Below are 144,179 nucleotides of genomic sequence, written 5' to 3' on the forward strand. Positions count from 1 at the left end.
TAATCACCAGGGAAATGCAATTCAAAATCACAATGTGTATCACTTTACACCTAAAGAAAGGTTAAATTAAAAAAAATGTAAGAAATAAGAAGTGATGATAATGTGGATGAAAAGGAACACCTGTGCACTGTTGGGGGGAATGCAAACTGGTGTATCCACTGTGGAAAAAAGTATGAACCTTGCTCAGAAAATTAAAATTAGAGGCACCTAGGTGGCTCAGTTGGTTAGGTGTCTGACTCTTGATTTTGGCTCAAGTCATGATCTCATGGTTTGTGAGGATGAGCCCCACATCCTCGGGCTTCACATGGAAAATGCAGAGGCCTTCTCTCTCTCTCCCTCTCTCTGTGCCACTCCTGCACACGTTTGCGTGTGGGTTCTCTCTCAAAATAAATAAATAAACTTAATAAAATTAAAAATGGAGGAGACAGGAAGATTGTAGCAGAGTAGGAGGACCCTAGGCCCACCTAGTCCCAAGAATAAAACTAGATAGCTATTAAATAATCCTGAATACCCCCACTAATCAACCTGAGGACTGAAAGAACAAACTCCACAGCTAAAGGGAGAGAAGATGCCACATCCAAGAATGTAGTAGGTGTGGAATCATTGTTTCTGGTAGAAACAGATCCTGACTGCTGTGGAGGGGAGGGAGTGGTGGTCGCTGGGAAAGCGGGGAAAGAGAGGGGAGCACACAGGGAAATGCACAAGGAGAGCTCTTCCTCAGCGCTACTGGTTTGGAAAATGAGAGGAGCTGAATTTCGTGAGTTCTTGCAACAGGCAGGGCTTAATGCCTGGAGTTTTAAAAGACAACAGATTTATACAATTTAAAGAGAAACCCGAGTATTTAATTCCTGGAGTTTTAAAGGGCAGCATACTTGGCTGGGATAAAGCCTTGAGGGCACTGTGCTGCTCTTGGAGAGAAGGCAGGCAAACAACTCATGGGCATACAATGTGGAAACAGTGATCTGAAGAGTAGCTGGGGAAGACAGTGGGGATGATTATTTGCTCTTCTTAGAGCATGTCCCAGAATGGGAGCATTGATGGAGATATCTCTCCAGGAACAAAGGATCTGGCCAACACCATTTCCCTCTTGTGCCCCTCAGCATAAACAGAGATGCCTGTGGAAAGCAGCTCAGTGGGACACTGGCTGCCTAACTTGCTACACTAAACCCCACAATTCTGTACTCAGATGGAAGTGACCTTTCAAGTCACACTTACCTCAGTCCCAGTGTCGTGGGCCCTTCCCTCAGAAAACCAGCACAAACCCCTGCCCATACCAAGTCTCCCAAACAGAAAGTTTTGCAAGCCTCCATTTCAGTGAAGGTGGTTACAGGTCTCATTTCACAAGCAGAAAAGGACACCTAGTTAAAACTCACCATACAGAGCCCAGAGACCAAAGAGTGCTCACTGCAGGCAAGGAGTTCCTCTGCAGACAACTGGCCTGAAGGACGGAGCAGCCATAACACAACATTAGAGCACATGAAACACACACTGGAGGCACTTCCTGAAACACCAGACCTTGGGGACTGTATAACTTTTCATAAGGACATTAATTTCAGGGTAGGAGACATAATTGGCTTCTCTAAATAGAGAAGAAGGCAGAGACTTAAACAAAATGAAAAGACAGAGGAATTTATCCAAAATGAAAGAACAAGATAATATGAAATGGTTCAAAATTAGTTTTGAACTTAGTTTTATTTAAGAGTATTCTTATGAAGTAACAAAAATAAAATAATTTGGAAGACAAAGCCATAGGAACTCATGGCACAGGAATTCACTTTATTGTCAGTTTTGCTTGCAAGAAATCCCTCCAAGAAAAAAGGAATTTCTAAGAGTAGCAGAGATTTGTGAGCATCACAAAGAAGAAACTTGTGTTTTAGTCCTCACTCCTGCACTCATCAGCTTTAAGGTTCAGTTTGCTCAATTTATCTAAAAGGAAGATATTACTAGGAGTTGCTACATTGAAAAGCTCTGAAGATTAAAAGCTGTGTATAATGGCTTGGTAATTGCTGGCTGTTCTAACTGCCCTTGCTTTGTCCCAGTGTCAAGAGTTAATCAAAGCATTTAATTTTCACAGAAACCCCAAGAAATTTTTTTAAAAGTTTTTATGTAAATTCCAGTTAACATACAACTTAATATTAGTTTCAGGTGTAAAATATAGTGATTCAACCCCATAAAACACCCTCTGCTCACCACAATTGAACGCTCTAATCCCCATCACTTATTTAACTCATCCCCTAACACACCTGCCCTCTGATAACCATCAATTTTTCACTGTAGTTGAGTCTGTTTCTTGGTTTGTTCTCCTCTAGGATTTTCAGGTCTCACATTTCGGTCTTTCATCCATTTTGAATTTATTTTTGTGTATGGTGTAAGAAAGTCGTCCAGTTTCATTCTCTTCCATGTTGCCGTCCAGTGTTCTCAACACCACTTGTTGAAAAGACTGTCTTTTTCCCATTGGATACTATTTCCTGCTTTGTTGAAACTTAATTGACCCTGTAGTTGGGGTTAATTTTGGGGGTAATATGTTCTGTTCTACTGATCTATATGCGTCTATTTTTGTGCCAGTACCATATAGTGTGACCACTACACCTTTGTAATATAACTTAAAATCTGGAATTCTGGTGTTTCCAGCTTGCTTTACTTTTTCAAGCTTGCTTTTCTATTCGGGGCTTTTTGTGATTCCATATAAATTTTAGTATTGTTTGCTCCAGCTCTGTAAAACATGCTGGTTTTATTTTGATAGGGATTGCATTAAATGTGTAGATTTTTTTGGATAGTATACACATTTTAACAATATTTATTCTTCTGATCCTTGAGCACAAAATGTCTTTCCATTTCTTTCTGTCACCTTCAATTTCTTTCATCAGTGTTTTATAGTTTTCAGAGTACAGGTTTTTCACCTCTTTGGTTAGGTTTATTCCTAGGTATCTTATTGGCTTATGTGCAATTGTAATTTTTTTTATATTTTTATTTTATTACTTATTTTTGAGAGAGAGACAGAGTGTGAGTCGGGGAGGATCAGAGATAGAGGGAGGCACAGAATCCAAAGCAGGCTCCAGACTCTGAGCTGTCAGCACAGAGCCTGACACAGGGCTTGAATTCATGAACCATGAGATCACGACCTAGGCTGAAGTCGGACACTCAAACGACTAAGCCACCCAGGAGCCACTATTTAGGTGCAATTGTAAATAGGATTAATTTCATAATTTATGTTTTCTGCTGTTTCATTATTTGTGTATAGAAATGCAAAAGATTTCTGTACATTGATTTTGTATATTGCAACTTTGTTGAATTCATGTATCAGTTCTAGCAACTTTTGGGTGGAGTCTTTCAGGTTTTCTATATAGAGTATCATGTCATCTGCAAATAGTAAAAATGTTTCTACTTCCTTGCTGATTTGGATGCCTTTATTTCTTTATGTTGTCTGGTTGCTGTGGGTAGGATTTGCAGTACTGTGTTAAATAATAGTGTTGAGAGTGGACATCCCTGTCTTGTTCCTGCCTGTAGAAGAAAAGTTCTCAGTTTTTCCCCCATTGAGAATGATATTAGCTGTGGGTTTTTCATATATGGCCTTTATTTTGTTGAGGTATATTCCCTCTAAATCTACTTGTGGGGTTTTATCATGAATGCTTGTTATATTTTTGTCAAATGGTATTCCTGCATCCATTCTGAGGATCATGTGGTTCTTATCCTTTCTTTTATTAATGTGGTGTAACACGTTGACTGACTTGCAAATGTTGAACCACCCCTCCAGCCCAGGAATAAATCCCACATGATCGTGGTGAATAACACTTTTAATGTACTGTTGGATTCTATTTGCCAGTATTTTATCGGGAATTTTTGCATCCATGTTCCTCAAGGATTTTGACCTGTATTTTTCGTTTTTAGTGGAGTCTCCCTGGATTTGGTATTAGGATAATTCTGGCTTCATAGAATGAATTTGGAAGTTTTCCTCCCTTTTCTGTTTTTTGGAATAGTTTGAGAAGAATAGGTATTAACTCTTCTTTAAATGTTTGGTAGAATTCGCCTATGGAGCCATCTGGCCTTGTACTTTGGTTTGTTGGGAATTTTTTGATTACTGATTCAATGTCTTTGCTGATTATCAGCCTGTTAAAATTTATATTTCTTCCTGTTTCAGTTTTAGTAGTTTATATGCTTCTAGGAATTTATCCATTTCATCCAGGTTGTCCAATCTGGTGGCATATAGTTTTTCCAGAATATTCTCTTATAATTGTTTGTATTTCTGTAGTATTCGTTATTTTCCCTCTTTATTTTGTTTGCTTGGTTCCTTTTGATTTTCTTTTTAATAAGTCTGGTTAAAGGTTTGTCAATTTTAATAATATTTTCAAAGAGCCAGATGTTGGTTTCATTGATTTATTCTACTTTTAAAAAAATTTGTCATTTATTTCTGCTCTAATGTGTATTATTCTTTTCCTTTTGCTGGCTTTAGGCTTCGTTTATTGTTCTTTTTATATCTCTTTTAGGTGTAAGGTGGGGTTGATTGTTTGATATTTTTCTTGCTTTCTAAGGTAGGCTTGTATTGTTATATACTTCCCTCTTAGAACTGCTTTTGCCACATCCCAAAGTTTTGGACCATTGTGTTTTCATTTCTATTTGTTTCTATGTATTTTTCAAATTTCTTCTTTGATTTCATGTTTCACATTCATCACTTTTTAGTTTAGCCTCCATGTATTTGTGGTCTTTCCAAATTTTTTCTTGTGGTTGACTTCTAGTTTCATGTTGTTGTGGTCAGAAAACATACATGGTATGATTTCAATCTTTTTGTGTTTGTTGAGGCCTGATGTGACCTAATATGTGATCTACTCTGGATGATATCCCACGTGCACTTGAAAAGAAAAGAATGTGTACTCTGTTGGTTTATGATGGAATGTTCTAAATATATGTAAGTCCAGTTGTTCCAATGTGTCATTCAAAGTCATGTTTTCCTTGTTTATTTTCTGTTTAGGTGATCTGTCCTTGATGTAAATTTTTTTTTTTTACTTAAAAATTTTTTTAATGTCTATTTATTTTTCAGAGAGAGAGAGAGAGAGAGAGAGAGAGAGCACGAGTGGGGGAGTGGCAGAGAGAGAGAGAGAGGGAAACACAGAATATGAAGCAGGCTCCAGGCTCTGAGCTGTCAGCACAGAGCCTGATTTGGGGTTTGAACTCACAGACTGTGAGATCATGACCTGAGCCCAATTTGGACGCTTAGCCGACTGAGCCACACAGGTGCCCCGATATAAATGGGGTTTTAAAATCCCCTACTTTTACTTTATTATTATCAATTAGTTCCTTGATGTTTGTTGTTGTTTTATATATTTGGTTGCTTCCATCTTGTGCGCCTAAATATTTACAATTGTTAGATCTTCTTGTTGGATTTTTGCCCTTTATTATGATACAGTGCCCTACTTTCTCTTTTGTTTAAATTTTTGTTTTAAAGTCTATTTTGTCATATATATGTGTTGCTACTCCAGCTTTAATATGACATCCATTTGCATGATAAATATTTCCCCATCCCCCCACTTTCAATCTGCAGGTGTCTTTAGGTCTAAAATGAGTCTTTTGTAGGTAGCATATAGATGGCCCTTGATTTTTTTTTTAATCCATTCTGACACCCTACCTTTTGACTGGAGCATTTAAGCCTTTTAAATTAAAATTAATTACTGATAGATATGTATTTATTGCCATTTTGTTACATGCTTTGTTATTGTTTCTGGATATTTCTCTCATTCTTTCTTGTTTTTGTAACTTTTGGTCTCTCCTTTGCACCCAAAGAGTCCCTTTTAATATTTCTCACAGGTTTAGTTGTCACGAACTCCTTTGATTTTTGGTTGTCTGGGAAATTTTTTATCTCTCCTTCTACTCTGAATGATAGCACTGCTGAATATTCTTGGCTGCAAATTTTTCCCATTCAGTTCTTTGAATATATCATGCCACTCCCTTCTGGCTTGCCACGTGTTTCTTGAGAAGTCTCCAGCTAGTCTTACAAGTCTTCTCTTGTAAATTAAGGACTTCTTTTGCCTTGCTTCTTTAAGATTTTATCTTTATCACTATATTTTGAAATTTTAATGACAGCATGACTTGGTGTTGGCTTTCTTTTGTTGATTGTGATGGGAGTTCTCTGTGCTTTCTGGATTTGGATGCTTGTTTCCCTCCCCAGATTAAGGAAATTTTCAGCTATTATTTTCTGAAATAAATTTTCTGCCCCATTTTCTCTCTTCTTCTTCTTCTGGGACCCATATAAAAAGAATGTTATTACTTCTGGTGAAGTCACTGAGTTCCTTAATTCTATTCTCATGTTCCATAATTCTTTTTTCTGTCTTTTGTTCAGCTTCATTGTTTTCCATTATTTTTTCTTCTATATCACTAATCCATTTCTCTTCTTCCATCCTGCTGTTCATTGCATCAAGCTTTATTCCAATCTCATTTATTACTTTCTTTATTTCTGATTAATTCTTAACATTTTTATCTCTGTGGTAAGGGTCCCCCTGATGTTTTCTATTCTTTTCTCAAGCCCAGTGAGTATCCTTATAATTGTTGCTTTAAATTCTCCTTCAGGCATGTTACTTATACCTATTTCATGTAGATCTCTGTAGCCTTATCTTGTTCTGTCATTTGGGATAAATTCCTCTCTCTTGGCCTGGTCTAAGTTTCGCCTTCTTTTGTGTGTTAGAAAAGCCAGTTATGTGTCCTGCTCTTGAAAATAATGTCTTTATGAAGAAAAGGTCATGTAGTACCCAGGGTGTGGCACTTTAGGGAGTGTCTCTGGTTTGCATTTTGTGAGTTCTTCTGTTATGTTTTAGCTGCTCTATCCTTCAGGTCAGTCACCTGTAGAAGCTCTCTTTGCTTGCTGCAGGCAGTGTTTGTTGAACCCTTATGTAAAATTCAGAAATATTAACTAGGAATTGATTAATGGCTTAGAACTAAGGCAAAAAAACTGTAAAACACCTAGAATAAAAAATCAGGAAAGTCTCCGTGATTTTTGCAAGATTTTTTAAAATATGTGTGAAGAGACAAAGCCATTTTGATTTCCAGCCAAAGCATTTTATTGTATAGCAACACTGTTGACCCTGAATCTAGACACTAAGATAAGGAGCTGATCTCAAGATTCCTGCCACAAGTTCCCACTTTGCTTTTGCTGTGTTGCATTTTAGAATAACCACTTGGAGCTGTGTCTATGGATAGTGACCACTCCCCCCACCATGTTATAAGTAATACTGTATTGATGTCCTGCTATCTCCTGCTAATTTGTGACCTAAGATGGAAAACTGTCCTTCCCCCAGATCATTTCACTCCTTGTTTCTGGGATTTGTCAGTAATAAATCATATAAATTTACTTCCTTTGTGTGAGTGTAAACAGTGTTTTCAGTCAAAATGACTCCAGTGTTTTACTCATTCAGCAGGCCATAGTTTGCACATTATTAAATTAATACATAAACTACAAGTCCCCTGACACATCAAGTGCACAAGCAACCAAAGCAAAAATCAACGAGTAAGCACATCAAATTAAGATGTTTCCGCACAGCAAAAGAAAAAAAAATAAAATGAATAGCCAACTTACAGAATAAGAGAAATGCTTATAAACTTCTTATTTGATAAGAGGTTAATATCCAAAGTATATATGGAGCTCATACAGCTCAATATCAAAAAACGAATAATAATTTAAAAATGGGAAGAGGACTTGATAAAACATTTTTCTTCAGAAGGTATACAAATGGGGGCACCTGGATGGCTGAGTCAGTTAAGCATCTGACTTTGGGTCAGGTCTTGATCTCGTAGTTCATGGGTTCAAGCCCCACGTCAGGCTCTGTGCCAACAGTTCAGAACCTGGAGCTTGCTTCAGATTCTGTGTCTCCCTCTGTCTCTGCCCCTCCCCTGCTCATGCTCTGTCTCAGTCTATTAAAAATAAATAAATGTTAAAAAAACTATACTGAGATATCATCTGACACTTTTTGGAATGGCTATTATCATAAAAAAGAAAGAAATAAACAGATTATGAAAAGGATGTGGAGAAAAGGGAACACTTGTGGACTTTTCTTGGGTATGTAAATGGGTACAGCCACTTTAAAACACAGTATAAAGTTTCCCTCAAAATCTTAAAATAGAACTACAATATGTTTCAGCAATGTCACTTCTGGGTGTATATACAAAGGAAATGGAATCACTGTTTCTAAGAGATATTTGCACTCCCGTGTTCATTGCAGTGTTATTCACAATAGCCAAGATATGGAGACAACCTGTATCCACCAATGGATGAATAGATAAAGAAAACATTTTGTGTGTGTGTGTGCACATATGTACATATACATAAGAATCTTTTTCAACTTAAAAAAAAAATAAATATATCTTGTCATGTGTGACTACATAGATTGGCCTTGAGGGCATTATGCTAAGTGAAATAAATCAAAGAAAAACACAAATACTTTATGTTTTCACTTACATGTGGAATCTAAAATCACTGAACTCTTCCTGATGGGTACAAGGAGATGGGAAGTGGGAATGGTGAGATGTTGTTCAAAGGGTACAAGCTTTCAATGATAAAATGAATAAATACCAAGGTACTAATGTATAGCATATTGATTATAGTTAAGAATACTGAATTGTGAACTTGTAATTTGCTTTGAGAGTAAGTCTTAAACATATTCAGCATAGTAACAAATGATGGTAATTATATGAGGTGATGGATATGTCCATTAACTGCAGTAAACATTTCAAAATATATACATGTATCAAATCACCACATTTCATATTAAATTTACACAATATTATATGTCAATTAAATCAAAATAAACCTTAAGGGGGAGGGAAATAGATGATGGTGATATGAGCTAACTGGCACACTGGGAAGCTCCATGCCTTGGTCTCCCATGAAACAATGATAAAACAATCAAGAATTGACTAAAATAGGAATGGGACAACATGATGGAGAAGTAGGAGGATCCATGCTTCCCACGTCTCCCAAACAAAGTAGGGCTGAAGCCAAAGGACTTTGAACTCCATGAGTCTGGGAGGAAAAGAGACTGAATCTACCAGGAAGAAAACGGGACAACTTGAGAGACCATAAGTGGGTGAGTGCAAACTGGGGGAGATAAAACGGGCTGCATAGGCATGGAGGGGAAGGATCCCCTTCTGCCGAGAGACAAAGGGAAGAGAAAGAACACCCTGGGAAGTGTAGGACTGTATCTGGACAAGAGAAAAAACATAGGGCTCACAGAAAGGGATCCCATCTCTAACTGCAGGTTAGAGATCTCTAACTGCAGATGCCATCTTCAGACTGGGGCCCACTGCCCTGTTCACACACCTGGGGAGGAGGGGAGCCACCTTAGGGTTCAGTGGTAGATCAGGAGTGCAGTCTGCAGCAGGAGAAACTGGTCCCTCCCCTGAAGGGCTGCAGCACAGAACAAAACCAGCCAGGACCTCATATTGGGAGACTCTTCCCCAGTATCCCAGTACCACGGTGGATGGAACAGGAGTTTAATTCCCAGCCAAGCCCCTGGTGCATAGAAGATGGCTGAGTGAGACAGACAGCCTCATCTGCACCTGCGGCACAGTGAAGATGACTCCAAAGGAGTGATTTGGGACACAGGGTCGTGGAGAAGTGACTGGGGGTTCGCTATGTTTCTCCCCAGCACCACCAAGGTAGAGCCTCAGGGATTGGTCCACAGGGCCCACAGTACAGATGGGGCCAACCTATGCCAAACCATGCCCCTCCACTCCGGGTAGCTGGGTATCTAATGGAGCAGGATAGATGCTGTGGAACTAGATAGCTCCTCTTGACCAATGCTGCAGCATTGCCTGGGATTAATTCTAGGACAATTCTTGATATATAGATATATTCTCCCCCCGCATTTCACTGTCTTATCTTTTCCCTTCTCTAGGCTGGTTACACTGGTTATTGGTTTGTTTAAACAGACATATTTATCTATTCTTTTCATACATGTTCTACACCTCTTTCTTTACATTCCTTTCTCTCTCTCAGGAATATTCAAGCCGTATAGTTTCTCTGTCTTGGTAACTTTATCTTCGTTTCTTTTCCCCATGCTCTTTCCTTAATTTCTTTTCTCTCTCTAGATTAAGCTTTTGAGTCACTCTGCCTGGTAAATGTTTATTTTTTCTTTCCCCCGCTCCTTTCATTTCTCTCTTTGTATGTGCTCTTCTATCAGCACTGCCTCCACCCTGTTTTTTACTTGTAGCTGGTGTTTCTGTTTTTTTATTTTGGATCGTTTTTAGTTTTTAGTTTTTAGTTGATGTTTGTTTATTTTATTTGTCTGTGTGTTTCCATGTTTTTCTCTCCAGTTTGTCTGTCGGTTTGTTTTCTTTTACAGGGCTACTTCAAGGAACAAATCAAAGCACACCTCATGGAGGGTCCAAACAATCACTATGAGTAGGGAGATAAAGCAACCAGAGTCACAACAACAGAGAGCAAGTAACACTCCCCCAAAAATATCTCCTGAAGGGCTAGGCCCTGGACAGTGTATGACCCCCCCGCCTTTAATATAGCAGTGCTCACTGGTACAGAGTACATAACAAGCTTTTTAAACTCATAAGGGACAGAAAACTAGCCAAAATGATTAAAAGGAAGAATTCTCCTCAAAAGAAATTCCAGGAAGTGGAGACAGCTAAAGAAATGAACAAAACAGATTTAAGCAATATAACTGAATAATAATTTAGAATAATAGTTGTAAAATTAATTTCTGGGCTTGAAAAAAACATAGAAGAGAGCAGAGAATCTATTGTTACAGAGATAAAGGGACTAAAAATAGTCATGATGAATTAAAAAATGCTATAAATGAGGTGCAAAATTAAATGGAGGTGGCCACAGCACGGATTGAAGAGACAGAGAGGAGAATAGGTGAATTAAAGATAAAATTATGGAAAAAGAGGAAGCTGAGAGAAAGAGAGATAAGAAATCCAGGATAAAGTGGGGAGAATTAGAGAATTAAGTGATGCAGTCAAAGGGAACAATATCCGTATCATAGGAATTCCAGAAGAAGAAGAAGAGAAAGGGGCTGAAGGTGTACTTGAACAAATCACAGCTGAGAACTTCCCTGATCTGGAAAGGAAACAGGCATTGAAATCCAAGAAACACAGAGAACTCCCTTCAGACATAACTTGAATTGATCTTCTCCATGACATACCATAGTGAAACTGGCAAAATACAAAGAGAAAGAGAGAATTCTGAAAGCAGGTAGAGAGAAACGGGCCTTAACATACAAAGGTAGACACATAAGGATAGTAGCAGACCTGACTACTGAAACTTGGCAGGCCAGAAAGGAATGGCAGGAAATCTTCAATGTGATGAACAGGAAAAATATGCAGCCAAGAATCCTTTATCCAGCAAGACTGTCATTCAGAATGGAAGGAGAGATAAAGGTTTCCCAAACAAAAACTGAAGGAATTCTTCAGCACTGAACCAGCCCTACAAGAGACCGTAAGGGGGACTCTGTGAGTGAAATACTGCAAGGACCACAAAGTACCAGAGACATAACTACGAGCATGAAACCTATGGGCATCAAAATGACTATAAACCCATATCTTTCAATAATAACACTGAATGTAAATGGACTAAATGCTCCAATCAAAAGACATAGGGTATCGAAATGGATAAAACAAACAAGACCCATCTATTTGCTGTCTACACGAGACTTGTTTTAGACCATAGGACACCTTCACCTTGAAAGTGAGGGGATGGGGAACTACCCATCATGCTACTGGAAGTCAAAAGAAAGATGGAGTAGCCATACTTATGTCAGACAAACTAGACTTTAAATTAAAGGCTGTAACAAGAGATGAAGAAGGGCATTGTATAATAATTACAGGGTTTATCCATCAGGAAGAACTAACAATTGTAAATGTCTATGTGCCAAATACAGGAGCCCCCAAATATATAAAACAATTACTCATAAACATAAGCAACTTTATTGATAGAATGTGGTAATTGCAGGGGACTTTAATACCCCCTTACAAAAATGGACAGATAATCTATACACAGAATCAGTAAGAGAACAATGGCCCTGAATGATACATTGGATCAGATGGACTTGACAGATATATTTAGAACTCTGCATCTCAAAGCAACAGAATATACTTTCTTCTCGAGTGCACATGGGACATTCTCCAAGATAGATCACATACTGGGTCACAAAACAGCCCTCAATAAATGTAAAATAATTGAAATAGTACCATAGACACTTTCAGATCACAATGCAATGAAACTTGAAATCAACCACAGGAAAATGTCTGGAAAACCTCCAAAAGCATGGAGGTTAAAGAACATCCTACTAAAGAAGGAATGGGTCAACCAGGCAATTAGAAAAGAATTTAAAAGATATATGGAAGCGAATAAAAATGAAAAAGCAACAATCCAAACCCTTTGGATTGCATCAAAGGCAGTTCTAAGAGTAAAATGCATCACAATCCAGGCCTATCTCGAGAGACAAGAAAAATCCCAAATACAAAATCTAATAGCACACCTAAAGGAAATATAAGAAGAACAGCAAAGACACCCCAAACCCAGCAGAAGATGATAAATAATAAAAATCAGAGCAGAAATAAACAATATAGAATCCAAAAAACAGTAGAACAGACCACTGGAAACAAGAGTTGGATTTTGAAAAAAAACAATAAACAAAATTGATAAACCTATAGCCAGGCTTCTCAAAAAGAAAAGAGAGAGGACCCAAATAGATAAAATCACGAATGAAAATGGAATTGTTACAAACAATCCCTCAGAAATAGAAGCCATTATCAGGGAATCCTGTGCAGAAGTATATGCCAACCAACTGGACACCCTGGAAGAAAGGAAAAATTCCTAAACACCCACACACTACCAAAACTCAAATGGGAAGAAATAGAAAATTTGAACAGACCCATGACCAGAGATGAAATTGAATCAGTTATCAAAAATCTCCCAACAAACAAGAGTCCTGGACCAGATAGCTTCCTGGAGAATTCTACCAGACATTTAAAACAGAGATAATACCTATCCTTCTCAAGCTGTTCTAAAAAATACAAATGGAAGGAAAACTTCCAGACTCATTCTATGAATCCAGCATTTACTCTGATTCCCAAACCAGACACAGACCCAGCAAAAAAAGAGAACTACAAGCCAATATCCCTGATGAATATGGATGCAAGCATTCTCAACAAGATACTAGAAAATCGAATTCAACAGCATATCAAAAGCATTATTCACCATGATCAAGTGGGATTCATTCCTGGGCTGCAGGGCTGGTTGAATATTTGCAAATCAATCAATGTGATACATCACATTAATAAAAGAAAAGGTAAGAACCATATGATCCTGTCAATAGATGCAGAAAAAGCATTTGACAAAATACAGCTTCCTTTCTTGATGAAAACACTCAAGAAAGTTGGGGTAGAGGGAACATACTTAAACCTCATAAAAGCCATTTATGAAAAGCCCACAGCTAATATCATCCTCAATGGGAAAAATTGACTCTTGATTTCAGCTCAGGTCATGATCTCACAGTTCATGAGTTCAAGCCTTGCATCAGGCTGTGTTGACAGCTCAGAGCCTGCTTGGGATTCTCTCTCCATCTCTCTGTCCCTCACCACTTCCCCCTCTCAAAATAAAAAAAAAAAAACGAATACAAAACCATGAATTTGAAAGGATATATGCACCCTTATTTTGTTTCAGTCGTATCTACAATAGCCAAATTATGTTAGCAGTCCAAGTGTCTATCAATAGATGAATGGGTAAAGAAGAGGTGGAATATGTACAATAGAATAATATTCAGCCAAAAAAAAACAACAAAATCTTGTTCAATGATATGGATAGAGCTAGAGAGTATAATGCTAAGTGCAATAAGTCAGTCACAGAAAATAATAAATACCATATAATTTCACTCATATGTGCAATTAAGGAAACAACACAAATGAAAAAGAAAAAAGAGAAAGACAAACCAAGGAACATACTCTTAAGCATAGAGAAAAAACTGATTGGCAGAGGAGACTCATTTGGAGGGAATGGTTGAAATAGGTGATGGTGTTTAAAGAGTATATTTAACTTGAGCAGTGATTAATGCATAGAATTGTTGAATCATTATATTGTACATATGAAACTAATATAAAACTATATATTACCTCTACTGAAATTAAAATAAAAACTTTTAAAAATTTGAGAAAATTTAAGAAATAATTTTCAAAAATGCTGTAATGACAATCTGGTGTTTTCACTTACATTTACCTCATTAGCATGTCAAAGAGTGGTTGTTTACAGAGATATTGGAGGGGTTCATTCACCTTCAGTCTGACCTAGACTACATTATGTTCAAACTCAAAAGGAAACTAGAAACAATATTAGCAAATTTTGATATCCTTCAAAAAACAGTACAATCTGGTTAGAGCATAATAAGTAATGTAATTGGGCTTTAGGCTACAGGTCAGAACTTATGTTTGGTTCTCTTTTTATCTGTGGTTCTCCTTGCCCTAGATCATTGTTCTTGATTTTTCTCCAAGTCTGGTGTGGTGTTTACTTCCCTCAAAAACACAATCCATACCTTTATTTTCAAAATTTTGTTTTTTTATTATTTTTAAAAAATTTTTTTATGGAATGCATTAAATATATAGATTGTTTCGTGTAGTAAATACATTTTAATAATATTTGTTCTCCCAATCCATGAACACAGAATACATTTCCATTTGTTTGCCTTATGTTCATTTTCTTTCATCAATGTTACATAATTTTCAGAATTGAGGTCTTTAACCTCCTTGGTTAAGCTTATTCCTTGGCAGCTATTCTTTTTGGTGCAATTGTAAATGAGATTTCTTTCTTAATTTTCTTTCTTCTGTTTCATTAATGTATAGAAATGCAATCAATTTCTGTATATTAATTATGCATTCTATGACTTTAATGAATTTATTTATCAGTCCTAGTGGTTTTTTGGTGGAGTCTTTGGAATTTCTATACATGTCATTTGCAAATACTGACAGTTATATATCTTTCTTACTAATTTATGCCTTTTATTTATTTTCTTGTATGACTGCTGTGGTCAAGACTTCTAATACAATGTTGAATAAAAGTGAAAGTGGACATATTTGTCTTATTTCTAATCATAGTGGAAAAGTTCTCTGTTTTTCCACATTACAGAGGATGTTAGCTGTGCGTTTTTTGTTATGGCCTTTATTATGTTGAGGTGCGTTTCATCTAAATTTACTTTGTTGAGAGTCTTCTATCTTGAATGGATGTTGTACTTTGCCAAATGCTTTTTCTACATCTATTGAAATGACGATATGGTTTTCATCCTTTCTTTTCTTAATGTGATGCATGATAATGATTTATTTGTGAATACTGAACATGAATATTCCTTACATCATTGGAATAAATCCCATTTGGTCATGGTGATTTCTTTAATGCATTGTTGGATTCAGTTTGCAAGTATTTTTTGAGGAATTTTACATCTATATTTCTCAGACATATTGGCCTGTAAATTTATTTTTTGTACTCTTTATCTGATTTTGAAATCACCATAATGGTGGCTTTGTAGAATGAACTTGGAAACTCTCTTTCTTCTTCCATTTTTTGGCATACTTTGAGAAAAATAGGTTTTTAACTCTTTAAATATTTGGTAAAATTCACCTGTAAAGCCATTGTGTCCTGGACTTTTCTTAGCTGCGAGCTTTTGATTTATGATTCAGTTTCATTGCTTGTAATTGCTTTGTTCAAATTTTATATTTCTTCTTCTTTCAGTTTTGGAAGGTTACATGTTTCTAGGAATTTATTTCTTTTAGATTTTTCAATTTGTTAGCATATAATAATTTTTCAAATTCTCTTTTTATCCTAATATTTCTTTGGTATTGGTGTGATTTCTTCTCCTTTAGTTCTAATTTTATTCAATTGAGTCATCTCTCGTTTTTGCTTTGTGACTCTGGCTAAAGGTGTATCAATTTTGTTAATCTTTTGAAAGGACTAACTCCTAGTTTCATTAATCTGTTCAATTGCTTTTTTATCCTCTATTTTTTTTTTTTTACTTCTGCTCTCATCTATATTATTTACGTCTTCTACTGGCCTTGGGCTTTGTTCCTTTCTTTTTTCTAGCTTATTTAGGTAAAAGATTAGATACTTTACTTCAGATTTTTCTTTCTTCTTGTTTTAGGACTATATTGCTAATAATGTCTTTTGATCAATCCCAAATATTGTGGACCATTATGTTTTTTAAAAAAAATTTAACGTTTATTCATTTTTGAGAGACAGAGAGAGAGCATGGATGGGGAAGGGGCAGAGAATGGAAACACAGAATCTGAAAAAGGCTCCAGGCTCCAAGCTGTCAGCACAAAGCCTGACGCAGGGCTCAAACTCACAGACTGAAAGATCATGACCTGAGGTGAAGTCGGATGCTCAACCGACTGATCCATCCAGGCGCCCCCATTGTATTTACATTTTCATTTGTCTCTATGTGTTTTTTAAAATTATATCTTTGGTTTCATTGTTGGCTCATACATGTTTTTAGTAGCATGTTATTTAATCTCTATGTATTTGTGGTCTTTCCAGATTTTTTCTTGTGATTGATTTCTAGTTTCATACCGCTGTGATTGGAAAGATGCATAATATAATTCTTATCTTTTTGAATGTGTTAACGTTTGTTTTCTGGCCTAACATGTGATCCATTCTGGAGAATATTCCATGTGAATGTGAAAAGAATGTTCAATGTGCTGTATTTGGATAGAATTATTTGTTAGGTCCATCTGGTCTAGAATGTTTCATTCTAAGGCATTGTTTTCTTATTGACTTTCTGTTTGGATGATCTACCCTTTGATGTAAGTGGGGTGTTAAATTCCCCAGTTATTATTGTATTATGGTAAATTTACCCCTTAATGTCTGTTAATAGATTTTTTAAATGTATGTTGCTCTAGTGTTTGGTGCATTTATATTTACAATTGTTATATCTTCTTGTTGGATTGTTTGAATTGATAAATGTTGAATTAAAAAAAAATTATATAGGAGAAACTTCCAGAAAGTGTCAAAGGTATGAGGATAGTATAAGTGACAGATGATTAAAAGGAGAAAATAATATTAAATATTATTATTTTATAAATAAAAAATGAAAAGTTCTGATTGCTTTGTAATATAAAAAAAATTAAATCCTGGAAAATTTTCTTCACTATTAGGGAATGTAAAGAAGATAAGACATATTCTTAAAGCAAAGAGTAATGGCCCCCTTTGCAAAAACTGTATCAAAATTCTAGTGAGGATATGAAATTTCATATTCATCAACAAGACACCTGAGATTTTGAAAGGATTAAAACACTATTTACATAATACAAAGTTCTTATTTTTTGACAAAGTTCATAATAATAGTCAAGCAATAAGATGACATAAAGACTTCATAGGAAGTTTTTTTTTTTTCCAGATGGGTCTCCTGAGGAAATGAAAATAAAAGCACAAATAAACTATTGGGATTTCATCAAAATAAAAAGCTTCTGCACTGCAAAGGAAGTAATCAACCAACTAAAAGGCAACCCTATGGAACGGGAGAAGATATTTGCAAGTGACATATCTGATAAAGGGCTCATATCCAAAATATATAAAGAACTCATAAAACTCAACACCTAGAAAATGAATAATCCAATTAATAAATGGGCAGAAGGCATGATTAGATATTTCTCCAAAGAAGACATTAAGATGGGCAACAGAATATATAAAGATACTCAACATTATGCATTAGAGAAATACAAATAAAAACTACAATGAGATATTACCTAACATCTGTCAGAATGGCTAAAATAAAAAGCTCAAAAACTCAGAGGGGAAGATGGTGGCTTAGGAGGATGCCGGGCTCACATCCTCCTACTGGTAGCTTAGATTCCACCCATATCTGCCTAAATAACCCAGAAAACCACCAGAAGACTAGTAGAATGGACTCTCCAGAGCCAAGCAGAGACAAGAGGCCCAGGGAAAAGGATAGGAAGGGCAGAGAGGCAGTGCATGCTACACGGACAGGTGGGAGGAAGTCAGGGCAGTGGAGGGGCAGCCTGTCCAGAAAGGCAAAGTCCCCAAAGTCTGGTTTGCAAAAGCGGAGGGGCAGGACTCCATGAGTTCTGACAGCCAGTGGGACTTAACATCTGGAATATTAAAAGTCAACAGCTCGGGTCTCAGAGACCAGGGAGGGTGAGAGGATGCCAGGAGGGAGGGTTGTTGAACACAGGAAGACAGAGCTCAGCTCAGCAGGGGAGCAAAGGCACTGGCAAGTGCCATTTCTCTCTCCCCTCCCCCAACCAAAATTCCAAAGGGAACCAGTTCCCCTCACTGAACTTGCTTCTACCTCGCAAACCCCCACCACTGGGCTTCTGTGGATCCATCCGTCTGACAGGTCTGCCTCCCTCTCTGTGCTGCAGGGCCCCTCCCACAGGGGACCACCAAAGAAAAAGTTAGCTAAGCCTGCCCCTCCCACCTATGTGCATCTTGCAGATCCACCCCAGCTAATACGCCCTTGGCTAGATCCCATTGAAGCAGCACCACAAGCCTGGCAGCGGGCAAGTAGCCCAGACAGGGGCCACACCACTCCACAGTGAGTCTTGCCTTGGGAGAGGGGAAAATAAGGTACACACCACTCTGAATGTGGCCCCAGAGGAGGGCTGGGGGCAGACATCGGATTTGACTGTGGCCCCGCCCAACAACAAAAGTTACTCCAGACAGCACAGGGGAAGTGCCCTGTAGTTGGGAGTTACTGCTGGGACTAGCCAAAATGAAGAAACGGAAGAATTCTCCTCAAAAGAAACTCCAGGAAGTAGCAACAGCTAACAAATTGATCAAAAAATGATTTAAACAATATAACAGAACAAGAATTTAAAATAAAAGTCAAAATTAATCGCTGAGCTTGAAAAAATCATAGAGGACAGCAGAGAATCTATTGCTACAGAGATCAAGGGACTAAGAAAGAGTCATGAGGAGCTAAAAATGTCATAAATGAGGTGCAAAATAAAATGGAGGCAGCCATAGCATGGATTGAAGAGGTAGAGGAGAGAATAGGTGAATTAGAAGATAAAATTATGATAAAAGAGAAAGCAGAGAAAAGGAGAGATAAAAAAATCCAGGAGTAGGAGGAGAGAATTAGAGAGCTAAGTGATGCAATCAAACGGAACAATATCTGTATCATAGGAATTCCAGAAGAAGAAGAAGAGAGAGAGAAGGGGCTGAAGGTGTACTTGAACAAATCATAGCTGAGAACTTCCCTGATCTGGGGAAGGAAACAGACATTGAAATCCAAGACACACAGAGAAATCCCTTCAGACACAACTTGAATCGATTTTCTGCAAGACATATCATAGCGAAACTGGCAAAATACAAGGATAAAGAAAAAATTCTGAAAGCAACTAGATATAAACAGTCTCTAGCTTACAAAGGTAGACACATAAGGGTAGTAGCAGACCTATCTACTGAAACTTGGCAGGCGAAAAAGGAAAGGCAGGAAATCTACAATGTGATGAACAGAAAAAAAATGCAACCGAGAATCCTTTCTCCACCAAGTCTGTCATTCAGAATAGAAGGAGAGATAAAGGTCTTCGCAATCAAAAACTTAAGGAATCCATCACCACTAAACCAGAACTACAAGAGATCCTTAGGGGGATTCTGTGACTGAAATGTTGCAAGGACGACAAAATACCAGAGACATCACTACAAGCATGAAACCTACGGGCATCACAATGACTCTAAACCCATATCTTTCAATAATAACACTGAATGTAAATGGAGTAAATACTCCCACCAAAATACATAAGGTATCAGAATGGATAAAAAAAAAAACAAACAAAAAAAAAACAAGACGTATCTATTTGCTGTCTACAAGAGACTCATTTTAGACCTGAGGACACCTTCAGATTGAAAGTGAGGGGATGGAGAACTATCTATCATGCTACTGGAACTCAAAAGAAAGCTGGAGTAGCCATACTTATATCAGACAATCTAGGCTTTAATTAAAGGCAGTAACAAGAGATGAAGAAGGGAATTATCTAATAATTACAGGGTCTATCCATCAGGAATAGCTAACAATTAGAAATGTCTATGTGCCAAATACAGGAGTCCCCAAATATATAAAACAATTAATCACAAACACAAGCAACCTTATGATAAGAATGTGGTAATTTCAGGGGACTTTAATAGCCCACTCACATCAATGGATAGATCTTCTAGACACAGAATAAATAAGGAAACAAGGACCCTGAATGATACATTGGATCAGATGGTCTTGACAGATATATTTAGAACTCTGCATCCCAAAGCAACAGAATATACTTTCTTCTTGAGTGCACATGGGACATTCTCCAAGATAGATCACATACTGGGTCACAAAACAGCCCTCAATAAATATAAAATAATTGAGATCATACCATGCACACTTGCAGACCACAATGCTATGAAGCTTGAAATCCATCATAAGAAAAAGTCTGGAAGACCTCCAAAATGATGGAGGTTAAAGAACACCCTACTAAAGAATGAATGGGTAAACCAGGCAATTAGAGAAGAAATTTAAAAAATATATGGAAACAAATGAAAATGAAAAGACAACAATACAAATGCTTTGGGATGCAGCGAAAGCAGTCCTGAGAGGAAAATACATTGCAATCCAGGCCTATCTCAAGAAACAAGAAAAATCCCAAATTCAAAATCTAACAGCACACCAAAAGGAAATAGAAGCAGAACAGCAAAGACAACCCAAACCCAGAAAAGAAGTGAAATAATAAAGATTAGAGCAGAAATAAACAATATACAATTAAAAAAAAAGTAGAGCAGATCAATGAAACCAAGAGTTGGTTTTTTGAAAAAATAAACTAAATTCATAAACCTCTAACCAGGCTTCTCAAAAAGAAAAGGGAGAGGACGCACATCAAAAAAGTCATGAATGACAATGGAATTATGACAACCAATCCATCAGAAATACAAGCAATTATCAGGGAATACTATGAAAAATTATACGCCAACAAATTGGACAACCTGGAAGAAATGGGCAAATTCCTAAGCACCCACCCACTTCCAAAACTCAAACAGGAAGAAGTAGAAAACTTGAACAGACCCATAACCAGCGAAGAAATTGAATCAGTTATCAAAAATCTTCCAACAAATGAGCCCAGGACCAGATGGCTTCCCCGGGGAATTCCACCAGACATTTAAAGCAGAGATAATACCTATCCTCAAACTGTTCCACGAAATAGAAAGGGAAGGAAAACTTCCAGACTCATTCTATGAAGCCAGCATTACTTTGATTCCCAAACCAGACACAGACCCAGTAAAAAAAGAGAACTACAGGCCAATATCCCTGATGAATACGGATGCAAAAATTCTCAATAAGATACTAGCAAAACGAATTCAACGGCATATAAAAAGAATTATTCACCATGATCAAAAAAGATTCATTCCTGGGCTGCAGGGCTGGTTCAACATTCGCAAATCAATCAATGTCATACATCACATTAATAAAAGTAAAGAACCATATCGTCCTGTCAATCGATGCAGAAAAAGCATTTGACAAAATTCAGCATCCTTTCTTAATAGAAACTCTCGTGAAAGTTGGGATAGAAGTAACATACTCAAACATCATCAAAGCCATTTATGAAAAGCCCAAGGCTAATATCATCCTCAATGGGGAAAAACTGAGAGCTTTCTCCCTGAGATCAGGAACACGACAGGGATGTCCACTCTCACCGCTGTTGTTTAACATAGTGTTGGAAGTTCTAGCATCAGCAATCAGACAACAAAAGGAAATCAAAGGCATCAAAATTGGCAGAGATGAAGTCAAGCTTTTACTTTTTGCAGATCACATGATATTATACATGGAAAATCCAATAGACTCCACCAAAAGTCTGCTAGAACTGATACATGAATTCAGCAAAGTCGCAGGACACAAAATCAATGTACAAAAATCAGTTGCAATCTTATACACTAACAATGAAGTGAAGAAAGACAAATAAAGAAACTGATCCCATTCACAACTGCACCAAGAAGCATAAAATAGCTATACGCTGAAAACTATAGAAAGCTTATGAAGGAAATTAAGGGGCACCTGGTTGGCTCAGTCGGTTAAGCAGCCGACTTCAGCTCAGGTCATGATCTCGCAGTCCGTGAGTTCGAGCCCCACGTTGGGCTCTGTGCTGACAGCTCAGAGCCTGGAGCCTGTTTCAGATTCTGTGTCTCCCTCTCTCTGACCCTCCCCCGTTCATGCTCTGTCTCTCTCTGTCTCAAAAATAAATGAACCTTAAAAAAACAGAAAGCTTATGAAGGAAATTGAAGAAGATACCAAAAAATGGAAAAACATTCTGTGCTCTTGGATTGGAAGAATTAATATTGTTAAGATGTCAATACTACCCAAAGCAATCTACACATTCAGTGCAATCCCAATCGAAACTGCACCAGAATTCTTTTTGAAGCTAGAACAAGCAATCCTAAAATTTGTATGGAAACAAAAAATACCCCAAATAGCCAAAGTAACATTGAACAAGACCAAAGCTGGAGGCATCACAATCCCAGACTTTAGCCTCTACTACAAAGCTGTAATCATCAAGGCAGCATGGTATTGGCACAAAAACAGACACATAGACCAATGGAATAGAATAGAGACTCCAGAATTGGACCCACATATGTATGGCCAACTAATCTTTGACAAAGCAGGGAAGAATATCCAATGGAAAAAGAGTCTTTTTAACAAATGGTGCTGGGAGAACTGGACAATAACAGACAGAAGAATGAATCTAGACCACTTTCTGACACCATTCAGAAAAATAAACTCAAAATGGATAAAGGACCTGAATGTGAGTTAGGAAACCATCAAAACCCTAGAAGAGACAGCAGGAAAAATCCTCTCTTACCTCAGCCACAGCAATTTCTTACTTGACACATCTCCAAAGGCAAGGGAATTAAAAGAAAAAATGAAGTATTGGGACCTCATGAAGATAAAGAGCTTCTGCACTGCAGAGGAAACAATCAACAAAAGTAAAAGGCAACCAACAGAATGGGAAAAGGTATTTGTAAATGACATATCGGACAAAGGGCTAGTATCCAAACTCTATAAAAAAACTCACCAAACTCCATACCCGAAAAACAAATAATCCAGTGAATAATGGGCAGAAGTTGTGAATAGACACTTCTCTAAAGAAGACATCCAGATGGCCAACAGGCACATGAAAAGATGCTCAATGTCACTCCTCATCAGGAAAATACAAATCAAAACCACACTGAGATACCACCTCAGACCTGTCAGAATGGCTAACATTAACAACTCAGGCAACAACAGATATTCGCGAGGATGTGGAGAAAGAGGATCTCTTTTGAATTTCTGGAGGGAATATAAGCTGGTGCAGCCACTCTGGAAAACAGTATGGAGGTTCCTCAAAAAACTAAAAATAGATCTACCCTATGACCCAGCAATAGCACTTGTAGGAATTTAGTAAAGGGATAAAGGAGTGTTGATGAATAGGGACACTTGTACCCCAATGTGTATAGCAGCACCTTCAATAATAGCCAAATTATGGAAAGAGCCTAAATGTCCATCAACTGTTGAATGGATAAAGAAATTGTGGTTTATATACACAATGTAATACTACTTGGTAATGAGAAAGAATGAAATGTGACCATTTTTAGCAATGTGGATGGTACTAGAGAGTGTTATGCTAAGTGAAATAAGTCATACAGAGAGAGAGACAGATACCATATGTTTTCACACTTATGTGAGAGGAAGGAAAAAAAAGTTACAGAGGGAGGAAGGCAACCATAAGAGACTCTTAAAAACTGAGAATAAACTGTTAATGAGGGATGTGAGGGAGAGAAAGTCGGTGATGAATATTGAGGAGACCACCTGTTTGGATGAGCACTGTGTGTTGTATGGAAACCAATTTGACAATAAATTTCATATAAAAAATAAAAATAATAAAAAATAAATAAATAATTGAAAATAATGAAGGTTTTTTTCGTTCATTCATCAGCAAATATATATTGGCTGCCTCTTCAAGTAAGAGGCACTTGAATTTGGTCCAAGCTCACTCTTGCATTAAGTGACTCATGACGCATGTATCAGCTCTATTATTCAAAATTACCTCTGTAATTTTTTTAAAAATAGCTATACATCTTAGACTTTTCAAGTTACTTATTACAGTCTTGTTCAATCTATAAATGAATTAAATGTATTTTTGAGTGAAAAAACATTCACTCAATTCTTGAAGACTTTCCTTTGGATTCGTCTATAAAGTGGTAAATTACACTAGGGAAAGGTACTTGTCACGCGAATGGCTTAAGGTACTTGTGGTGGGGGTGGTTGGATGGCTCAGTAGGTTAAGTGTCTGGCTTCGGCTCAGGTCATGATCTCACAGTTCATGGGTTCCAGCCCCAGGTCGGGCTCTGTGCTGACAGCTCAGAGCCTAGAGTCTGCTTCGGATTCCCTGTCTCCCTGTCTCTCTGCCCCTCCCCCCCCAAAAAAATAAAATAAACATTAAAAAATATTTTTCAAAAGGCATGCTTGGTGGGTTATTTTCTCTTATAAAAATAATTTAGATGGCTTGAAAATGTTTTATATACAGTTTTTAAAATGCATGAATTTTAGTGATTAAAAACTCAAATATAGGTGTTACATATCAAAATTAACACATTGGAGTATAAGAGCACTTTAACTTGTTATCATTTTTACTACCTTTGTAATATGAATTAATTAAAAATTGACATTTTAAGATTAGATTAATAATCTAATCACTGTCCCTTTGAATTATTTATTGGAAAGCATCAGCATACAATTTTATTTGGTAATAGGATCCTTCTGAGAATCATTGACACAAGCTATTATTTACACTATTCCCACATATTTCTGTTACCTAATTTTTCCCCACATATTCTTCATCAGAACTGCTATTTCTTTATCCCTCTCATCAGATCCCTTATTCTTGTCTCAAATATACATTTTGCTACTCACCCATTTATCCCCTTATATCCTGTGTGAGAGCTCCATGACCCACTTCTTCCATCATTGGTCTCAGTTACTATTTCTTCCAGACACTAGCGTTTTTTTGCTTTCTTCTCTCAACAGGGTTGATCTCTCAGGTTATTTCCATGTACCACCTGTTATGACAGCTGCAAACTAATTTTAACTAAGGAGAGTGTGGTCTCGCTGGAAGGAGTTGAAGGTATGCACAATTCTGGCTAAAGCTTGGACAACAGGGCTGTATATAACCAGATACCACCAATTCAACACCCTGTTGTCTAAAGTGTACTCAGAGGTAAGTAACAGCCTTAGAGCCTGGCAATGTAATGTGGAGAAAGGAATATTAGAAAGATCTTAATTTCTTAGGTCATTTTTCCTCCCAGCCTCAATCACTGATTCCACATGTAACTAGGAAAGTTACTTTCCTCAGTTTCCTCATCATGGTGTACAGAATCTTTTAAAAAGACATTGAATTAGCCTAGCATCAAATTGACTGTTCCACAAAGTATGTGATCTTGAGCTCTAACATTCTGATTAGGTTTTTGCAATAAATAAATAAATAAATAAATAACATAACATAACATAACACAAGGGTACTAGGACTGAAGAAAATACTAGGTCAGTTCCAAGGAAAGGGAAAGAAAGCTTTGACAAATACAACTAGATGCCATGTAGTGAGATGTTAATAGATGTGGAATAGTACAGTCATTGGAATGATTATGGACCAGATCCCCCTAGAACAAAAATAAACCTTTTTTTGTTTTGCAGTGTTGTTCTGCCCTACAATTATTATTGTTCAGACTCCTACAATATCTCAGAAGATGTCTTATTATTTTCTTCCTTGCCCAACACCACCCAGCTCTGTAATTTCTTCTGTAAATTTCTTGAAGATTGAATTTCCTAAAGTGCATTCTCATTCACGTCAGTACCCCATTGCCCACAGAATAAAATAGAAGCTCTAAGTTTGCATTCAAGTTCCTTCTTGATCTGTCATCAACTAGTTTCCAATTTTTACTTCACCCTTAAATATCTTCAATGTACAAGTCACACTGTATTTGTTTTACTCCAACATAAAACTCCTGTACTTACCTGAGTGTACAATCTTACACACTCTTCATGGTCCATGTCAAATAAACCTCTGTTTCTCCACTCGTTAGTACTTCATTGGAATACTCTGCTTGTACCCTTCGTAAGTATATACAACAATTTGTCTCTTGTATGTGATTGCTGTTTTAGTCTTGGAAATTCCTTTCTTAGAAGCAAATTCCCAGAGAGTATGAACTCCACATCATTTATAATTGTAATCTCTACAATCCTTAATATGTTGCTGTGAACATTTTGATTCAGTAAATATTTTGAAACAAATTTAATACATTAACAATCTGCTTTCTCCAAACCCAGTTGTTCCTTGTTAGGATGGCATTGGAGTCGGGGGACCCTAAGCTTCCCCCATCCCTCTAACATAGCTGGATAAATATCAAGTTATTCTCAATACCAAAGAAATTGATCTCATGACTTAGAGAACAAAACTACATATCTACACATAGAAAATGGCCACCTTGTGGAATGTTGGAGCTGCAGAGAGTTGACTTGGGGGACAAAACAGTTGTGGGTATTGTGGAGGGAGGAAGCCATGATCAAGAAAAGAAGAGTGAAAGAAAGAGACAGTTAGAAAGAGAGAGAAAAAAGACTGAAGCAGCATGCCAGGGATTCGACCTGAAAAACTCTTCCTCAAAACCATTGGCAAGGTAAAGGAGAGGGGCTGACTACTGCAAGTTTTTATAAAGAGAAGAGCTCAGGGAGTCAGGGTGGTTCAGTCGGTTAAGGATCTGACTTCAGTTCAGGTCATGATTTCACAGTTCATGAGTTTGAGCCCCACATCGGGCTCTGTGCTGACAGCTCAGAGCCTGGAGCATGCTTTAGATTCTGTGTCTCCCTCTCTCTCTATCCCTCCCCCACTCGCACTCTGTGTCTCTCAAAAAGGAATAAACATCAAAATTGTTTTTTAAAAAGCGCCGAGCTCAAAGTCTGAAGTTTTAGAAGTCTGCACCATTGATGGAGTCCTGCTTGGCAGGTTTAGTGGTGCTCCTGTGGGAAAGGAGGGTGGAGACCTGGGAGTGGGCAGTGTGGTCTGAGGGTTCCCTGTATAGCAAAAGGAGAAACAGTTCACCTTCTTGGAGTGTATGTGGGAGTTGTGGCATGGCCTCTCCAAAGACAAAAGAACTGGAGACTCCAGCTTATTGTCCCATTCACTAGCATAAGAACAAAGACACCGGGTGAAGGCAGCAAACCTGGATGATGGCTTTTTGCTGCAATTTACCATAAGCTTTGAACCACTGGGCATTCATGCAACTGCTTTTCTGGGAGAAACTTGTACTGGCCACAGTGCAACCAGACCCTTCCCCGGAGAATCAATGCAAGTCCATGCTGCATGGGTTGCTAAAGTTTGGGGTTTTCAAACCCAGCCATATGCCTGGGATGAAACACAAGAGAACTGTGCTGCATAGTAGTAAGACAGCTTGGAGACAGACAGAGTGAAGGCAGTGAACTGACAGAAGCTGGGGACACAGAGGGGTGATTGTTTGCTCTTCTGTGAGAGCTTCTTGAAGAGTGTCTACTGTGAACTCCCTGCTTCAAGAACAAAAGAGCAGGTGACACCATTTCCCACTCCACTGCCCCCTTCACCCATCAGCACTGAACAAATTTTGTGAGCAACACAGTGTGACCCAGGGTGGTGGGGGGCGAGGCTGGAGCCACTTACACCAAGCCCCTCCTGCCTTCACCCTGCAGGTGCGTCACCACTAGGGCAAGTCCACCTGCTAGTCAGCAGAGGAAGTCCATCTCCCAGAAGACCAGCACAAACCCCTCACACACCCCATGCACATGCACCACTGATTGTGGATGCTACAAAATTTCAGCTCTATGGAAAACAGGATTTTTCTTTTCTCTTTTTTTTTCTTTTCTTTTGCTTTTGGATCTAATTGTTTTTTTTAACAAGAAGACTAAAACACACTTCATTGAAATTTACCACACAGTGGGCAAGGTTCAAACACCCCACACTGCAGGCAAAGGGAAACTCAGCTGAGTGCTGGCCTGAGGGAAGGGGCAGCCAAACCACAACAGTAGAGTGCACACTCTGAAACACCTCCTGAAGCACTAAGACCAGTTCATTATAATACCAATTCTGAATATAACCATTACTCTCAGAAGTAGGAATATAAAAGGCTTTCCTAACAATCACACACACACACACACACACACACACACGCAGTAATATAGACAAAATGAAAAAAGAGTAATTTATCCCAAAAGAAAGAACAGGAAGAAATAAATACATGGAATCTGATAAAAGTGAAAACATGACAGTTCAAAACCTTTGGGATGCAGCAAAGGTAGTACTAAGAGGTAAGTAAATACATAAAGAAGCAAGAAGGGACAGGGGGCCAAGATGGAGGAGCAGCATGGAAATTTTTGCATCTCTCATCCCTGAAATGCAGCTAGATCAACACCAAACAATCTTGTACACCTACAAAATTTATCTGAGGATTAACACAACAATATGCATAACTTGAACTATAGAACTCAGCAGGTATGTAGCATGGAGAGGTGAACTGGGGGAAAGAGAAGCTGCTAAAGAGTATGGAGGTATTCCTGCTTGTGGAGAGAGAACAGAGACAGGGGGAGAGTACAGGAAAAGTACTCCCTCCAAAAGCAGCTGGAGAGAAAGAGAAAGAGTGGAAACACCCATAAAGGACTTAACAAGAAAGGGAGAAAGAAGAAGGGAGAAAGGAGAGGGTTTGGATACTCTTAAGACTCTATGAACAGAGGAGCCCAGAGTCTGAAACTTCACAGCTCCAAACCTGGTGAAGCTCTGGTGGGAAGAGTCAATCCCCAGGAACAGACAGTGGGGTCTGAGGGCTCCTCAGGCCCCACACTGAGAGGTGGTTCCTCTGTTGAGAGGTCATTTGGTAGAGGCTGTGTGGCCTCCCCACAGGCAAAGGTCTCAGTAGACCCCAGAGAAAATTCACATTTGCTGGTGTTGGAATAAGGATGCTAAGAGGCAGTGAAGCCTGGTACCAGATGTGTGCTGTGATTTACCAAAATCCCTGAAATGCTGATGCTACACAATCGGGCAAGTTTTTCTGAATAAGGCTGGCACCTGGCTGCAGTCTCTGAGCACCTGCAGCAATGCAGTCACACAAATGTTCCTGGGGGCAGGCCGGCACCTGGCCACTGCTTGGCAAGACCCTCCCCCAGTAGGTCAGAGTGGGTCAAAGCTTCAGGCCCTCAGAAGTGAGGGGTTTGGAAACACAGGCCCATCTGAGATAACACTTGGGAGGGAAGTGCCACCTGGCATGCTGACAACTTGGTTGCATACTGAGTAAAAGTGGGAGTGGATGGAGGCCGAGGACAAAGGAGGGGTGCTTGACTGCCAGTCAGGGAGAGCAGAGTTCTGATACCAGAGACTGGGCAACTGGGTGGCACCATTTTCAACTCTCCTGCACATGTACATACACGAGTACAAGTGCCACAACTTATCCACTCCAGTAAGCTAAGCAGTGCCATCTAGTGGAGATGAAATTGTTACCCCAAGCCCAGTCCAACTGTGCCAACTGCGCTCTAGGGGAACACCAGAAGTTTCTCTGCCTGCTTAGTTTATGATTATCAAGTGCTTCATAGTTTGACTTCTAGGGGAAACTGGATGTAATTTCAATTGTATTCCATTCTGTTCACTGGTCCATCCATTAATTTTTTTCATTTTTCTTATTTGTGAATGCAGAAAGAGAAAATATTTATTTTTATTTCACGTTTTTGTAAAAAGATTTTTCTTTAACTTTTTTACACTATAGATTTTTTTACTTTTTGTAAAATTTTTTATTCTATTTTACTTAGATCATTTCATTTTATTCTATTTTAGTGTATTTCTTTTTTTTATTTTCTAAAATTTTCCTTTTTTTTCTTTCCACTATTTTCTCCCCCCCTTTTTAAAAATTCTACTAAGCTTCTTTCAACAATCAGTCCAAAACACACCTAGGATCTAGCATCCTTTATTTGTTTGTTTGTTTGTGTTGTTTGTAATTTTTTAATTTTTAATTTTATTAATTATTTTTCTTCTGCAAAAATGATGAAACGAAGGAATTCACCCCAAAAGAAAGAACAGGAAGAAATGACAGCAAGGGACTTACCACAGATACAAGCAAGATATCTGAACCAGAATTTAGAATCACAATAATAAGAATACTAGCTGGGGTTGAAAAAAAAACAAAATGTCTTTCTGCGGAGATAAAAGACATAAAATCGAGGGGCACCTGGGTGACTCAGGTGGTTAAGCGTGCAACTTTGGCTCAGGTCATTATCTTGCAGCTTGTGGGTATGAGCTCTGCATTGGACTCTGTGCTGACAGCTCAGATCCTGGAGCTGCCTTGGATTCTGTCTCTCCCTCTCTCTATGCCCCTCCCCTGCTCGCACTTTGTCTCTCTCTTTCTCTCAAAACTAAAAAAATAAACAAAAGTAAAAAGAAAAAAAATAAGTAAAATCTAGTCAGGATGAAATTAAAAACGTTATAACTGAGATGCAATCTCAAATAGATGCCACAGCGGCAAGGATGGATGAAGGAGAGCAGTGAATCAGTGATATAGAGGACAAACTTATGGAAAATAATGAAGCAGAAAAAAATAGGGACACTAAGGCAAAAGAGGATGATATGAGAATTTGAGAACTCAATAATGCATTAAATAAGGAAAAACATCCAAATCATAGGGGTCTCAGAGGATAACGAGAGAGGAAAAGGGGTTGATTTGTCTGAGCAAATCATAACAGAAAACGTTCCTAACCTGAGGAAAGGCATAATCATCAAAATCTAGGAGACACAGAGAACTCCCTTTAGATTCAACAAAACCCAACCATCAACAAGGCATATCATAGTCAAATTCACAGAATACACTTACAAGGAAAGAATCATGAAAACAGCAACAGAAAAAAAGTCCTTAACCTACAAGGGAAGACAGATCAGGTTTTCAGCAGACCCATCCACAAAAATTTGGCAGGCCAGAAAGGAGTGGCAGGATATGTTCAATGTGCTGAATTGGAAAAAATATGCAGCTAAGAATTCTATATCCAGCAAGGCTGTCATTCAGAATAGAATGAGAGATAAAAAGTTTCCCAGACAAACAACACCTGATGGAGTTTGTGACCACTAAATGAGCCCTGCAAGAAATTTTAAGGAAAACTTTCTGAGGGGAGAAAAGATGAAACAAAACAAAAAAGACCAAAATCAACAAAGACTAGAAAGGACCAGAAACTCTAACTCTACAGGCAATAATGGAAATAAATTCATATTTTTCAATACTCACTCTAAATGAAAATGGACTAAACACTCCAATCAAAATACATAGTGTAACAGAATGGATAAGAAAACAAGATCCATCTGTATGCTATTTCCAAGAGACCCATCTGAGACCTAAAGGCACTTTCAGATTGAAAGTAAGGGGATGGAGAACCATCCACAATGCTAATGGTTTACAAAAGAAAGCCAGAGCAGCTATACTTACATCAGACAATCTAGATTTAATTTTTCTAAATTTTACTGTTTATTTATTTTTGAGAGAGAGAGAGAGAGAGGGAGAGACAGAGTGCAAGTGGAGGAGGTACAAAGAAAGAGGGAGACATAGAATCCAAAGCAGGCTCCAGGTTACAAGCTCTCAGCCCAGAGCCTGATGTGGGGCTCAGACCCACAAACCATGAGATGATGACCTGAGTCAAAATCACATGTCTAACCAACTGAGCCACCCAGGCGTCCCAGACAATCTAGATGTTAAAATAAAGAATGTAACAGGTGATGAAAAAGGGTATTATATAATAATTAAGGGGTATATCCACCAAGAAGATCTAATAATTGTAAACATTTATGCTCCAAATGTGGAATGAACCCAAATATATAAATCAATTAATCACAAACATACAGAAACTCATTGATAATAATACCATAACAGTAGGGGACTTCAACACCCCACTTACAGCCATGGACAGATGATCTAAACAGAACATAAACAAGGAAACAATGGCTTTGAATGACACACTGGACCAGATGGAATTAACAGATATATTCAAAATATTTCATCCTAAATCAGCAGAGTAAACATTCTTCTTGAGTGCAGATGGAACATTCTCCAGAATAGATCACATACTGAGACACAAATCAGTCCTCAATGAGTGCAAAAAGATCGAGATCATAATGTACATATTTTCAGACCACAATGCTATGAAACTCGAAATCAACCACAAAATAAATGGAAATACAACAAATACTTGGAGACTAAAGAACTTCCTACTAAAGAATGAATGGGCTAACCAAGAAGTTAAAGAGGAAAGTAAAAAGTATATGGAAGCCAATGAAAATGTTAACACCACAGCCCAAAACCTCTGGGACCCAGCAAAAGCAGTCATAAGAAAAAAGTATATTGCAATCCAGGTTTTCCTAAAGAAGGAAAAAAGTTCTGAGATACACAACCTAATCGTACAACTCAAAGGGCTGGAAAAAGAACAGCAAATAAAACTCCAAACCAGAAGAAGACAGGAAATAATCAAGATTAGAGCAAAAATCAATGCTATTGAAATATAAAAAAGGCAGTAAAACAGATCAATGACACTATGAGGTGGTTCCTTGAAAGAATTTTCAAAATTGATAAACTCCTAGCCAGTTTGATCAAAAAGAAAAAGGAAAGGACCCAAATAAATAAAATCAAGAATGAAAGAGGAGAGATCACAACAAACACAGTAGAAATGCAAACAATGATAAGAGAATATTATGAGAAAATATGTCAATAAACTGGGCAATCTGGAAGAAATGGAAAAATTCCTAGAAACATATAAATTACCAAAGCTGAAATAAGAAGAAATAGAAATTTAAAAAAAAAATTTTTTTTTCAACGTTTATTTATTTTTGGGACAGAGAGAGACAGAGCATGAACGGGGGAGGGGCAGAGAGAGAGGGAGACACAGAATCGGAAGCAGGCTCCAGGCTCTGAGCCATCAGCCCAGAGCCCGACGCAGGGCTCGAACTCACGGACCGCGAGATCGTGACCTGGCTGAAGTCGGACGCTTAACCGACTGCGCCACCCAGGCGCCCCCTTTTTTTTTTTTTTAATTTTTTTTTCAACGTTTATTTATTTTTGGGACAGAGAGAGACAGAGCATGAACGGGGGAGGGGCAGAGAGAGAGGGAAGAAGAAATAGAAATTTTTAACAGACCCATAACCAGTAAAGAAATTGAATTAGTAATTAAAAAAACCCCAAAAAACCAAAGTCCAGGGCCAGATGACCTTCCAGGTAAATTCTACCAAACTTTTAAAAAGTTAACACCTATTCTTTTGAAGCTGTTCCAAAAAATAGAAATGGAAGGAAAACTTCCAAATTCATTCTATGAAGCCAGCACTACCTTGATTCCAAAACCACAGACCCTACTAAAAAGGAGAACTACAGACCAATTTCCCTGATGAACATGGATGCAAAAATTCTCAACAAGATACTAGCCAGCTGCATTCAGCAACACATTAAAAGAATTATTCACCATTGCCAAGTGGGATTTATACCTGGGATTCAGTGCTGGCTCAATATCCAGAAAACAAGCAATGTGATACATCACATCAATAAAAGAAAGGACAAGAGCCACATGATCCTCTCAATAGAGGCAGAGAAAACATTTGACAAAACTGAGCATCGTTTCTTGATAAAAACCCTCAAGATAGTAGGGATAGAAGGATAATACCTCAAGATCATAAAAGCCATACATGAATGATCCACCACTAATTTCATCCTCGATGGGGAAAAACTGGGAGTTTTTGCCTTAAGGTCAGGAACATGACAGGCATGTCCACTCTCACCACTGTTATTCAACATAGTATTGGAAATCCTAGCCTCAGAAATCAGACAACACAGAAGTATAAAAGGCACTCAAATTGGCAAGGGGAAGTCAAACTTTCACTCTTCACATATGACAAGATACCATATATGAAAAACCCAATAGATTCCACTGAAAAAAACTGCTAGGACTGATCCATGAATTCAGCAAAGTCACAGGATATGAAATCAATGAACAGAAATAGGTTGCATTTCTGTACACCAATAATGAAGCAACAGAAAGAGAAATCAAGGAATCAATCACATTTACAATTGCACCAAAACCCACAAAATAACTAAGAATAAACCTAACAGAAGAGGTGAAAAATATGTACAGTGAAAACTATAAAAATCTTATGAAAGATATTGAAGAAGACACAAAAAAATGGAAAAATATTCCATGCTCCTGGATTGGAAGAACGAATATTGTTAAAATGTCAATACTACTGAAAGCAATCTACATATTCAATGCAATACCTATCAAAATAACACCAGCATTCTTCACAGAGCTAGAACAAACTATCCTAAAATTTGTATGGAACCAGAAAGGCCCTGAATAGCCAGAGCAATCTGGAAAAAGAACACCTAAGCTGGAGGCATCACAATCCCGGACTTCAAGATGTATTACAAAGCTATAGTCATCAAGACAGTGGCACAAAAACAGACATATAGATCAGTGGAACAGAATAGAGCACTAAGAAATGGACCCACAAAAGTATGGCCAACAAATCTTTGACAAAGCGGGAAATAATATCCAATGGAAGAAAGACATTCTTAGCAAATGATGTTGGGAAAACTGGAAAGCGATATGCAGAAGAATGAACCTGGACCACTTTTTACACCATACACAAAAATAAATGAAATACCTAAACTTAAGACAGGAAGCCATCATAATCATAGAGGAGAAAGCAGGCAGAATCCCCTTTGGCCTCGGCTGCAGCAACTTCTTACTCAACATGTCTCCAGAGGCAAGGGAAACAAAAGCAAAAATGACCTATTGGGACCTCATCGAGATAAAAAGCTTCTTCACAGCAAAGGAAACCATCAGCAAAACTAAAAGGCATCCAACGGAATTGGAGAAGATATTTGCAAATGACATATCAGATAAAAGGTTATTATCCAAAATCTATAAACAACTTATCAAACTCAATACCAGCCCCCAAAAGAAACAAATAATCCAGTGAAGAAATGGGCAAAAGACATGAATAGACACTTTTCCAAAGAACACAACCAGATGGTTAACAGACACATGAAAAAATGCCCAACATCATTGGTCATCAGGGAAATACAAATTAAAACCACAATGAGAATGTGGAGAAAGAGGATTTCTTTTGCACTGCTGTTGGGAATGCAAACTGGTGCAGCCACTCTGTAATGTATACATATATACATATATAAGTTTTATACTTTATATATGTATAAGTTTTATATATATACATATATATATAAGAGTATTCTCTTATGTATTCTTATATATATATATATATATAAGAATACTCATATATATGTATATATATGTATGTATATATATGTATACTCATATATATGTATGTATATATATATATACTTATATATATATAAGAGTATTCTTCAGTGATCAAAAAGAATGAAATCTTGCCATTTATAACAACATGGATAGAACTAGAGGGTATTATGGTAAGCAGAATAAGTCAGAGAAAGACAAATATCATATGACTTCACTCATATGTGGAATTTAATTAGAAAACAGATGAACATAAGGGAAGGGAAGCAAAAATAATATGAAAATAAGGAGGCGGACAAAACATAAGAGACTCTTAAATACAGAGAACAAACTGAGGGTTGCTGAAATGGATGTGGGTGGGAGGATGGGCTAAATATGTAAGGGGAATTAAGGAAGACACTTGTAGGGAAGAGCACTGGGTGTTATACATAGAGGATGAATCACTAGAATCTACTACTGAAATCATTATTGAACTATATGCTAACTAACTTGGATGTAAATTAAAAACAATTAAATAATAAATAAATAAATAAATAAATAGCATGAAAGTTTTGAAACTCAGAACTTAGCCTTACACCTAAAAGAGCTAGAAAAAGAACAGCAAATAAAGTATAAAGCAAGAAGAAGGGAAATTATAAATATTAGAGCAGAGATAAATGATATAGAAACAATCAAACAAAGGAAACCAGTAGAAGAGTTCGATAAAATTAAGAGCTGAAAGAAATTTAGTTTGAAAGAATTAATAATATTAATAAACGCTTAGTCAGACTTATCAAAAAGAAAATAGAAAAGACACAAAAGAATCATGAAGGAAAGAGGAGAGATTACAACCAACATCACAGAAATATAAGTTATCATAATAAAACATCATGAAAACTGAGTAATCTGGATGAAACGGACAAATTTCTAGAAATATAAAAACTGACAAAATTGAAATAGGAAGAAATGGAAAACTTGAACACTCCCATAACCAGCAAAGAAATTGAGACAGTAATCAAAACTCTCCCAAAAAACAAAACTCCAGGGCCACATGGCTTCCCAGGAGAATTATACCAGGCATTTAAAGAAGAGTTAGTACCTATTTTCAAATTGTTCCAAAAAATAGAAATGGAAATAGAACTTCAAAAATTCTACAAGGCCTGCATTACCTTGATTCCAAAATCAGACAATGACCCCACTAAAAAGGAGAATTACAGACCAATATCCCTGATGAACATTGATGAAAAAACTCTCAACAAGATACTAGCACATTCAATTCAACAGTATTAAGTGGGATTAATCCCAGGCTACAGGGGTGGTACAAAATCTGTAAATTAATCAACATGATACACCACAGTAATAAAATAAAAGATAAGTATCAGATGGTCTTCACAATAGATACAGACAAAACATTTGACAAAACAGCATACATTCTTTAGAAAAAAAAACTTTCATTAAAGTATGTAGAGGTGGAACATAACTCAACATCATAAAGGCCATATATGCAAGAACCACAGGTAATATTATCCTCATGGGGAAAAAATTACGAGCTTTTCCTCTACAGTCAGGAAGAATACAGAGATATCCCCTATCAGGATTACTATTTAACATAGTAGTGGAATTCTTAGCCTCTGAAATCAGACAACAAAAAGAAATAAAAGGCATCCAAATTGGCAAGGAAGAAGTGAAATTTTCACTATTTGCAGACAACATGATATTCTGTGTAGAAAGCCTGAAAGACTTCATCAAATAATTGCTACAACTAATACATGAATTCAGGAAAGTTGAAAGATATAAAATAACTGTACAGAAATCTGTTGCATTTCTATACAACAATAATGAAATAGCAGAAAAAAGAATCCAGGAATTGATCCCATTTACAATTACACCAAAAACCATAGGTTCCTAGGAATAAACCTAACCAAAGAGGGAAATAAACTGTACTCTGAAAACTCTAGAGCACTTATGGAAGAAATTGAAGAGGACACAAAGAAGTTGAAAAACATTCCATGCTCATGGATTGTAAAAACAAATATTGTTAAAGTGTCTATGCTACACAAAGCAATCTACACATTTAATGCAATTCCTATTAAAATACCACCAGCATTTTTCACAGAATAAACAATCCTAAAATTTTTCTGGAACTATAAAAGACCCTAAATAGCCAAAGCAATCCTGAAAAAGAAAAACAAAACTGGAGGCATCAGGATTCTGGACTTCAAGGCTATATTACAAAGCTGTAGTCATCAATACAGTATGGTACTGGCACAAAAACAGATGCATAGATCAATGGAACAGAATAGAAAACCCGGAAATGGACACACACCTATATGGCCAACTAAACTTCAACAAAGCAGGAAAGAATATCCAATGGAAAAAGGATGGTATCTTCAATAAATAGTGTTGTGAAAACTGGGCAGCAACATGCAAAAGGATGAAACTGGACCACTTTCTTCCACCATATGGAAAAATAAATTGAAAATGGATGAAAAACCTAAAAGAGAGACAGAAAACCATCAAAATCCTAAGAAGAGAAAACAAGCAGCAACCTCTTTGACTTCAGTCATGGCTTGGCTATCTCTTACTAGACACATCTCTGGAGGCAAAGGAAATAAAAGCAATCATGAACTATTGGTATTTCATCAAGATACAACTCTTCTAGCACAGTGAAGGAAACAATGAACAACTCTAAAATCCAGCCTATGGAATGGGAAAAGATATTTTCAAATAACATATCTGATAAAGGGTTAGTATCCAAAATCTATAAAGAATTTATCAAACTCAACACCCAAAATGCAAATAATCCAGTTAAGAAATGGTCAGAAGACACGAATAGACATTTTTCCTAAGAAGACATCCAGATGGCTAAAAGACACATGAAAAGATGCTCAACACCATTCATCATAATGGAAATACAAATCAAAACCATGATGAGATACCACCTCACACCTGTCAGAATGGCTAAAATTAACAATACAAGAAACAACAGGTTTGGGCAAGGGTGAAGATAATGGGGAACACTCTTGCACTATTGGTGGGAATGCAAATTAGTGAAGCCACTCTAGAAAAATAGTATGGAGTTTCATCAGAAAGGCAAAAATGGAACCACTCTACAATCCAGCAATTGCAGTACTAGATATTTACCCAAAGATATAAAAAGACAATGAAAATACACATTCAAATCAGGTACATAAATCCCAGTGTTTATATCAGTATTATCAACAATAGCCAAATTATTGAAAGATCCCAAATGTCCATTGATGAATGGATAAAGAATATCTTGTGTATATGTGTGTGTGTGTTACTTACCCATCAAAAAGAATGATTCTTGACATTTGTTATGATGTGAATGGAGAGAGTGTGCATTATGCTAAGCAAAATGAGTCATAGAAAGACAATTACCATATGATTTCACTCATATGTGGAATTTAAGAAACAAAAGAGATGCACTTATGGGAGTGGGGAAATGAGAGAGAGAAACCATAAGGACTTCTCTTAATGACAGAAGAAAAATTCACGGTTTATGAAGGGAAGTTGGTGGGGGATGGAGTAGATGGGAGATGGGTATTAAGCAAGAAACTTGTTATGATGAGTACTGTGTGCTCTATGTAAGTGATGAATCACTGAATTGTATTCCTTAAACCAATACTGCACTGTATGTTAACTAACTAGATTTTTTAAAAGTTTATTTATTTTGAGACAGAGAGAGAGTGGGGCAGGCAGAGAGAGAAGGAGAGACAGAATCCCAAGCAGGGCCCACAGTCAGCACAGAGCCTGACACTGGGTTCAAAATCACAAACCTTGAGACCCTTACCTGAGCTGATATCAAAAGTCAGACACTTAACTGACCAAGCTACCCAGATGCCCCTTAACTAACTAGAATTTAAATAAAAATTTGAAAGGAAAAAAAATTAGGAAGAAAAAAGAAAGTTACATATAAGGGAGACCCCATAAGTCTCTCAGAGGATTTTTCAGTAGAACCTTTGCAAGCCAAAAGGGTGTGGCATTATATATCCAACATATTGAAAGGGAAAAATATGTAGCCAAGAATATTCAATCCAACATAGGTATCATTCAGAATAGAAGGAGAGATAGTTTCCCAGACATACAAAAAACTACAGGATTTCATGACTGCTAAACCAATGGTACAGGTAATGTTAAAGGGGACTCTGAGTGTAAAGGTAAAACCATGAGAGAGAGCATGGAAAGGCAAAATCAGTCATAAGAACTGTATCTGTAAAAATCAGTCAATGGACAGGGTGTCTGGGTGGCTTAGTTGGTTAGGCATCCATTTCTTGGTTTTGGCTCATGTCATGATCTCACAGTTTGTGAGTTCAAATCCTGTGTTGGATTCTGCATTGACAGCATTGAGCCTGTTTGGGATTCTCTCTCCCCCTCCCTGCCCCTTCCCTGTGCACTCTCTCTCTAAGAATAAATAAATAAATTTAAAAAATCAGTTAGTGTATTTACAAAATAAAAAGATATAAATATGACACCATACACCTAAAAGTGGGGGGAAGGAATGACTAATGAATGGGTTCAGTCTTAAGCTACCATAAACTTCATATAGTATACTATATGCAGAAGAGCTTATATACAAACCTAATTGTAACCACAAATCAAAATCGAGTAATATTTATGCAAAGAATAAAGATAAAAGAATCCAAGTATGTCACTAATGAAAGCCAACAAGCATGAAATACTGCAAGAAAAGATTGGAGAAAAAAACTACAAAAAAAGTAACAAAATAAGTAACAAAATTTTAATAAATACTCAGTTATCAATAAGTGCTTTTAATGTAAATAAACTAAACACTCCAATCAAGATATATATATATATATATATATAGTGACAGAGTGGATAAAAAAACAAAACAAAACCACAGATCTATCTATATGTTGTTTAGAGGAGACATATTTCATACTGAACAACACCAGTGGATTGAAAATGAGGGGATGAAGAACCATTTATCACACAAATATATCTCAAAATAAAGCAGAGTAGCAATAAATATATATGACAAAATAGACTTTAAAACAAAGACTATAACAAGGAACAAAGAAGGACAGTATATAATAATAAAAAGGACAGTTCAGCAAGAAGATTTATAATTGTAAATATTTATGCCCCTAACATAGAAGAATCCAAACACATAAAACTGCTATTAACAACAATAAAAGAAGTAATTTATAGTGATACAATAATTGTAGGGGACTTTAACACTACACTTACATCAGTGGACAGATCATCCAAACAGAAAAACAAGAAGGAAACAATGGCTATAAATGTCAGTGGACCACATAGAGTTAACAGATATATTCAGATCACTCTATCCTAAAAGAGCACAATACACATTCTTTTCAAGTACATGCAGAACATTCTCCAGAATAAATCGCATATTAGGCCACCAAACAAGTCTCAAAAAATTCAAGAAGATCAAAGTCATACCATCAATCTCTTGACTATAAAGCTATGAAACTAGAAATCAACAAGAAAAAAGCTGGAAGGGACACAGATACATGGATATTAAATAACATGCTATTGGACAATGAATGTTTTAACCACAAAATCAAAGAAGAAAACAAAAAGTGCATGGAAATAAATGGAAATGAAAACACAAAAGTCCAAAATCTTTGGGAGGCAGCAACAACATTTCAAAGAGGTAACTTTATAACAATATAGGCCTACATCAAAAGCATGAAAAATCTCAAAATAGAAAATGATCATTAGAGCAGAAATAAATGATATAGAAACTAAAAACACACAACAGAACAAAAAATTGAATGCAGGAGCTGGTCATGTAAAAAGATCAACAAAATTAATAAACCTCTAGCCGGACTCATGAAAAAGAGAGAGAGGGAGAAAGAGAGAGAGAGGGAGAGAGAGAGAGAGGTCTTGAACAAAAACTGTAAATGATAGAGGAGAAATAACAACCAATACTACAGAAATACAAACAATTGTGAGAGAATATCATGAAAAAATTATATGCCAACAAATTGGACTATCTGGAAGAAATGGATAAATTCCTAGAAACATATAACATACTAAAACTGAAGCAAGAATAAATAGAAAATTTGAGGAGACCAATAATCAGTAATGAAATTGATTTAGTAATTAAAAAAAATCTCCCCCCAAAAATGTCTGGGATACCAGATGGCTTTTCAGGTGAATTCTACCAAACATTTAAAGAATAGTTAATACCTATTTTTGTCACACTATTCCAAAATATAGAGGAGGAAGAAAAAACCTCCAAATCCATTCTATGTTACCACCTTTACCCTGATACCAAAACCAAAAAAAAAAAAAAAAAAAAAAAAAAAAGACACTACCAAAAAAGAGAACTACAGGGCAATATCCCTGCTGAACAGAGATGCAAAAATTTTCAAAAAAAAATAGTAAACAAAATCTGACAATACATGAAAAAAAGTATTCACCAAGATCAAGTGAGATATTCTTGGGATGCAAAAGTAGTACAATATTTGCAAATCAATCAATGTGATACATCATGTAAATAAAATAATGGGTAAAAAACATCATTCGAATAGATGGAAAAATAGCATCTGTAAAGTACAAAATCCATTTATGATAATAACAACCCTGAACAAAAAACATCCAGAGGTCAGATACCTCAATATAATAAAGGTCTTATAGGAAAAACACAGAACAAACATCCTACTAAATGGGGAAGAGCTGAGAACTTTCCCTTTAAGCTCAGGAACAAGGCAAGGATGTTCACTGTCACAAATTTTATTCATAAAGGGACTGGAAGTCTTAGCTACAGCAATTAGCGAATAAATAAATAAATAAATAACATCCAAATTGGCAAGGAAGAATTAAAACTTTCACCGTTTCCAGATGACATGATATTCTATGTAGAAAATTCCAAATATTTCTCTAAAACAAAACCCTATTAGAACTGAAAAATAAATTCAGTGAATTCACAGGATACGAAATCAATGGACAGCAATCCATTGCACTTCAATACAATAATAATGAAGCAGCAGAATGAGAAATTAAGAAAATAATCCCATTTACAATTGCATCAAAAATTATAAAATATCTGGAATAAATTTAATCAAAGAAGGGAAGACCTGTACCATGAAAACTGTAAAGCACTGATGAAAGGAATTGAAGATGACACAAAGAAATGGAAAGACATTCCATGCTCAGGAATTGGAAGAACAAATATTGTTAAAATGTCTACATTGCAAAAGCAATCTACAGAGTCAATGCTAATCCTATCAACTACGAAAATCATTTTCACAGAACTTGAACAAACAATCCTAAACTTCGTATGGGACCACAGAAGACGCTGAATAGCCAAATCAATCTTGAAAAAGAAAAACAAAACTGAAAGCATCAGAATTCCAGACTTCAAGTTATATTACAAAGCTATAGTAATTAAAATAGTATGGTACTGGCATAACAATAGACATATATACCAATAGAAGGAATAGAAAATCCAAAAATGAACCCACAACTATATAAACAATTAATCTCTGACAATGGAGTAATGAATACCCAATTTGGAAAAGAAAACAATCTCTCTTACAAATGGCGTTTGGTGGGGCGCCTGGGTGGCTCAGTCGGTTGAGCATCCGACTTCGGCTCAGGTCATGATCTCGCGGTCTGTGAGTTCAAGCCCCGCGTCGGGCTCTGTGCTGAAAGCTCAGAGCCTGGAGCCTGTTTCAGATTCTGTGTCTCCCTCTCTCTCTGACCCTCCCCTGTTCATGCTCTGTCTCTCTCTGTCTCAAAAATAAATAAACGTTAAAAAAAATTAAAAAAAAAAAACAAAACAAATGGCGTTTGGAAAACTAGACAGCTACATGCAAAAGAATGGAAGTGGACTGCTATTTTCCACCATACAAAAAAAATAAACTCAAAATGGATTAAACACCTAAACCTTGTTGCAGAATTTGAGTCTGGAGTTGTCTCTTGTCCAGCAAGAGAGCAGATGCAGAACTGAGTATGAGATAGGCTAATGTCTGGGAGGAGACAAGAGCCCTGACTAATGGTTCTTTCTCCATATTTATTAGGATCAGGAGGCTTACATACATGATGGATGTGCAGAAAGGTACAATAAAACAATGATCATTAACTCATGTGTGTGAGATAGGGGATTTTAAAGGTATGTGGTGTTAGGGGTTGGGGTGAAGACAAATACAAATCCTGGCGCCAAGAAGACAGCCATTTACTTCAGGCACCAGGTACCTTGTCTGTTTATCTTAACTTTTCTAGGGGCTAAGACAGATAGAGCATGCTACCTCAGTGTTAAGGCAATTTTCTTGCTAATTATCCCTGGGCGCTTTCACCCTGTAGCGGCTTTCTACTCGATGTTTTGTTTTACTTAATGATTAATCCTGGGTGCTTTCACCCTGAAGTGGTGGCTTTGTACCTCTAACTGTTCTTGGAGGCTTTCAGCCTGTGGAAGTGGCTTTCTGCTCTATGCTTTATTCTACTCTGGGTATTTTCACTCTGTGATGGCTTTCCACCCTAGGCCTTATTAACCCATTGGTGCAAACTCAGAGAATTCTTAAATGTATTCCCCACAAATCTGAGACCAGGAACAATCAAAATCCCAGAAGAAAGCACAGGCAGTAATGTCTCTGACATTGGTCTTAGGAACATTTTTCAAGGTATGTCTCCTGAGGCAAGGAAAATAAAAGAAAAAGTAAACTATTGGGACTACATCCAAATAAAAGCTTCTGTACAGCAAAGGAAAAGTCAACAAAACTAAAAGGCAACCTATGGAATGGGAGAAGATATTTGCAAATGACACATTTGATAAAGGGTTAGTATCCAAAATACATAAAAAACTTATGAAACTCAACACTCAAGAAACAATGCAATTAAAAAATGGACAACAAACATGAACAGATATTTTCCCAAAGAAGACAAACACATGGCAAAGATACACATAAAAAGATGTTCAACATCACTTATAATCAGGGAAATGAAAATCAAAACTGCAAAAATATCAGCTCACACCTGTCAGAATTTCTAAAATCCAAAGCATAAGATACAGTAAGTGTTGGTGAGGATGTGGATAAAAGGAACCGTCATACACTGCTTTTGGGAATGTTAACTGGTTCAGCCAATTTGGAAAAGAGTAGGGAGGTTCCTCAAAAAGTTACAAGTAGAACTTTCCTTGGATCCAGTAATTGCACTACTGGGTAATTACCCAAAATTACAAGAACATTTTCTGAGAGTGAGACATGCGCCCCTATGTTTATTACAGCATTGTTTACAATAGATAAATTATGGAAGCAGTCCAAGTGTCCATTGATAGGTGAATGGATAAAGAAGATGTGATATATACATGTATTCTTTTAAAAAATAATGAAATCTTGTCATTTGCAACAGCATAGAACTAGAGATTATGCTAAGAGAAATAAGTCAGTCAGTGAGAAACAAATACCATGTGACATCACTCATATGTGGAATTTATGAAACAAAATAAATGACCAAAGGGGGGAAAATGAGAGAGAGACAAACCAAGAAACAGGGTCCAAACTACAGAGAGGAAATGTATGGTTACCAGAGGGGAGTTGGGTGCAGAGATATGTGAAATAGGTGATAAGGATTAAAGAGTACACTTATCATGAAAAGCACTAATGTACAGAACTGTTGAATCATGGGGCACCTGGGTGGCTCAGTTGTTTGAGCCTCTGATTCTTGGTTTCAGGTCAGGTCATGATCTCATGGTTGGTGGGTTCAAGCCCTGCACTGGGCTCTGCTTTGACAGCACAGAGCATGCATGGTGTCCTTTCTCTCTCCCTCTCTCTTTGCCCCTCCTCTGCTCACACTCTGTCTCTATATCTCAAAATGAATAAAAAATAAGCTTTAAAAAAGAGCTGTTGAATCACTATATTGTACAGCTGAATCTAATATATCACTGCATGTTAACTAAATTAAATTTTAAAAAGAATAATTATAAAGAGATGGAGGAGTGATCATTTCCATATTTGCCTTGGTATTGGACTATGAAGAAGACAAGGGAATAAAGTACCAAATCAAGGTTAAAGATGTCCCAAATGCTATCAGTCTAGCACGCTTAGTCTATCACACTTGCTCAGTGAAAGAATCCTTAATTCACTATAGTTCTGTCCTGACTGAAAAGAAGTTGTTGAATAAGTGTTGTAGTTTCTGATAGAAAATAAAAAAGAAAAGAAAAAAAAGAAAAGTATATTGAAAGTAAAAGGATGGAAAAATACCATTAAAAGAGTAATCAAATGTGAACTGGGTGGCTATATGTATATCAAACAAAATAGACTTTATGACAAAACTTATTACTAGAGAAAAAGGAGGTACATTGTATATTGATAAAAGGATCAATCTATCAACAACATATAACAATTATAAATAATATGTACCTAACAACAAACCCTCAAACTCATGAAGATAAAACTGAGAAAATTGAAGGAAGAAATAGGCAAGCAATAATAGTTGGGGACTCCAATGTCTTACTTTCAATAATGGACGGAATGAGCAGGCATAAAATCAACAAGGAAATAAATGATCTGAAAACAGCATAAGTCAACTAGTCCCAAGAGATATATATGGAACACTCAGTATAACAACAGCAGAATATAAATTCTCCTCAAGTGCACATGGAATAATCTCCAGAACAGACTATATGTTTGGCCATGAAACAAGTCTCAATATATTTTTAAAAATATTTAAGTTACACAAAGTTGGAGCACAGGAGTGGATTTCAGCTCAGGTTATGATCTCACTGTTTGTGGGATCAAGCTCTGTGTTGGGCTCCATGCTGACAGCGCAGAGCCTGCTTGGGATTCTCTCTCCTTCTCTCTTTTCCCCTCCCCCACTCACATTCTCTCCTCTCTTTCTCTCTGTCTCTCTCTCTCAAAAATAAATTAAAAAAATTTTTTTAAAGTACTGACGAAACTTCCTACAAAGAAAAGCCTAGGGCCAATTGGCTGCATGGTGAATTCTTCTGAATTTTAAATAACATAATAATTAACAGCAATCTTTAATAAACCATTCCAAAAAATAGAAGAGGGAGAACTTCCAAAGTCAGCCAATGAAGCCAGTGTTATCCTGTTATCCAAACCTTACAATGACATCACAAGAAAGTGACAGACCAATATCACTTGTGAATATAGGTGTAAAAAATCCTAAGTTCAATACTAGCCAACTGAATTTAGCAACATATAAAAAAGATTGCACACCATGACCAAGTGGAATTTATTCCAGGAATGCAAGCTTTGCTCAGTTTCTGAATATCAATTTATGTAATACACCATATTCATAGAATAAAGGAAAAATATCTTGATTATTTCAATAGATGCCAAAAAAAAATCATTCAACAAAACCCAACACCCTCTCATGATGAAAGTGTTTAAGAACTTAAGAAGAAAATGTAACTTCTTCAACATGATAAAGAACATCTATGAAAATCCCACAGCTAGCATTGTATTTAATGGTGAAGGACCAAATGCTTTCTCTTTGAGATCAGGAATAAGAAAAGGATGTCTTCTCTCACCACTTCTGGTAATTCTGGCCAAGGCAATCAAGCAAGAAAAAAAATGTCATCCAGAATGGAAAGAAAAAATAAAACTTCTTCTATTTGCATATGACATGACGTTGCATATAGAAAATTCTAAGGAATTGAACAAAAAGCTATTAGAGCTAATAAGTGAGTTGATCAATACTGCAGAGTACAAGAACAATATACCAAAATCAATTTTATTTCTAGAGCAACAAACATTCCAAAAATGTAACTAAGGAAACAATTCCATTTATGATAGTATTGATAAGACTAACATAGATAGGAATAAATTTAATGAAGTAAGTGTAATATGTACAATGAAAACTACAAAATAATTGAAATAAATTAAAGAAAACATGGATAAATCCAAAGTCATCTAGTGTTCATGTATTTACAAGACTTAATGGGGCACCTGGTTGTCTCAGTCTGTTAAGTGTCCAACTTCAGCTCAGGTCATGATTTTGTGGTTTGTGAGTTCAAGCCCTGCTTCATCCTCTGTGCTGACAGCCCAGAGCCTGGAGCTTGCTTTGGATTCTGTGTCTCCCCCTTTCTCTGCCCCTCCCATGCTCAGGCTCTGTCTCTCTCTGTCTCTCAATAATAAATAAACTTTAAAAAATTTTTTAGAAGACTTAATAGTATTCAGATGATAATACTCCCAAAATTGACTTTCATATTCACTGCAATCCCTATCAAATTCCTAGCTGGCATCTTTGCAAAAATTCACAAGCTGATACTTAAATTTATATAAAAATTTCATCTTTCAGGACAAAGAATAATAAAAATATTCCTTAAAAAGGAGAACAAAGTTAAAAGATTCACACTTTCCTATATCAAAACTTATTGCAAAACTCCTATAATCAAGACTCTGTGGTACTGGCATAAATGTAGACATATAGATTAATGAAAAAAATTTGAGAGTACAGAAATAAATTCATACATTTATGGTGAAGTTAATTTTCAACAAGCAAGCCATGATAATTCAATGAGGTAAAGACTAGTTTTTTTCAATAAATGTTACAAGGGACAAATGGTTATCCAAATACAAAGACTCTTACTTCACATATATACAAAATTTAACTCCAATGCATCAAAGACTTACATATAAGAGCTATACTTATAAAACCTTTAGAGGATAACCTGGGGGTACATCTTTTTGACTTTGTATTTAGCAATGCATTATTTTTTATGACATCAAAAGTAGAAACAACAGACAAAATAGATAACTTGGACTTAATTAAAATTAAAAAAAAAAAACCTTCTGTGATTCAAAGGGACACTGTCAGGAAAGTGAAAAGATATCCTGACAAACAGGAGAAAATAATTGTAAATAATATATCTGATAAAGAACACTTACATCTCAACAATTAAAAAAACCCAAAAATTCGTTTTAAAAATAGGCAAAACATTTGAATATGTGTTGAAGATATACAAATGGCCTGTAAAGATGTAATTAGATGCTCAATGTCATTAATAAGGAAAAAATGCAAGTCAAAATCACTATGCCATTTGTGACAATGTGGATGAACCTGGAGGATATTATTGTTAATAATAAACAGGCTCTAGGGGTGCCTGGGTGGCTCAGTTCGTTAAGCATCTGACTTTTGATTTCAGCCCAGGTTGGCCCTGTGCTGACAGGGCAGAGCCTGCTTGGGATACTCTCTCTCTGTCTCTCTCTGCCCCTCCCCTCCCCTGCTCGCTCTCTCTCTCTCTCTCTCTCTCTCATCAAAATAAATAAACTAAAAAAATTAATAAAAAAATAAAAAATAAATAAACAGGCTCCAAATGGAGTCACTTATGTTAAGCCCCACAAGATTTAACACCTAACTTAATTGCAGTTTTAGCTTCTGCCAGGAGTGGAATTTTAAACAAGTCGATCAAGAATTTCTAGTGAGTTCACTACACTAATGAGTTAGTCTGCATGTTGAGACTCCCTGCTTTCCCCTAAGGGAAGATAATCTTCCTGATAAAAACCTTTTCTTGCTAATAATCTCTTTTCTTGCCTTATTTCTGCCTATACAATTCTTCCATTTTATACGGCTCTTCAGAGCTTTTTTCCTGCTTGCTAGATGGGATGCTGCCTGATTCATGAATTGCTTAATAAAGCCTATTAGACATTCACACTTACTTGAATTTTGTTTTTTAATATTATGTCAAATGAAATAAACCAGTCATGCAAGGACAAGTACTGCATGATTCTACTTATATGAAGCATGTAATTTAATCAAATTCATAGAATCAGACAATAGAAGACAGAAACATACTCTTTATGCATTCCCCTGTGTGCTCCTCTCTGTTTTTCTTGCTCTTATCCATGACCATGACTCTCTCCCCTCTGTAGCACCCATAATCTGTTTTTCTTCTAAACCATGTCTCTGCACTTCCTACCTTCAATATGACCTCTTTTCTCCCTGTAGTTGTGGAATTTGTTCTGTCAGTCTTTAGGCCAATTTCTGGGGTATTTAGGATCATTTAATTGTTATTTAGTTGTGTTCATGGGATGAGACATGCCTAGCATCTTCCTACTCGGCCACCATCTTCTAAAATCTACCTCACAGTATCCAGTGGCTGGAAAGAAGGAACAATGGGGAGCTATTGTTTAGTGGACATAAAATTTCAGTTATGCAAAATGAATAAGTTGTAGAAATTTACTATGCAACAGAGTGTGTATAGTTAATACTGTATTGTGTACTTTAATATTTGGTATGAGGTAGGCCTATCAACCAGCTGAGTTCAGGACTAGCTCCATTCACTAATAGCACCCATGGCAGGGCTTGCAGCCAGTGAGGCAGGGCCCAGCTCTGCCCACCAGTGCAATTGTCATGGCCCTGTCACAACAGGAAAGCAAATGTAACCCATAGAGTGGACATCTCAAGAGCACCTGCCTCTGGTGGCAGGGGGATTACATTTCTGTGCCCCACAGGACATCTCTAAAATAAGACCACTACTTCAAGACAAGGAGACATACCTTAACTACCCAATACATAAAAACAACAGAGTTAGGCAAAATAAGGAGACAAAGAAGTATGTTCTAAATGAAAGTGTAAGACAAAACTTAGGAAAAGAACTTAATAAAACAAAGATAAGCAATCTACCCAAAAAAAGTCTCCAAAGTAATGGTCATAAAGATGCTTACTAAACATGGGAGAAGAATGCATGGACACAGTGAGAACTTCAACTAAGAGATAGGAAATACTATATGGTAAAGGCAACCATACAGTAAAGGTAGTGAATCAATCAGTTATAAAGCTAGTATTAATATTAAAAGGCAAGAGTAGTTCAATCAACTATATCCACAATAATTAGTTAAGGGATACACAAAATAAAAAGATGTAAAATATAGTGTCAAAAACATTTGTGGGTGGAAGTAAAACTTTAGTGCTTTTAGAATGTGTTCAAATGTAAGCAAACATCAATTAAAAATATATAACTATATATATATAGGTTTTTAAAATATATTAACCTATGATAACCACAAACCAAACCTATAATAAGGTCACAAAAATATAAAGAGAGAAAAATCTACAAATAAAACTGAAGGAAGTCACTAAACCACAAAGGAAGAGAGCAAAAGAACAAAGGAACAGAGAACAACTACAAAAACAACCAGAAGACAATTAACAGCATGGCAATAAAATCATACCTATCAGTAATTAATTTAAATGCAAATACACTAAATGCTCCAATGTAAAGACATGGGATGGTTGAATGGATAAAAAATAAGACCCACCTACATACTGCTTAAAATAGACTCACTTCAAAGCCAAACATACTCACAGAATGAAAGTGAAGGGATGGAAAAAAGATTACATGGAAATGGAGAAATGAGGAAAAAGCTGGGTAGCAATACAAAATAGACTTTAAACAAAGACTGTAACAAAAGGCAAAGAATGTCACTATGTAATGTAAAGGGATTAATCCAATGGGAAGATATAATAATTGTAAATATTTATGCATCCAACATAAGAAGTAATTATATAAAGTAAATATTAACAGACACAGGGAGAAATTGATAGTAATAAGAGTAGGAAACCTGAACACCCCATTTACATCAATAGATAAATTATCCAAAGAGAAAATCAAAAAGGAAACATTGGCCTTAAATAACACATTAAGCCAGATGGACTTAATAGATATATACAGAACATTCCATCCAAACACATTCTTCTCAAGTATAAATGGAGCTCTTTCCATGATAGAGCACATTTAGGCTACAAAGCAAATCTCAATAAATTTAAGAAAATTGAAATCATTTCAAGCATCTTTCTGACCACAATGGTATACATCTAGAAATCAATTACAAGGAGAAAACTGGACAAAGCACAAACAGTTGGAGGCTAAACAACATGGTACTGAACAACCAATGAATCAACCAAGAAATCAGAGAGGTAATAATAAGTTACCTTGAGACAAATGAAAATGGAAACATAGCAGTTCAAAATTTATGGAATGCATCAAAAGCAGTTCTAAGAAGGAAGTTTATAGTGATACAAGCCCACTCAAAGAAAGGATAAAAATACCAAATAAATAATCCAAACTTACACCCAAAGGAACTAGAAAAAGAAGAACAAACAAACAAACAAAAAGCCTAAAGGTAGTGGAGGGAAAGAAATAACAAATAATAGAAGAAATAAATGAAATACAGATGAAATATCAATACAAAAGATCAATGAAACTAAGAGTTAGTTCATTGACAAGATAAATAAAATTCATAAACTTTTATCCAGACCCACCAAGGAAAACAAAGAGGGCACAAATAAATAAAATCAGAAATTAAAGAGGAGAAATTACAATGGATACCACAGAAACACAAATGACCATAAGAGACTACTACAAACAATTATATGCAAACAAGTTGGACAGCCTAGAAGAAATGATAAATTCCTGGAAACATACAATCTTCAAAGACTGAATCAGGAATAGAAAATCTGAATAGACCAATTACTGGTAATGATATTTAATCAGTTATCAAAAAAAATTCTCCCATAAAAGTAAATTTCAGGACCAGATGGCTCCATAAAATCTCTTAACAGAGTTGGTATAAGGGGAATGTACCTCAACATAATAAAGTTCATGTATGACAAATCCACATAATCAATGGTGAAAAACTGAGAGATTTTTCTCTAAGTTCAGGAACAAGACAAGGATGCTCATTCTTGCCACTTTTATTCAACATATTATTGGAAGTTCTAGTCACAGCAATTAGGCAAGAAAAAGAAATAAAGGTCATCCAAGTTGGAAAAAAAAAGAAGTAAAACTGTCATTATTTGCAGATCTCATGGAATATATAGAAAACCCTAAAGCTTCCATTAAAAAAAAAACTACTAGAACTAATAAATCAATTCAGTAAATTTGTGGGATAAAAAATCAATATAGAAATATGTTGCATTTCTATACACTAATAATGAACTACCAGAAAGAGAAATTAAGAAAGCAATATTACTTGGGGTGCCTGGGTTTCTCAGTCGGTTAAGTGTCCAACTCTTGGTTTTGGCTCAGGTCATGATCTCACAGTTTCGTGAGTTTGAGTCCCACTTCGGGCTCCAGGCTGACAGTGCAGAATCTGCTTGGGCTTCTCTGTCTCCCTCTCTCTGCCCCTCCCCAACTTGCACTATCTCTGTCTCTGTCAAAATAAATAAATAAACATAAAAATGTAAAAAAAAATAAAAAAAAAGAAAGAGATATTACTTGAATTAAAGAAATTAAACACCAAAGAATAAATCTAACCAAGAAGGTGAAAAAACTACTATGAGAACTATAAAACATTGATGAAAAAATTGAAGATGATACAAATTAGTGGAATGATATACTGTGCTCATGGATTGGAAAAATTAATATTGTTAAAACGTTCATGCTGCCCAAAGTAATATACAGTTTGGTGCAATCCCTATGAAAATGCCACATAGTAATTTTCTAGTTCCACATAACTAGAAAAAAAGAAACTAAAATTTGTGTGGAACCACAAAAGACCTTGAAGAGCCAAAGCAATTGTAGGAGTGCTAACAATGTTGATTCCATCTTTGGACCTCCACCTTGTTCATGTTTGTTCAATGACCTCTTTTGGGGTTACATATTCCAAGCCCCTTGGAGATTAATATAAATACCTTAGAAATGCCCTCCAAAGCTGGAATGGGGAGAGAGAGGATTGTTTTGGTATCCCATAAGTATGTTAGAGATAACATAGTCTTTTCCTGACACAGGTGATGCCACAAGATCTAATTAAAGTTTAGCAGTCAATTAGGTGTATGCAAACCCTTTGATCTTACTACAATACCCTCTGAGTGTAACTTTCTGTATAAAAATCTGTGGACTTTGTGGATAATAACTGTGTAGCTGTTATGGATTGTCTTTTGCTTGATCTCCCCTCCTCATGCCATGCCATCAGTAAGTTACCGTGAATAAAGCTGTATAAACCATATGGAGTCACCTGCTTCATTTTTCAGACTCCAAGTGACTTCTCAGTTTGGGGGGATACTTTACTGCCCCTCCCACCACTTTCTAACAATCTTGAGAAAGAAGAACAAAGGTAGAGGTTTCATATCCTGGATTTCAAATACACTACAAAAATATAGTAATCAAAACCAAACAAAAACAGACACATAGATTAAGCAGCAGAATAGTGTCTTCAGAAATAAACTCATGCTAGGGCATCTGGGTGGCTCAGTTGGTTAAGCATCTGATTTTTGCTCAGGTCATGATCTAGTAGTTTGTGAGTTTGAGCCCTGCATCCAGCTCTGTGCTGAGAACTCGGAGCCTGGAGCCTGCTTCGGATTCTGTGTCTCCCTCCCTCTCTCTACCCCTTGCCCACTCACACACACACTCTCTCTCTCTCAAAACATAAATAAACATTACAAAATTTTAAAAAAGAAATAAACCCATGTTTATATGGTCAATTAATATATGACAAGGAAGGCAGAAATACACAATGGGGGAAATTACAGTCTTGTCAATAAATAGTATTGTGAAAACTGGACAGATACATGCAAAAGTGTGAGACTGGACCACTTTCATATATCATATACAAAAATAAACTCAAAATGTATCAAATACCATAATATAAGACCTAAAACCATAAAATTTATAGAAGAACATAGGTAGTAATCTTTTGATGATATTGTTTTTGGATCTGTCTTCTCAGGCAAGGACAATAAAAACAAAAATAGGTGGGATGATATAAAGCTGAAAGTCTTTTCCACAGGAAACCACCAACAAAATGAAAAGGCAGCCTAGTGAATGGAAAAAGACATTCACAAATTACATATCTCGTAAGGGTTTAACACCCAAAATATATAAATAACTCATATAACTTAAAATTTTAAAAAGTGAACAATCTGTATTGTACACCTGAAACTAATATTACACTGTATGTTAAATAGCTGGAATGAAAATAAGAACGCTAAAATAAATTAAAAAAATAAACAATTTGATTCAAAATGGGCAGAGGACATTTTTCCAAAGAAGACACAGAGATGGCCAACAGGCATATAAAAAGATGCTCAACATCACTAACCAATAGGGAAATGCAAATCAAAACCACAATGAGACATCACCTCAAAGTTATCAGAATGGATCTTATCAAAAAGACAAGAAATGGCAAGGATGCAGAAAAGTGAACACTCACGTACTATTTGGTGGGAATGTAAATTGGTGAAGCCACTATGGAAACATGGAGGTTCCTCAATAAACTAAAAATAGAAACACCATATGATCCTGCAATTTCACTTATAGGTATTTATATGAAGAAAAAGAAAATATAATTTGAGAAAACATGTACATCCTATTTTCATATTAGAATTAATTACAATAGCTAAGATATGGAAACAAGTAAATGTCCATCAATAGATGAATGGATAAAAAAGATGTGAGGTAGGTTGTAGATGATGGTGGTGGAGTAGGAAGACCCTAGGCATATCTTATCCCATGAACACAGCTAGATAACTAATAGATAGTTAAATAATCCTAAATATCCCATAAATTGGCCTAAAGACTGACAGACTAATAGATAATTAAATAATCCCAAATATCCCATAAATTGGCCTAAAGACTGACAGAACAAATTCTACAACTAAAGGGAGAAAAGAGGCCATATTGAAGGTAGGGAATGCAGAGACACGGTTTAGGGGAGAAACAGAGTGTGGGTGCTATAGAGGGGAAGGCGTCATGGTCATGGATAAGAGCAAGAGAAACAGAGAGGAGCACACAGGGGAATGCACAAAGAGAATGTTTCCGCAAAGCCATTGTCTTGGAAAATGAAAGGAGCTGAATTTTGAGTTCTTGCAACCAGTGGGGCTAAACGCCTGGGGTTTTAAAAGTCAGTGGGCTTGGCTGGGATAGACTCCAGAGGGCATTGCCCTGCTTCTGAAAAGACAACCCAGGAGCAGGCAACATGTAAACAGAGATCTGAAGGACGGCTGGGGCACACAGTGAGGGTTATTTGCTTGACTTGGAGAGTGTCCCTGGGAGGCAACATTCATGGACACAACTCTCTGGGAACAGGGGAGCTGGTTTTTGCCATTTTCCACCCTTGCATCTCAGTATAGACACAGAACCACCTGAGAGAAGCAGCTCAGCCCTGACACTGGCTGCCTAACTTGTTTACAGCAAGCCCAACTCCCCCATGCTCTGGCAGGCCTGCCCTTCTCAGTCAAGCTTTCCTCAGTCCCAGCATGGTGGGCACCTCCCCAAGAAAAGCAGGACACAAACCTCTGCCCCCACCATGTCTTCTGGCCAGAGTTCTTCAGGGCTTTAGTTCTGGTGGAGTTGGTATTAGATCTCATTTAACAAGCAGACCAGAGCACACCTAATTAAAGCTCACCACATTGAAGCTAGAGGCCAAACGGTGCTCACAGCAGGCAAGGAGAACCTCCACAGACAACTGGCGTAAAGGATAGAGCAGCCAGGACATAACACCAGAACACATGCAACACACATTGGAGGCTCTTCTTGTAGTGCCAGTCCCTGGGCACTACATTACCTCTCATTCATAAGGACACTACTTTCAGGAACAGGAGACATAAATGGCTTTTCTAATATATAGAAAAAGGGAGATACTTAAACAAAATGAGAAGATGGAGACATTTTTTCCCAAATGAAAGAACAAGATAAGGCCACAGCCTAATGAAAACAGATATAAGTAACATACCTGATAGAAAATTTAAAGCAGCAATCATAAGGATACTTGCTAGGCTTGAGATAAGAATAGAAGACATCAGGGAGACCCTTACCACAGAGATAAAAGGGTTAAAAAAAGGATCAATCAGAGATGAAGAATACAATAAATGAGATTGGAAACAGGCTTGATGCAATGAACAGCAGGCTGGAAGAAGCAGAGGAACAAATTAGTGACCTAGAAAACAAAATAATGGAAAATAATAAGACTGAACAAAAGTGAAAAAGAAGAATTATGAAACACAAGAACAGACTTCGGGAACTCAGTGACTCCATCAAATATAATAATATTCGTATTATAGGAGTCTGAGAAGAAGAACAGAAAGAATGGAGAGCAGAAAAATTATCTGAAGAAATAATAGCAGAAACTTTCTCTAATCGGGGAAAGGAAACAGATATCCAGATGTAAGAGTCACAGGGAACTCCCATGAGAATCAACAAAAGCAGCTCAACACCAACACATACTGTAATTAAGTTTGCAAAATGTATTGATAAAGAAAAAAAATCTTAAAAGCAGCAAGACAAAAGAAGTCCATTACTTACAAAGGAAAGCCCATAAGGCTAGCTAGAGATTTGTCAACAGAAATGTGGCAAGCCAGAAGGTAGTGGCATAATAAATTCAGCATGCTGAATGGGAAAAATTTAGCGGGTAAGAATCTTATCCAGCAAGTCTATCATTCAGAATAGAAGAGACAGAGTTTCCCAGACAACCCAAAACTAAAAGAGCTCATGACCACTAAACCAGCCCCACAAGAAATATTAAGGGAGACTCTTTGAGAAATCAAAATTGACAAGGACAAGAAAGGATCAGACAAAATCTTCAGAAACAATGACAAAAGAAGTAAAAAAAATGGCAATAAATACAATCTATTAATAATTATTTGAACGTAAATGGGCTAAATGCTCCAATCAAAAGACATGGGTGACAGAATGGGTAAAAAAAAAAAAAAAAAACAAACTAGACCCATTTATATGTTGCCTATAAGAGACTCATTTAAACCTGAAGACATCTGCAGATTGAATGTGAGTGGGTAGAGAAACATCATGCAAATGGATGTCAAAAGAAAGTCAGAGTAGCAATACTTATATCGTACAAACTAGTCTTTTTTGTTCTTGTTTTGTTTTTATCCTGATTCGGTATAAGAATAATACTGATGTCACGGAATGATTTTGAATATGTTCCCTCTATTCCCTTATTTGTAAGATTTAGATAAAGATTGTTATTAATTTTTTTTAATGTTTGTAGAATTCACCAATGAAACCCTGTGGTCTTGGGCTTTTCCATGCTGGGAAATTTTTGATTCCTAATTCAACTTTCATTCTTGTTATTGGTATAAAAAGATTTACTATTTCTTAGATTCAAGATTCATGATTCAATAATGGTAGCTTGTGCATTTTTAGGAATTATCTTGGTTTTTTTTCTAAGTTATCTGATTTGTTAATATATAATTTTTATTGTAATCTGATCACACTATGTATTTCTGTGGTTATCTGCTGTATTTTTTCTTCCATTTCTTATTTTGATTTTTGAATCTTTTCTGTCTCTTTCTTTTGTTTCAGTTTTTATTTTCTTTTTTAATGTCATTAAAACATTACCAATTTTTTTAATTGGTCATTACTTTCAATGTTATGTTTTTGTTTAATCTGGTCTGTATTTTAGTTATCTCTGGTTTTTCTTTCTTATTTCCTTCTTGTACTAAATTTCAGATAACTTTCTCTTTTTCTAGTTCCTTGTGGTTTAATGTTTATTTGAATGTCTTTTTTTTATTTTTTTATATGTATGAAATTTATTGACAAATTGGTTTCCATACAACACCCAGTGCTCATCCCAAAAGGTGCCCTCCTCAATACCCATCACCCACCCTCCCCTCCGTCCCACCCCCCATCAACCCTCAGTTTGTTCTCAGTTTTTAACAGTCTCTTATGCTTTGGCTCTCTCCCACTCTAACCTCTTTTTTTTTTTTTTTCCTTCCCCTCCCCCATGGGTTCCTGTTAAGTTTCTCAGGATCCACATAAGAGTGAAACCATATGGTATCTGTCTTTCTCTGTATGGCTTATTTCACTTAGCATCACACTCTCCAGTTCCATCCACGTTGCTACAAAAGGCCATATTCATTCTTTCTCATTGCCACGTAGTATTCCGTTGTGTATATAAACCACAATTTCTTTTTTTTTTCTTTTTTTTTTTTAAATTTTTTTTTCAACGTTTATTTATTTTTGGGACAGAGAGAGACAGAGCATGAACGGGGGAGGGGCAGAGAGAGGGAGACACAGAATCGGAAACAGGCTCCAGGCTCCGAGCCATCAGCCCAGAGCCTGACGCGGGGCTCGAACTCACGGACCGCGAGATTGTGACCTGGCTGAAGTCGGACGCTTAACCGACTGCGCCACCCAGGCGCCCCTAAACCACAATTTCTTTATCCATTCATCAGTTGATGGACATTTAGGCTCTTTCCATAATTTGGCTATTGTTGAGAGTGCTGCTATAAACATTGGGGTACAAGTGCCCCTATGCATCAGTACTCCTGTATCCCTTGGGTAAATTCCTAGCAGTGTTATTGCTGGGTCATAGGGTAAGTCTATTTTTAATTCTCTGAGGAACCTCCACACTGCTTTCCAGAGCGGCTGCACCAATTTGCATTCCCACCAACAGTGCAAGAGGGTTCCCGTTTCTCCACATCCTCTCCAGCATCTATAGTCTCCTGATTTGTTCATTTTGGCCACTCTGACTGGCGTGAGGTGATACCTGAGTGTGGTTTTGATTTGTATATCCCTGATAAGGAGCGACGCTGAACATCTTTTCATGTGCCTGTTGGCCATCTGGATGTCTTCTTTAGAGAAGTGTCTATTCATGTTTTCTGCCCATTTCTTCACTGGGTTCTTTGTTTTTCGGGTGTGGAGTTTGGTGAGCTCTTTATAGATTTTGGATACTAGCCCTTTGTCCGATATGTCATTTGCAAATATCTTTTCCCATTCCATTGGTTGCCATTTAGTTTTGTTGGTTGTTTCCTTTGCTGTGCAGCTTTTTATCTTCATAAGGTCCCAGTAATTCACTTTTGCTTTTAATTCCCTTGCCTTTGGGGATGTGTCGAGTAAGAGATTGCTATGGCTAAGGTCAGAGAGGTCTTTTCCTGCTTTCTCCTCTAAGGTTTTGATGGTTTCCTGTCTCACATTTAGGTCCTTTATCCATTTTGAGTTTATTTTTGTGAATGGTGTGAGAAAGTGGTCTAGTTTCAACCTTCTGCATGTTGCTGTCCAGTTCTCCCAGCACCATTTGTTAAAGAGGCTGTCTTTTTTCCATTGGATGTTCTTTCCTGCTTTGTCAAAGATGAGTTGGCCATACGTTTGTGGGTCTAGTTCTGGGGTTTCTATTCTATTCCATTGGTCTGTGTGTCTGTTTTTGTGCCAATACCATGCTGTCTTGATGATGACAGCTTTGTAGTAGAGGCTAAAGTCTGGGATTGTGATGCCTCCTGCTTTGGTCTTCTTCTTCAAAATTCCTTTGGCTATTCAGGGCCTTTTGTGGTTCCATATGAATTTTAGGATTGCTTGTTGTAGTTTTGAGAAGAATGCTGGTGCAATTTTGATTGGGATTGCATTGAAAGTGTAGATAGCTTTGGGTAGTATTGACATTTTGACAATATTTATTTTTCCAATCCATGAGCAGGGAATGTCTTTCCATTTCTTTAAATCTTCTTCAATTACCTTCATAAGCTTTCTATAGTTTTCAGCATACAGATCCTTTACATCTTTGGTTAGATTTATTCCTAGGTATTTTATGCTTCTTGGTGCAACTGTGAATGGGATCAGTTTCTTTATTTGTCTTTCTGTGGCTTCATTGTTAGTGTATAAGAATGCAACTGATTTCTGTACATTGATTTTGTATCCTGCAACTTTACTGAATTCATGTATCAGTTCTAGCAGACTTTTGGTGGAGTCTATCGGATTTTCCATGTATAATATCATGTCATCTGCAAAAAGCGAAAGCTTGACTTCACCTTTGCCAATTTTGATGCCTTTGATTTCCTTTTGTTGTCTGATTGCTGATGCTAGAACTTCCAGCACTATGTTAAACAACAGTGGTGACAGTGGGCATCCCTGTCGTGTTCCTGATCTCAGGGAAAAAGGTCTCAGTTTTTCCCCGTTGAGGATGATGTTAGCTCTGGGCTTTTCATAAATGGATTTTATGATCTTTAAGTATGTCCCTTCTATCCCGACATTCTCAAGGGTTTTTATTAAGAAAGGGTGCTGAATTTTGTCAAAGGTCTTTTCTGCATCGATTGACAGGATCATATGGTTCTTCTCTTTTTTTTTTGTTAATGTGATGTATCACGTTGATTGATTTGCGAATGTTGAACCAGCCCTGCATCCCAGGAATGAATCCCACTTGATCATGGTGAATCATTCTTTTTATATGCTGTTGAATTCGATTTGCTAGTATCTTATTGAGAATTTTTGCATCCATATTCATCAGGGATATTGGCCTGTAGTTCTCTTTTTTTACTGGGTCTCTGTCTGGTTTAGGAATCAAAGTAATACTGGCTTCATAGAAGGAGTCTGGGATTTTTTTCTTCCCTTTCTATTTCTTGGAATAGCTTGAGAAGGATAGGTATTATCTCTGCTTTACATGTCCGGTAGAACTCCCCTGGGAAGCCATCTGGTCCTGGACTCTTATTTGTTGGGAGATTTTTGATAACCGATTCAATTTCTTCGCTGGTTATGGGTCTGTTCAAGCTTTCTATTTGCTCCTGATTGAGTTTTAGAAGAGTGTGGGTGTTCAGGAATTTGTCCATTTCTTCCAGGTTGTCCAATTTGTTGGCATATAATTTTTCATAGTATTCCCTGATAATTGTTTGTATCTCTGAGGGATTGGTTGTAATCATTCCATTTTCATTCATGATTTTATCTATTTGGGTCCTCTCCCTTTTCTTTTTGAGAAGCCTGGCTAGACGTTTGTCAATTTTGTTTATTTTTTCAAAAAACCAACTCTTGGTTTCGTTGATCTGCTCTATAGTTTTTTTAGATTCTATATTGTTTATTTCTGCTCTGATCTTTATTATTTCTCTTCTTCTGGTTGGGTTTAGGCTGTCTTTGCTGTTCTGCTTCTATTTCCTTTAGGTGTGCTGCTAGATTTTGTATTTGGGATTTTTCTTGTTTCTTGAGATAGGCCTGGATTGCAATGTATTTTCCTCTCAGGACTGCCTTCGCTGCGTCCCAAAGCGTTTGGATTGTTGTATTTTCATTTTCGTTTGTTTCCATATATTTTTTAATTTCTTCTCTAATTGCCTGGTTGACCCACTCATTCGTTAGTAGGGTGTTCTTTAACCTCCATGCTTTTGGAGGTTTTCCAGACTTTTCCCTGTGGTTGATTTCAAGCTTCATAGCATTGTGGTCTGAAAGTATGCATGGTATAACTTCAATTCTTGTAAACTTATGAAGGGCTGTTTTGTGACCCAGTATATGATCTATCTTGGAGAATGTTCCATGTGCACTCGAGAAGAAAGTATATTCTGTTGCTTTGGGATGCAGAGTTCTAAATATATCTGTCAAGTCCATCTGATCCAATGTCTCATTCAGGGCCCTTGTTTCTTTATTGACCGTGTGTCTAGATGATCTATCCTTTTCTGTACGTGGGGTGTTAATGTCCCCTGCAATTACCACATTCTTCTCAATAAGGTTGCTTCTGTTTATGAGTAATTGTTTTATATATTTGGGGGCTCTGGTATTCGGCGCATAGACATTTATAATTGTTAGCTCTTCCTGATGGATAGACCCTTTAACTATTATATAATGTCCTTCTTCATCTCTTGTTACAGCCTTTAATTTAAAGTCTAATTTAAAGTCTAATTTAAAGTTTGTCTGATATGAGTATGGCTACTCCAGCTTTCTTTTGGCTTCCAGTAGCATGAGAAATAGTTCTCCATCCCCTCACTCTCAATCTAAAGGTGTCCTCAGGTCTAAAATGAGTCTCTTGTAGACAGCAAATAGATGGGTCTTGTTTTTTTATCCATTCTGGTACCCTATGTCTTTTCGTTGGCACATTTAATCCATTTACATTCAGTGTTATTATAGAAAGATACGGGTTTAGAGTCATTGTGATGTCTGTATGTTTCATGCTTGTAGTGATGTTTCTTCTAGTTTGTCTCACAGGGTCCCCCTTAGGATCTCTTGTCGGGCTGGTTTAGTGGTGACAAATTCCTTCAGTTTTTGTTTGTTTGGGAAGACCTTTATCTCTCCTTCTATTCTAAATGACAGACTTGCTGGATAAAGGATTCTCGGCTGCATATTTTTTCTGTCTAGCACACTGAAAATCTCGTGCCAATTCTTTCTGGCCTGCCAAGTTTCAAATGAGAGATCAGTCACGAGTCGTATAGGTCTCCCTTTATATGTGAGGACACGTTTACCCCTTGCTGCTTTCAGAATTTTCTCTTTATCCTTGTATTTTGCCAATTTCACTATGATATGTTGTGCAGAAGATTGATTCAAGTTACGTCTGAAGGGAGTTCTCTGTGCCTCTTGGATTTCAATGCCTTTTTCCTTCCCCAGTTCAGGGAAGTTCTCAGCTATTATTTCTTCAAGGACCCCTTCAGCACCTTTCCCTCTCTCTTCCTCCTCTGGGATACCAATTATGCGTATATTATTTCTTTTTAGTGTATCACTTAGTTCTCTAATTTTCCCCTCATACTCCTGGATTTTTTTATCTCTCTTTTTCTCAGCCTCCTCTTTTTCCATAACCTTATCTTCTAGTTCACCTATTCTCTCCTCTGCCTCTTCCATCCGAGCCGTGGTGGTTTGCATTTTTTTTTGCATTTCATTTAAAACATTTTTCAGCTCCTCGTGACTGTTCCTTAGTCCCTTGATCTCTGTAGCAAGAGATTCTCTGTTGTCCTGTATACTGTTTTCAAGCCCAGCGATTAATTTTATGACTATTATTCTAAATTCACTTTCTGTTATATTATTTAAATCCTTTTTGATCAGCTCATTAGCTGTTGTTATTTCCTGGAGATTCTTCTGAGGGGAATTCTTCCGCTTGGTCATTTTCGATAGTCCCTGGAGTGGTGAGGACCTGCAGGGCACTTCCCCTGTGCTGTGGTGTATAACTGGAGTTGATGGGCGGGGCCGCAGTCCGATCTGATGTCTGCCCCCAGCCCACCGCTGGGGCCACAGTCAGACTGGTGTGTGCCTTCTCTTCCCCTCTCCTAGGGGCGGGATTCACTGTGGGGTGGCGTGGTCCATCTGGGCTACTTGCACACTGCCAGGCTTGTGATGCTGGGGATCTGGCGTATTAGCTGGGGTGGGTAGGCAAGGTGCACGGCGGCAGGGGGGGCAGGCTTAGCTCGCTTCTCCTTAGGTGATCCCCTTCAGGAGGGGCCCTGTGGCTGAGGGAGGGAGTCAGATCCGCTGCCGGAGGTTTGGCTCCACAGAAGCACAGAGTTGGGTGTTTGCGCGGAGCAATTTCCCTGTCAGGAACTGGTTCCCTTTGGGATTTTGGCTGGGGGATGGGCGGGAGAAATGGCGCTGGCGAGCACCTTTATTCCCCACCAAACTGAGCTCTGCCATCCGGGGGCTCAGCAGCTCTCCCTCCCTTTGTCCTCCAGCCTTCCCGCTTTCTGAGCAGAGCTGTTAACTTATGACCTCCCAGACGCTAAGTCGTGCTTGCTGTGGGAACACAGTCCATCAGGCCACTCTGCTTTTGCAAGCCAGACTCAGGGACTCTGCTTGGCCGGCGAGCCGCCCCTCCGCCCCGGCTCCCTCCCGCTAGTCCGTGGAGCGCGCACCGCCTCGCCACCCTTCCTACCCTCTTCCGTGGGCCTCTCGTCTGCGCTTGGGTCTGGCGACTCCGTTCTGCTAATTCTCTGGTGGTTTTCTGGGTTATTTAGGCAGGTGTAGGTGGAATCTAAGTGATCACCAGGACGCGCGGTGAGCCCAGCGTCTTCCTACGCTGCCATCTTCCCTGGAGCCTGAATGTCTTTTCTTAATACAAGCATTTGTTTAATTTTTATTTGAATTTATTTTTCTTAATACAAGCACTTAACAGCATAAATTTCACTCTAACATTTGCTTTTGCTTCATCCCATAGATTTTGGAATATTGTGTTTTTCTTTTGTTTTGGAACATATTTTCATTTGATTTTCTTGTGAAAGAGTGTGTTGTTTAATATTTACATATTAAATATTTAATATTTACTTTGTAGATTTTTCAGCTTTATTTTATTTTTGATCTTTAGTTTTGTACCATTGTGGTAGGAAAATATAATTGAAATGATTTCAGTCTTCTTAAATTGTTAATATTTGCTATGTCTCTTTTTATATGATTTAACCAGGGGATACTTATGGTTGTACTTGAAAATGTGCATTCTATGGGTCGCTTGGGTTGCTTAATTGGTTAAGCATCTGACTTCAGTTCAGGTCATGATCTCGTGGTTCGTGAGTTCAAGCCCCATGTCGGGCTCCGTGCTGACAGCTCAGGGCCTGGAACCTGATTTGGATTCTCTGTCTCCCTCTCTCTCTCTTCCCTTTCCCTGCCTGTGCTCTCTCTCTCTCAAAAATAAATAAACATTAAAAAAAGAAAATGTGAATTCTATTTTTTTGGATGAAATATTTTATATACATGTTTTGGAACCATGCATTCTGAAATATGCTTCAAGCAAAACATGTTCTTGTTGAAAAAAACAAAAAAAAAACCTTAACTGAGGGTACTCATTTAAAATAAAGCTCATCAGAGGGGAGGTGGGTGGGAGGATGGGTGAAATAAGTGAAGGGATTAAGAGTACACTTATCATTATGAACACTGATTAATAATGAAAATAATTGTTGAATCACACTATTGTACACCTGAAACTAATATACCACTGTATGTGAACTATACTGGAATCAAAGTTAAAAATTTTAGAATAAAATAAAATAAATGAAAAGAACTGTGAAACACACACACACATACACATGTATATATACATATACACATACATACAATGGAGTATTAGCCACAAAACAATGAGTTCTTGTCATTTCAATGAACATAGATGGAACTAGAGGGTATTATGCTAAGTGAAAGAAGTCAATCATAGAAAGACAAATACCATATGATTTCACTCATATGTGGAATCTAAAAAAATATTAACAAACAAAACACAGCAGAAACTGACACATACAGAGAACAAACTGATGGTTGATAGTGGGGCATGAGGTGGACAAATGGGCAAAATAAGTGAATAGGATTAAGAAGTAAAGCCTTTAGGTGATAAAATAAATAAGACATTCTGATGTAATGTATAGCATAAGGAATATAGTCAATAATATTCTAACAACTTTGTATGGTGACAGACGGTGACTAGATTTACTGTGATGACCTTTTCTTAATATACGTAACTTTTGAATTACTATGTTATTTACTTAAAACTAATAAATACTTTATGTTTATTATACTTTAATTTAAAAAGTATGTTAAAAGTGTAGGTCTCATGTGAAATATTTATACCTCCTATACACAATACCCCCCCCAAAAAAAGACACACAAAGAAACTTTTGGATGTAATGGACATCTATCTATATTTATATCTATCTATCTCTATCTGTATCTGCCTCTATTTATCTCTATCATTAAATCTGTATATAAAATCTTGATTGCGTTGATGGTTTCACAGGTATAAATTGTATAGATTAATTGTGTGCAATTGTATATCAATTTTACTTCAGCAAAACTGTTTAAATAAAGAAATAAAAAAACACTTTATACATACTGGGATGAATACAGTTGAAAAGATAGCCAATTACAAATGCTGATGAAGATGTAGAGATATTGGAACTCTTATACATTGTTGGTTGGAATGCAAAATGGTGTGGTCACTTTGATATTAAGTTAAAAAGTTTTTCAAAATGGTAAATACAAAGTTACCATGTGGTCCAACAATTCCACTCCTAGATATACTGTCAAGATAATTGGAAACATGTTTTCACTAAAAGAGCTGTTAATGTTTATATTAGTATTCTTCATAATATCCCAAAAGCAGAAACAATCCAAATGTATACCAACTGATGAATGGGTAAGGAAAATGTGGCCTATCCATACAATGGAATGTAAAAAATGAAGATAAAAATAATAATATAAAAATAAATAAAATAAAAAGAATGGAATATTGATTCATGCTACCGTGTGGGTGAACTATAAAAATATTATGCTAAGTGAAAGAAGCTAGACATCAAAAACCACCTGTTATACTATTCCATTTATATGAAGTATTCAGAATATGTAACTCTGTAGCGAGTAGGTTGGTGGTTGCCAGTAAGTGCAAATTAGGTAATGGGGGGTGTCTGCTAATTGGTGCCAGGTTTCTTTTGGGCTGATGTAATTGTTTTGGATTTAGATAGTGGGGATAGTTGCCAAATATTGTGAATATACTAAATATTCACATTGGATGGCGTCCTGCTGATCCTTTAGATTCAAACCACATCTGCCTAAATAACCCAGAAAACCACCAGAAGACTAGCAGAATGGACTCTCCCTCTCCAGAGCCAAGGTAGATAAGAGACTGATGGAAAAGGGTAGGAAGGGTGGAGAGGAGGTGTGCGCTACACGGACTAATGGGAGGGAGCCAGAGCAATGGAGGGGCAGCCTACCTGGCAAGGTAGAACCCCCGAGTCTGGCTTGCAAAAGCAGAGGGGTCAGACTGCCTGAGTTCTGACAGCCAGTGGGACTTAACATCTGGAATGTTATATTCTTTCTCATTGCCACGTAGTATTCCATTGTGTATATAAACCACAATTTCTTTATCCATTCATCAGTTGGTGGACATTTAGGCTCTTTCCATAGTTTGGCTATTGTTGAAAGTGCTGCCATAAACATTGGGGTACGAGTGCCCCTATGCATCAGCACTCCTGTATCCCTTGGGTAAATTCCTAGCAGTGCTACTGCTGGGTCATAAGGTAGATCTATTTTTAATTTTTTGCTATTTTCCAGAGTAGCTGCACCAGTTTGCATTCCCACCAACAGTGCAAGAGGGTTCCCGTTTCTCCACATCCTCTCCAGCATCTATAGTCTCCTGAATGAAATATGGCCTTTTGTAGCAACATGGATAGAACTGGAGCATGTTATGCTAAGTGAAATAAGTCAGGCAGAGAAAGACAGATACCATATGTTTTCACTCTTATGTGGATCCTGAGAAACTTAACACAAGACCATGGGGGAGGGGAAGGAAAAAAAAAGAGAGGGAGGGAGCTGTTATTCCCAGAATTCGTGATCCCCAAAGACCACCAGGGAGCCAAGTCCGATGCAAAGGCAAAGAGCCTTTATTTGAGCTAGCTCGAGCTCAATCTCCTACCTGCACTGACACAGTGGTGAGATACCGGAGAGAGAGAGAGAAAGTTTCAAAAGCACAAAGGTTTTATAGGGATCATGGCCTTAGTCGATTGGCTGGGGAAGGGTTGTGGACTTAGCCAATTGGCTGCCAAAGTGTGGTCCCAGATCAGCAATTATCAGAGTTACCTGGAACTCGATAAAAATGCAAATGTTGGGCCTGGTTGTCACAGACCTACGGAATCAGAAACTCTGGGGGTGGGGCTCAGCAATCTGTGTTTGAACAAGTCTTCCAAGAGATTCTGATGCACCTGAAGTTTAAGAACCACTGTGTCTGTGGATCTCTAACATGTTTAGCCTCAGTGTATACAGAACATTTCTCACTGGTCACCTATTAACCATTGGCTCTCAGCCTTGCTGTGTTATATAAATACCTAGCACCAAACACCATCCCCAGAGACTCTGATTAATTGGTTTGGGGAGGGGTAAAATGCTCTCCGGTCATTCTAAGCCTGGATAGGGTTGAGGGCTCCTACCTCTGGCCTCTACCTGAGATAAGCCCTCCCTCTTCCACTCACACTTTCCACACCTCTCACACTCCCCTTCCTCCCACCTGAGACTTTGGAAGAATGCATCAATCGGTAGCCTGCTTTCTTTTTTTTTTTTTTTCAACGTTTATTTATTTTTGGGACAGAGAGAGACAGAGCATGAACGGGGAGGGGCAGAGAGAGAGGGAGACACAGAATCGGAAACAGGCTCCAGGCTCCGAGCCATCAGCCCAGAGCCCAACGCGGGGCTCGAACTCACGGACCGCGAGATCGTGACCTGGCTGAAGTCGGACGCTTAGCCGACTGCGCCACCCAGGCGCCCCAAGCCTGCTTTCTTACAAAACATAAGTTACTTAAGGGGAGGAGGCGTGTTCTGAGGTTTGAGCAGGAACTTCTTTCTGCGGCCATGTCGGGGACATAGTCACTAATTAGCCAGCCTAGGTATGCTTTCAGGAGCCAAACAATAAAAGACTCTTAAAAACTGAGAACAATCTGAGGGTTGAAGGAGGGGGTGGCAGGGAGGGGAGGGTGGGTGCAGGGTATTGAGGAGGGCACCTGTTGGGATGAGCACTGGGTATTGTATGGAAACCAATTTGACAATAAATTTCATATTAAAAAAAATCTGGAATGTTAAAAGTCAACAGCTCTGCTCTCAAAGAGCTGGGAGGGCGAAAGGACACCTGGAGGGAGAGTTGCTGAGCCCCGGGAGAGAGAGTTCAGCTCGGCAGGGGAACAAAGGCACTGGCAAGCACCATTTCCCTCTCCCATCCCCCAGCCAAAATTACCAAGGGAACCAGTTCTGCTCACCAAACTTACTTGTACGGCACAAACATCCACCTCTGTGTTTCTGTGGATCCATCCCTCTGACAGGTCTGCCTCCATCCCTGTGATGCAGGGCCCCTCTCTCAGGGGACCACAAAGGACAAAGCTAGCTAAGCCTGCCCCTCCCACCACTGTGGAACTTGCGGATCCACCCCAGCTAATACGACAGATTCCATCGTAGCAGTACCACAAGCCTGGCAGTGGGCAAGAAGCCCAGACAGGGGCCACACCATTCCACAGTGAGTCCTGCCCTGGGAGAGGGGAAGATAAGGTACACACCAGTCTGAATGTGGCCCCAGTGGTGGGCTGGGAGCAGATATCTGGTCTGACTGCGGCCCCACCCACCAACACAAGTTACTATGGACAGTACAGGGGAAGTGTCTTGCAGTTTGGAGCCACTCCAGGGACTATCCAAAATGACGAAATGGAAGAATTCTCCTTAAAAGTAACTCCAGGAAGTAGCGACAGCTAATGAATTGATCAAAAATGATTTCAGAATATAATGGAACAAGAATTTATAATAATAGTCATAAAATTAATTGCTGGGCTTGAGAAAAGCATAGAGGACAGCAGAGAATCTATTGCTACAGAGATCAAGGGACTAAGAAAGAGTCATGAGGAGGTAAAAAGTGCTATAAATGACATGCAAAATACAATAGAGGTGACCACAGCACGGATTGAAGGGGCAGAAGAGAGAATAGGTGAATTAGAAGATAAAATTATGTAAAAAGAGGAAGCTGAGAGAAAGAGAGATAAAAAAGTCCAGGAGTATGAGAGGAAAATTAGGGAACTAAGTGATGCAATCGAATGAAACAATATCCATATCATAGGAATTCCAAAAGAGGAAGAGAGAGAGAAAGGGGCTGAAGGTGTACATGAACAAATCATAGCTGAGAACTTCCCTGACCTGGGAAAGGAAAAAGGCATTGAAATCCAAGAGACACAGACAACTCTCTTCAGACGTGACTTGAATAGATCTTTTGCAAGACATATTATAGTGAAACTGGCAAAATACAAGGATAGAGAGAAAATTCTGAAAGCAGCTAGGGATAAATAGTCTCTAACCTACAAAGGGAGACCAATAAGGCTAGGGGCAGACCTATCTACTAAAACTTGGCAGGCCAGAAAAAAATGGTAGGAAATCTTCAATGTGATGAACAGAAAAAATATGCAGCCGAGAATCCTTTATCTGGCAAGTCTGTCATTCAGAATAGGAGAGATAAAGGTTTTCCCAAACAAAAACTGAAGGAATTCATCACCACTAAACCAGCACTACAAGAGATCCAAAGGGCGATTCTGTGAGTGAAATGTTGCAAGGACCACAAAGTACCAGAGACATCACTACAAGCAGGAAACCTACAGACATCACAATGACTCTAAACCCATATCTTACAATAATAACACTGAGTGTATATGGACTAAGTGCTCCCACCAAAAGACATAAGGTATCAGAATGGATAAAAAAAACCAAAAACAAACAAAAAACAAGACGCATCTATTTGCTGTCTATAAGAGACTCATTTTAAACCTGAGGACACCTTCAGATTGAAAGTGAGGGGATGGAGAACTATTTATCATGCTACTGGAAGTCAAAAGAAAGATGGAGTAGCCATACTTATATCAGACAAACTGGACTTTAAATTAAAGGCTGTAACAAGAGACGAAGAAGGGCATTATATAATAATTACAGGGTCTATCCATCAGGAAGAGCTAACAATTATAAATGTCTATGTGCCAAATACAGGAGCCCCCAAATATATAAAACAATTACTTACAAACAGAAGCAACCTTATTGATAAGAATGTGGTAACTGCAGGGGACTTTAACACTCCACTTACAACAATGGATAGATTATCTAGACACAGGATCAATAAAGAAACAAGGGCCTTAAAGGGTACATTGGATCAGATGGACTTGACAGATATATTTAGAACTCTGCATCCCAAAGCAACAGAATATACTTTCTTCTCGAGTGCACATGGAACATTCTCCAAGATAGATCATATACTGGGTCACAAAACAGCCATTAAGAAGTATAAAAAAATTGAGATCATACCATGCACACTTGCAGACCACAATGCTATGAAAATTGAAATAAACCACAGGAAAAAGTCTGGAAAACCTCCAAAAGCATGGAGGTTAAAGAACACCCTACTAAAGAATGCATGGGTCAACCAGGCAATTAGAGAAGAAATTAAGAAATATATGGAAACATATGAAAATGAAAATACAACAATCCAAACACTTTGGGATGCAGCGAAGGCAGTCCTGAGAGGAAAATACATTGGAATCCAGGCCTATCTCAAGAAACAAGAAAAATCCCAAATACAAAATCTAGCAGCACACCTAAAGGAACTAGAAACAGAATAGCAAAGACACCCCAAACCCAGCAGCAGATGAGAAATAATAAAGATCAGAGCACAAATAAACACTATAGAATCTAAAAAAAACTGTAGAGCAGAATTTTGGAGATTTTTGGAAGATGGCGGCGTAAGAGGACGCAGGGCTCACTGTGTCCTGCTGATCACTCAGATTCCACCTACACCTACCTAAATAACCCAGAAAACTGCCAGAAAACTAGCAGAACATATTCTCTGGAGCCAAGCGCAGACAAGAGGCCCACGGAAGTGGGTAGGAAGGGCGGCGAGGTGGTGCGCGCTCCACGGACTGGTGGGAGGGAGCTGGGGCAGAGGGGCAGGCCAGCAGCCAAGCAGAAGCCCCAAGTCTGGCTTGCAAAAGTGGAGGGGCTGGACAGAGTGTGTTCTGACAGCAAGCAGGACTTAACATCTGGAAGGTTAAGGTTATCAGCTTTGCTCAGAGAGTGGGAAGGCTGGAGGACAACGGGAGAGAGAGTTGTTCAGCCCTGGATGACACAGCTCAGCTTGTCGGGGAACAAAGGTACTTGCCAGCACCATCTCCCTCACCCATTCCCCAGCCAAAATCCCAAAGGGAACCAGTTCATGCCAGGGAACTTGCTGGCACCGCGCAAACACCCAACACTGTCCTTCTGCAGATCCATCCCTCCAGGGGCAGGTCTGACTCCCTCCGTGCCACAGGGCCCCTCCCAAAGCGGATCTCTGAAGGAAAAGCGAGCTGAGCCTACCCCTCCTGCCCCTGTGCACCTTGCCAATCCACCCCAGCTAATACGCCAGATCCCCAGCACCACAAGCCTGGCAATGTGCAAGTAGCTCAGATGGGCCACGCCACCCCACAGTGAATCCCGCCCCTAGGAGAGGAGAAGAGAAGGTACACACCAGTCTGACTGTGGCCCCAGTGGTGGGCTGGGGCCAGAAATCAGGTCTGACCGGCCCCGCCCACCAACGCAAGTTATTCAAGACAGCACAGGGGAAGTGCCCTGCAGTTCCACACCACTCCAGAGACTATCCAAAATGATGAAACGGAAGAATTACCCTCAAAAAAAAAAAAAGTCCAGGAAATAACAACAGCTAATGAACTGATCAAAAACGATTTAAACAATATAACAGAAAGTGAATTTAGAATAATAGTCATAAAATTAATCCCTGGGCTTGAAAACAGTATACAGGACAACAGAGAATCTATTGCTACAGAGATCAAGGGACTAAGGAACAGTCAGGAGGAGCTAAGAAATGCTATAAATGAACTGCAAAATAAAATGGAGACGACCAAGGCTCGGATTGAAGAGGCAGAGGAGAGAATAGGTGAACTAGAAGATAAAATTATGGAAAAAGAGGAAGCTGAGAAAAAGAGAGAGAAAAAATCCAGGAGTATGAGTGGAAAATTAGAGAACTAAGTGATGCACTAAAGAGAAATAACCTACACATAATTGGTATTCCAGAGGAGGAAGAGAGAGGGAAAGGTGCTGAAGGGGTACTTGAAGAAATAAGAGCTGAGAAATATCCTGATCTTGGGAAGGAAAAAGGCATTGAAATCCAAGAGGCACAGAGAACTCCCTTCAGACGTAACTTGAATCGATCTTTTGCACGACATATCATAGTGAAACTGGCAAAATACAAGGATAAAGATAAAATTCTGAAAGCAGCTAGGGATAAACACGCTCTAACATATAAAGGGAGACCTATAAGACTCGTGACCGATCTCTCTACTGAAACTTGGCAGGCCAGAAAGGAATAGCAGGAGATCTTCAATGTGATGATTTGTACACTCATGTTCATTGGCAGCAATATTCATAATGGCTAAAAGTTAAAAATACAAATACTATACGATCCAATATTTCCACTACTGGGTATTTATTTAAAGAAAACAAAAACACTAATTTGAAAAGATATGTGCACCTCTATGTGTATTGCAGCATTATTTACAATAGCCTAGCTATGGAAGCAACATAAGTGTTCATTCATAGATGAATGGATATGGAATATGTGATACACACACACACACACAGACAATGGAATATGCACAGTCATAAAAAGGGTGAGATCGTACCATTTGCAACAAAATAGTTGGACCTAGAGGGTATTATGCTAAGTGAAGTAAGTCAGACTGAAAAAGAAAAAAAATACAATTTCATTCCATTTCTAGGAATTACTCTTTTATAAGTATAAACACAAGTATAGAAATATATAATGCCATATAAAAATATGACTACTTATTTAATTTTAAGATCTGTTTTTATATACGCATTTATATATTTATCATTTAAAATATAAGAGATTATTATGTATTTATATATGCATGGAAAATGTCCATAATGCTACAAGAGTAGTTGACATTGATAACTTCTGGGGAGTTGGAAAAGACATAGGTGTAGAGACAGGAGTGTTTATTCTAGTTTTGTCAGTATGCTTTTCTTCCTTTTGTCATAATAATTCTTTATTTTTACTTCCCCTCATCTAAACCCATACAAGGTTTATCAACAGATCAGCAACTCTGAGTTTGTGTAACTGCCTTATTTTACAAATTAAGAGGTGGGTCAGGAAAGTGAAATAACTTATTTAGGCACAGCCTGTAGCAGAAGCAGTTTGTGGAAATGAATCATCTAGATTCATATACTGCCTTTTTCACACTCTTACACCTGTTAAGTTGCATTGCCCCTTCCTCTGCAATACAATTAGAAAACCATCAGTCATTTCAAATGTTCCAAGGCTGTTTCTGGGGTACATAATTCAGGATAGCAATAGAAGATTCTCACAGTATATTGTCTGTTGCCATAATTCTAAAAAGGTGATCACATTTCCAAGAATGAAAACAGATGTAAATGCATAAGCAATTGGAACTGAAACAGCATGTATTCAGAGACCATGAATAACTTCTTTTTTCCTCCCTAGACACAGTTTAATGATGTGACCTTTTCACTTTTCAGAAGAGCAACAGCTGAGATTCCAGCTTAATCCTTAGGTAACAACTCCCATTAAGGCCAGTTGGGACTTTGTCTAGTGTCTCATGTAGGGAGTTCTGTGTTACAGAGTGACTGTAAGGGAGCAAGGGGTTGCAACAATAGCCTACATACCTAGCAACTGAATGGGATGGCTGCTTGGAGTTTGTGTTGTGAAACTGTCTTATCTCTTTGATACCAATGGTTTTCATAGAATCATAACATTTCAGAGTCATAAGGAACATTAGGGATTAATCAATTCAAATATCTTATATACAAAAATAAAACAGGTCCAGAAAGTACAAAGATTTTCCTAAAGCAGTAGCTTTAGTTGTTTTTATTTCATATTTTAGAAGGCATATATTTCATTCTCCAGATTTGGAGTATCAACTAAAAACAAGGTTCACCTATGTTTACATGGATTCATTTACTCAAAGGATCTCAAAGTGTGGTTCCTGATCATCAACGTCAGCATCAGCATCACTCAGGAACTTATTAGAAATGACAATCTGAATCAGGAATGTTGAGTTTAGGGCCCAGAAACATGTATTTTAACAAGATTTTAGGTGATTCTGATAAACACTTAAATCCGAGAATTTTCATTTTTTATAAATTATCGTTTATTATAAATCTGTTGTAGGTCAAACTGTTCTAGATACTTCGATGCATATTATCTGATTTTATCCTCCCAGTGATGTGTGCTATTGTTATTCCACTTTACTTAAGTTCAGCACTTACTTAAGGCCAAATAGCTGGTTTTTATCCAAATAGGATAAACTATTAAGTAAGTTAGCCTAGATTTTTTTTTTTCTGCAACCTTCCTCTGCTTGGCTCATCCACTCTCTGCCATTGCCGTCTTAACTATTTCCAGGCTCCTACTATTTGCATGTGACTGAGAGTCAAATATTTGGGTTTTAGTGTCATCACTCTTTGTGTGACTTTGGGTAATTTCCTTTCCCTTTCTGGGCTTCAAGTTCTTTATATGTAACATGGAAGGACTGGACTCATCTTTGATACCTCCATTAGTTGATCTCCACATCTACACTTGGAAAAGTCTTAATATCTTTCATTTGTCCTTAATTAAAATGAAGTTACTCGCTTCTTTGCCTGGGGTGTTTGTTCTAAGCTTGAGCTCCCACGTATAATTAAAGATTTTGGAGGCTGAGAAATTCATTGAAGGCCTTCACCTACAGCTGGGAAAGATATTTTATTGGGTGAAGGCCTATCGTGGAGATCTAAGATCCCACCTTATACTATGATAATAACATGGAGATGAGTTTGACAGAAGAAATAATGTGGCTCCTAAGCTGGTTGACTTCTTGGTCAGATTTTTAGTGGCAAGGGGAAAAGATTTGGAAGATAATGACACCCTTTTATTTCCTAACCAACCACTAGCTCGTCAGGGGCTCTGTGAAGAGCAGGATCTTCCTAGTTCTCTCAGGGCCAGTAAATTGAGACTTGAATGTGAGCTTTCAGTCATTGTGATTTCAGAAAAGAACATGTAATGTATGTAGTGGAAAGTACAGTAGCCTTGAGGTAAGGTAGTCTTAATTTTCATCCTCAACACCTTCTTTTTCTAGCTGTTTACTCCTGAGAATCGCACTTAATCTCCCTTTGTTTCAGTGTTCTTATTTGTAAAATAGAGTTAATAACACATACTTGGCTATTTTCCAGAAAAGGCATGAGACAATGTGTGTGAAAGTGTCTGGAACATAGTAGAGGTTCAAAAATTATTTATTGTTGAGTTCCATCTGGAGTGAGGCCAGCAGTTAGTTAAGTTAGCTATGATTGATTTTAGTGTTGGAAGCAACACTTGGGAGAAAAAGATGGAAGCTTACTATTCTACCATTAAATTTATTCCTTTGTATCTCTCAGAATTTCCTCGCGAAATGTAATTATCTGTGGAAGAGGAAGTACTTGGAACTCTAATCAAGTAAAACCTTGGAGAGAAGGTTGTAATACATTATACCAGAGAACACAACTTTATGGGGATGGAACACAAGGAAACTGCCTGCTCAAAAGCTGTAGATACGGAGGTTGTGGTAGACGAACAAAAACATTGTTGTTTTGGTCATAGTTGCAGTCTACCATATAAATCTTCATTCTAGTCCCTTTGGGTTAAGGATAGGCTAGGGTTAATTTTGAATACAAGGAGAAACATTACTAATGGGGTCAGCAGAATAGTTCAGAAACCCTACTGCGGTTGCCCCAATCTAAACAAGTGTAAAACAGCCCATCTAAGCCTCACTTTCCTACTGCTGAAGGTTCTTGTCCCTCTTTATCCTGTCTCATTTCCAGAACATTGCTGTGTTAGGTATTAGAAAAGCAGCTTCAGGATATACATCAATGTGAGTATCGCTAATAGTCCCCAGAGTGCATTTTCTTCTCTTTCTTTTCAAATTGATTCCTTACCTGAATGCTGAGTCCCCAGACTGATTTTGGTAGGCTAGCTTTTGGAGTTTGCAGGAGGAGGTAGGAACAGAACACTGATTTGCTTTCCTCTTTCACTGTTTTTTTTTTTCTATCTAAAACAGAGGACTAAACTATGTTGGTTTCTCTGGGCCATTTTCAGATATCAACTTCCATAGCCAAAGGGTGAGATCAGGATGCCTTATACCCAATGACTCTATGGATTTTATTGTCCACTCTGTTCTAGGTGCCAACATCTTGGAACTGGCCTGTGGGTTAGTGGAGACTGGGATTTCAAGAAAACCTTAACTAGAGGTGTTATCATTTATTATATATTTTCTACCTTGCAAACTCATATTATCTCATTTTTCCTCCCAGTGAAGTATGATATTATTATTATTTAATATTTAGATAAAACACCTTTACTAAGGTTACCTAGCTAGTGGACCTAGGATTGGAACCTATGCCTGTCAGACTCCATATTTCTAGCTTGGTCACTTAGAATCCCTGGGGCTACAAATCTAGGTGGTTTAAGAACAGCTTCTCCCTTCTCCTAAGTGATTCTTTTTTTTAAAAAAAAATATTTAAATCCAAGTTAGTTAACATATACTACAATAATGATTTCAGGAGCAGAATTTAGTGATTTATCACTTACATATAACACCCAGTGCTCATCCCAACAAGTGCTCTTCTAGTGATTCTTTGCCTGGGAGACTACAGATTTATGTTCTCTGCCTCCCTGCTCTTTCCCTATACTTTTATTCTCTTAGGGGTTGGGCTGTGTCTCATTGAGATAGATCTGGTCCCCAGTTTTCTGTTTCCCTGAGCAATTGCATAGGAGAAAGTTTGAGCCCCAGAAAGCTGCTTCTACTTTACTACCCCAAATAAATGATTAAAGTAGTATAGCTGTCAGCAGAACATCCTTGGGAGAAATGTAAAAGTTGTCATTTGTTTTTTATAAGCACCTTACAGAAAAATAATGCTTGTGAAAACTATTAACCATTCATAGGATTGACTTTGTACTGAGTGTTCTTTGATTATAACCCTGAGATCTGTCCGTAGAAGTTCAGTCTTAGTTTCTATTTGTTTGTTTGGTTTTTGTTCATTTGACATAGATGGAATTGCCTAAAGATATCCACAGAAGGTTTGTGGTGGTAAGAATCTTAGACATCATGTCATGTAATGCCTTCTCACTGAAGATAAGAAAAATAGGGGAAGATAGAACTTGCCCAAGGTCACACACCAGTCATTCAGGCCTCCAGCTTTTTTTTTTTAATTTTTAAATTTTTAAATATTCTTATTTTTTTTTAATTTTTTTTTCAACGTTTATTTATTTTTGGGACAGAGAGAGACAGAGCATGAATGGGGGAGGGGCAGAGAGAGAGGGAGACACAGAATCGGAAACAGGCTCCAGGCTCTGAGCCATCAGCCCAGAGCCTGATGCAGGGCTCGAACTCACGCACTGCAAGATCGTGACCTGGCTGAAGTCGGACGCTTAACTGACTGCGCCACCCAGGCGCCCCTTAAATATTCTTATTTTTGAGAGAGAGAGAGAGAGAGAGAGAGAGAGAGAGAGAATGAGCAGGAGAGGGGCAGAGAGAGAGGAAAACACAGAATCTGAAGCAGGCTCCAGGCTCTGAGCTGTCAGTACAGAGCCCAATGTGGGGCTGGAAATCAGAAACCAAGAGATCATGACCTGAGCCAAAGTCGTATGCACTTGTAATTTCCATCACCTATTTCACTCATACCCCCCAGTCACCTCTCATCTGTTTGTTTCTTTAGAGTTAAGACTCTGTTTCTTGATTTCTCTCTCTCTTTTCTTTTGCTTGTTTGTTTTATTTCTTAAATCTCACATCCTATACATTTTAGAATAAACTTGCTCATGTCTCCAAAAATCCATGCTGGTGCTTTTACAGAAATTGCATTAAACCTGTAAATCAATTTGGAGAGAATTGATATCTTTTTTGGGTTGAGTATTCCACTTCATGACCATGATATTTAGGTCTTTTTTGATTTATTTAACCAGAATTTTATAATTTTCATCATATTGATTCCCATGCATATTTTGTTAAAAGTACACCTGAGCATTTCATTTTCTTTAGAGTGATTATAAATGATATTTTATTTTTAATTTCAGTTTATACGTGTTCATTGTTAATATATAGGAATGTAATTGATTTTCATGTCTTTATGTATGAAAGTGTTGAATCACTAAATTGTACACCTGAAACTAATGTTACACTGTATGTTAACTAACTGGAATTGAAATAAAATTTTAAAAAAGAAAAAAGGAGATAAAGCTGAAATAAAAACAAAATGAAAAAGAAATAACAGCCAGAAAACAAAACAATTGAAATTAATAAATAAATTTAAATACATAAACTCAAAATGATTATTATCAACCAGCAACAACAAATTAGAAAATAAAATTAAATGAATAAAATCAGACTTGGGAAATGCCCATCTACAAGAAAGATGGGCCAATAAATTTACAAAATATCCAAAGAGAAAACTTCGAAATCAATATAAGAAAAGAACAAATGCTTCAACAAAAAAAGGAGCAGAGAATATGAGGAGCAAGAAAAGTGCAGAGACTTAGAAAAAAACACTAAATGTAGAATATTAAGAGCAAGAAAAGTGTAGACTCTAAGAAAAAAACACTAAATTTAACTCAACTGAAGTTGATTATTTCAAACTAAGGGTGACAGGATCCCCATGGGAATGGCAAAGGCAGTGTTTCAGGAGGAAGTACTAGCAGGAGGGTGACAGTTGGGGCTGCTAAGACAGTTGGGGCTCCAGAATTGTGGGGTTCCTTTGTACCTGCTGCCCAAATTCTCTCTGCTCACTCCTCCACCAGGTACAGACCCAAGTTACTGCCCACCCACCCTCATGTCAGAGAGGATTCTATTTGGCTGCATCTTCCAGGACTTCATGCATGTGCACTGCATCATACATAGGAAAACGTGTTCCTCTGAATTGTGTCCTGTTTGATCACTCCCAGTTCATGTCACTCCAAAAGATTTTATTTGTCACCTTCTCCCCTCATCCTCCAGGGCCAAGACCCAAGAGTCCCTTCCTTGGATGTAGTGTAAGAGAGCACTTTTGTCAATTGTCACATCTCATGGGGAAGCAGTCTTTTATCATCAACTACTAAAATAAAGGTAAAATGAAGTCACTCAAGATAAATAAAAACTGAGATAATCTTTTGCTAGAAGACCCACCTTACAAGTAATAGTAAACAATGTTCTTCAGATTGAAATCCAATGAGCTCATATAATAATATAAATGCACATTAAAAAAAAACCAAGAGCACAATTAAAAGTTATTATGTCACTATAAGGCAGTATAAATGGATATTTGTTTTCTTAAATGATTTCTAAAAGCAATTATATTAAACATGTCAGTAATTATACATTGGGGGCACTGGCATTTGAGGAGACTTGTACAAATCACTAGCTAACCATTTATTTATTTATTTATTTATTTATTTATTTATTTTTCTTTTTCTTAATGTTTATTTATTTTTGAGACAGAGAGAGACAGAGCATGAACAGGGGAGGGTCAGAGAGAGAGGGAGACACAGAATCCGAAACAGGCTCTGGGCTCCGAGCTGTTAGCACAGAGCCTGATGCGGGGCTCGAACCCACAGACGGAGAGATCATGACCTGGGCCAAAGTCGGACGCTCAACCGACTGAGTCACCCAGGCGCCCTACTTATTTATTATTCTTAACGTTTTATTTATTATTGAGAAACAGAAAGACACAGAGCATGAGCACGGGAGGGGTAGAGAGAAGGGAGACACAGAATCTGAAGTAGGCTCCAGGCTCTGAGCTGTCAGCACAGAGCCCGACATGGGGCTCAAACTCACGAACCATGAGATCATGACCTGAGCAGGAGTTGGTAGCCCAACCAACTGAGCCACCCAGGCGCCCTCACTAGCTGACCATTTAACTAGTGGAATGGATAGTTCAATGGACATGCATGACCAAACATATAGTCTTTACTAAAAGAATAGAAAAACAAACCTATGATCAACAATAATTAGTGAAAGAAGAAAGAAAGAAAGAAAGAAAGAAAGAAAGAAAGAGAGACAATTTGCTTTCCAAAGCTACCATATTGTAATATTCGAAAACATCCAATTTTCTTTTTTTATTACAATTCCAGTATAGTTAACATACAGTGTTATATTAGTTTCAGGTGTTCAATATGGTGATTCAACAATTCTACAGATCACCCAGTGATCATCACGATAAAGGTACTCCTTAATTTCCATCACCTGTTTCACTCATACCCCCACCCACCTCACATCTGTTTGTTTCTTTATAGTTAAGAGTCTGTTTCTTGGTTTCTCTCTCTCTCTTTTCTTTTGCTTGTTTGTTTTACTTCTTAAATTCCACATCCTATAAATTTTAGAATAAACTTGTCCATGTCTCCAAAAATTCTTGCTGGTACTTTTATAGAAATTGCTTTAAACCTGTAAATCAATTTGGAGAGAATTGATATCTTTTTTTATGTTGAGTTTTCCACCTCATGATCATGATATTTAGGTCTTCTTTGATTTATTTAACCAGAATTTTATAATTTTCAGCATACTGATTCCCATGCATATTTTGTTAAAGGTAATACCTGAGCATTTTATTTTCTTTGGAGTGATTATAAATGGTATTTTCTTTTTTTTCTTTTTTTTGATATAATTATACTTTTTTTTCTTTAAAAAAGTTTTGAGGTTTCTTTTTTTTTAATTATTAACTTGTTTTATTTTTTATTTTTTAAAATTTACATCCAAATTAGTTAGCATATAGTGCAACAATGATTTCAGAAGTGGATTCCTTAAGGGGCACTAAGGTATTTTCTTTTTAACTTCAGTTTCATTGTTAGTATATAGGAATGTAATTGGTTTTCATTTCTTTATCTTATATCTTGTGATCTTGCTGAATACACTTATTAATGCTAGAAGTATTTTTTAGATTCCTTGGGATTTCTTTTCTTTTTTTAAAAAAATGTTTTTTAAATGTTTATTTTTGAGAGACAGAGAACAAGCAGGGGAGGGGTAGAGAGAGACAGAAACACAGAAACGGAAGCAGGCTCCAGGCTCTGAGCTGTCCACACAGAGCCTGATGCGGGGCTCAAAGTCACCGACCATGAGATCATGACCTGAGCCGAAGTCAAATGTTTAACTGGCTGAGCCACCCAGGTGCCCCCCTTGGGATTTCTATAAAGACAATAATGTCTGCAAATAGACACAGTTTTGTTTCTTCTCTTCCAATTTGCCTTTTATTTATTTTCCTTGCCTTATTGCAGCAGATAGATCTTCCAGCGTTATGTGAAATAAAAGTGATCAGGGTGAATATCGTTGCCTTCTTCCTGATCTTAGAGGAAAAATATTCAGCCTTTCATCATTAAATATGATGATACCAGTAAGTTTTTTTGTACAGGGGGTGAGATAAAGATGTACTTTATCAAGCTGAGAAAGTCTCACTCTTTTCCTATTTTTCTGAGTACTTTTATCATGAATGGGTGTTACATACGTGATTTAAAATTCTTTAAAAGCCTTATAAAAAGTTTTTTAAAAGTAATACTAATTGTAATTACTTTATTTAACCCTGTATATACAAATTTTTGTTTTTTATGTAAAAAAGTATAAAATTACTAATGAGATATTTTATAGTTTTTTACTAAATCTTAGAAACCTGGTGTATGTTTTAAACTTACAGCACATCTCAATTTGGACCAGCCACATGGTGGCTCATAGATGCTATATTGAACAGTGTAGGTCTAAAGTGGTGACATCTTAGGGAAGAAGCAGTTTTAGAATCTTTTTAACCAAGAGACATAAGTTTATCTATTTTATTTTTTCTATTTAATCTTTATGAAAATCCCATGGTGAACAGGATGGCATAGCCCATCTGAACATTATGCATTTTCAATTCAAACCAAAAGTACAATACAACAATTTTATGCTTTGAAAAATGTAGATCCTTTCAGTTTGATATTCAGGAAATGAATAGACAGAGGAATTATTCTTGGTGGCAATCTTTTATTCATATGAGCAACTAGTATAGCTACAGTCCCTGGATTAACAACATGAGCATGACCTAAATTTGTAGGATAACAGTGGAGTCGGAAGGATGTCAAAATCTAAAATTACAGATCTCACCAAACAGTCATGTGATCTTGGATAAATTCCTTGACTTCCATGGACATCAGGTTACCTATATGAAAAATAAGGGCTCTATGTTCTCTTCAAATTCCAGGACTATAACAGAACTCTTTCATTCATGCTTTTTATCAATAAATATATGTGAAAGCTCTATTATGTGCCAGACTCTGTATTAGCATTTGCATATAAACGAACTTTGTTCTTTACTCTTGGCTTTATTGGAGCTTATACTCTACTCAGAAAGATAAGATTAAAGAAATAATTACAAAAATGTTAAAGTGATGAAAATGCTGTGAAGAAAAAATCTAAGATTATCTAACCTACTTGGAAGAATGTGGAGATCAAGAAATGATTTAAGGAAAGCATGGCAGTCATCAACTTTTGTCCCATTGTTAAACCCACTTATGCTAAAAACTAAAATGTCAGTTATTTTAAGCATATTTAGTGATCATATTCTAAATGCCAATTAGGTAAATATAGTACTACAAGACAGAGGACTTTTTGTGTACAGAAACTATATGATATTATTATTATTATTATTATTATTATTATTTTGAGGAAAACAATTCTGTGGGGCTTTTAAAATATGTCTATAACATAACTCTCAAAGGGACTTGGTCTGTTTAATCTGGAGAAGGCTTGAGGTTTCAGTGGAATGGGGGATACAGTAAATTTATTCAGAGAGCTGAAATGTTATCATAAGGCAATGACAACAGTTTTGTTCTATGTAATCCGAAGAATGAAGACACAGAAAGAAAAATATAAGCTAAATCTAAGAAAATCCTTTCTAATAGCCAGAGGGATGCAGTTAGGGTGAGGAGATTGAAGGAGTTGAAGGAGATTAAAATTTCAACATGTGGACTGAATTTGATGACCTTCATAGCTTCTTTGAACTTTGAAATTCCACTAAATTCAACATCACTTAGAAAGATGAAAAAACAAATCCAAATTGGAATATTGACAAAATGCAGGTATGGGGTAGGAAAAAATAAGAGGTGGAATTTAAAGATTAATAACTCAGAAAACCCTGGAAACTATCTAAAATCTCAGGATACAGATGGCTGAAAGTAAAAAAAAAAAGATACTAGAAACTTGAGGAAAAAACAAGCAACCACAGCATAACTATCTGGTGAAACCAGAGAGGCTAAGGCAGGAAGAGAAATAATCTTTTAAAGACTGTAAAGACCGTCAAAATATGGAGAACTGGGAATCAAACAACTTGTAAAGCTTGAGGTGGGAATTTCTAGGAATCCAGGATGCCATAGGGGTTGGAACAGGAAGACTTCCAGATGAGACACAGAATTTAGGAGCGTGAGCGTGGGGATCTGATCCAGGGAAGGAGAGATAAATGCTTATCTCTGTCTTTTGTTTTATCATTCCAATTTTTCATTGTTTCATCATTCACCAATCCTTGTATTCCTCCATCCAAGTATATCTCTCTTTCAATAAAACTGTGTTATTATTTTTACATTTATTTTAAGAAAACTTTGTTTTCTGAACTTAAAAAGCAGAGGAATTGAACACTTGCTCACTACTCTTCACAAAACTTGAATTAGTAAATATAATTCTGACTTGTATATTGACTTCCATTTAATTCCCCCTAACCACTATCAATAACACTTGATAGAAAAAGTTTTCCTAGCTCTGTTTTAATGCTACAGCCAGACTGAGATTATCGTTGATCAGGGTAAGAATGGGAAAGACAGATAATTAAAGGTCTCTATTCCTCTAGCCTGTTCATAGTGGTGGTACCCATTAGTTTCATAGTTCCTCAAATGAGAAGGGTGTCTAGAAAGTCAAAGTTATCTGCTTTGGAATGATAGTATGGGTGAAAAAGTATTTGAAGAAGGACACCAAGAAATCCCTTGCTTGACTAGAAGACAATGAGTGGATTTTCAAGAGATTACTTTATGAACCTGCAATAGTTGTATTTATGCTTTATTCAAAACTCAAGAAGAGTCATTCTTAAGTCTTCCTCCCTTCCCTAATCTCTCTTTAGTGGCACCCTGGAATGGAGTTACTTCTTTACTTAAGATTTCATATAAACCATTCGTTTTTATAGCTAAGAATTGAAGCTATGTTCAAAAGAAGTTATAATCAGCAAAGGTTCTCTATTAGCAGGATGTATTAAATATTCTTCCCATAAAATGGAATGATGGATGATGCCAATAATTAAATTATTATCAGACATGGTTGTGCAACATTCCCAAACTCATTCATCAAATCCCTTGCTGATACACTTGTTATTTCACTGGTAAATGGCTCACCCAGATATTGGCAGCTTGAAGATTAGGGAATAAATCTCGCCATTTGAGATTTCTCTACTTGATTTACTTAATTTTGAGCAATTAATTCTTAAAGGAAAATAGTGACCAGACAATATTGGTATTATTGCCACCAGATTTGGACACTTATAGGCATTCAAGGTCAAATGGAAGCCATCCCACACCATCCAGGTGTAGAACCAGGGGGAGTGGGAGGTATTTTGTGTTCTCCAGCTATTTCAGGAGGTAGAAATTCAGATTTTTTTGAAGGTTTCCCTGGCCAAGCATGGGAACTTGCTTCTCAAGTATAAATGGCCTAATACAAAAAATTTGACACCATTGTACTCAAATTAAGATGCATTAAAGCAATTTTTTCACTACCACCTGTTAATTAAGGAGAACTATCTATCCTGCTACTGGAAGTCAAAATAAAGCTGGAGTAGCCATACTTATATCAGACAAACTAGACTTTATTTTTTTCTTTTTTTCTTTTTTTTCTTTTTTTTCAACGTTTATTTATTTTTGGGACAGAGAGAGACAGAGCATGAACGGGGGAGGGGCAGAGAGAGAGGGAGACACAGAATCGGAAACAGGCTCCAGGCTCTGACCCATCAGCCCAGAGCCTGACGCGGGGCTCGAACTCACGGACCGCGAGATCATGACCTGGCTGAGGTCGGATGCTTAACCGACTGCGCCACCCAGGCGCCCCTAAACTAGACTTTAAATTAAAGGCTGTAACAAGAGATGAAGAAGGGCATTATATAATCATTACAGGGTCTATCCATCAGGAAGAGCTAACAATTATAAATGTCTATGCGCCGAATATGGGAGCCCCCAAATATATAAAACAATTACTCACAAACAGAAGCAACCTTATTGATAAGAATGTGGTAATTCCAGGGGACTTTAATACTCCACTTACAACAAAGGATAGATCATCTAGACACAGGATCAATAAAGAAACAAGGGCCCTGAATGATACATTGGATCAGATGGACTTGACAGATATATTTAGAACTCTGCATCCCAAAGCAACAGAATATACTTTCTTCTCCAGTGCAAATGGAACCTTCTCCAAGATAGATCACCTAATGGGTCACAAAACAGCCCTTCATAAGTATACAAGAATTGAGATCATACCATGCATACTTTCAGACCACAATGCGATGAAGCTTGAAATCAACTTCAAGAAAAGGTCTGGAAAACCTCCAAAACATGGAGGTTAAAGAACACCTTACTCACCCTACTAAAGAATTAATGGGTCAACCAGGCATTAGAGAAGAAATTAAAAAATATATGGAAACAAATGAAAATGAAAACACAACAATCCAAAAGCTTTGGGATGCAGTGAAGACAGTCCTGAGAGGAAAATACATTACAATCCAGGCCTATCTCAAGAAACAAGAAAAATCCCAAATACAAAATCTAACAACACACCTAAAGGAAATAGAAGCAGAACAGCAAAGACAACCCAAACCCAGCAGAAGAAGAGAAATAATAAAGATCAGAGCAGAAATAAACAATATAGAATCTAAAAAATCTGTAGAGCAGATCAATAAAACCAAGAGTTGGTTTTTTGAAAAAATAAACAAAAATGATAAACCTTTAGCCAGGCTTCTCAAAAAGAAAAGGGAGATTATCTAAATAGATAAAATCATGAATGAACATGCAATTATTACAACCAATCCCCCAGAAATACAAGCAACTATCAGGGAATACTATGAAAAATTATATGCCAACAAACTGGACAACTTGGAAGAAATGGACAAATTCCTAAGCACCCACACACTTCCAAACTCAAACAGGAAGAAATAGAAAGCTTGAACAGACTCATAACCAGCAAAGAAATTGAATCAGTCATCAAAAATCTCCCAACAAATAAGAGTCCAGGACCATATGGCTTCCCAGGGGAGTTCTACCAGACGTTTAGAGCAGAGATAATACGTATCCTTCTCAAGCTATTCCAAAAAAAAAAAAATAGAAAGGGAAGGAAAACTTCCAGACTCATTCTATGAAGCCAGTATTACTTTGATTCCCAAACCAGACAGAGACCCAGTAAAAATGAGAACTACAAGCCAATATCCCTGATGAATATGGATGCAAAAATTCTCAATAAGATACTAGCAAATCGAATTCAACAGCATATAAAAAGAATGATTCACCATGATCAAGTGGGATTCATTCCTGGGCTGCAGGGCTGGGTCAGCATTTGCAAATCAATGTGATACACCACATTAATAAAAGAAAATAGAAGAACCATATGATCCTGCCAATCGATGCAGAAAAAGCATTTGACAAAATCCAGCACCCTTTCTTAATAAAAACCCTTGAGAAAGTCGGGATAGAAGGAACATAGTTAAACATCATAAAAGCCATTTATAAAAAGCCCACAGCTAACATCATCCTCAATGGGGAAAAATGGAGAGCTTTCTCCCTGAGATCAGGAACAGGACAGGGATGTCCACTCTCACTGCTGTTGTTTAACATAGTGTTGGAAGTTCTAGCATCAGCAATCAGACAACAAAAGGAAATCAAAGGCATCAAAATTGGCAAAGATGAATTTAAGCTTTCACTTTTTGCAGATGACATGATATTATACATGGAAAACCTGATAGACTCCACCAAAAGTCTGCTAGAACTGATACATAGGTGTAATAAAGGATTCCTTTTCTGGATCTATACTTCCAAGGCAAAGGACTCACTTTACATACCAGATCCATCTTTCACTGGATTGGGTTAGGCCTACCATTCACAATAGTGTGTGTGTGTGTGTGTGTGTGTGTGTGTGTGTTTAAAAAAATGAGTTGGTAAGGATAGGTTTAAGAATAATACATCTGCACCCATCTTGAGCTTCCCAGGCATGGGTGCATGAAGAAAGACTAAATTTCTTAACCTGTATAAATTCTGGGCTTTTCTTGGCTTCCAGAGATATCTTAAACCATGTCTTCTTTGTGGTGCCCAGAGCTAGTGTTCTGCCCTGCTGCATCAGTGATTAGTGTAGTGGTAGCTAAAGGAGAAAATAAGGTTTTGTTTACATGCTGTGAGATCACCACAAACCTACCTTCCTGTATTGAAACAGGGCAAATGCAATAGAACACACTGGGTAATGGGTGTCTGATCTTGTGTTCTTTTCTCTCCCAATTGCTGCCCCCTTCTAGTTATTGTATTGGTCTGAGTTTTGCAAGACTTCATTAATATCTGATTGTTAGGTAAGATTGTTAGGTGGCCTGATTTGTGTAAATATAATGTGTTGGTTTTTTTTCCATGTTATTTTGGGATTTTATCGTTTACAAACTTCTGTTTGTATTGAGAAAAATAGCTAAATCTTCTTTAACAAAAAGTTCTGCACCAGGAAAAGAATCTGAAACACAGCTTGGTGACCCCTCTTGAAGTGTGGACGTCTTGAGCCATCCTTTCTTGTGTGTTCCCATTCTCCTCTTTCCTATTTTGGGCCAGATCTTCTGTCCTAAAAACTTGACTCCTACCATATCCTCTCTTCCATTCCCTTCCCAATAAAAGCCCTTACACATACATATTTGATTTGTGGGGTATCTTCCCACCACTCTTAAGTAATTGGTGCAAAAATCCTGAAGAAGCTAACAACACTCCATCCCTTGTTCCCAGTGTCTGGTGTCAAAACCATTCCTTTATGTGATTTATACTAATACACTTGTATTTGGGTGGACCAAACCTATGTTAATCTCTAATCTTAGGGTTGAGAGAAGCAGAATCAGTGAGGGGGGTGTTTTCATGCAGAAAGTAGGGTCAGGTGACTAAGAAAGAGAAGATGAATGTATATCCAAGTCACTCAAGAAGTTAAAAGTTTCACCTATTTCACCCATTTCACTTATGAAATGGGAATAATAATACTTGCTTTATCTACCCAATGAAGTTAGAGGAAGTATCAAATGAAAAAAACTCATGTTAAAAAACCATCATGAAAGTTAAAAATGTTGGTTAAATAAAAATATTATAATATCTTATGTTTGTAACGATGACCCCAAAGACCTTCATGGTACTAAAATGCCTGCTCCAAGCTTCCAGTTAGGGAACGAATCAGTCATAGGAATAAAAGGCACAGCATAGGGAATATAGTCAATGATAATTTTATACTGTTGTAAGGTAGCTATGCTTGTGGTGACCATAGCATAAGGTACAGAGAAGTTGAATTACTATGCTGTACACCTGAAACTAATGTAATATTGTGTGTCAGCTCTACTCAAATGAAAAAAAAATAAATAAAGTAAAGCAATCAACAGAACAATAATTTTAATAAATATGACAAAAGTTAATATTAGTTATATGGAGTACATAACATTGTTAAGACAATAAGATCTACCTCAATAAATGGATGTACAAAAGACCATATACAAAAGAAAATGCCATTAGAAAATAAACGAATAAGAATTTAGCTCATAGTAATAAACACACATTTAATAATGAAAAATAAATAAAATACCTGTTTAAATTAATTTGAATTAATTAATTTAAATCACAAACCTCTGGTAAGTATTTGTTATCCATCAGGTATTCTATATTGTCAATCAAAGCAAGATCCAATAAAGTTTTATATAATTGTTTCATTAAGTAGCCTTGGTATAATTATAATCAAATTATTTGAAAATAGAAATAACAACTTTGGCATATATATTTATATTTGGCATATATAGATTTATATTTTTCATATATATGTATTGTATAATACATATATATGTAATATACATAAGCACTCTATTTATCAGAATGTTACATTATTTAAAATGCTACCTCTTTTCTGAGGTATATCACCTAAGTGATAATTTTCTAAAATTGGCCTGAGCTTATTTCTTTATCTATTTAGCTCAACCTAAAGAAAACAAGTCTGAACAGGCTAATTTTCATGTCCCCACCAAAAGAAAATTAAATTAAAAAGTAAAACTCATAAGACTGTCATATTTTCCATTTTGAATTTATTTCTATAATTTCTAGGTAAAAACAATTGACAGTGAAAGGTCAAACTTAACTGGCCTCTGAATAAGTCATAATGTCTACAGGAAACAACTACCATCATCATTTAATATGATTAACAGGGCCATTACTTTGGTTATTATTCTGCTTCAAAATAATTCAAATATGTGAGAAAGTTTGGTGAAGTGTTTTAGTTTGGAAAATGTGTGACATATTCCAATCAGGTTGATAGTGGGGATGGGGAACACATTCTAACAGTAGTCAAAATGTGCCTGACTCGGCTCAAATGGGAGAACCATTATGTATTCTGATATAGATGAAAATGGGATATTACACAACAACACAAAACAGTCATATGTACACAGGATATCTGGTAACCTAAAATTTGCATGGGAAAAAGAAAGCATGAAATTTTACAACCACACAGAACAGAATGTCTGAAACTCTACACCTGAGCTCACTGTTTTTCTTAGCCTTTCACATTGCTTTTTCCTGTCAGTTATACCACAAATACCACATAATAAGCAACGAATGAACCAGCTGTATTGCCAGTGAAGCTCTTATGGTTATTAGAAAAAAGGCAGCTGAACTCCAACATTATTTAAAGGCATTCCCCAAAAGATAAATGCCAAAGGGAATTTCCATATTTCAACTTCTTTTTAACACTGACTTTCATTGTAAAATTGTACTTGTGTCCGAAATAATGAGAAAGAGACCAATTAGGGACAAGCCAAAATAAAATCACACTTAAGAATTAACAATTTTGAATGGAAAACTATTAATATGTTCCAGTATTTTTATTTTTTAATCAATAAGTTTTTATTTATTCATTGTATTTTCCCAGGGTACAGAGAGAAGGGAAAAGGGTCAGAATATGTGTTACAAAATAATAGCAAGTTAGAAAGGAAGTACCCAATGCAGCAAAATTAACCTTCAAATAAACACTCCCTAGTGATGGACTCACGAAAGAAGAAGGGGGCTCAGTCTCCTGCAGTTCAGAAATGAGAGGAAGGGATGAGAGAAAGAACAGATAGGTACAAGTTTTCGTACCCACTCCCTGTCCTAATAAATTTCATGATTTCACACAAAGATTTGGTTTCTAGCAGTAAACAAGGAGTTATATTTGTCTGTCTCCTATTAAACAATCTTGTGGCCACTTTGACATTAGTGTCTTGCACCTGCATTTATGCATTTATACAAATATAAATCTATATATGTCAAATATAAATATATATGCCAAAGTGAAATGAAAATGAAACAGGTCATACAGCAAGTAAGCAATGAACTCAGAAGCTTAATCCTGACTTCTAATTCTCTGATCCCTATATTATTTTTGTCATTTAATATTTGATATTTGTAATATGCTAGATGTCAAAGTTTATTACAGTAGGATTTAAAAAAATCATCTGTCCCTACAAAATATTTATTTATTTATTTATTTATTTATTTATTTATTTATTTATGTTTTTATTTTTTTAAATATGAAATTTATTGTCAAACTGGTTTCCATACAACACCCAGTGCTCATCCCAACAGGTGCCCTCCTCAATACCCATCACCCACCCTCCCCTCTCTCCCACCCCTCATCAAACCTCAGTTCTCAGGTTTTAAGAGTCTCTTATGTTTTGGCTCCCTCCCTCTCTAAACTACAAAATCTTTTTAAAAACTTTTAGGGGCATCTGGATAGCTCTGTCAATTGAACATCTGATCTTGGCCTAGGTCATGATCTTACATTTCGTGAGTTCAAGCCCCACATCATACTCTGTGCTGACAGCTCAGAGCCTCAAGACTGCTTCAGATTCTGTGTCTCCCTCTCTCTGTGCTCCTCCCCCTCTCTCTCATGCTCTATCTCTCTCTGTCTCTCAAAAGTAATTAAACATTTAAAAAAGTACAACAATAAAATACTTTTAGAAATACACAGGTTCTTTAAGGACATGGTTTTAGAAATATACACACCTTTAGAAATAAGCAGTTATTTTAAGGATATATAAATTCCTCCATAGAATGACCATGACTACTTCAGGTGTACTTTGATAGCATGAAATATGAAATACTCTTTAAGGAAACAAACCAGGAAGGGAGACTACCAAAAGATATAAGGATTATTTTTTTCTATTAAAGTTTAACCTTAGAAAACTTAGCTAAATAGGGAAACAGGGAACTATTTTCTTTGTATCTGTGCCAATATTGCAGAATATATATTTTTTAGAAAATACTTTCCATTTAAAATCTTTAAAATTTGAAATGCCCAAATGGAAAAGCAGTTTATTATAAGTCATGAACTTTTTATCCATTATTAGACTATAATTTGTTTTGATGGTTGGGATATCCTGCATATGTGTGTATATACTTCAATGTCTTGCTCATACTAAGGACTCAACATAAATATTTGAGGAAAATTAGACTTAATTTATTTCTAATTCTTTGTCTTTGATGGTTTGAGCCCATATTCATAAAATCTAAGAAAGTAAAAAATAATGGGGGTACTTTATCACTTTGCCTTTTATTTTCTACATTGCTATGAAATTTCTAAAATATATATGAGTCATGTTTCTTTCTATTTAAATTCTAATTTGTGAGTTAAGGGACATATTATTTTTATGTTATAAACTTCTGATATATATGAATTTGTTACAATGAATGTGCATTACTTTGCCACAAGAAAGGAAAAAAAAAAACACAAATCTAATGCAGGGGGGTGGGAAAGACAGGAAAAAAAAGATTTCAAATTGCCCATAGGATAAAGTTTAAATGCTTTATCCAGGTAGATAGGTCTTTTACCTGATACTTCCAACTTTCTTGTTAAGTGTCATCTCCCCACTGGCACCCACCACTCACCCTGTACATATGTACACATATCCCTACTCTCCAGTGAAATGAACTATCTTTTCTAATGACACTATTATTTTTCCTTCCAACTTGTTTTTTGGTGAGCACTTTATTCAATCTAGAAAAACATGCTCTCCCTTTTGTTTTCAATGAGATTCCTTCAAGACCCAGCTCAAAACACACTATTTTGGTCCACAGCAAAATTAGTGCTCTCTTCTGTATACCAGAAGTGCTATGTTGCACAACAGCTTCCCCTGTTAACTGTGGTCAGAGCAAGAACTGTGAGTCATATACATAAGACATCTTTGTGCCTCTCTTCCTTTTCCTTGATGCCTGTGCCTGGCACACTACAAGCATTCAGTAATGCTTGCTAAGTGAATAAATAAATGCACTAACAAATTAATATCTTTTTTCTAAAGTAATAGAAATCATGTCTAGTGAATATTGTTAAAGTGGTTAATAAAGAGTAAAGTTTACTTAGCCTGAGAAGCAGTGCGGTGTATTGGCTAGAATTCCAGCTTTGAAATGAGACAGATCAGGGTTTGTTTTTAGAATCCACTAATTCCTAGCAGTGTGACCTTTGGCAAGTGACCTCATCTCAGTGGGTTTCACTTCTTTGATTTATATAAAGAGGCCAATAATATCTACCTTGCAGCCATTTGAAAATACCCGAATCGCTTAGTCCAATGTCTGGCAAAACCCAAGTGCTCATTAGATGGTAGTTATTACTGTTAATTTTATCATCTTGTACAGAGTTTCAGTTTGGCTTATTTGTTACTGTCACACATTTTATTATCTATTCTAACTGTCTGAAATGAACATTCAGCTGTGTCATTAGTTTAACAAAAGGAGATCTTCCAAGAGATGAAATAAGAAGTTTGGGAGTTAATGGGGTGGTGAGGGTATTGGGGGTGAGATCAAGGGAACTGGAGAAACATAACTACTACCCAAATGGTCCCTGAAATTTTTATTCTAAGCCCCACCCTACCTTTTTAGGTTTATCTCAATTAGCTCTCTGCTGCAACAATCTTATTTGGCCCTTACACCTCCCCATTAGGGAGACTGGCATGCTGTAGGAAAAAGGGCACAGGCTGTGAAGACCCAACAGGTCTCTGCCACTTACTAACTTTGTGACTTTAGGCAAGTGAACTGGCCTTGTTGGGACTCTATTTGCTCATTGATAAAATAGGAGCAAACATACCTTCTTCACTGGGTTATTCTGAGGCATAAGTTAATGTGTATGATATGCCTAATATTGTAGCTGGAACATATTAGGGGCTCAATGAATGGTAGGCTCCTCATTTATCTCCTTCTAGGGTTATGACTATGTATTTGATTATTTGTCTAAGTAAGTCAGAATCTCCTTCAAGAGAGGAAAACACAGAGGAAAGCATTAGAGTTTACTTTGATCATTTTTTTATATCTTACCTAAAGCTCCTACCCTCAATTCCCCTCACCCTGTAGTTTGTGGGAATGTGTATGTTTGTGTGATTTTCAGTTAGGACACTACCCCCTCTCAGGCCCATAAGAACATAAGTTCCTTTCATTGACTTGGCTCTCTGTGTGTCATGCAAGCAGCATGGTTAGCAGGGCAGAGCAACCTGTATATGTAGAGAGGTATAGTTCGCTACTAATGAACTGCATGTGTTGAAAGTTGATCCCTGCCACCTCATGTCTATGCATCAGCAAAAAGAGATTAACAGTCTTGAGCCCTAGGGCAAATTTCCCTGGCGCAGAGAATAAGAACTTGTCACTTTACTGAGAAAGTTGGGTCACTGAGGGGCCTCACTACCTTCTTCAGTGCTTTTTTTTGGTTAACTTATGAAGTCCAAAAAATTTCTTTTAAAGCTGCTCAATATCTCTGTTTATGCCACCTTTATTTTTGTAGGAATTTTCCCTTCCTGTCACCCCTGCCCTCAGCACCACCTAGCTCTCAACTGAAACCTTTCCAAATTTTCCTCCCCATCTTCCCTAAACCCTCTTCTCAACTTCCCTCTACCTTTCCCCTAAACCCTCCAAACCTTAACCAATTTCCATTTACCACAACTATTCCCCTACTCTCTCCATTGCCCCCTACCCCATCACCCACTGATCTGACTATTCCTGGAATATTCAGAACCTCTCCCAAACGTTAAGCCTTTTCCAATCCCCTGTCTCCCAATTTACTTGTCCCTTTCCTCTTCCCTCAGCTAAGCCATGAAATAATTCAAACAGCCCCAATGTTTATAGCAGCACTCTCAACAATAGCCAAATTAAGGAAAGAGCCTAAATGTCCATCAACTGATGAATGGATAAAGAAATTGTGGTTTATATACACAATGTAGTACTACAAGGCAATGAGAAAGACTGAAATATGGCCTTTGTAGCAACGTGGATGGAACTGGAGAGTGTGATGCTAAGTGAAATAAGCCCTACAGAGAAAGCCAGATACCATATATTTTCACTCTTATGTGGATCCTGAGAAACTTAACAGAAACGCATGGGGGAAGGGAAGGAAAAAAAAGCGGTTAGAGTGGGAGAGAGCCAAAGCATAAGAGACTCTTAAAAACTGAGAACAAACTGAGGGTTGATGGCGGGTGGGAGGGAGGGGAGGGTGGGTGATGGGTATTGAGGAGGGCACCTTTTGGGATGAGCACTGGGTGTTGTCTGGAAACCAATTTGACAATAGATTTCATATATTGAAAAAAAAATAAAAAATGATTCACAAAATAAAAAAAATAAATAAAATAATTAAAATGGTGTTCCACATTAGTCAGCATAATGGATAAACACTGTTGATGGAATATGCCCTAACCACAGCAAAATTCCTGGACTAACTGGATCAGAATACAGAGGCTTTAACAAGGAAAGTAAAATACTTTGCAAATCAGGTTATATTCCCTCTCTCCCTTTCATGGTTTAGTCTTTAGAAACACACCACACATTAAAAATACTACCGTTATCAAGGAATAATGCGTTGTATTTTTATGACTTTTTCAGATAACTGAAGACTTCCTTTTGAGAATCCAAAGCACACAGCTGAGATTTACCTTACCAGTTAAAAATTAAAGAAATATTTATAGCATGCATTGCACTTCTTTCTCCATTCTTAACTAAATGATTTCGAACATAATTTAATTTATTTGTAATGGTTTGGGGTTCATAGTTACACAAACCAACTCCTTTACTGTGTTTTGGTCCACCATGTTACCTTCTGAAACCTGTTGAGAGGTATAAAGTGGTCTGTCTCCAAATTAAATACCTCCAAATTGCTATTCTTTCAAACTGCATGTAATTTCTTTTTCTTTTAATTTTTTTTCTAATATTTTGCTCTCAGGCTGTCTCATAACCCTTCACACTGTTACCTATATGCCTGTGCATACTAAGTATAGACAAATGTGGAAATTACTTAGTCCTAAAATTTAGACTAAAATTCAGTTTATGAAACTGTAAAATGAAGCTATAAATTATATTTAAATTTATGGACTTGTTGCAAAGATAGTGAAATAATGCATGTAACAGGCTTAACACAATGTTTAGTAGCTAGTAACATGAAATAAATATTGATAATAAGCTGTAGCAGCAGTAACTTCATTTTAATTTATTATTTTTAAACATCTGTGCATTGGTAAACTGGATAGGTAAACTGGCTAGAATTGTGTAGGTGGCTGAACAGTGGCTCTCATATGAAGAAATCTTCAATTCATGGTTTTTATGACATTGATTTTTCACCACTCAGAAGCATTCTTTTTTTTTTCTTTTTGTCCTTCCTACCTGGGTTATGAATGATTTAGTTTACCAAATAATGCTTTAGAATCAGAATTGGAGGCACCTGAGCAAGAAGATGAGGTGATTAGCAGGGAGATTGTGGAGTAACCAAGATACATTTTTAAAAAGTCTGCGGACTAAAGTAGTAAACAGCACCTTGCGTACAGGCTTTTTTACCAAGTGGGTAAACATAGGGACCTTTCTCCTCATCCCCACCCTCCTGCTGAAGAACAAACAAATTCAGTGTATTTACAGACAAGTTCCAAACTGCCTAAACTCACAGAATTATTCTCCTTTGTGTAGAATAAAAGAGCTACACTGACATTTGTCAGAACTACTAAAGTAGTTTTAATATCTTGAATTAGTCAAAGTAAGAATAGGGAAATAATCACATTGAAATTCTTATGTTTGGGGACACCTGGGTGCCTCAGTTGATTGTCTGACTTCATCTCAGGTCATGATCTCAGGGTTTGTGAGTTTGAGCCCCAAATGGGGCTCACTGCTGTCAGTGTGGAGCCTGCTTCAGATTCTCTGTACCCCCTTTCTCTGCCCCTCCCCCACTGGCACTCTTTCAAAAATAAATGAATATTTCTTTTTTTACAAAAAAAGGGGGTAATTATGCTGGTATTTAAAGAAAAAAATGAAATTCTCATGTTTCACTTATACTTTAAACCCTCTTCTTACACTCACAACACTTAATGGAGCCTTTATAATGCTTACAAAAACATTTTATTTTAATTTATTTTATTTTATTTTATTTTTTGCATCTTTTTTTTAAATATGAAATTTATTGTCAAATTGGTTTCCATAAAACACCCAGTGCTCATCCCAACAGGTGCCCTTCTCAATACCCATCACCCACTCACCCAACCCTCCCACCCCCCATAAACCCTCAGTTTGTTCTCAGTTTTTTAGGAGTCTTTTATGTTTTGGCTCCCTCCCTCTCTAAACATTTTTTTCCTTCCCCTCCCCCATGGTCTTCTGTTAAGTTTCTCAGGATCCACATAGGAGTGAAAACATATGGAATCTGTCCTTCTCTATATCAGTTATTTCACTTAGCATAACACTCTCCAGTTCCATCCACGTTGCTACAAAAGGCCATATTTCATTCTTTCTCATTGCCACGTAGTATTCCATTGTGTATATAAACCACAATTTCTTTATCCATTAGTCACTTGATGGACATTTAGGCTCTTTCCATAATTTACCTATTGTTGAGAGTACTGCTATAAACATTGGGGTACAAGTGCCCCTATTCATCAGTACTCCTGTACCCCTTGGGTAAATTCCTAGCAGTGCTACTGCTGGGTCATAGGGTAGGTCTATTTTTAATTTTTTGAGGAACTTACACACTGTTTTTCAGAGCGGCAGCACCAGTTTGCACTCCCACAAACAGTGCAAGAGTGTTCCCATTTCTCCACATCCTCGCCAGCATCTATACTCTCCTGTTTTGTTTATTTTGGCCACTCTGACTGGCGTGAGGTGATATCTGAGTGTGGTTTTGATTTGTGTTTCCCTGATGAGGAGCAACGTTGAGCATCTTTTCATGGGCCTGTTAGCCATCTGGATGTCTTCTGTAGAGAAGTATCTATTCATGTTTTCTGCCCATGTCTTCACGGGATTATTTGTTTTTCAGGTGTGGAGTTTGGTGAGCTCTTTATAGATTTTGGATACTAGCCCTTTGTCCAATATGTCATTTGCAAATATCTTTTCTCATTCCGTTGGTTGCCTTTTAGGTGTGTTGGTTGTTTCCTTTGCTGCGCAGAAGCTTTTTATCTTCATAAGGTCCCAGTAATTCATTTTTGCTTTTAATTCCCTTGCCTTTGGGGATGTGTCAAGTAAGAAACTGCTGTGGGTGAGGTCAGAGAGGTTTTTTCCCGCTTTCTCTTCTAGGATTTTGATGGTTTCCTGTCTCACATTCAGCTCGTTTATCCACTCGGAGTTTGTTTTTGTGAATGGTGTGAGAAAGTGGTCTAGTTTCATTCTTCTGCATGTTGCTGTCCAGTTCTCCCAACACCATTTGTGAAAGACACTGTCTTTTTTCCAGTGGATATTCTTTCCTGCTTTGTCAAAGATTAGTTGACATACTTTTGTGGGTCTAGTTCTGGGGTTTCTATTCTATTCCATTGGTCTATGTGTCTGTTTTTGTGCCAATACCATGCTGTCTTGATGATGACAGCTTTGTAGTAGAGGCTAAAGTCTGGGATTGTGATGCCTCCTGCTTGGTCTCATTCTTCAAAATTACTTTGGCTATTTGGGCCTTTTGTGGTTCTATACAAATTTTAGGATTACTTGTTCTAGTTTCGAGAAGAATGCTGGTGCAATTTTGATTGGGATTGCATTGAATGTGTAGATAGCTTTGGGTAGTATTGACATTTTAACAATATTTATTCTTCCAATCCATGAGCACAGAATGTTTTTCCATTTCTTTATATCTTCTTCAATTTCCTTCATAAGCTTTCTATAGTTTCAGCATACAGATCTTTTACATCTTTGGTTAGGTATTTCTAGGTATTTTATGCTTCTTGGTACAATTGTGAATGGGATCAGTTTTTTATTTGTCTTTCTGTTGCTTCATTATTAGTTTATAAGAATGAAACTGATTTCTGTATATTCATTTTGTATCCTGCGACTTTGCTGAATTCATGTATCAGTTCTAGCAGACTTCTGGTGGAGTCTATTGGATTTTCCTTGTATAATAACATGTCGTCTGCAAAAAGTGAAAGCTTAAATTCATCTTTGCCAATTTTGATGCCTTTGCTCTCCTTTTGTTGTCTGATTGTTGATGCTAGAACTTCCAACACTATGTTCAACAACAGCAGTGAGAGTGGACATCCCTGTCGTGCTCCTGACCTCAGGGAGAAAGCTCTCAGTTTTTCCCCATTGAGGATTATATTAGCTGTGGGCTTTTCATAAATGGCTTTGATGATGTGTAAGTTTGTTCCTTCTATCCCGATTTTCTCGACGGTTTTTATTAGGAAAGGATGCTGAATTTTGTCAAATGCTTTATCTGCATCGATTGACAGGATCATATGGTTCTTATCTTTTCTTTTATTAACGTGATGTATCACATTGATTGATTTGCGAACCAGCCCTGCATCACAGGAATGAATCCCACTTGATCATAGTGAATAATTCTTTTTATATGCTGTAGAATTCGATTTGCTAGTATCTTATTGAGAATTTTTGCATCCATATTCATCAGGCATGTTGGCTTGTAGTTCTCATTTTTACTGGGTCTCTGTCTGGTTTGGGAATCAAAGTAATACTGGCTTCATAGAATGAGTCTGGAAGTTTTCCTTCCCTTTCTATTTTTTTTTTTTTTGAATAGCTTGAAAAGATAGGTATTATCTCTGCTTTAAATGTCTGGTAGAATTGCTCTGGGTAGCCATCTAGTCCTGGACTTTTATTTGTTGGGAGATTTTTGATAACTGATTCAATTTCTTCGCTGGTTATGGGTCCCTTCAAGCTTTCCATTTTTCCTGTTTGAGTTTTGGAAGTGTGTGGGTGCTTAGGAATTTGTCCATTTCTTCCAGGTTGTCCTGTTTGTTGACATATAATTTTTCATCATATTCTGTGATAATTGCTTGTATTTCTGAGGGATTGGTTGTGATAATTCCATTTTCATTCATGATTTTATCTATTTGGGTCATCTCCCTTTTCTTTTGGAAAAGTCTGGCTAGAGGTTTATCAATTTTGTTTATTTTTTCAAAAAACCCACTCTTTGTTTCATTGATCTGCTCTACAGTTTTTTAGATTCTATATTGTTTATTTCTGCTCTGATCTTTATTATTTCTCTTCTTCTGCTGGGTTTGGGTTGTCTTTGCTGTTCTGATTCTATTTCCTTTTGGTGTGCTGTTACATTTTTATTTGGGATTTTTCTTATTTCTTGAGATAGGCCTGGATTGCAATGTATTTTCCTCTCAGGACTGCCTTCGCTGCATCCCAAAGCATTTGGATTGTTGTCTTTTTGTTTTCATTTGTTTCCATATATTTTTAAATTTCTTCTCTATTTGCCTGGTGACCCACTCATTCTTTAGTAGGGTGTTCTTTAACTCCATGCTTTTGGAGGTTTTCCAGACCTTTTCTTGAAGTTGATTTCAAGCTTCATCGCATTTTGATCTGAAAGTATGCATGGTATGATCTCAATTCTTGTATCCTTATGAAGGGCTGTTTTGTGACCCAGTATGTGATGTATCTTGGAGAATATTCCATGTACACCCGAGAAGAAAGTATATTCTGTTGCCTTGGGATGCAGAGTTCTAAATATATTTGTTAAGACCATCTGATCCAGTGTATAATACAGGGCCCTTCTTTCTTTATTGATCCTGTGTCTAGATGATCTATCCTTTGTTGTAATTGGAGTATTAACGTCCCCTGCAATTACCACATTCTTATCAATAAGGTTGCTTATGTTTGTGATTAATGGTTTTATTTATATTTGGGGGCTCCCGTATTCGGTGCATAGACATTTATAATTGTTAGTTCTTCCTGATGGAGAGACCCTGTAATTATTACATAAGGCCCTTCTTCATCTCTTGTTACAGCCTTTAATTTAAAGTTAGTTTGTCTGCTATAAGTAAGGGTACTCCAGCTTTCTTTTGTCTTCCAGTAGCATGATAGACAGTTCTCCATCCCCTTACTTTCAATCTGAAAGTGTCTTCAGGTCTAAAATGAGTCTCTTGTAGACAGCAAATAGATGGGTCTTGGTTTTTTATGCATTCTGATACCCTATGTCTTTTTGTTGGAGGATTTAGTCAATTTACATTCAGTGTTATTTTTGAAAGATATGGGTTTAGAGTCATTGTGATGTCTGTAGGTTTCCTGCTTGTAGTGATGTCTCTGATACTTTGTGGTCCTTGCAACTTTTCACTCACAGAATCCCCCTTATGATATCTTGGAGCGCTGGTTTAGTGGTGATGAATTCCTTCAGTTTTTGTTTGAGAAGACCTTTATGTCTCCTTCTATCCTGAATGACAAACTTGCTGGATAAAGGATTCTCGGCTGTGTTTTTTTTTTTTTCTGTTCATCATATTGAAGATTTCATGCCATTCCTTTCTGGCCTGCCAAGTTTCAGTAGACAGATCTGTCACGAGTCTTACCCATCTCCCTTTATATGTTAGAGCATGTTTATCCCTAGCTGCTTTCAGAATTTTCTCTTTATCCTTGTTTTGTTGGTTTCACTATGATATGTCGTGCAGAAGATCGATTCAAGTCACGTCTGAAGGGAATTCTCTGTGCCTCTTGGATTTCAATGCCTTTTTCCTTCCCCAGTTCAGGGAAACTCTCAGCTATGATTTCTTCAAGTACATCATCACTACCTTTCCCTCTCTTTTCCTCCTCAGGATTCCCAATGACATATATATTACTTCATTTAATTATGTCACTTAGTTCTCTCAGTCTCCCCTCATACTCCTGGATTTTTTTTTATCTCTCTTTTTCTCAGCTTCTTCTTTTTCCATAGTTTTATCTTCTAGTTCACCTATTCTCTCCTCTGCCTTTTCAGTCCTAGCTGTGGTTCCCTCCATTTTATTTTGCATCTCATTTGTAGCATTTTTTAGCTTGTCCTGTTTCTTAGTCCCTTGATCTCTGTAGTAATAGATTCTCTGCTGTCCTCTATACTTTTTCAAGCCCAGCGATTAATTTTATGACTATTATTTTAAATTCATTTTCTGGTATATTGCTTAAATCATTTTTGATCAATTCGTTAGCTGTCCCTACTTTTTGGAGTTTTTTTGAGGAGAATTCTTCCGTTTCGTTATTTGGGATAGTCCCCGGAGTGGCGGGGAACTGCAGTGCTCTTCCCCTGTGCTGTCTGGAGTAACGTTGGTGGGTGTGGCCACAGTCAGACCTGATGTCTGTCCCCAGCCCACAGCTGGTGCCAGTCAGACTGGTGTGTACCTTATTTTCCCCTTTCCCAGGGGTAGGACTCACTGTGGAGTGGGGTGGCCCCTGTCTGGGCTACTTGCACACTGCCAGGCTTGTGGTGCTGCTTCGATGGGATCTGGCATATTAGCCGGGGTGGATCCGCAAGGTGCACAGGGGCAGGAGTGGCAGGTTCAGCTCGCTTTGCCTTTGGTGGTCCAATTCAGGAGGGGCCCTGTGGCACCTGGAGGTAGGCAGACCCATCGGGGGGATGGATCCACAGAAGCACAGCGTTGGGTGTTTGTGTGGTGCAAGCAAGTTCTTGATGGGTAGTGGTTCCCTTTGGGATGTTGGCTGGGGGATGGATGAGTGAGATGGTGCTTTCCATTGCCTTTGTTCCTTGCCAAGCTGAGCTCTGTCCTCCGGTGCTCAACAACTCTCCCTCCCGTTATCCTTTAGCCCTCCCGCTCTCTGAGTGGAGATGTTGACTTATAACCTTCCAGATATTAAGTCCCGCTGGCTGTCAGAACACACTCTGTCCAGCCCCTCCACTTTTGCAAGCCAGACTTGGGGGCTCTGCCTTGTCAGGTGAGCTGGCTGCCCCTCCACCACCCTGGCTCCCTCCCGCCAGTCCGCATAGTGCGCACCACCTCTCCGCCCTTCCTACCCTCTTCCGTGAGCCTCTCATCTGTGCTTGGCTCTGGAGAGTCCATTCTGCTAGTTTTCTGGTGGTTTTCTGGGTAAATTAGGCAGGTGTGGGTGGAATCTATATGATCAGCAGGATGCGGTGACCCCAGCGTCTTCCTACGCAGCCATCTTCGTCTGACTTCTCCAGAAACATTTTAAATAAATGTCAACTGGGCAAATGAAGTTGTAGGGAAACATAAAACAAATGTGTTCATTAAACTGATATAAAACGACAACACACTTATGCTAAGTTATGTTAATACATTATACATGCCAAATTGTTAGTTTAGGGAGAAAAGAAATAGATTGAATAATTTTGAATTCTACTTTGTACATTGCACTGAGAATCATAATTTGGGGAGGGCAAATGTACAATCTAAAACATTTCAGGTCTCAGTTCTAGCAGTCTTTTGGTGGAGTCTATCAGGTTTCCATGTATAATATCATGTCATCTGCAAAAAATGAAAGCTTAACTTCATCTTTGCCAGTTTTGATGCCTTTGGTTTCCTTTTGTTGTCTGATTGCTGATGCTAGAACTTCCAACACTATGTTAAACAACAGTGGTGAAAGTGTACAACCGTGTCGTGTTCATGATCTCAGGGGGAAGCTCTCAGTTTTTCCCCATTGAGGATGAAATTAGCTGTGGGCTTTTCATAAATGGCTTTGATGAGGTTTAAGTATGTTCTTTCTATTCCCACTTTCTCAAGGGTTTTTATTAAGAAAGGGTGATGAATTTTATCAAATGCTTTGTCTGCATCGATTGACAGGACTATATGGTTCTTTTCTTTTATTAATGTGATGTATCACGTTAATTCATTTGTGAAATTTGAACCAGCCCTAGAGCCCAGGAATGAATCCCACTTGATCATGGTAAACAATTCTTTTTATATGCTGTTGAATTTGATTTGCTAATATCTTGTTGAGAATTTTTGCATCCATATTCATCAGGGAAATTGGCCTGTAGTTCTCTTTTTTTTGCTGGTTCTCTGTCTGGTTTAGGAATCAAAGTAATGCTGGCTTCATAGAATGAGTCTGAAAGTTTTCCTTCCCTTTCTATTTTTTGGAATAGCTTGAGAAGGATAGGTATTATCTCTGCTTTAAATGTCTGGTAGCATTCCCTAGGGAAGCCATCTGGTCCTGGACTCTTATTTGTTGGGAGATTTTTGATAAGTGATTCAATTTCTTCACTAGTTATGGGTGTGTTCAAATTTTCCATTTCTTCCCGCTTGAGTTTTGGAAGCAGGTGGGAGTTTAGCAATTTGTCCTTTCTTCCAGGTTGTCCAGTTTGTTGGCATATAATTTTTCATAGTATTCCGTGAGAGTTGCTTGTATTTCTGTGGGATTGGTTGTAATAATTCCATTTTAATTCGTGATTTTATCTATTTGGGTCTCTCCATTTTCTTTTTGAGAAGATTGGTTACAGGTTTATCAATTATGTTTATTTTTTCAAATAACCAACTCTTCGTTTCATTGATCTGCTTTACTGTTTTCTTTAGGATTCTATATTGTTTATTTCTGCTCTGATCTTTATTATTTGTCTGCTAGAGCTGAAACATGAATTCAGCAAAGTCACAGGATACAAAATTAATGTAGAGACATGAGTTGCATTCTTACACACTAATAATGAAACAACAGAAAGACAAATAAAGAAACTGATCCCATTCACAATTGCACCAAGAAGCATAAAATACTTAGAAATAAACCTATCCAAAGATGTACAAGATCTGTATGCTGAAAACTATAGAAAGCTTATGAAGGAAATTGATGAAGATACAAAGAAATGGAAAACCAATCTGTGCTCATGGAATGGAAGAATAAATATTGTTAAAATGTCAATACTACCTAAGCTATCTACACATTCCATGCAATCCCAAAAAGAATTGCACCAGCATTCTTCTCGATGCTAGAAAAAGCAATCCTAAAATCTATATAGAACCACAAAAGACCCCGAATACCCAAAGTAATTTTGAAGAAGGCCAAAGAGAGAGGCATCACAATCCCAGACTTTAGCCTCTACTACAAACCTGTAATCATCAAGACAGCATGGTATTGGCACAAACAGACACATAGACCAATGGAATAGAATAGAAACACCAGAATTCGACCCACAAAAGTATGTCAACTAATCTTTGACAAAGCGGGAAAGAATATCCAATGGAAAAAAGAGAGTCTCTTTCACAAATTGTGCTGGGAGAATTGGACAGCAACATGCAGAAAAATAAAACTAGACCACCTCTTACACCATTCACAAAAATAAACTCAAAATGGATAAATGACCTGAATGTGAGACAGGAAACCATCAAAACTCTAGAGGGTGAAGTGGGAAAAAACCTGTTTGACCTCATCTGCAGCAATTTTCTACTTGGCACATCTCCAATACCAAGGAAATTAAAAGCAAAAATGGACTATTGGGACCTCATGAAGATAAAGATCTTCTGCACTGCAAAGGAAACAATCAACAAAACTAAAAGGCAACTGACATAATGGGAAAAATATATTTGCAAATGACAAATTGGACAAAGGGCTAGTATCCAAAATCTATAAATAACTCACCAAAGTCCACACCTGAAAAACAAATAATCTCGTGAAGAAATGGACAGAAAACATTAATAGACACTTCTCTAAAGAAGACATCTATATGGCCAACAGGCACGTGAAAAGATGCTCAAAGTCGCTCCTCATCAGAGAAAAAGAAATGACAACCACACTGAGATAACACCTCATTCCAGAGTGGCTAAAAGGAACAAATCAGGAGACTATAGATGCTGGCGAGGATGTGGAGAAACGGGAACCCTCTTGCACTGTTGGTGCTAATGCAAACTGGTGCAGCCACTCTGGAAAACAGTGTGGAGGTTCCTCAAAAAATTAAAAATAGATCTACCCTATGACCCAGCAATAGCACTGCTAGGAATTTACCCAAGGGATACAGGAGTGTTGATGCATAGGGGCACTTGTATCCCAATGTTTATAGCAGCACTTTCAACAATAGCCAAATTATGGAAAGAGCTTAAATGTCCATCAACTGATGAATGGATAAAGAAGATGCCGTTTATACATAGAATGGAATACTGCTTGCAATGGGAAAGAATGAAATATGGTCTTTTGTAGCAACCTGGATGGACTTGGAGAGTATTATGCTAAGTGAAATAAGCCATGCAGAGAAAGCCAGATACCATATGTTTTCACTCTTATGTGGATCCTGAGACACTTAACAGAAAACCAGGGGGGAGGGGAAGGGGGGAGAAAGTTACAGAGAGGGAAGGAGGAAAACCATAAGAGACTCTTAAATACTGAGAACAACCTAAGGGTTAATGGGGGGTGGGGGAGAGAGGAAAGTCGGTGACAGGCATTGAGGAGGGCTGCGCATGAGCACTGGATGTTGTATGAGCACTATTGGGATGAACACTGGATGTTGTATGGAAACCAATTTGTCGATAAATTATATATATATATATATATATATATATATATATATATATATATATATCCACCAGTTCCATCCACAGTGCTGCAAATGGCATGGTTTCATTCTGTTTCATCACCAAGTAGTAATCCATTGTGTGTGTGTGTGTGTGTGTGTGTGTGTGTGTGAGTGTGTGTATATCACATGAATATCATCAATTCATCAGATGATGGAATTTATGCTCTTCCACAATTTGGTTATTGTTGATACCACTGCTATAAACATTGGGGTGCATGTGCCCCTTTGAATCAGCATTTTTGTACCCTTTGGATAAATTCTTATTTGTTAAATCGCCAGATTGTAGGGTAGTTTTATTTTTAATTTTTTGAGGAACCTGAACACTGTTTTCCAGAGGGGCTGCACCACTTTACATTCTCACCAACAGTGCAATGATATCAAGATTCCTTGATGCCTTTCTGTTGCTTCATTATTCATGTATAGAAATGCAACTGATTTCTGTACATTGATTTTATATCCTGCTACTTTGTTGAATTCATGTACCATCTCTATAAGTTTTTTGGTGGAGTCTTTTGAGTTTTACATGTAGAGTACCATGTCATCTGTGAAGAATGAAAGTTAGACTTCTTTTTTATCAGTTTGGATGCCTTTTATTTTCATTTTATTGTCTGTTTGCTGACGTGAGGCCTTCCAACACGAATGAAAGAGGAGAGTCAAAATCAACAGCACAGAAATACAAACAATTTTAAGAGAATACTATGAAAAATTATATGCCAACAAACTGGAAAATCTGGAGAAAATGGACAAATTTATAGACCTAGACTACCAAAACTCAAACTGGAAGAAACAAAAAATTTGAACACTCTGATAACCAGCAAAGAAATTGAATCAGTAATCAAAAATCTCCCAACAAAGAAGAGTCCTGGGACCGATGGCTTCCCAGGGGAATTTTACCAAACATTCAAAGCAGAGTTAATACCTATTCTTCTCAAACTGTTCCAGCAAATAGAAATGGAAGGAAAGTTTACAAACTCTTTCTATGAAGACAGCATTTCCTTGATTTCCAAAACCAAACAAATATCTCACTAAAAAGTTGAATCACAGGACAATATCCCTGATTAACTTGGATGTAGAAATTCTCAACAAGATACTGGCAAATAGAATTCAACAGTACATTAAAAGAATCATTTCCCATGATCAAGTGGGATTCATTCCTGTGCTGCAGGGCTGGTTCAATATTCACAAATCAATCAATGTGATACACCACATTAATAGAAAAAAGGATAAGAAACATATGATTCTGTCAAGAGATGCAGAAAAAGCATTTGAGAAAATGCACATCTTTCTTGATAAAAATTGTCAAGAAAGTCAGATACAGGGAACATACCTAAACATTATAAAATCCGTATATGAAAGGCCCCCAGCTAATATCTTCAATGGGGAAAAACTGAGAGCTTTCCCCCTAAGATTAGAACACGACAGGGATGTCCACTCTCACCACTATTGTTCAGCATAGTGTTGGAAGCTTATTTTATGATTTTTTCCTTAACTCTATATTTTTCAAATTTTACTACAATATATCTTGGTATTAGCTTGCTTTTGTTGATTTTCATGGGAGTTGTATATGCCTCCTGGATTTGCGTGACTGTTTCCTTTCCTAGATTAGGGATGTTTTCAACATAGTTTCCTCAAATAAACATTCTGCTCCTTTTTACTTTTCTTCTTCTTCTTCTGGTACTCCTATGATATGAATGTTATTTACACTTTATGCAGTTGCTGAGTTTCCAAGTCTATTTTCATGATCCAGTATTTTTCTTTTCTTCCTTTTCAGCTTCATTATTTTTCATAATTTTATCTTCTATTTATCTTCTTCCATCTTTGTGATCGTTACCACCAGTCAGTTTTCCATCTCCTTTATAGCATTTTTTTTTGTTTTTGAGAGAGAGAGAGAGAGAGAGAGAGGGAATTTTAACGTTTATTTATTTTTGGGACAGAGAGAGACAGAACATGAACGGGGGAGGGGCAGAGAGAGAGGGAGACACAGAATCGGAAACAGGCTCCAGGCTCTGAGCCATCAGCCCAGAGCCTGACGCGGGGCTCGAACTCCCGGACCGCGAGATCGTGACGTGGCTGAAGTCGGACGCTTAACCGACTGCGCCACCCAGGCGCCCCGAGAGAGGGAATTTTAAACAGGCTTCATGCCCAGGGCACAGCCCAACACAGGACTGGATCTCACAACTGTGAGATCATGGCCTGAGCAAAAATCAAGTGTCAGATGCTTAACCAACTGAGCAACCCAGGCGCCCCATCATTTGTAGCATTTTTATTTCAATCTGACTAGGTTTAAGGTCTCTTATCTCTGCAGTAAGGGACTTTCTGGTGTCTTCTATGCTTTTCTCAAGCCCAACTAGTATCCTTATGATTGTTGTTTTAAACTCTGTATCAAGCATATTAATTTTTCCTTTTTTGATTAGATCCCTGACCATGACCTTTTCTTGTTCTTTCTTTTAGGGTAAATTCTTCCATCTTGGCATTTGTATAGGTCTCTGTCTTCTTCTCTGTGTTAGGAAAGACTATAATGTTTTCTGCTCCTGAGAGTAATGGTTTTATTAATTGGAGATCTTTCCCAGTGTGTTTGGGCCTTTCCCAGTGTGTGTTGAGTTTTAACTATGTTTGTTTTGGTCTGCGTGTTAAAAGTGGCCAGATCCTATTTCCACTAGAGCTGAAGCTCTGCAGCAGTCTATGGTCCATGGGCTTGGTGCATGCGGGGAGTCTGTGCTGGTCTTCTCAGGGAGGGGCCCACTGCTGCTCTGGCCCTCAGGCACAATTGCCCTGGTTAAAAAGTACTAAAAAGTACCTACAGAATGCAGTTGGTGGGGCATGGTGCAAGTGGCTCAAGCCTCACCTGTGGGTGCTGTGCTGCAGCTCACTGATATCCATCCATGCTGATGTGTGGGGCAAAAAATTGGCATCAACCCACTCTGTCATCTCTGGAGAGGAGAGTTAGCACTTGTTGTTGTCAGAAAGCCTTCATAGAAGATCAAACGATATTCTCTCATGTGTCCCAGGAATCCCTCAGATGCATGCCTTCACCCTGTCTGTGTCTGGGCTGTCTGCCCCCTGATGGCACAGTGCTCCTGTGTTTTATCTCAAGCATTCTGAGTTTCAATACTCCAAGTTTTAGGGAACTGGCTGGCATGGACTCGTGTTGGTCCTCTGGGAGAGGGTTTCACCATGCTGTGGCTGGTTCTGGTTTGTCCCAGAAGGACAGTACAGTGTCTTGGAGTTTATAATAAAGTGCACCAAAAACCAGTGTCCAGATTACCTGCCCTCAGTAGGTATCTCTGCCACTATGCTGAGGAAAGAACCATGCAATGGCGCCAGCTGGCTCTTTGATCTGGAGAGGCAGTGCCACATCTCCCAAATGCACTCCAAGAAGGGGAACTGTTTCTATCAGTGCAAACCAGGTGATCCCCAGACCACACTGTCTTCTTCCATGCCTCTGCCCTCCTTATCCACAGGACCATCACTATGCCTTCCAGGCTCCACAGAATTTTAAAACTTCAGCCTTTGAGCTCCACTCCTTGTAAAAACTTGTGATACTCAGCCCCTCTCTTTTTTGAGGAACTGTTTTTCTTGTGCAATCCCTTGTGCACCTCTCTCTCTGTCTCCTCTCTCCACTCTCCAGAGAGGGGTCCCTCTCTCCCACAGTTGCTGTTATTCTTTTTGTTCCCCCAATAAGATCTCCACACCCCCTACCTTCCATTATGTGGTCTCTTTTCTCTCTCTAGTTGTACAGTTTGTTCTCTCAGTCCTCAGATCTATTACTTGGGTGTTCAGAATGATTTGGTATTTATTTAGCTGAGTTCATGGTATGAGGCTAGCATAGGGTCCCCTTACTACACCATCTTAACTTCTGTCTTATGCTTCCCTTTTTTTTTCAATGTATGATTTTTATTGTCAAATTGGTTTCCATACAACACCCAGTGCTCATCCCAAAAGGTGCCCTCCTCAATACCCATTACCGGCCCTCCCCTCCCTCCCACCCGCCATCAACCCTCAGTTTGTTCTCAGTTTTTAACAGTCTCTTATGCTTTGGCTCTCTCCCACTCTAACCGCTTTTTTTTCCTTCCCCTCCCCCATGGGTTCCTGTTAAGTTTCTCAGTATCCACATAAGAGTGAAAACATATGGTATCTGGCTTTCTCTGTAGGGCTTATTTCACTTAGCATCACACTCTCCAGTTCCATCCACGTTGCTACAAAGGCCATATTTCAGTCTTTCTCATTGCCTTGTAGTACTTCATTGTGTATATAAACCACAATTTCTTTATCCATTCATCAGTTGATGGACATTTAGGCTCGTTCCATAATTTGGCTATTGTTGAGAGTGCTGCTATAAACATTGGGGTACAAGTGCCCTTATGCATCACCACTCCTGTATCCCTTGGATAAATTCCTAGCAGTGCTATTGCTGGGTCATAGGGTAGGTCTATTTTTAATTTTCTGAGGAACCTCCACACTGCTTTCCAGAGTGGCTGCACCAATTTGCATTCCCACCAACAGTGCAAGAGGGTTCCCGTTTCTCCACATCCTCGCCAGCATCTATAGTCTCCTGATTTGTTCATTTTGGCCACTCTGACTGGCGTGAGGTGATATCTGAGTGTGGTTTTGATTTGTATTTCCCTGATGAGGAGCGAGGTTGAGCATCTTTTCATGTGCCTGTTGGCCATCCGGATGTCTTCTTTAGAGAAGTGTCTACTCAAGTTTTCTGCCCATTTCTTCACTGGGTTATTTGTTTTTCGGGTGTGGAGTTTGGTGAGCTCTTTATAGATTTTGGATACTACCCCTTTGTCCGATATGTCATTTGCAAATATCTTTTCCCATTCCGTTGGATGCCTTTTAGGTGTGTTGGTTGTTTCCTTTGCTGTGCAGAAGCTTTTTATCTTCATAAGGTCCCAGTAATTCATTTTTGCTTTTATATATATCCCTTGCCTTTGGGGATGTGTCGAGTAAGAGATTGCCACGGCTGAGGACAGAGAGGTCTTTTCCTGCTTTTTCCTCTACGGTTTGGATGGTTTCCTGTCTCGCATTCAAGTCCTTTATCCATTTTGAGTTCATTTTTGTGAACGGTGTGAGAAAGTGGTCTAGTTTCAACCTTCTGCATGTTGCTGTCCAATTCTCCCAGCACCATTTGTTAAAGAGACTCTTTTTTCCTTTGGATGTTCTTTGCTGCTTTGTCAAAGATGAGTTGGCCATACGTTTGTGGGTCTAGTTCTGGGGTTTCTATTCTATTCCATTGGTCTATGTGTCTGTGTTTGTGCCAATACCATGCTGTCTTGATGATGACAGCTTTGTAGTAGAGGCTAAAGTCTGGGATTGTGATGCCTCCTGCTTTGGTCTTCTTCAAAATTACTTTGGCTCTTCAGGGCCTTTTGTGGTTCCATATGAATTTTAGGATTGCTTGTTCTAGTTTCGAGAAGAATGCTGGTGCAATTTTGATTGGGATTGCATTGAATGTGTACATAGCTTTGGGTAGTATTGACATTTTGACAATATTTGTTCTTCCAATCCATGAGCAGGGAATGTCTTTCCATTTCTTTATATCTTCTTCAATTTCCTTCATAAGCTTTCTATAGTTTTCAGCATACAGATCTTTTACATCTTTGGTTACGTTTATTCCTAATTATTTTATGCTTCTTAGTGCAATTGTGAATGGGATCAGTTTCTTTATTTGTCTTTCTGTTGCTTCATTGTTATTGTATAAGAATGCAACTGATTTCTGTACATTGATTTTGTATCCTGCAACTTTGCTAAATTCATGTATCAGTTCTAGCAGACTTTTGGTGGAGTCTATTGGATTTTCCATGTATAGTATCATGTGATCTGCAAAAAGCGAAAGCATGACTTCATCTTTGCCAGTTTTGACGCCTTTGATTTCCTTTTGTTGTCTGATTGCTGATGCTAGAACTTCCAACACTATGTTAAACAACAGCGGTGAGAGTGGGCATCCCTGTTGTGTTCCTGATCTCAGGGAACAAGCTCTCAGTTTTTCCCCATTGAGGATGATGTTAGCTGTGGGCTTTTCATAAATGGCTTTGATGATGTGTAAGTATGTTTCTTCTATCCCGACTTTCTCAAGGGTTTTTATTAAGAAACGTGCTGGATTTTGTCAAAGGCCTTCTCTGCATCGATTGACAGGATCATATGATTCTTCTCTTTTCTTTGACTAATGTGATGTATCACGGTGATTGATTTGTGAATGTTGAACCAGCCCTGCATCCCAGGAATGAATCCCACTTGATCATGTGAATAATTCTTTTTATATGCTCTTGAATTCGATTTGCTAGTATCTTATTGAGAATTTTTGCATCCATATTCATCAGGCATATTGGCCTGTAGTTCTCTTTTTTTTTTTTTACTGGGTCTCTGTCTGGTTTGGGAATCAAAGTAATACTGGCTTCATAGAATGAGTCTGGAAGTTTTCCTACCCATTCTATTTCTTGGAATAGCTTGAGAAGGATAGGTATTATCTCTGCTTTAATCGTCTGGTAGAACTCCCCTGGGAAGCCATCTGGTCCTGGACTCTTATTTGTTGGGAGATTTTTGATAACCGATTCAATTTCTTCGCTGGTTATGGGTCTGTTCAAGCTTTCTATTTCCTCCTGATTGAGTTTTGGAAGAGTGTGGGTGTTTAGGAATTTGTCCATTTCTTCCAGGTTGTCCAGTTTGTTGGCATATAATTTTTCATAGTATTCCCTGATAATTGTTTGTATCTCTGAGGGATTGGTTGTAATAATTCCATTTTCATTCATGATTTTATCTATTTGGGTCCTCTCCCTTTTCTTTTTGAGAAGCCTGGCTAGACGTTTGTCAATTTTGTTTATTTTTTCAAAAAACCAACTCTCGGTATCATTGATCTGCTCTACAGTGTTTTTAGATTCTATATTGTTTCTTTCTGCTCTGATCTTTATTATTTCTCTTCTTCTGCCAGGTATAGGCTGCCTTTTCTGTTCTGTTTCTATTTCCTTTAGGTGTGCTGTTAGATTTTGTATTTGGGATTTTTCTTGTTCTTGAGATAGGCCTGGATTGCAATGTATTTTCTTCTCAGGACTGCCCTCACTGCATCCCAAAGCGTTTGGATTGTTCTATTTTCATTTTCGTTTGTTTCCATATATTTTTTGATTTCTTCTCTACTTGCCTGGTTGACCCACTCATTCGTTAGTAGGGTGTTCTTTCACCTCCATGCCTTTGGAGGTTTTCCAGACTTTTTCCTGTGGTTGATTTCAAGGTTCATAGCATTGTGGTCTGGAAGTATGCATGGTATAATTTCAATTCCTTTATACTTATGAAGGGCTGTTATGTGACCCAGTATATGATCTATCTTGGAGAATGTTCCATGTGCACTCGAGAAGAGTGTATATTCTGTTGCTTTGGGATGCAGAGTTCTAAATATATCTGTCAAGTCCATCTGATCCAATGTGTCATTCAGGGCCCTTGTTTCTTTATTGACCGTGTGTCTAGATGATCTATCCATTTCTATAAGTGGAGTGTTAAAGTCCCCTGCAATTACCACATTCTTATCAATAAAGTTACTTATGTTTATGAGTAATTGTTTTATATATTTGGGGGCTCCGGTATTCGGCGCATAGACATTTATAATTGTTAGCTCTTCCTGATGGATAGACCCTGTAACTATTATATAATGTCCTTCTTCATCTCTTGTTACAGCCTTTAATTTAAAGTCTAGTTTGTCTGAGATAAGTATGGCTACTCCAGCTTTCTTTTGGCTTCCAGTAGCATGATAAATAGTTCTCCATCCCCTCACTCTCAATCTAAAGGTGTCCTCAGGTCTAAAATGAGTCTCTTGTAGACAGCAAATCGATGGGTCTTGTTTTTTTTATCCATTCTGATACCCTATGTCTTTTGGTTGGCACATTTACTCCATTTACATTCAGTGTTATTATAGAAAGATACGGGTTTAGAGTCATTGTGATGTCTGTATGTTTTATGCTTGCAGCGATGTCTCTGGTACTTTGTCTCACAGGATTCCCCTTAGGATCTCTTGTAGGGCTGGTTTAGTGGTGACGAATTCCTTCAGTTTTTGTTTGTTTGGGAAGACCTTTATCTCTCCTTCTATTCTAAATTACAGACTTGCTGGATAAAGGATTCTCAGCTGTATATTTTTTCTGTTCATCACATTGAAGATCTCCTGCCATGCCTTTCTGGCCTGCCAAGTTTCAAAAGAGAGATCAGTCACGAGTCGTGTAGGTCTCCTTTTATACGTTAGGGCACGTTTATCCCTTACTGCTTTCAGAATTTTCTCTTTATCCTTGTATTTTGCCAGTTTCACTATGATATGTCGTGCAGAAGATCGATTCAAATTACGTCTGAAGGGAGTTCTCTGTGCCTCTTGGATTTCAATGCCTTTTTCCTTCACCAGTTCGGGGAAGTTCTCAGCTATTATTTCTTCAAGTACACCTTCAGCACCTTTCCCTCTCTCTTCCTCCTCTGGAATACCAATTATGCGTATATTATTTCTTTTTAGTGTATCACTTAGTTCTCTAATTTTCCCCTCCTACCCCTGGATTTTTTTATCTCTCTTTTTCTCAGCTTCCTCTTTTTCCATAATTTTATCTTCTAGTTCACTTATTCTCCTCTCTGCCTCTTCAATCTGAGCCGTGGACGTTTCCATTTTATTTTGCATCTTGTTTAAAGCTCTTTTAAGCTCCTCGTGACTGTTCCTTAGTCCCTTGATCTCTGTAGCAAGAGATTCTCTGCTGTCCTCTATACTGTTTTCCAGCCCAGCGATTAATTTTATGACTATTATTCTAAATTCACTTTCTGTTATATTATTTAAATCCTTTTTGATCAGTTCATTAGCTGTTGTTATTTCCTGGAGATTCTTTTGAGGGGAATTCTTCCGTTTGGTCATTTTGGATAGTCCATGGAGTGGTGCGGACCTGCAGGGCACTTCCCCTGTGCTGTAGTGTATAACTGGAGCTGGTGGGCAGGGCCACAGTCAGACCTGATGTCTGCCCCCAGCCCACCACTGGGGCCACAGTCAGACTGGTGTGTGCCTTCTCTTCCCTTCTTCTAGGGGCGGGATTCACTGTGGGGTGGCGTGGCTGTCTGGGCTACTTGCACACTGCCTGGCTTATGGTTCTGGGGATCTGGCGTATTAGCTGGGGTGTGTAGGTAAGGTACATGGGGGCAGGAGGGGCAGGCTTATCTTGCTTCTCCTTAGGTGATCCATTTCAGGAGGGGCCCTGTGGCAGCGGGAGGGAGTCAGACCCACTGCCCAAAGGTTGGCTCCGCAGAAGCATAGCGTTGGGTGTTTGCACGGAGCAAGCAAGTTCCCTGGCAAGAACTGGTTCCCTTTGGGATTTCGGCTGGGGGATGGGCGAGGGAGATGGCACTGGCTAGCACCTTTGTTCCTCGCCAAACTGAGCTCTGTCATCCCAGGGCTCAGCAAGTCTCCCTCCCTTTGTCCTCCAGCCTCCCCGCTTTCCGAGCAAAGCTGTTAACTTATGACCTCCCAGATGCTAAGTCCTGCTTGCTGTTGGAGCATACTCCGTCAGGCCCCTCAGCTTTTGCAAGCCAGACTCAGGGCTCTGCTTGGCCGGCGGGCCGCCCCTCAGCCCCGGCTCCCTCCCGCTAGTCTGTGGAGCGCGCACTGCCTCGCCACCCTTCTTACCCTCTTCCGTGGGCCTCTCGTCTGCACTTGTCTCCAGAGACTCCGTTCTGCTTATCCTCTGGCGGTTTTCTGGGTTAGTTAGGCAGGTGTAGGTGGAATCTATGTTTTCAGCAGGACGCACGCTGAGCCCAGCGTCCTCCTATGCTGCCATCTTCCCTCTTATGCTTCCCTTTTGAATGATCATAAACTGTCTAAAATGAGTGATGCAAAATGGTTGGGAAATTTAAAAATGTAAAAGCACGTAAAACATAGAACTATTATTTTTTAAAGTTTATTTATTTTGAGAGAGAGAGAGAGCGAGTGCACACAAGCGAGGGAGGGGAAGAAAGACACATACAGAGAGAGAGAGAGAGACAGAGAGAGAATTCCAAGCAGGCTTCATGTTGTCAGTGTGGAGTCCAATGCAGGGCTCAATCTCACAGTTCATGAGATCATGACCTGAGCCAAAATCAAGAGTTGGATGCTTAAGCGCTTTCAACAATAACCAAATTATGGAAGGAGCCAAAATGTCCATCAACTGACGAATGGATAAAGAAGATGTGGTTTATATATACAATGGAATACTACTTGGCAATGAGATATGGCCACTTGCAACAACATGGATGGAACTGGAGGGTATTATGCTAAGTGAAATAAGTCAGGCAGAGATAGCGTATGTTTTCACTTATATGTGGATCTTGAGAAACTTAACAGAAGATCATGGGGGAGGGGAAAGAGAAAAAAGTTACAGAGAGGGAGGGAGGGAAACCATAAGAGACTCTTAAATACTGAGAACAGAGGGTTGATGAGGGGGGTGGGGGAGAGGGAAAAGTGGATGATGGGCAGGGAGGAGGGAACCTGTTGTGATGAGCACTTGGTGTTGTATGGAAACCAATCTGACAATAAATTATATTATATTATATTAATTATATTATATTATATTATATTATATTATATTATAAATTATATTAAAATTATACTATTATAATTTATTATATTATATAAATTATATTAAAAAAAAGAGTTGGATGCCTAACCAATTGAGCCACCCAGGCACCCGTTCAAAATATTATTATAATTTGATATTATAAACTATAATATAAACAATTATATAGAAAACTATAATGTTGAATTATGCTATAAAACAATATGTGTAGAAAGATATAGATAGAGATATAGATATAGATGATATAGATATAGATAGAATGTGGTGTGTGTGTGTGTGTGGTGTATGTGTGGTGTATATGTTTTCTTGTGGGAGTAGCAGTGGGGGAAATAGTTGATACTGTCAGTACTGACAGTAAATTCTTACAATTAGACTTCTAAATCAGTGCTTTAGCAAGATGAGTTGGATAAGTGTAAACTCCCCTTGGTCTATTGTTTTATTTTTTTATGTTTATTTATTTCTGAGAGAGAGAGTGTGAGTGGGGAAGGTGCAGAGAGAGAGGGGAACAGAGGAACTGAAGCAGGCTCTGCACTGACAGCAGAGAGCCCCACGTGGGGCTCAAACTCACAAACTGCAAGATCATGGTCTGAACCGAAGTCAGACATTCAACCGAGCCACCCAGGAACCCCCATTGTTTTATAATGTTAAGACACAGACTCAAAGTACATCTAGTCTTATTTGGAACTTCTTTTTTCTTTTTTTTAAATGTAATTTATTGTCAAATTTGTTTCCATAAAACACTCAGTTTTCATCCCAAGTGCCCTCCTCCCTGGCCAGCACCCACTTTCCCCTCTCCCCCACCCCCCATCTACCCTTAGTTTGTTCTCAGTCCTTAAGAGTCTTTTATGGTTTGCCTCTCTCCCTCTCTGTAACTTTTTCCCCTTTCTCCTCCCACATGGTCTTCTATCAAGTTTCTCAGGATCCACATATGAGTGAAAACATATGGCATCTGTCTTTCTCTGCCTGACTTATTTCACTCAGTATAATACCCTCCAGTTCCATCCACGTTGCTGAAAATGGCAGGATTTCATTATTTCTCATTGCCAAGTAGTATTCCATTGTATATATAAACCACATCTTCTTTATCCATTTGTCAGTTGATGGACATTTCATCTCTTTCCATAATTTGGCTATTGTTGAAAGTGCTGCTATAATCATTGGGGTACAAGTGCCCCTATGCATCAACATTCCTGTATCCCTTGAATAAATTCCCAGAAGTGCTATTGCTGGGTCATAGGGTAGATCTATTTTTAATTTTTTGAGGAACCTCCACACTGTCTTCCAGAGTGGCTGCGCCAGCTTGCAGTCCCACCAACAGTGCAAGAGGGTTCCCATTTCTCCACATCCTCTCCAGTATCTATAGTCTCCTGATTTGTTCATTTTAGCCACTCTGACCGGCGTGAGGTGATAGCTCATTGAATTTATTTTTCAAAAAAACCCAAAAAACAAAAACAAAACAAAACAAAACAAAACGTTTATAGACATTTTTTCTTTCTTATTTTTTTCTCTCCAGTAAAACATGTATAAAAGAGAATGTAATCTGCACTACACTACACTGCACTGCACTACACTATATTCACTTGTTTGTGTTAGTGAGTAAAATCACATTGTATACGTTCACTTTTGATATTTATGTCTTTCTGAGACAGGCAAGGATAAAATATTTTTGTATCTAAGATACAGATTATTTAGGCATCTAGCCCTAATTTAAAAACTATAAAGAAGACCCTCAATTAAACTTTTGAATTTACCAAAAGCTAGGATTTTTTAAACTGATAAAAATTCAGGTGCATTCTATCTCCAGGTCTGCCCCCCCAACTCATTCTCTATTTCTTGTTACCCCTATTTTGTTTGCTCATTTATTAAATATTTTTTGATTATTCAGTGTTTTAGCCCCTCATTATGTGTAAATACTTTTCTTTCATTAGACCTCACTTTTATCATATGTGCAATGAGAATGTTGGATTAGATAATTTCTAAAATTTCTTGCATTATTTAAAGTTTCTCTTTTTTTATGCAACAAAAATCACAGATCTTTGCAGGCAAACAAAATTATCCTTCATAAAAATGAACTCACAGGAAAATTCCTGTGTGGGATGGTGTGATACTTGTATATGAAAAACACATCTTTGTGTTAGTATTGCAAAAATATCTTGTTAATTAAAATTGGAACATAGTTGAATACTGTGGTAATTATAGAAAAGCTGTTTTAATATTTCATGAAAATGTGAATAACAATTTTACAAAAAGCTTAATTTACTAGATTCTAACAAGTTCAATAGTACTCAAGCACGAAGGGTTAGGAAATGGTTAAAACTAAGTGGAGAACTTTTGATCAACTAGTACTTAGAAGAGTTTCAATTTTAAGTTCTCAAGTAAATTGAATAACACTCACATAACTTTATGAAGATAATTTTTTACATAATGTGGAAACAATATCCTTTACTCCATTTTTTCTTTCTAATTGCTTTGTGCCCTTAAGAAAATTCTTAAAAGGATCACATGCAAAATTAACAAACACAATACAAAAACAACAACCAGAATAAATGGAACCATGTTGGTGGGGATTGTGAAAAGTAAATAATATTCAAGTTTGCACGTGAATGCCAGGTTTTTCTGGAATTGATTACAGCATGAAATGGCCTCATCCAAAGAAAGAAAGAAAGAAAGAAAGAAGAAAGAAAGAAAAAAGAAATGACCTCATAACTTACACAGACACAGATTTTGGATTAGGCCTGGCAATGAAATAAATGGGATTTTTTCATATTTCTTTCTATGTATTCTGCTATAGAACTTCAAAGTTTTACCAATCTAAATTCGTTTAGAATTTAGATCTTTGTCATTCGTACATAATCTATAAAAGAAAACATATTTATAAAAATTTCAATACCATGTAGCCAGAGGCTTAATATTTGAGCACATTTAAATTACATTTTATATATACCAAGATGGTAGGTTCATTATCTGAGACATATTCAGAACCAGAATGATTTAAGTTTGTGAATTTATCTGTCTTCTTTTGTAACAACTCTTTCCCATTGCTGACACTTCCCACAAAAGAACAAACCAAACCCGAGATGTTACAGAGAAGTACATTCACTAAGGAGAAAGACAGAACTTGATTGAAAAATGGATTATGTTGTCTTTTGATTTTGATGGAAGAGTTGTCACAAGAAACAGATACTATCTGAAAATTCAAAAACTACTTAGACTCCTGAGAAGTACATATGATTTAACAGAATGGTAACAAGTTATTTTCATAGATGTGTTGTTAATCAATTGATGACATGGCTCAAATACTATTTCATTTTTAAGGAGATATTCATTTTTATTTTCCTTAGAAAATGTATTGCTTCACTGAAGACAATGCTCAGACATCTGTCACAACAACATAGATCCAGGAAAAATTCTATAGCATTGGAGCTCACTTTTCAATATTCAGAGTAAGCAAAAGGAAAATAAATTTGTGCTGACAAAGAGAAAAGTTGTCATCATACTAAATACTCCTTTGAAAATAAACCAGTTGGAGAAACACCATGTCCTTCTATTGGTTCATTTTTGATAGAAACTATGACTTACTATCTATAGGATACCAGAAATGCTCTACTGATTTAAGGGGAAAGTTAATCAATTCAGCTGCTCAATGAAAAACAGATTATTTAAGGTAATGCTTTTTTTTTTTTTTGCCCTGCACTCATAGTTATTACTATACCTTGAGTTCTCAATATAATGAAAATAAATGGATTTTGCATAGGGAGATTTTGCATTAGATTTTAATTTGCATTAGATTTTAATTTGTCATACTGGTTAAAAGTTACTACAATTATAAAACTGAAAATACTCCCACCGACCAAGTATTTTGACATATAAATATTTTTGACATATAAGGTTGGGAATTAAATGATGGACTTTCTTCAAAATATGTAAGATTTTATGAGTTCAAGAAGATGGCAGCAGCGTAGGAGGATGCTAGGCTTGGCTCATCCTATGAACACACTAGATAACTATCAAATTATTTGAAATACCCCAGAAATCAACCTGAAGACTAACAGAAAAAATTCCACAACTAAAGGGAGAGAATAAGCCACGTTGAAGAAACTAGGAAGTGTGGAGATCTGGTTTCAGGGAGAAAGGATTGCAGGTGCTGTGGAGGGGAGGGAACCGTGATTGGAGATAAAGGTAAGGGAAAAACGAGCACACAGGGAATACAAAAGGAGAACATTTCCCCAAAGCCATTGGCTGGGAAAAAAATAGGGGCTGATAGTCGAGAGATCTTACATCCAATTTGAATTAAAGCACAGAGTTTTATTTATTTATTTATTTATTTATTATGAAATTTATTGTCAAATTGGTTTCCATACAATACCCAGTGCTCATCCCAACAGGTGCCATCCTCAGTGCCCTTCACCCACTTTCCCCTCCCTCCCACCCTCCATCAGCATTTTATTCTCAGTCTTTAAGAGTTTCTTAGGGTTTGCCTCCCTCCCTCTCTGTTTTTTCCCCTTCCCCTACCCCATGGTCTTCTGTTAAATTTCTCAGGATCCACATAAGAGTGAAACCATATGGTATCTGTCTTTCTCTGTATGACTTATCTCACTTAGCATAATACTCTTCAGTTCCATCCACATTGCTACAAAAGGCCATATTTCATTCTTTCTCATTGCCAAGTAGTATTCCATTGCATATATAAACCACAACTTCTTTAGCCATTCATCAGTTGATGGACATTTAGTCTCTTTCCATTATTTGGCTATTGTTGAAAGTGCTGCTATAAACATTGGGGTACACATGCCCCTATGCATTAGTACTCTTGTATCCCTTGGGTTAATTCCTAGCAGTGCTATTGTTGGGTCATAGGGTAGATCTATTTTTAATTTTTTGAGGAACTTCCACACTGTTTTCCAAAATACTAGCAAATGTAACACAACAATACATTAAATACATTAAATATATACAATACATTAAGAATAAAAGGAAGGAAGGAAAAACCTCCCTTCTAAACCTATTTTCTTGAGGACTTTCATCATGAATGGATGTTGTATTTGTCAAATGCTTCTTCTGCATCTATTGAAAAGATCATGTGGTTCTTATCATTTCCTTTTCTCATGTGACATATCATGTTGATTGAGTTGTAAACATTGAAACACCCTTGCAATCCAGGAATAAATCCCACTTGATCCTACTAAATGATTTTTTAAAATGTATTATTTTGTTATGTTTGCTAGTATTTTCTTGAGGATTTTTGTATCTATTCTCATTAGATTTATTGCCTGTAGTTCTCCTTTTTGGTGGTTTCTTTATTTGGTTTTGGTCTCAGGGTAATGCTGGTCTCATAGAATGAATTGATAAGTTTTCCTTCCCTTTCTATTTTTTGAAGTAGTTTGATAAGAATAGATGTTTACTCTTCTTTAAATGTTTGGTAGAATTATCCTGTGAAGCCATCTGGCCCTGGACTTTTGTTTGTAGGGAGTTTTTGGACTACTGATTTAATTTTTTGCAGGTTATTAGTCTGTTCAAGTTTTGCATTTCTTCCTGCTTCAGTTTTGGTCTTTTATATGTTTTTAAGAAATATATAATTATCAATTTTTTCTAGGTTGTCCAAAGAGTTGGCATATAGTTTTTCATAATATTCTCTTATAATTGTTTGTATTTTTGTGTTTGGTTCTTATTTCTCCTGTCACATTTGTGATTTTTAGGTCCTTTTGCTTTTCTTTTTGATAAGCCTGTTTAGATGTTGATCAATTTTATTAATGTTTTCAAAGAAACAGCTCCGGTTTCATTGATTTGTTCTATTGCTTTCATTATTGTTGTTTTGCTTTTGTTTTGTTTTGTTTTTTTTTTTTTTTTAGTTTCCAAATTATTTATTTCTGCTCTAATCTTTATAATTTCCTCCCTTCTGCTGGCTTTAGGCTTGATTTGCTCTTCTTTTTCTCTCTCCTTTAGGTGTAAGGTTAGGTTGTTTATTTTAGGCTTTTCTTGCTTCTTGAGGTAGACCTATACTGCTAAATGCTTCCTTCTCATGACCTCTTTTGTTGCATTCCAAAGGTATTGGACAATTCTGTTTTCATTTTCATTGTTTCCATGCAATCTTTTGTTATCTGGTTGACCCATTCATTGTTTAGTAGCTTGTACTTTAACCTTAATTTATCTGTGGTCTTTCCATATTTTTTTTGTTGTGGTTGATTTCTACTTTCATAGCATTGTGGTCAGAGAAGGTGCATGGTATGACATCAATATTCTTGTATTTGTTGAGGCCTATTTTATGGCCTAATGTGTGATCTATTCTGGAGAATGTTCTATGTGGATGTGAAAAGAATGTGTACTCTGCTGTTTTAAGATGAAATTTTCTGAATATATCTGTTAAGTTAATCTGTTCCAGTGTGTCATTCAAAGTTTTTTTTTTTCTGGTAGATTTTCTGTTTAGAAAATCTGTCCATTGATGTCAGTGGGGTGTTAATGCTGCTACTATTATTGTATTATTATCCATTAATTAGTTAAGGTTTGTTCTTACTTGTTTCATATATTTGGATGCTCCCATGTTGGTTGCATAAATATTTAAAATTGTTATGTCTTTTTGTTGGGTTATCCACTTTATTATTATACAGGGCCTTTATTTGTCACTTGTTCCAATGTTTGTTTTAAAGTCTAGTTTGTTAACACCCACACGCTTCCAAAACTCAATCAGAAGGAATTAGAAAGCTTGAACAGAACCATAACCAGTGAAGATTTTGAATCAGTCATCAAAAATCTCCCAACAAATAAGAGTCCAGGACCATATGGCTTCCCAGGGGAGTTCTACCAGACGTTTAAAGCAGAGATACCTATCCTTCTCAAGCTATTCCAAAAAATAGAAAGGGAAGGAAAAGTTCCAGATTCATTCTATGAAGCCAGTGTTACTTTGATTCCTAAACCAGGCAGAGACCCAGTAAAAAAAGAGAACTACAGGCCAATATCTCTGATGAATATGGATTCAAAAATTCTCAATAAGATACTAGCAAATCGAATTCAACAGCATATAAAAAGATTATTCACCATGATCAAGTGGGATTCATTCCTGGGATGCAGGGTTGGTTCAACATTCGCAAATCAATCACCGTGATACATCTCATTAATAAAAGAAAAGATCATATGGTCCTGTCAATCGATGCAGAAAAGGCCTTTGACAAAATCCAGCACCCTTTCTTAATAAAAACCCTCGAGAAAGTCGGGATAGAAGGAACATACTTAAAGATCATAAAAGCCATTTATGAAAAGCCCACAGCTAACATCATCATCAATGGAGAAAAACTGAGACTTTTTCCCTGAGATCAGGAACACGACAGGGATGTCCACTCTCACCGCTGTTGCTGAACATAGTGTTGGAAGTTCTAGCATCAGCAATCAGACAACAAGAGGAAATCAAAGGCATCAAAATTGGCAAAGATGAAGTCAAGCTTTCACTTTTTGCAGATGACATGATATTATACGTGGAAAATCCTATAGACACCACCAGAAGTCTGTTAGAACTGATACATGAATTTAGCAGAGTTGCAGGATACAAAATCAATGTCCAGAAATCAGTTTCATTCTTATACACTAATAATTAAGCAACTGAAAGACAAATAAAGAAACTGATCCCATTCACAATTGTACCAAGAAGCATAAAATATCTAGGAATAAACCTAACCAAAGATGTAAAAGATCTGTATGCTGAAACTATAGAAAGCTTATGAAGGAAATTGAAGAAGATATAAAGAAATGGCAAAACATTCCGTGCTCATGGATTGGAAGAATAAATATTGTCAAAAGGTCAATACTACCCAAAGCTATCTACACATTCAATGCAATCCCAATCAAAATTGCACCAGCATTCTTCTCGAAACTAGAACAAGCCATCCTAAAATTCATATGGAACCACAAAAGACCCCGAATAGCCAAAGGAATTTTGAAGAAGAAGACCAAAGCAGGAGGCATCACAATCCCAGACTTTAGCCTCTACTACAAAGCTGTCATCATCAAGACAGCATGGTATTGGCACAAACACAGACACATAGACCAATGGAATAGAATAGAAACCCCGGAACTAGACCCACAAACGTATGGCCAACTAATCTTTGACAAAGCAGGAAATAACATCCAATGGAAAAAAGACAGTCTCTTTAACAAATGGTGCTGGGAGAACGGGACAGCAACATGCAGAAGGATGAAACTAGACCGCTTTCTCACACCGTTCACAAAAATGAACTCAAAATGGATAAAGGACCTGAATGTGAGACAGGAAACCATCCAAACCGTAGAGGAGAAAGCAGGAAAAGACCTCTCTGACCTCAGCCGTAGCAATTTCTTATTTGACACATACCCAAAGGCAAGGAAATTAAAAGCAAAAATGAACTATCGGGACCTCATGAAGATAAAAAGCTTCTGCAGTGCAAAAGAAACAGTCAACAAAACTAAAAGGCATCCAACAGAATGGGAAAAGATATTTGCAAATGACATATCAGACAAAGGGGTAGTATCCAAAATCTATAAAGAGCTCACCAAACTCCACACCCGAAAAACAAATAACCCAGTGAAGAAATGGGCAGAAAACATGAATAGACACTTCTCTAAAGAAGACATCCGGATGGCCAACAGGCACATGAAAAGATGCTCAACCTCGCTCCTCATCAGGGAAATACAAATCAAAACCACACTCAGATATCACCTCACGCCAGTCAGAGTGGCCAAAATGAACAAATCAGGAGACTATAGATGCTGGCGAGGATGTGGGGAAATGGGAACCCTCTTGCACTGTTGGTGGGAATGCAAATTGGTGCAGCCGCTCTGGAAAGCAGTGTGGAGGTTTCTCAGAAAATTAAAAATAGACCTACCCTATGACCCAGCAATAGCACTGCGAGGAATTTACCCAAGGGGTACAGGAGTACTGATGCATAGGCGCACTTGTACCCCAATGTTTATAGCAGCACTCTCAACAATAGCCAACTTATGGAAAGAGCCTAAATGTCCATCAACTGATGAATGGATAAAAAAAAATGTGGTTTATATACACAATGGAGTACTACGTGGCAATAAGAAAGAATGAAATATGGCCATTTGTAGCAACATGGATGGAACTGGAGAGTGTGATGCTAAGTGAAATAAGCCATACAGAGAAAGACAGATACCATATGGTTTCACTCTTATATGGATCCTGAGAAACTTAACAGAAACGCATGGGGGAAGGGAAGGGAAAAAAAAAGGTTAGAGTGGGAGAGAGCCAAATCATAAGAGACTCTTAAAAACTGAGAACAAACTGAGGGTTGTTGGGGGGGGGAGGGAAGGGTGGGTGATAGGTATTGAGGAGGGCACCTTTTGGGATGAGCACTGGGTGTTGTATGGAAACCAATTTGACAATAAACTTCATATATTGGAAAAAAATTAAAAAAATAAAGTGTTAAAAAAATACAGTCTAGTTTGTTAGAATTTTCCAGGGAATCCATGTGGTCCTGGACTCTTCTTTGTTGGGAGATTTTTGATAACTGATTCAGTTTCTTCACTGGGTATGTGTCTGTTCAATTTTCAATTTCTTCCTGTTTGAGTTTTTGAAGTGTGTGGGTGCTTAAGAATTTGTCCATTTCTTCCGGGTTGTCCAATTTGTTGGCATATAATTTTCATAATATTCCCTGATAATTGCTTGTATTTCTGAGGGATGGTTCTAACAATTCCATTTTCATTCATGATTTTATCTATTTGCGTCATCTTTCTTTTCTTTTGGAGAAGCCTGGCTAGAGGTTTATCAATTTTGTTTATTTTTTCTAAAAAACAACTCTTGGTTTCTTTGATCTGCTCTACTGTTTTTTTAGATTCTATATTGTTTATTTTTGCTCTGGTATTTATTATTTCTCTTCTTATGCTGGGTTTGGACATTGAAAGCAGAGATAATACTATCCTTCTCAAGCTGTTCCAAAAAATAGAAAGGGAAAGTAAACTTCCAGACTCTTTCTATGAAGCCAGCATTACTTTGATTCCCAAACCAGACAGAGACCCTACAAAAAAGAGAACTACAGGCAAATATCCCAATGAATATGGATGCAAAAATTCTCAACAAGATACTAGCAAATCAAATTCAACAGCATATAAAAATAATTATTCACCATGATCAAATGGGATTCATTCCTGGGCTCCAGGGATTGTTCAATATTCAAAAGTCAATCAACGTAATACATCACATTAATAAAAGAAAAGATAAGAACCATATGATCCTGTCAATCGATGCAGAAAAAGCATTTGACAAAATTCAGCATTCCTAAAAACCCTTGAGAAAGTCGGGATAGAAGGAACATACTTAAACCTCATAAAAGCCATTTATGAAAAACCCACAGCTAATATCATCCTTAATGGGGAAATACTGAGAGCTTTTTCCCTGAGCTCAAGAACAGGACAGGGATGTCCACTCTCACCGCTGTTGCTTAACATAGTGTTGGAAGTTCTAGCGTCAGCAATCGGACAACAAAAGGAAATCAAAGCCATCAAAATTAGCAAAGATTAAGTTAAACTTTCACTTTTTGCAGATGACATGATATTATACATGGAAAACCCAATGGACTCCATCAAACGTCTACTAGAACTGACACATGAATTCAGCAAAGTCGCAGGACACAAAATCAATGTACAGAATTCATTTGCATTCTTATACACTAATAATGAAGCAACAGAAAGACAAATAAAGCATAGAGTTTTAAAGGTCAGTGGGCTTGTCAAGGATAGATCCCTGAAGGTACTGTGTTACTTCTGGAGAGAAGGCAGGCAAACAATCCGGGGAGCATAGAGCATGAAAAGAGCTATCAGAATAACACTTGGGGCACACAGTGGGGAGATTATTCTGTCCTCTTGGAGCATATCCCTGACAGGCAGAGTTCAGGGAGATGCCTCTTTGGGGACAAAGGAAATGGCTGACACTAATTCCCTCTCCTGTTCCTTAGCATAAACACGGAGCCAGTTGTGGAAAGCAACACAGAACTGAACTGGCTGCCTAAATTGCTTAGACCAAACCCACACCACTGTGCTCTGGCAACCCTGCCCTACTCAGTCAAGCTTGCCTCAGGCCCAGTGTGGTGGGCCCCGCCCCCATAAGAACAGCACAAATCCCTGCCCACACCATGTTCTTGTAGTTTAACCTGTAGTTTTAAAAGTCAGGATTGGCTGGGGTAAAGCCCAGATGGAGACCACTGTGCTGTTCCTGGAAAGAAGGCAGGTAAATAACCCAGAGGCGGACCTTATGGAAACAGTGATCTGAAAAACTCCTGGGACGCACAGGGAGGAAATTATTTGCTGTTCTCAGAATGCTTCCCTCAGAGGCAATGTGCACAGAGACACCTCTCTGGGGACAAAGGAACTGGGGGCACCATTTCCTTCCCCAGTCCATCAACATAAACAGAGGCACATGTGAGATGAAGCATAGCTTGGGCAATGGGAGCCTAACTTGCTTCAACCAAGCCCCATACCCCTGCACTCTGGTGGGACTCCCTTCTCTGTCATGCAAGCCTTGGTCCCAGTGTCGCAGGGTACTTTCCCTGATGACCAACAGAAACCCTTGCCCACACCATGTCTCCTGACCAGAGAGTTCTGCAGGGATTCAGTTTTACTGGAAGTATCAGGTCTCATTTAAGAAGAAGACCAGAATACTCCTAGTTAAAACTTGCCACACTCTGGCCAATGACTAAAAACTGCCCACTGCAAGCAAGGAGAGCCTCTGTAGACAACTGGTTTGAAGGATAGAATAGTCAAAACACAGCAGCAGAGTGCACACAGTATGCACTTGAGACACTCCCTGATGTGACAGGCACTGGACACTATGTGACCTCTTCATAAACCCATTGCTCTCAGAAGCAGGAAACATAACAAATGTTTCTAATAGAGAGAAAATGGAGACTTAGACAAAGTGCCAAGATGGAGGAATTCATCTCAAATGGAAAACAAAACAAAACAAAACAAGGTAAGGCCACAGCCAGAGATCTAAACGAAACAGATATAAGTAACATGCCTGATGGAGAATTTAAAGGAAAAATAATAAGGATACACACTGAACTTGAGAAAAGAATGGAAGAATTCAGGAAGGCCCTTACCACAGCGATAAAGGAATTAAAAAAGAATCAGTCAGAAATGAAAAATACAATAACTGAAATTGGTAACAGGCTTGATGCAATGAACACAAGACTAAAAGAAGCAGAAAGATCAATAAACTATATAGAAGAAAAAAGATAATGGAAAATAATGAAGCTGAACAAAAATGAGAAAGAAGAATTATGAAAGATGACAATAGACTTAGAGAAATCAGTGACTCCATCAAATATATTAATGTTCATATTACAGGAGTCCCAGAAGAAGAAGATGGAGAAAAGGAGGGGGTGTTATTTCAAGAAATAATAGCAGAAAACTTCCCTAATCTGGAGAAGGAAACAGACATCCACATCCAGGAGGCACAGAAAACTTCCATCAAAATCAACAAAAGCAGGGAACACCAAAAGATATTATGATTAAATTTGCAAACTATAGTGATAAGGAAAAAAATCTGAAAGGCAGCAAACCAGAGAAATCCTTCAATTACAAGGGAAAACCCATAAGGCTAGCTGTATATATCTCAACAGAAATTTGCCAAGCCAGAAAGGAGTGGCATAATATATTCAAAGTGCTGATTGGGAAAAATTTGCAGCTAAGAATCCTCTACCTAGCAAGTCTATTATTCAGAAAAGAAGGGGAGATAATGACTTTCACAGACACAAAAACTAAAGGCTTTCATGACCAGTAAATAAGCCCTGCAAGGAGTATTATAGTTCACTCTTTGAGAGGAAAGGAAAGACCAAAAGTGACAAAGACAAGAAAGGATCAGAGAAAATCTAAAGAATAAATTATATAATAAATAATAAAATAGCAATAACTATATATCTATCAATAATTTCTGTGAATGTAAGTGGACTTAACACTCCAATCAAAAGACATAGGGTGTCAGAATGGATAAAGAAAAAACGAACCATCTATGTGCTGCCTACAAGAGACTCATTTTAGACTTAAAGACACCTGCAGATTGAAAGTGAGGGGATAGAGAACTATTAATGATCAAATGGATGTAGAAAAAGAAAACTGGAGTAGCAATACTTATATTAGACAAACTAGAATTTAAACCAAAGACTATAATAAGAGATGAAGATGAGCACTATATAATAATAAAGTGGACAATCCAAAAAGGTCTAATAATTGTAAATATTTATGAACCCCTCATAGGAGTAGCCAAATATATAAAACAATCAATAACAAACATAAAGGAACTCGTTGATAATAATACATAATATTAGGGGACTTTAACACCCATGTGCATCAAAGAACAGATTATCTAAACAGAAAATCAACAAGGAAACAATAGCTTTGAATGACACACTGGACCAGATGGACTTAACAGACATATACAGAACATTCCATCCTAAAGCAGATGAATACACATTCTTTTCAAGTGCATATGGGACATTTTCCAGAAGAGATCACATACTAGGTCACAAATCAGGCATCAACAAATACCAAAGGTTAAATATCATATCATACATCTTTTCTGAACACAACACTATGACACTTGAAGTCAACCACAAGAAAAAATTTGGAAAGGCCACAAATATATGGAGGTTAAACAACATGGTAGTACAGAATGAATTGTTCAACCAGAAAATCAAAGAAAATAAAAATTACATGGAAACAAATGAAAATAAAAAGACCACAGTACAAAACCTTTGGGATGCAGCAAAAGAAGTCACAAGAGGGAAGTATATAGCAATACAGACCTACATTAAGAAGCAAGCAAAATCTCCAATAAACAACCTAACCTTACACCTACAAGAACTACAAAAAGAACAACAAACAAAGCCTAAATCCAGCAGAAGGAAGGAAAGAATAAATATTAGGGAAGAAATAAATGATATAGAACCTAAAAGAACAATAAAATGAAAGCAGGAGCTGGTTCTTTGTTTTAATTTTCTTTTTTTTTTTTTTGAACGTTTATTTATTTTTGGGACAGAGAGAGATAGAGCATGAACGGGGGAGGGGCAGAGAGAGAGGGAGACACAGAATCGGAAACAGGCTCCAGGCTCTGAGCCATCAGCCCAGAGCCCGACGCGGGGCTCAAACTCACGGACCGCGAGATCGTGACCTGGCTGAAGTCGGACGCTTAACCGACTGCGCCACCCAGGCGCCCCAGGAGCTGGTTCTTTGAAAAAAAAAATTGATAAACCTCTAGGGAGACTGATCAAAAAGAAAAGAGAAAGGACTCAAATAAAATCACAAATTAGTGAAGAGAAATAACAACCAACCAACAACCAATAACAACTCAAATAAAATCACAAATTAGTGAGGAGAAATAACCAACCAACAACCACAGAGATACAAATAATTATAAGAGATTATTATGCCAACTATATGCCAACAAATTGGACAACCTGGAAAAATGGATTGATATAAGGTACCAAACCTGAAACAGAAAGAAATAGAAAACTAAAACAGACTGATAACCAACCAGGAAACTGAAGCAGTAACAAAACAATCTCCTGACAAATAAAAGTCTAGGGCCAGATAGCTTCACAGGCTTATTCTATCAAACATTTAAAGAGTTAATACCTATTCTTCTCAAACTATTCCAAAAGAAAGAAGAAAAAGAAAGAAAGAAAGAAAGAAAGAAAGAAAGAAAGAGAAAGAAAACCTTCCAAATTCATCCTATGAAGCCAGCATTGCCCTCATACCAAAACCAGATAAGGACTCCACTAAAAAAGAGAACTACAGGCCAATATCCCTGGTGAATTTGGATGTTAAATTTTCAATAAATTGTTGGCAAACCAAATCCAACAGTACATTAAAAGAATCATTCACCATAATCAAGTGGGATTTATTCCTGGGCTGCAAGTGTGGTTCAATATTCGCAGATGAAGCAGCTTATTACATCACATTAATAAAAGAAATGGTAGGAACTATATGATCCTTTCAATACATACCAGAAAAACATTTGACAAAGTACAACATTGATTCATGATAAAATACCTCAACAAAATAGGGATAGAGGGAAAATACCTCAACATCATAAAGGTCATATAAGAAAAATCCACAGTTCATATCATCCTCAATGTGGAAAAACTGACAGGTTTTTCTCTATGGTCAGAAAGAACACAAGGATGTCCACTCTCACAACTATTATTTAACATAGTACTGGAATTCCAAACCACTGCAATCAGACAACAAAAGAAATAAGAGGTATCCATACTGGCAAAGAAGTTGTCAAACTTTCACAATTGGCAGGTGACATAACACTCTACATAGAAAACCTGAAAAACTGTACCAAAAAATTGCTATAACTGATACATGAAATCAGTAAAGCCACTGGATTAAAAAGATCAATGTATAAAAAATCTGTTGCATTTCTATACACCAATAATAAAGCATCAAAAAGAGAAACCAAGGAATCAATACCATTTACAATGGCACCAAAAACCATACATACTTATTAATAAACCTAACTGAAGAGGTGAAAGACCTGTCCTCTGAAAAATATAAAACACTGATGAAAGAAATTGAAGATGACACAAAGAAATGGAAAACTTTCCATGCTCACAGGTAAGAACCACAAATATTGTTAAAATGTCTATACTATCCAAAGTAATCTGCACATTTAATGCAATCTCTATAAAAATACCAAGAACATTTTTCACAGAGCCAGAACAAACCATCTTAAAATTTGTATGGAACCACAAAAGAACCTGAGTAGCCAAAAACAACCTCAAAAAAGAAAAGCAAAACTGGAGGCATCAGAATTCCAGACTTACATCATGTTACAAAGTTTTAGTGATCAAAACAGTATGATACTGGAAGAAAAAGAGACACCTGAATCAATGGAACAGAATAGAAAATCCAGAAAAGTACCCACAATTATGAGGTCAAGTAATCCTCAACAAAGCAGGAAAGACTATCCAATGGGAAAAAGTCTCACCAACAAGTGATGCTGGAAAAACTGTACAGCAACATACAAAATAATGAAATTGGAGCATTTTCTTACACCATACAGAAAAACACATTCAAAATGGTTTAGAGACAGGAAACCATTAAAATCATAGAGAACACAGGCAGTAAATTCTTTGACATCAGCTGTAACAATCTCTTACTAGATATGTCACCAGGGGCAAGGGAAACAAATACAAAAATAAACTATTGAGAATTAATCAACATTAAAAGTTTCTGCACAGGACAGGAAACAGTCAAGAAAACTAAGAGGCAACCTACAGAATGGGGGAAGATATTTGCAGATGACATATTTGACAAAGGGTCAGTATCGAAAATATATAAAGAACTTATCAAAAAACACCCAAAACCAAATAATCCAATTAAGAAATGGGCAGAAGACATGAATAGACTTTTTTTTTTCACAGAAGACTTTTGAATGGCCAATAGACACATGAAAGGATGCTCAACATCATTGATCATTAGGGAAATACAAATAAAAACTACAATGAGATATCACCTCACACCTCTGAGAATGGCTAAAATCAACAACACAAGAAACAACATGTGTTGGAAAGGATGTGGCGGAAGAGAAATCTTCTTGCACTATTGGTGGGAATGCAAACTGGTGCAGCCAATGCGTAAAACAGCATTTAGGTTCCTCAAAATTTAGAAATAGAACTTCCCTATAATCGAGCAATTACACTACTAGTTATTTACCCAAAAATACAGAAGTACTAATTCCAAGGGATTCATGCACCCCATTGTTTATAGCAACATCATCTAGATTGGCCAAATTATAAAAAGAACCCAAAAAAGGCCATCGACTAATGAATGGATAAAGAAGTTGTGGTGTATATATACAATGGAGTATTAGTCACAAAAAAAGAATGAAATCTTGCCCTTTGCAATGATGTGGATGAATCTAGAGAGTATTAAACTCATCAAAATAAATTATTCAGAGAAAGACAAATACCATGTGATCTGACTCATATGTTAAATTTAAGAAACAAAACAAATGAGCATAGGGAAAAAAGAGAAAGAGAGGCAAACCAAGAAACAGAGTCTTGTTTTTGTTTTGTGTTGTTTCGTTTTGTTTTGTTTGTTTTTTAAGTGGGCCCCATGGGCATGGAGCCCAGCATGGAGCTCAAACTCACGACCCTGAGATCAAGACCTAGGCTGAGATCAAGAGTTGGGTGCTCAACAGAATGAACCACTCAGGCACCCCCAATGAAACAGAATCTTAACTATAGAGAACAGACTGGTGGTTACCAGAAGGGAGGTGGATATGGGATTGGCTAAATAGAGGATGGAGAGTAAGGAGTGCACTTGTGATGACCACCAATATTGTATGTAAGCTTCAAATTGTACATTTGAAGCTACTATTTCATTGTATGTTAACTAAGTTGAATTTAAATAAAAACTTTAAAAAATATAGAGCATTTATAGCCACAAAAATATGTAGGGTTTAGATAGTAAGTCCTAAATGCTACCTCTAATATTGATTCCTGACCACGTCTCGAAAAACAGACTTAATCTCATTTTTTTCATTTATTTAGGTTTTTAACTTCCTTTTATTCAACAAGATTTTCTCAGTCTGATTCAGTAATTTGCTCAATAAATTACAGACTGGGACTATGTGCTTTAGGTGGGATGTTTCAACTAGCTTTAGAACTTTTTACTCAGAACACATGCCCAAGTTTTCCCAGGAATTTCATAATTATTTTTGCTAATGGAAAATGAAAACATGCCATGGTAAATTTGGTTTCCTTTTATGAATGTTAACATGAATATCTGCATTTCAGAAGTAGATGATAAAAGAGGCCATAAAGTCTCAGTTTTAAATTTAAAATTATGTGGTGGAAAGAACATTAAATCTAGGACAAATCATATAATTTTTCTGATCCATAGTTTTATAATTTGTTAAATGGAGTAGCAGGACCTTTCTACCAACTCCCAGGGATGTTGCAAGGATCAAATGAGAGGAAATGGGAATATTTTTATAAAGTATAAATTCTATAGGCTATAAAATATTATTCATTCCATTTTTTGTTGGAAGCAACATTCTAGTCCAACATTTTCATATCACAGATAAGAAATCTGTGTCAACAGAGAGGTTTACTATCTTCACAAATTACCCAGCTAGAAAGTCACAGAGCCAGAACTGGAACCCAATTGATTTAATCCTTACTGTAGAGCTCTAAGAACTATAGAAACTAGAGGAGCTTAAACTTTTAACTTTGTATATAATCTTTTAACACACTCTCCCGGCGAGGACAGGAAGATGGCGGCCTAGGAGGACGCCGGGCTCACCGCGCGTACTGCTGATCACTTAGATTCCACCTACACCTGCCTAAATTACCCAGAAAACCACCAGAGGATTAGCAGAATGGAGTCACTAGACCCAAGTGCAGACGAGAGGCCCACGGAAGAGGGTAGGAAGGGCGGCGAGGCGGTGCGCGCTCCACGGACTGGCGGGAGGGAGCCGGGGCAGAGGGGCGGCTCGCCAGCCAAGCAGAGCCCCCGACTCCGGCTTGCAAAAGCGGAGGGGCCTGACGGACTGTGTTCAGACAGCAAGCGCGACTTAGCATCTGGGAGGTCATAAGTTAACAGCTCTGCTCGGAAAGCGGGAAGGCCGGAGGACAAAGGGAGGGTGAGCTGCGGAGCCCCCGGACGACAGAGCTCAGTTTGGCGGGGAACAAAAGCGCTCGCCAGTGCCATCTCGGCCGCCCATCCCCCAGCCAAAATCCCAAAGGGAACCGGTTCCGGCCAGGGAAATTGCTCGCTCCGCGCAAACACCCAACTCTGTGCTTCTGCGGAGCCAAACCTCTGGCAGCGGATCTGACTCCCTCCCACTGCCACAGGGCCCCTCCTGAAGTGGATCACCTAAGGAGAAGCGAGCTATGGGCATTGGCAGCAACACAGTCCCGCGAATGTTCCTAGGTGCGGCTGGCACCTGGCCACTGCTTGGTGAGACCCTCCCCCAGAAGGTCTGTGTGGGACAAAGCCGCAGTCCCTCAAAAGTGAGGGGTTGGGAAACACAGCCACATCTGAGATAAAACTCAGGAGGGAGGTGCCGCCTGGCAACCTGATGGCTTGGTCACGGACCTATAAAAGTGGGGAGTGGACGGAAGCCGGAGACGAAGGACAGGTGCTTGACTGCTGATCGGGAAAACAGAGTTCGGATTCTACAGACTGGGTAGATGGGTGAGGCCATTTCCAACCCTCCTGCACATGCTCATACACTCCAACAAACGCCAAAACAATCCACGCCAGTAAGCTAAGCAGCACCATCTAATGGAGAACGGAGCCAATACACTAAGCCCCGCCCAACTGGGCCAAACTCGCTCTTCAGAAACACCACAAGTTTCTCCACCTGCTTAGTTTAGGAACTATAAAGCACTTCAACTTCATAGTTGGACTCCTAGCGGACAAAGATGTAATTTCAATCGTATTTCAGTCTGTTCACTGGTCCATCTATCCAATTCTTTTTTCTTTTTCTCTTTTCAATTTATTTTTCTTGAATACAGAAAGAAAAAAAATTATTTTTATTTTCAATTTTTACTAAAAATATTTTTCTTTAATTTTTTCCACTCCACTTTTTACTTTATTGTAAGTTTTTCAAATTCTATTACTTCCATCATTTCATTTTGTTCTATTCCATTGTATTCATTTTTTCAAATGTTCAAAAGTTTTCCTTTTATTTCCCTTTTTTCTCTAATCTATCTATCAAGCTCCTTTCAACAACCAGATCAAAACACACCTAGGATATAGCATCATTTATTTGATTCTTCTGTGTGTGTGTGTGTTACTTTTAATTTTTTAATTTTAATTTTTTCTTTTTTACCTTATTAATTCCTTTTATTCCTTCAAAATTATGAAATGAAGGAATTCACCCCTAAAGAAAGCATGAAAAAACGACAGCCAGGGATTTAACTAACACAGATACAAGCAAGATGTCTGAACCAGAATGTAGAATCCCGATAATAAGAATACTAGCTGGAGTCGACAACAGACTAGAATCCCTTTCTGTGGAGATAAAAGAATTGAAAGCTAGTCAGAATGAAATAAAAAATGCTATAACTGAGCTGCAATTTCAAATGGATGCCATGGCGGCCAAGGATGGATGAGGCAGAGAAGACAATCAGCAATACAGAGGACAAAGTTATGGAGAATAATTAAGCAGAAAAACAGGGAGACTAAGGCAAAAGAGCATGATTTAAGAATGAGAGAAATCAGGGACTCATCTAAAGAAATATCAGAATCACAGGGGTCCCAAAAGATGATGAGAGAAAAACGGGTAGAAGGGTTATGTGAGCAAATCATAGCGGAAAACTTCTGCTAACCTGGGGAAAGACACAGACATCAAAATCTAGGCAGCACAGACAACTCGTATTAGATTCAACATAAACCGACCATCAATAAGGCATGTCACAGTCAAATTCACAAAATACTCAGGCAAGGAAAGAATCATGGAAGCAGTAAGGGAAAGACAGTCCTTAACCCACAAAGGAAGACAGATCAGGTTTGCAGCAGACCTATCCACAGAAATGTGGCAAGCCAGAAAGGAGTGGCAGGATATATTCAATGTGCTGAACTGGAAAAATATGCAGCCAAGAATTCTTTATCCAGCAAGGCTGTCATTCAAAATAGAAGGCGAGATAAAATACTCGCAGACAAACAAAAATTAAAGGAGTTTGTGACCACTAAACCAGCCATACAAGAAATTTTAAGGCAGACTCTCTGAGGGGAGAAAAGATGAAAAAAAAAAAAAAAGACCAAAAGCAACAAAGAACAGAAAGGACCAGAGAACACCACCAGAAATTCCAACTCTACAAGAAACATAATGGCAATAAACTCTTATCTTTCAGTACTCACTCTGAACATCAATGGACTCAATGCTCCAATCAAAACACATAGGGTAACAGTGGATAAAAAAACAAGATCCATCCATATGCTATTTACAAGAGACCCACGTTTGACCTAAAGACACCTTCAGGGGGCGCCTGGGTGGCTCAGTCAGTTGAATGTCCGACATCAGCTCAGGTCATGATCTCGTGACTCATGGGTTCAAGCGCCACGTCAGGCTCTGCTGATAGCTCAGAGCCAGGAACCTGCTTCAGATTCTATGTCTCCCTCTCTGTCTCTGCCCCTCCCCTGTTCACACTTTGTCTCTCAAAAAAAAATAAACATTGAAAAAAAAATTTTTTTAAAGTACCTTCAGATTGAAAGTAAGGGGATGGGGAACCATCTATCATGGTAATGGTTGACAAACGAAAGCCAGAGTAGCCATACTTGTATCAGACAATCTAGACTTTAAAATAAAGACTGTAACAAGAGATGAAGAAGGGCACTATATCATAATTAAGGGGTTCATCCACCAAGATGACCTAACAATTTTAAACATTTATGCTCCAAATGTGGCAGCACCCAAATATGTAAATCAATTAATCACAAACATAAAGAAATCATGGACAGACAGGAAGATGGCGGCGCAGGAGGACGCTGGGCTCACCGCGCGTCCTGCTGATCACTTAGATTCCACCTACACCTGCCTAAATAACCCAGAAAACCGCAAGAGAATTAGCAGAACGGAGTCACTAGACCCAAGTGCAGACGAGAGGCCCACGGAAGAGGGTAGGAAGGGCGGCGAGGCGGTGCGCGCTCCACGGACTGGCGGGAGGGAGCCGGGGCAGAGGGGCGGCTCGCCAGCCAAGCAGAGCCCCCGACTCCGGCTTGCAAAAGCGGAGGGGCCTGATGGACTGTGTTCAGACAGCAAGCGCGACTTAGCATCTGGGAGGTCATAAGTTAACAGCTCTGCTCGGAAAGCGGGAAGGCCGGAGGACAAAGGAAGGGTGAGCTGCGGAGCCCCTGGATGACAGAGCTCAGTTTGGCGGGGAACAAAAGCGCTCGCCAGTGCCATCTCGGCCGCCCATCCCCCAGCCAAAATCCCAAAGGGAACCGGTTCCGGCCAGGGACATTGCTCGCTCCGCGCAAACACCCAACTCTGTGCTTCTGCTGAGCCAAACCTCTGGCAGCGGATCTGACTCCCTCCCACTGCCACAGGGCCCCTCCTGAAGTGGATCACCTAAGGAGAAGCGAGCTAAGCCTGCCCCCCCTGCCGCCGTGCACCTTGCCTTCCCACCCCAGCTAATACGCCAGATCCCCAGCATCACAAGCCTGGCAGTGTGCAAGTAGCCCAGACGGGCCACGCCACCCCACAGTGAATCCCGCCCCTAGGAGAGGGGAAGAGAAGGCACACACCAGTCTGACTGTGGCCCCAGCGGTGGGCTGGGAGCAGACATCACGACTGACTGTGGCCCTGCCCACCAACTCCAGTTATACACCACAGCACAGGGGAAGTGCCCTGCAGGTCCTCACCACACCAGGGACTATCAAAAATGACCAAGCGGAAGAATTCCCCTCAGAAGAATCTCCAGGAAATAACAACAGCTAATGAGCTGATCAAAAAGGATTTAAATAATATAACAGAAAGTGAATTTAGAATAATAGTCATAAAATTAATCGCTGGGCTGGAAAACAGTATACAGGACAGAAGAGAATCTCTTGCTACAGAGATCAAGGGACTAAGGAACAGTCACGAGGAGCTGAAAAACGCTTTAAAGGAAATGCAAAACAAAATGCAAACCACCACGGCTCGGATGGAAGAGGCAGAGGAGAGAATAGGTGAACTAGAAGATAAAGTTACGGAAAAAGAGGAGGCTGAGAAAAAGATAAAAAAATCCAGGAGTATGAGGGGAAAATTAGAGAACTAAGTGATACACTAAAAAGAAATAATATAGGCATAATTGGTATCCCAGAGGAGGAAGAGAGAGGGAAAGGTGCTGAAGGGGTACTTGAAGAAATCATAGCTGAGAACTTCCCTGAACTGGGGAAGGAAAAAGGCATTGAAATCCAAGAGGCACAGAGAACTCCCTTCAGACGTAACTTGAATCGATCTTCGGCACGACATATCATAGTGAAACTGGCAAAATACAAGGATAAAGAGAAAATTCTGAAAGCAGCAAGGGGTAAACGTGCCCTCACATATAAAGGGAGACCTATAAGACTCGTGACTGATCTCTCTTTTGAAACTTGGCAGGCCAGAAAGAATTGGCATGAGATTTTCAGGGTGCTAGACAGCAAAAATATGCAGCCGAGAATCCTTTATCCAGCAAGTCTGTCATTTAGAATAGAAGGAGAGATAAAGGTCTTCCCAAACAAACAAAAACTGAAGGAATTTGTCACCACTAAACCAGCCCTACAAGATATCCTAAGGAGGACCCTGTGAGACAAAGTACCAGAGACATCACTACAAGCATAAAACATACAGACATCACAATGACTCTAAACCCGTATCTTTCTATAATAACACTGAATGTAAATGGATTAAATGCGCCAACCAAAAGACATAGGGTATCAGAATGGATAAAAAAACAAGACCCATCTATTTGCTGTCTACAAGAGACTCATTTTAGACCTGAGGACACCTTTAGATTCAGAGTGAGGGGATGGAGAACTATTTATCATGCTACTGGAAGCCAAAAGAAAGCTGGAGTAGCCATACTTATATCAGACAAACTAGACTTTAAATTAAAGGCTGTAACAAGAGATGAAGAAGGACATTATATAATAGTTACAGGGCCTATCCATCAGGAAGAGCTAACAATTATAAATGTCTATGCGCCGAATACCGGAGCCCCCAAATATATAAAACAATTACTCATAAACAGAAGCAACCTTATTGATAAGAATGTGGTAATTGCTGGGGACTGTAACACCCCACTTACAGAAATGGATAGATCATCTAGACACACGGTCAATAAAGAAACAAGGGCCCTGAATGAGACATTGGATCAGATGGACTTGACAGATATATTTAGAACTCTGCATCCCAAAGCAACAGAATATACTTTCTTCTCGAGTGCACATGGAACATTCTCCAAGATAGATCACCTAATGGGTCACAAAACAGCCCTTCATAAGTTTACAAGAATTGAAATTATACCATGCATACTTTCAGACCACAATGCTATGAAGCTTGAAATCAACCACAGGAAAAAGTCTGGAAAACCTCCAAAAGCGTGGAGGTGAAAGAACACCCTACTAACGAATGAGTGGGTCAACCAGGCAATTAGAGAAGAAATCAAAAAATATATGGAAACAAACGAAAATGAAAATACAACAATCCAAACGCTTTGGGACGCAGCGAAGGCAGTCCTGAGAGGAAAATACATTGCAATCCAGGCCTATCTCAAGAAACAAGAAAAATCCAAAATACAAAATCTAACAGCACACCTAAAGGAAATAGAAGCAGAACAGCAAAGGCAGCCTAAACCCAGCAGAAGAAGAGAAATAATAAAGATCAGAGCAGAAATAAACAATATAGAATCTAAAAAAACTGTAGAGCAGATCAACGAAACCAAGAGTTGATTTTTTGAAAAAATAAACAAAATTGACAAACCTCTAGCCAGGCTTCTCAAAAAGAAAAGGGAGATGACCCAAATAGATAAAATCATGAATGAAAATGGAATTATTACAACCAATCCCTCAGAGATACAAACAATTATCAGGGAATACTATGAAAAATTATATGCCAACAAATTGGACAACCTGGAAGAAATGGACAAATTCCTGAACACCCACACTCTTCCAAAACTCAATCAGGAGGAAAGAGAAAGCTTGAACAGACCCATAACCAGCGAAGAAATTGAATCGGTTATCAAAAATCTCCCAACAAATAAGAGTCCAGGACCAGATGGCTTCCCAGGGGAGTTCTACCAGACGTTTAAAGCAGAGATAATACCTATCCTTCTCAAGCTATTCCAAGAAATAGAAAGGGAAGGAAAACTTCCAGACTCATTCTATGAAGCCAGTATTCCTTTGATTCCTAAACCAGACAGAGACCCAGTAAAAAAAAGAGAACTACAGGCTAATATCCCTGATGAATATGGATGCAAAAATTCTCAATAAGATACTAGCAAATCGAAATCAACAGCATATAAAAAGAATTAGTCACCATGATCAAGTGGGATTCATTCCTGGGATGCAGGGCTGGTTCAACATTCGCAAATCAATCAACGTGATACATCACATTAACAAAAAAAAAGAGAAGAACCATATGATCCTGTCAATCGATGCAGAAAAGGCCTTTGACAAATTCCAGCACCCCTTCTTAATAAAAACCCTTGAGAAAGTCGGGATAGAAGGAACATACTTAAAGATCATAAAAGCCATTTATGAAAAGCCCAGAGCTAACATCATTCTCAACGGGAAAAACTGAGAGCTTTTTCCCTGAGACCAGGAACACGACAGGGATGCCCACTCTCACCGCTGTTGTTTAACATAGTGCTGGAAGTTCTAGCATCAGCAATCAGACAACAAAAGGAAATCAAAGGCATCAAAATTGGCAAAGACAAAGTCAAGCTTTCGCTTTTTGCAGATGACATGATATTATACATGGAAAATCCGATAGACTCCACCAAAAGTCTGCTAGAACTGATACATGAATTCAGCAAAGTTGCAGGATACAAAATCAATGTCCAGAAATCAGTTGCATTCTTATACACTAACAATGAAGCCACAGAAAGACAAATAAAGAAACTGATCCCATTCACAGTTGCACCAAGAAGCATAAAATACCTAGGAATAAATCTAACCAAAGATGTAAAGGATCTGTATGCTGAAAACTCTAGAAAGCTTATGAAGGTAATTGAAGAAGATTTAAAGAAATGGAAAGACATTCCCTGCTCATGGATTGGAAAAATAAATATTGTCAAAATGTCAATACTACCCAAAGCTATCTACACATTCAATGCAATCCCAATCAAAATTGCACCAGCATTCTTCTCGAAATTAGAACAAGCAATCCTAAAATTCATATGGAACCACAAAAGGCCCCGAATAGCCAAAGGAATTTTGAAGAAGACCAAAGCAGGAGGCATCACAATCCCAGACTTTAGCCTCTACTACAAAGCTGTCATCATCAAGACAGCATGGTATTGGCACAAACACAGGCACACAGACCAATGGAATAGAATAGAAACCCCAGAACTAGACCCACAAACTTATGGCCAACTCATCTTTGACAAAGCAGGAAAGAACATCCAATGGAAAAAAGACAGCCTCTTTAACAAATGGTGCTGGGAGAACTGGACAGCAACATGCAGAAGGTTGAAACTAGACCACTTTCTCACACCATTTACAAAAATAAACTCAAAATGGATAAAGGACCTAAATGTGAGACAGGAAACCATCAGAACCTTAGAGGAGAAAGCAGGAAAAGATCTCTCTGACCTCAGCCGTAGCAATCTCTTACTTGACACATCCCCAAAGGCAAGGGAATTAAATGCAAAAGTGAATTACTGGGACCTTATGAAGATAAAAAGCTTCTGCACAGCAACGGAAACAACCAACAAAACTAAAAGGCAACCAACGGAATGGGAAAAGATATTTGCAAATGACATATCAGACAAAGGGCTAGTATCTAAAATCTATAAAGAGCTCACCAAACTCCACACCCGAAAAACAAATAACCCAGTGAAGAAATGGGCAGAAAACATGAATAGACACTTCTCTAAAGAAGACATCCAGATGGCCAACAGGCACATGAAAAGATGTTCAGCGTCGCTCCTTATCAGGGAAATACAAATCAAAACCACACTCAGGTATCACCTCACGCCAGTCAGAGTGGCCAAAATGAACAAATCAGGAGACTATAGATGCTGGAGAGGATGTGGAGAAACGGGAACCTTCTTGCACTGTTGGTGGGAATGCAAATTGGTGCAGCCGCTCTGGAAAGCAGTGTGGAGGTTCCTCAGAAAATTAAAAATAGACCTACCCTATGACCCAGCAATAGCACTGCTAGGAATTTATCCAAGGGATACAGGAGTACTGATGCATAGGGGCACTTGTACCCCAATGTTCATAGCAGCACTCTCAACAATAGACAAATTATGGAAAGAGCCTAAATGTCCATCAACAGATGAATGGATAAAGAAATTGTGGTTTATATACACAATGGAATACTACGTGGCAATGAGAAAAAATGAAATATGGCCTTTTGTAGCAACTTGGATGGAACTGGAGAGTGTAATGCTAAGTGAAATAAGCCATACAGAGAAAGACAGATACCATATGGTTTCACTCTTATGTGGATCCTGAGAAACTTAACAGGAACCCATGGGGGAGGGGAAGGAAAAAAAAAAAAAAGAGGTTAGAGTGGGAGAGAGCCAAAGCATAAGAGACTGTTAAAAACTGAGAACAAACTGAGGGTTGATGGGGGGTGGGAGGGAGGGGAGGGTGGGTGATGGGT

This window comes from Lynx canadensis, chromosome X (genome assembly GCF_007474595.2).
Source record: "Lynx canadensis isolate LIC74 chromosome X, mLynCan4.pri.v2, whole genome shotgun sequence".
Lineage (NCBI taxonomy): Eukaryota > Metazoa > Chordata > Mammalia > Carnivora > Felidae > Lynx > Lynx canadensis.